We start from the raw sequence: 144,179 nt of genomic DNA, 5'->3' as shown, positions 1-144,179 counted from the left end.
ATATATATATATATATATATATATATATATATATATATATATATATATATATATATATATATATATATATATATATATATATATATATATATATATATATATATATATATATATATATATATATATATATATATATATATATATATATATATATATATATATATATATATATATATTGACCATTGTGGCGCTTTAGGAATTCCTGTTATGCCACAATGGTCTGTTTAAAATAAATAAATAAATAAATAATATATATATATATATATATATATATATATATATATATATATATATATATATATATATATATATATATATATATATACGTAAATACATACATACATATGTAATCTGAAAGTTGAATCATTCTGATATACGACTTAAGCTTTATGCATACCTTTTTGTACAATTTAACACGCTTTTGATTTATCGTCTATTGTTGCGAATATTACATACATACATACATATTATACATAGAAGTACTTTCAGAATAAGCTCTTCTTACAGTTACGTTGATGGTTATTTTAAATTGCGGAAAACATTCAGTGCTATAAATTTCGATATTAATTTAAGTCCCACTTGGGTCGTAAAGAATGATTTTTTTTTATTTTTAATATTATTTTATCGTTTTAATATCAGATATAATGGAAAAAATGAGCGTATGTTTATCTTCCAATGAAGGAATGCATTGTGTAAGTATTGTTGAACATAAGCGACGTTTATTTATGTTAAATCTAGCAGCCGCGAGGGTAAACGGTGGCTCTCAAACTATTTTATTTTAGATGTTCATACAAAAGACTTACAAATTTAAAAAAAAAACGATTAAAAATTGCATACGAATTGTGGCGCAGGGTCAACTGTTGCATTTCAGAAAGCTCGTGTATTTGAGAGTTGATAGTTAAATAAAAGATGAAACTTCACACCAAAAAGGAATAAGTGTGATGCAGTTTTAATTTTAAATAAGACTTGAGTAATGGAAAAATGGTAATATAAAATAGATGTTTAAATTTTCACCGCTGCACACAGGAGCCAAGTACCCGATTCCTTTGAATACATTATTGTTAAATTTATTTATTTATTTAAAATAGCTTAGAAAGCCAATTATAATAAATATACGATACAATACGATTCCTTTGAATACATTATTGTTAAATTTATTTATTTATTTAGAATAGCTTAGAAAGCCAATTATAATACATAACTTAGAGCTATAATATAAACTAACTTATTATCTAATATCACTTGTACAGAGGTGTTGTTTTAACGTTGCCAGGAATATATCGATTATTAATTAGGAAATTAACTTTTGCATTAGAAATTTTAAGTCGATTTATCAAGGCCAGATTTGTTCATATTGTAAAATAAGATGCATTTAGTTTTATAAGAACTTAATTTGAACTTGGTTCTAAAAGAATAATAGCAAAATATTTTTTTTTTATATATTTGCTTCATTATTCTCACTATTATAGAAGTCACAATGTAAAAAATCCGCGGTTTTTTCTTTTTATTTCGACAAGATAAATCAATAAGAATATGACTTTTCCTCAAATCACAGACATGATTCCCTGATATTAAGTAGAAGAAAACATAACTACTTTTTAACATGTCTACTTTAAATAAATCAATAAAATCTTGTTTTTAAAAAGTTCTTGATATTATTTCGATTTTTTTAACGGAATATCTATATCTAATATATAAAAGAGACTTTGTATATATATATGTAACGTTGGTTTGTTGGTTGGAAACAACACTTTCCATTTTTTTTTTCGATTCATGGCGCCGATTCGATTTTTTTTCGATTCAAAGGATTCGAAAGTCCTGGAGGCGAAGGCTCAGGGGGCGATGGGCTAGGGGGCAAAGGCCTAGGGGGCGAAGGCGCCATCACTGTTTTGTTGACACACAGCCAATCAAAATCAGTCGAGGAGACGCGGGGAAGTGGGGGGGGGGGGGTGTGTGGAACGTCATGTGACGTCAGGCCGAGCGACGACAGGCATGTGCGACGTCAGGCCGATAAATAAATATTAAGTGCGCATCTTACATTATATTTATATATATAACATATAACTTTATTTTAATTCGTGTATCAAAAAATCTTTGTTATCTTTAATTCGTGTATCAAAAATCAGATTGTAAATATCGAAACCACCCGTTGAAATCAACGGGTGGTTTCGATATTTACTATCTGCGTTAAAAGAATGTCAATGTGTACCACTGAATAACAGTTTAGTTCCCAAAACGTAGTGGGACACGCTTTGAGAAGTTGTGGATTGAAGTGTGTGTGCGTTGCTCATGTTTTCCCAGTGTCCAGAATTTTTATTGTACCGGTAAATTTGTACGTTATGGCGGCGACCTTTTCACTCCATGTTTCCAAACCCATCGACGACGATTGATTAAAAAGAAAATGCGGGAAAATCGATAAAACGAGTGTAAAAAATAAATAAATAGATTGTTTGGTTCTCGTCTCCAATTTTTTCTTTTATTTCGCTCTAACACGGCCACTCATCTCGGATAAACGGGTATTTTAAGTGTTTGTGTTTGCGGTGTGATCGTCTCCATCGTCTGAACACGGAAGATCATCAGGTAATGGTTTTACTATACGCTACGACAGAGATAGGCAACTTTCTTCCACGAACTAAAGAAATCAAACTCCAAACTGTTTTAGATCCGAACCGTAAGTTGCCAATATTGAGTATGAAAAATTTCGCCATTTGATTTGACATTGGATGAAAAATTTGTTTATTTATTGTCTTTCATTTAGTATTCGATTTAACTATATTAAGTTTCCTTATTATCAGCCACAAGGTACAGCATTGAAGTTCTAGGCTAGTCAAGTAGTCAAGTAGACTAGATTTAAATGTTATTAGATCAAAATCAACTATTGTTTCTAATCTTAATGTGCCGATTTTTTCTTAGTTTTATATAGTCAAGTTGAGTTCTTACAATAAAAAAAGGTTTTTTAAAAACATACCTCTTCTATACATAATTTGTATATAAAATTATTGTTTTGAATAAAAATGTTAATACTTTTATTTTACTACCGCCATCTATGTATAAAATTAATGACTACGAGACGTCACCGAGATTAAAAATTTTCGGACTTGTTTCGCTTCTTAAACGATATTTTATCTCTATCGTAAAGGCGGAGGATCCATTTACTTGTATTGATTACCAAAATGAGCAATATGGCAAAGTATGAAAACGATCGGATGAGAGGCAAACTTTTTCCTGAATTGTAATCGTAAGTGAAACGTAAAGGAGGTATGTACATATGTAAAAATTGGAATCGTCAAATGTAATCATCGTTCTTTTCTTTCATCTCCAAAAGACAACAGGAAAGTTTTTAACACATTCAATTCGTTAGTAAAGAATTAACCTTATCTTATCGGTAATTTATTTAGAAAACACGCTTGCTATCATGTTTATTCAAAACAAAATCATGATAGTTTGTTCCCACATTATCACTATGAACAATCACATATGTATGATACATACATACATACATACATACATATGTATGTATGTACATATGTGATCATATGTACATATATCGAATACATACTATTATACTAATGGATTTTGCATCTCAATAAATAAGTCAGATAAAATCATCAAAAATCGTGTAATCATCCAAATCTCACTAGTAGACCAGTATAAAAATAATAATATAAAATTATTACGTTTTGGCAAAAGAGTATGGAATAAGTTATGCCACACCGTTAATTAATCCATTAAAAGTTCATTTGACATCCGTTAAAATTTATGTATGTATATACTAGGAAGGCCTAACAGGTAAACCCCAATTCCCCTTCCTGGCCAATTATTAACATCGATAAACAATATATATATATATATATATATATATATATATATATATATATATATATATATATATATATATATATATATATATATATATATATAGCAATTTTACAGAGCACCATAGAGACATCTGTGAATAAATCAACAAACATTTTTGCATAAATCAGTAAAATCGAGATGTTGAAAACTTGAATTTTGCGAGAAATAGGACAAGGTTGCCAATTTGATGGACGCGTTTCAATGATATCAGGTAAATTGGCAAACTATGATAAGAAATGATCGACCAGGAGTCACATATCCCAGGTTTGACCAGCAGCACCACGCCGGGGATAGAACCCGTCACACAGTAGAAAGCATTATACGCTCACCACTGATATGCTGCTGGTAAATGGGCTATTTATTTATTATTTAATAGCAAATTGCCAAGGAATTATTTCACAATTAACAATTTCAAATTAAAACTCACAACTATAATATCCAATCCAATTAGAAAAGGCTTGGTTAGAGTATAAAAGAAAGAGGAATAAATGTGTGAATGTTTTACGTAATGCGAAGAGGGATTGGCATGAAAGAAATATTGATGGTGCAAAAAAAGATCCCACAAAAATGTGGCGAATAATTAAAACTTTGATTTCCGGGGGAAAAAATGTTTCTTTGAATGAATTAGAAGTCGAGGGAGTAGTATATAATGATAAAGAGGATATGGTTGAAAGATTGAATGAGTTTTACATCAATAGTGTGAATGATATAGTTAATTCAATACAAACAAGGCATAATAGTGTGAATGATGATATTAATTTGGGTTTAAATAAGTTTGAAAGGTTTAAATTAGTGGAAATGGAGGGATTAAATGGTGTATTGAAGGGCATGAAATCAGTTTCTAGTATGGATGGATTGACTCTAGATATTTTAATCAACACTTGGGACATGGTTGGACCTCAGTTACTGAAATTAATAAATGAATCGTTAGAAGTGGGATCCGTCCCGGATGCATGGAAGGTGTCTACTATTGTACCGGTACCAAAGGTTACGGGCACACATAAAGCCAGTGAAATGAGGCCCATCAATATGTTACCAATTGTTGAGAAGATGCTGGAGGAAATCGTTATGATTCAATTGAAAGAGTTCATTAGTATAAATGATTGTTTGGTTGTGGAACAGTCTGGATTTAGAGTGAAACATTCAACAGAAACCGCTATCCAATTGGTGGTTTCTGATTGGATGGAGACGATGGATGAATCTAGCATGGTTGTTGGAGCAGTTTTTCTAGATTTTAAGCGAGCGTTCGAGACAGTAGATAGGAATATTTTATTACAAAAATTATATAAGTTAGGAATAAATGGTATAGTATTAAAGTGGCTTCAATCATACTTAAATAATAGAAGGCAAAGAGTAAAAATTGATAAGGTGTTATCCTCTGAATTTGTAACACCTCATGGAGTGCCGCAAGGGTCCAAATTGGGACCCTTATTATTTATATTATATATAAACGATATTGTTAAGGTAATTAAGATGTGTAAAATACATTTGTTTGCAGATGATACATTGATATATATAATTGGAAAGAATGTTGATGTAATGTCTGAGATTTTAAATATAGAATTAAATTATGTGAATGACTGGTTGTGTGAAAATAAATTAAAGTTGAATGTGAATAAAACAAAAATGATGTGGTTGAATGGTAAAAATAAAAATATATTGAATGAAATTAGAATTGATGATAAGTTAATTGAAAAAGTTGAAAATATAAAATACTTAGGTGTATACATAGATTCAGGACTAAATTTTAAAATGCACGCTGACTATATAATAAAAAAAATGGCTAGAAAAGTTGGTGTATTATGTAGATTAAGAAATATTTTAAGTAAAAAAAGTAAAATTTTAGTGTTTAATTCAATTGTCTTGCCACATGTGGTTTATTGTGCCACTGTGCTTAATTTGTTTAGTGGCCAAGATTTAGAAAAAATGCAAAAAATACAGAATAAAGCTATGAGAGCTATTTTGAATGTGAGTAGATTTAAGAGTATTGGAAGTATGTTAGATGAATTAGGATGGATGAGTATTAGAATTAGTCTAAATATTAGTACATTGTCTTTTGTTTATAAGTTAGATCATAAGTTATTACCTAAGTATTTTGATGATTATATAATAAGGAATAGAGATAAACATAGTTTTTATACTAGAAATAAGGACAAACTAGTTGTAAGTAGAGTAAGAAAGAATAAGACGGCTGGGGGTGTTTTTCACAGGGGTGTGCTCATGTATAATGCCCTCCCTGAGTGCGTCAGGTCTGCTAAAAACATGGATGCATTCCTGCGAGGTGCGAAGAGACACCTCTGTGAGGGACAGTACATATAAGTTAATTATAAATTTTAGAGTTAAGTATAATAATTAAGATGTATTTTTTTTTTTTTTAAATTAGCTTGATAGCTAAAATATATATAAATAAAAAATAAAATAAATAATATAACATAGTTAACAAAATTAACAAAACTATAATTAGTAACCCTAAATAATATAATATAATTCCAAACATAGAATTTTATTAAACTTACATATTTAATTACATCATCTTCCACAGAGGTATACATTAATTAACACCTGTCAAGAAAGCACCAATGTTACTAGCACCTCTAATGCTCTCAAGAAGGGCATTATATATTTGAAAACCTCTGTGGAAAACACCTCCAGCAGTTTTTGCTTTCATAACTCTACCTATAATTAATTTACTCCTATTTCTAGTTTTATAATTATGAATATCTCTATTCCTAACTATATGATTATTAAAATATTTGACTAATAGATTCTTATCTAGCTTATATACAAATTTTAAAGTGCTTTATTTCTAATATCCAACCATTTCAATTCATCTGACACACTTCTAACATCCTTACGTTTCCTCACATTCAAAATTGTACGCATTGCTCTATTCTGCACTTTCTGCAGTTTATCAATACACAATCCACTAAATAGATGTTTTAAAAGGTTGACTACGTCTGCGGTATGGTTTTATTTGAACGAGTGTGCCGCTTTTGGAATTGACATGGTCTTCAAAACATTTTTACATTTCTCTACTAGGTTCTACATAGATAAATTGTTCAATTGTCCGACAATTGGGCTTAGGACAATGGAAATTCAATATTAATTATTTGTTTATCTTTAAGTATTGAATGTCGTTAAAGATGATCACGCGCACCATTCAAAAGGTCCGTTGCAATACAATGAAAAGTAATTAAATGCATGAAAGTAACTGGAATCGTTCGAGGGTAAAGAAAAGGTTTATTTTCATATTGAAATGCATTCAATGTATGGGATTAAAAGATTACTTTTAATTACAATGGAATACAACAGATGATGATAACTTGAGGCGCGCGTACTAGAAAATTTTCATTTAGTTGAATAATTCAACCTTATGTACATATATTGTATATATTACATACATATGTATGTATATATGTACATATTCAATGCCTACTTTGGTATCCATTTTGCATATTTGTTATCCAAATAGTTTAGAGTCCAAATCTGTTTTGTTGAATGTTATCAAAATAAATTGGTACAATCAATCAATATTTTATCACTCAAATGACCTTTCGCTTTGTATTTCGTTATTGTGACGTTTTATGGCCAATCTGAATTATTTTTTCCACTTATTTCATTTACCGAGGAACTATGGAAATATCTATACATACGCTTTCTATTAATATATTGGTGAATAAGGTCTAAATTTGATACCAACGATGTTATTCACTACATATGTAGAGTAAATTTATATTTACCCAAAGAAGAAAAGTAGATTCCATGATTTTATAGTACTTAATACAGTGATTCTTAGCCTTTTCGAAGTCACGGTGCACTTTTGATCATTATAATTAGTTTTGTATATGATATTAAGATATATAAATTATTATTTTGAATAAAAATACCAATAGTTTTATTTTACTACCGCCATCTATGTATAAAACTAAAGACTACGTAGACGTCACCCAGATTTCAAATTTGCAAACTTCAAACGCGTCTTAAACGATATTTTATCTCTATCGTAATGGTGGAGGATCCATTTACTTATATTGATGACCAAAATTAGCAATATGGCAAAGTATGAAAACGATCGGATAAGAGGCAAATTTTTTGAAAGTGAAACGTAAAGGAGGTTTGTAATAAAAAATGGCGGTGCACCAGAATTAAACGATCAGAAAAAATATGCTGACATAACTTTTATTACAAAATAAATAAATTCCATAGCAGAAAAGATATATGTATACATACACGGCAAAACTAAAATTACCCTTAAAAAATGGAATTTAATGTAAAAATCAATTAATCTGAGCTACCCTCAATTATTCGTCTAAATTCGTAAGTCTTTCTCATTTTTATATTAGTTATTGTTGAGAAACCGAGCTCACACTAATATGATGTTGAAAGCTGCAGCAAAATTTTCAGTGCCCTCGTGTATAGGATATTCCTCTTGGATATAGAATATTCCTATATCCAAGATAGAGGATATAGGATATTCCTCTTGGATATACATAGGATATTCCTCTTGAATATACATAGGACATTCCTAAATCAAGATATAGGATATTCCTCTTAGACAGAAATCCAAAATTCCTACATAGTCATTTCGGAAAATTGATATTTTAAAATGCGATCAGTCCACAAGGAGACTAATTCTTTTTTTTTGTGGGTACGAAAATACACAACTCACTGAATCAGTCAAAGAAAATGGATTTCGTATCCAGCCATAATTTTCTATATTGAAGGAAGGAACAGAATGCGCAATATTTTCTTCCAATTCAGTTAAACGTTCTGTTACAGCGGAATAATTCTCTCGAAAATGTTTGATGATGTCAAAAATATGTCAATGATGTCAAAAATATTTCGTTTATTCCTTGAACGCTTGTGTTAACGTTATTAAAAATATCTGTGCTAAATATGCCATTTTGGCACACCAATCATCATTCTGAAGACATTTTACAAAATCATTCATATTCGGAAAAAGATAAACAATTCATTCTTAAGAGGGCTGTACACCAGAAACCTTAATTTTGTTACCGTTCCTTTCTTCGACATATATATTGAGTGTGTGTATATATTGTGTGAATGCGACAATATATATCAATATATATATTGAGTGAATGCGACAGTTGTGCTTCGACCAGATAAAACGTGTTTTAAATTGACAAAATCGAGGTTTCGTATTCTACTATTTTCTCCTCCAAAACTGGATCAATTTTTAAAAAAATTTCATCATCGGTATGAGAAAGATATTTTCTGTGCATCTATCGGCGTATTTTTTTTAAAATCGACCGTTAAATAACCACGCTAGACTCTTTTCGTGGGTGTAAAAAAGAGGCGATTTTATAGATGTTTGGCGGCTCCTAGCTCGTATAAAAAATAATTAATCAAAAAAATAAAACGATAGATGCACCCCAATGGTGGATATCCATAGCATATTAAAAAATAATTTCTCTAGTGCCATAATTGAGGTAGGGAGAAGTATAGTACGTTTGTATGGACAAGGCGCTGCTGTCCAGCCCTCTTAAGTTCTATGACTCAGCATAAAACTTTACCCCTAGCAAAAAAAAAAAACCATCACTTGAAACGGGAATTGCAAGCCTTATTCTGGAATTGCAATGCATGCCGGGTTCAGCTAGTTGTAAATAAAATTGAGTATAATATATTTTTAAATCAAAATTAAATTACAAAACGTTATTATTTTTTTTTGGGATGATGATCTCTGTATAATGTGTATGTGATTAAAAAATTGTGTATTTGCTTTGTTCATTACAGATTGATTTATTACAATATTTAATTAACAGCGATATACGCTGCCACAGTCTTCATATAAAAGCTTCATTGTATTGATAATTGAAAATCTTCATGCTTACCCACGTATATAAACACTTTTTAATTGTATTACAGGTGATTATCTGCGTGACAAGTATGACGGAGCCACCGAGGTGAAAGTCAGCAAGCGTGGCAAGCTGCAGATCAAGGATCCACGCTATAGTCTACCGACAGCCCAGGATCTGGTCTACTTGGAAGAATCTCCCAACTATTGCGTCAAAAATTTAACAGTGGTGGGTATCTTTCGTGCAATGTATGTTTATTATGCGACTACCATAGATATAGAATATACATAGATATGCCTTTACATACAAATTTCATTGGAGATCTTGTCGCCATTAACTGAGGGGTGCGGGGGATTTAACTAGCGGGGAAGTGGTGAAAAAAAAGTTCGACGCAGCGGTCGGCAGTGGTCAGCAACCAGTTTATGTACATACATGCACTGAAGTTTTATTTTATTTATAACTTTATTTTATTGGACACTCCGCGTGACAGTAAACAAAACTAATAAAGCCATATTAAGAAATAAATATTTAGCTATACACACTATATTAAACTACAAATGTATGTTACTATAATAAAACCATCATTTAAACATTAGTAACTTCCACAAGGATCAATTTTAAAGCTGACACTTTAATATTTAGTTCATTGTTTATAGTTTTGAACTTAATGTCGATTTCTGAATTTCCTTCAGTGCCAACAAGATATACGTGTGCATTTAGAGACATCTGTGGCAGAGGTTGTCGACTGCTGTTCAATCACTGCATACATCGCGCCGATATTTCATTATATTGTTACGTACGCCGTGGATTGAGCGAATTGTACTTAGACCAACGGATATCTGTTATCGGTTAACTTAAATGCATGCACTTACTTCCAAAGATTATATCTGGACTCTAAGTGCATTTAGGCTAAACAATGACCGTTATTTCTCAGAATCGCCACGGGAAGACCCAATGTCTTGGAAATACATATCCGAATACGTGACTATACAACAGGTAAACAGATTAGGCGTCCTGAGAGATCTACCCTTTATAAGGCGGTACGTAGGCGATATAATTCATTCTGGACTTAGCAGTGACACTGCGTGTATCTCTTGAATCATCAATAAATGCTGTGAAACGACTGTTGGCCTTTTTACTTGGATCCTCAACCCACCCCGTGCGCAACAATATGTTAAAATACTACTATAATTGAAGACATTATATATTAATTCTTTCTTATAATATGTGATGCCATCCGTCTTTTTTTATGTTTTCTTGAGTAATTGTAACACAATTCCACTGAATACGTTGGCATTTTCGAAAAATGACTATCGACTTTCTTACTTTGAAGCTAACTAGCTACTGAGAGAGAGTGTGCATGATCTGTAATTTTTTTTGTTTGTGCATGGTCCAACAGGGTGATCGGCTTAGAGCGTAAGGGCGTATCTATGGTATTCTATATCTATGGCGACTACTTAGAAATGTATTAATATGTTTTTTATGATCGGCTAGGGTTCTTTGGGCACTTCGGGGAGAGTCTGCAACCGTACCTCGCCCGGGATGGATGGATGTGATCTGATGTGCTGTGGACGAGGATACAACACGATGAAGACCACTGTCAAGGAGAGATGCGAGTGCAAATTTCACTGGTGCTGCTACGTTGAGTGTAAAACCTGCGTTCACACCATCGACGTTCACACGTGCAAATGAATCCTCAATTCTGAATTATTTCTATCATATTTATTATAATTTATTGAGAATCTGTGCGATCAAACTACATATAGAAATAAACAAAGACAATTGATGTAGTGTTGTATAAAACAATGTCTTCCCAATCTATGTATGTAATGGAATTAAACCCTCTATTGCATTATTATAATATAATCAAGTAATGTAATAGTAAACATTTGAGTAGTTTTCCATATTATGTGAAATTTAAATTTCAACACTTCCAGTATCTATTACATTTAATAGGTTGTGGCTATTTGCAGGTACTATATCTGCGAATTATTGGCTATTTGCAGGTACTATATCTGCGCATTATTGGCTATTTGCAGGTACTATATCTGCACATTATTGGCTATTTGCAGGTACTATATCTGCAACAGGCGCAAAGCCTTCTGCGCATGCGCGTGAACTGTCACTGTCAGCGTGTTTACTGTTAAAATTTTGTTTTAAACCTCTTAAAATTTAGTTCGAACTCGTAAAGTGACGTAGTATGAACGATTGATTAAACATATAAGATGAAAATAATGACCGATTGATTAAACAAGTCTAGCATATATTAAATGTAAGAAATTATAATCGGATTATAAGTTCACGCGCATGCGCAGAAGGCTTTGCGCCTGTCGCAGATATAGTACCTGCAAATAGCCACAACCCATTTAATATCCAATGCAATTCAAATCAACGTAACCTATGTAGTTTATTTTTGGCGGTGAATGATTTTTGTTAAAAGTCTGATATATTAAGTATTATATTGAATAAATGTAATGAATTTAGTATCTTTAGATTTCGGCATATGATTATATTATGTGTAATATATTAAAAAAAAAAATCTAAATTTATCAAGTAGTTTTGAGGTTATGTTGGATTTCTCCAATTTGTGTAATCAGTAAAATTTTTAAATATAATAAATCTCTTATATTAATTAACGTTTGCATTTAAAGCATAACGATTGTGTATATAAAAAGAATATCATCGATGTATATAACTAATTTATATTTTAGGATATGTTATAAAATTAACGGAATATAGATTTAAACGACGAATATACATTTTAAAAAATTCTTTCAGTATTAATTCGAATGGATCCTCTTTTCTAGTAAGCGTGTGTATGTGTTTCAATAGAATAGAAATATGGATGTAAGTTATATAATTATATAATATTTATAATACCGAAAATAAACATGTAAAAATATTTTCAGACGTTGTTAATTTATGTAAGTTACAAATCTGGAAATATTAAACTCTTTGACTATTTACACATCACTACCATAAGTTAGCTAATTAGATATAGGTATAATATAATAAATGTCGAAAAAATACAATACCTAAGCTAATTTCAATGTTTTTTTTACGATATGTACAAATAGTATATTATTTTTATTTAACTGTGCGAGATTTTTTTTAATATAGTATGAATTAATTAAGATAACGATTGTAAATATTGACTTATTTATGTTGCCGAATATTTATAACGTCTTAATGAAATAAATTATAATTTCTTTTAATACAAAAAATGCTTTATTTATCATATATTTAATACGGCTATTCTGTGTGTTTGCGTAAGATAACGCTCGCCGTACTATAATAGTCATTTCGATTCGACATACATATGTACATACATAACGTCATAGCTGAAACAATGTCAACAAAACGTACCAATATAATAACAAAATAAAAAAACTTCTATATATACTGTTTGCTACCAATATTGAAACCGCTATCTATTGAAATTTTTTTTTCTATTGGTGTTTTATATTGTTCATATGTATGTAGGTAGGTAGGTAGCTTTTACCATTTTTTTTTTTCATATTAAACATTAAATTAAATATATTTAAAAGGTATTTGAAAAAAATTCGACCGCGTGCGGATCGAACACGGCACCGACGCATTTCTTTTTATTTAATAAATTAATTGGCCAACACCCATGCGATGATAAAGTAATTTATTATTATTATTTATTAATAGTTTTGGACCACTGTTGCATTACAGGAAGAACCTAATGCGCCACACTGGCCTACATTTGATAAATATATAAAAACAAATACAATTAGTAAAAAGTAGAAAACATGGTAAAATAAAATAATAATAAAAAAGTAACAAAAGGAAAATAATACATCAGAAAAAAAATGAACAAGTGTAAAAATCAAAAATAAAATCCATAAATCCCATTCTTTGTTTACATTGAACAAAATTAAAATAGTACATAAAAATGTACAAAGGAGAAAGAAAAAGTATAATAAAATAAAACAAAATATGAATAAAAAATAAAATCACAGCGAGGCCCAAATGGAAGAGAGTCGATTAAGATTCCACCCATACATCACATTCAAATTAAGAAAGTAACGATGAGCGCAGGTTACCAGATAAATATGTTAAAATAATATCCGATAATCTACGCTCACCGAGGTGGAAAATATCGCATTCAGGAACGACAGCAACGATTTCATTGAGAAGTCGAATAGCTCTTGGTATAGGAGCCATTCGAAAAAGAACTGTGCGAGCAGGAGGTACAACCATTAAATGATGATATCTACCACGCACATAATTATTAGGTACATAAAGTCTCAACTGTTCCAGCAACAACGGGCATGACGTATTACCACGCAGTAGCTGGAGAACGAAACGAATTAAAGATAAGTTTCTCCGAAGTTCAAGGGAATTATACCCAAGCATGCCCAAAAGGAAAGGAGTAGGATAGAGATATGGGTAATACCCAAACTCTTTCTTATATAGAAAACGAAGAAATGCTTTTTGCACTTTTTCGATAATAAGAGAGTAGTTTGCTTCATGCGGATTCCACACAATCGCATTATACTCTAGCTTACTTCTAACAAGCGAGTTGAAAAGCAAGCGAGAAGACAAGGGGTTGGAGAATAATCTAGCATATCTCAAGACAAATCCAAGTTGACGAAAGGAAACGTCAGCGAATGTCTTGATGTGGTTGTGAAAGGTGAATTGAGGATCAAAAGTGATACCCAAGTCGACCATAGATTCCACACGCTTCAACAATACGGATCCAATGGAATATCCGTGACAATAGACCAAATCGCACGTCCATAACTCATAATGGCACATTTACTAGTATTCAGTTCAAGCCCTAAACTGGAACTGAACTCTAAAACAGCGTTAATATCCGCTTGAAGGAGAGAGGCTTGCTTCTCATCCTTGACAGCAAAGAATAATTTAACGTCGTCTGCAAACAAGAGACATGAAGCATTGCGTAGTACTTTAGGGAGGTTATTAATAACTATAGTAAATAGTAAAGGGCCTAAGGTGAACCCCTGAGTTACACCAGATCGGGTACAATATGAAGGAGATTCATAAATACCATATCTAACAAATTGCTTCCTATCACTAAGATAAGAAGCAAAGAGTTTAAGAAGACGTGGAGAAAAGCCCACTTCAGCTAATCTGATCATAAGAGCGTCATTATTGACAAGATCAAATGCTTTACGAAAGTCAAAGTAGGCTACATCAACTTGTTGACCACCGTCAACTTCAGACATGGTATAATATGAAAAGCAGGCAAGATTAGTGGTAGTGGAACGACATGGTGAAAAACCATGCTGCTCATCACACAACAATCTTTTGAACTGCAAAAGAATCAAACGGTGAAGGATATTATCAAAAATTTTGGTAATAGCCGAGATAATAGCAATAGGTCTGTAATTTTCAACCTCATTTTTAGAGCCATTTTTATGAATAGGAATGACTCTAGATAATTTCCATTTTTCAGGATAATTACCAGAACCAAGAATTAGAAGGTTAAAAATAAACTGAAGAGGCTCTAAGAGCGAATTACAGCATGCCTTTAATACGTCAAGAGGTACACCGTCAGGCCCAACAGACCCCTTCAGCTTCAAAATTGCCATCCTAACATCTCCAAGCGAGACCCGCGGAATGTCTATACCGACACCCTCAGTACCAATTTGGGAAGCCAAATTAGCATCAAGGGATGGTGATCTCTGATCAAAAACAGAGCTAAAAAATTTAGCAAAAGCATTAGCGATCTCAGAACCGACACAACTCTTATTATTATATGATAATGAATGCTCAAGGCCATGTGAAATATGCTTACTCTTAATAAATCTGAAAAAGTGGTGAGGATTACTTGCGATAGCACTCTCCATCTCTTTGACGCTCACTCACACCACGTTTCACGATCTTCCTAAGAATCCGGAATTTCTCATAGTCACGAAATGATTGGCTATGTTTCCATCTTCTATGATACAACCATTTTGCACGAACATCAGCAATAAGCTTAGACCCAAACCACGGTGGAAATAGCCGACGATGTTGTTCTGAATTAGGATAGCTGATGAACCGAGGAACATGACTGTCAAAAATATTATAAAGTGTATTATACAAAAATTCAACAGCATCACCAGTATTCATGAGGTACATTTGGCGCCAGTCAATTGAACGAACCTCATTATAAACCAATTCAGAATCAACACGAGCAAAATTCCATCGTGATGAAGAAACCACAGCAGATGAACAAGCTGAAACAGCTTTCACAGAGGATAAAAACAGAAGCTCGATATATAATGCGTCATGATAAAGGTCCTCAAGGATGACCGCAGTTCCTTTTGGGCATAGGATCATCGTTGCTGACACGTCTTTAGATTCATTCACCAACACAATATCAAGCATATTTGGACTAATGGGCGAACCAACCTGTACCAGGTCGCAATAGGCAATAACAAAATTAAATTTATTGCGGACATGAATATTAGAACTAGGCAAATTGAAATCACCCATTATTAACAATATGTCACGTTCATTCATAAAATCACGTACATTCATCATATTCGAAAACAATAAGTCATATACATCCTCATTCGCAGCGGGGGGAATGTAAACAACACAAATATACAGTCTCAAAAATCCAAAATCGACTCTCACCCATAAGTCCTCACCAGAAGGAGTTTCAAAAATCTTCATCCTGACAGAGCGCAACCGGACGCGGAAAGCAAATGAAACAATTAAAAGAGTCAAACAATTCTGAATTAAAGAACGATGGTGTTAACCATGTTTCAGTCAGGGCCACGATATCATCACCAACACTATACATAGACGCACTAAACGCGGCCACTTTGGTCCTGAGACCGCGTACGTTTTGATAATACATGATCAATCTTCGATTTGTCTGTCTGGCGCGTGAGTCTTTTAGGTGCCTGAAATGACTGCTTTGATGTCAGAATACTAGCCAGCGGAGATAAAGCAGAAGGGGAAGATGAAGTCAAAACAGCATCCGGAGCATCACAACGATGAGGACCAGATGAAGCGATAGTGTATGTATATAATAACAAATTCCAAATGACTTCTAACAAATGAATCGAAAAGCAAGGCAACAAGTACTATGGGATTTAAAGGATAATACTTAACTACATAACCGTCTTTAAAATTGAAACATGTTTTTATATCATGTTATATACATTTTTAATAGATAATATACGTATGTAAATAATAGATAATAGATGTACATTTATAAATAATAGATAAACATTTATAATAGATAATATTTTAAAAAAAATCTCATTTAATTACACAAATATACAAAATATCTCATATAATTCTATTACAAAATCTTATTATATACAATATTTTTTTTTTTTTTGGTTAATAGTATGCATTCATATATGATTGGCTGGCCACTTTTATTGGAAACAACATATTATATGAACAAAATTTCCACATTATAAATTAATGCGCTCGCCTCTCAAATCCTTCGCTCTGTAGTACATTGCCGTCTAAAAAAAATAAGCATCAAGAAGATAAAAATAATTTAAAAGGTCAAAATAAAATATTGTTTTAAAAAAATATATTACTTCCAGTTTACGAATTCTGACCAAAATCTTATCAGTTCTAAGATAGTGCATAAAGAATACAAATAAAAATTTTCAGCTTGATACGTTCAGGGGTGTGGAAAGAATAGTGACCACAAAATTTTTAACCTTTCTAAGAGGAAAAATCTCAATTCCGGTTTATTAAATTTAGTGACTTTTTTTTATTTTCATCACATTGATACAAGAATAATATATGAATTTTTTCGTGAAAAGTACACATGCTTAAGGGGTCGAAAAAAATAGTGGAAGAAAAATCGAACAAGAGTAAACTGCCATTTCCAATTGACGGATGCTTACCAAATTTTATACATAACTTGGTACTAAACTTAAACTGCTAGATATGAAATTTCAGTTCAATAAACCAAAATGTTTCTGAGAAAAACACAAAAAACCTCGATTCTCCAGAGTAAAAGTACTACTTCCGGTTCAGATAAAAATATTTAAAAAATATAAGGTTATAAAGATTATTATTTCTATTACATATAAAAAAATTTCAGTCCGATTCAGTCAGCGGTTTGGGAGATAATTGAATTCAAAAACTTAAAAAAAAGAGGACACCTATAAGGGGAGGTACCATTTCCGGTCAACTTAAAAATTTGAAAAAAATTTACGTCGTGTCGATCAGAATTTCATTAACCGATATTAAGTTTCAGTTCGATAGGACTAACGGTGTTCAAAAAATCCCCAAAATACACACACACACACACACATTTTTCCTAGATCATGAACAGTGCCGGCCTTACACCCGATGGCGCCCTCGGGCAATTTTTTCTAAACACCCTTAGAAAGAACTTTCGCCTTTGGCGCTCTAATCTAAAATTTTGAATGGCTTTTGGCGCTCTGATTTTAAATTTTAAAGCGCCTTTGGCGCATCGTTCGGCGCCCTAACTTATTTGGCGCCCGACCTAGCCCCCCCTAAAACCGGCACTGATCATGAAAACGATTCTGAGTTCGAATCAGTCAAAATCTCGAGTTCGAATTTTCGCATGATTACAAAACTTCATCTATTGTTACTACGTACATACATACATAGATAAAGTAAAAATCCATTATAATATGTAATCTATGATGATACGTGATGCATACCTTGAAATCTACGTCGAGTCCCTTAGATTTAGCTATTGCCGTGATCTCATTGGCAATCCCTTCTTGTACAGTGCCTTTAGTTTCGATATAGTTACATTCGCTAGCTGCATAATGGCACGATATAGCCTTACGGAAGTTCTAAACAAGACAAAGAATAAATAAAATACAATTGCATTCACAATATGACGGCTACAGACGAACAATATAAGTATTCACTTTGGTGGTGTTTGGTCCAGAGCCGTGCACCATAATGGGATGGAAGAACACGGTGTCGCCTTTCTCCATCGGCACATACACCCGTTCACTCTCCGGTGCTATTTCGAACTCGTTTTGAATGCCGTGGTACGCCTTATTTATTTTGTTATCCTGAAATAAATACACATATTAGAATATATCCAATAGAAAGTATATACGTAAGCATATATGTATGTACGATTCAGTTTTCATTACATCTGATACGGGATAGCGGTGTATGAACAGTTCTCCTTTATGTGAACCGGGAATGACGAATAGAGATCCATTCTCTTTGTAAACATCTTCCATGGCAGTCCAAGATGCGACTATACGATTGGCAGGACGGAAAGGAAAGTAGTACAGATCCTAAAATTAATCAATACGAAATATAACCCCCTTGAACACAATGAGAAAAGATAAATGCGTATAAATAGTAGTGTTTTTTTTAAGATTTTGAATGTCCACTCATTAATTTACATAGTTTGTATCTTAATCAATAGATGTTTTTTCTATTGACCTTTTATTGCATTTAAATAGTACCTGTAATTAATTATCTAGCGATTTTTAAAAGTAAAAATATATTGTTTTACACATTTTTTTCCCGTAATATTATTTATAAGGGGTACGATTTAACATATGAATGCATTGACTTTTACTGATAAAATTACATTAACTGTACATTGAGAAAAAAACTTTGTATTTTAAAAAAACTGTTTGTGCATTATTTTCGGTGCATTAAACAATCTCTTATTGTGCATCAGATAAAATATTTTGGCATTATAAAGTGACCATTACAAAATATGAAACGATCATTTGAAAAAATAGATTTTAGCATTAGAATACATACAGATAAGTGTCGACTGTCAAAACTGTCAAATAAATTTATATAAAATAAAACTATTGAAATAAATTTAATAAAATGTTTACTATTATGTAGATTAGTCATGTTTAAGCGGTTTATATTAAAAATACCGAGCGAAGCCGGGTAAAACCACTAGTCTATTATATTTATAATTTTTTTTGCAAATTAAAAATTTAAAACTTATAAAAAACTTGATTTTTTGAAGACTAGCTTTTGATTTAAAAAAAAAAATGAAAACTGGCTTTTTTTCTGGCAGTTTATTGGAACGCTTCCTATGTATATACATACATATATAATTTTTAATTTTATGTCTCAAACATTTTAACCGTTTGCCCGCGGCTGTCTTCCACAGAATTTCTGAACTTTGCACGGGATTTTGAGGCTTATATGCGCCTATTTCAACTATTATAAGGTTCAAAATTGGTTGAATATATTACTGAGAGTTGAATGCCATCTATTCAATTTGCTTACAATGAATATATACCAGTCAAAATTAGTTTTTTGTGGAACCATAGTGAAACCTCGTTTATGTGACGTCACGTCTGTTGAACAATGGCGACGATACGTCTCAATTGTATGAAGAATGATTATTTGACAATTAAGCCAAAACTACGAGATATATTATGTATTTTATTGTTTAAAATAATACTTTATGTGTTAATTAACATATCTGGTTACTTGAATAAATATTAAAATCTGTATTTAAGGTCGAAAACTCGATTGCCAAATTCTCGAAAAAGGTGCCGCGTACAGGGCTTGTTCGCTATATTTATTGCCGCGGGCAAAGGGTTAAACGAACTGTTGAATTATGATAACATATGTACGTATATGTGATGATAGTTTATTTATCTTATATTAATACATATATAGATTTTTGTAACTATAGAATGTATTAAAAAAATTCCTTGTTGGAAACTGTTATCGTAATTGGATAACACCGCTGATAATCATAATCATATACCTGATGGGGTGGATGTCTGGTGGTTCCCGGAGGTTTGTTGATGAGCATACTGTGCATGCCCATAATATTTGGTCCGGTGAAGCTGGATATAACGTCCAACAACTTGGGATACTCCGTATACAGCGAAAACACATTGTCATACAATATGTCTTGTACCTGAAATCGAATGTGTGTGTTGTTGTAAAATTGAAAGAAAAGAATTGATGTTTCACCACGATTGATCGAGTCAAACCTTATTGTATAGGTTTTCACCGGTATAGCCAGCTTCCATCAAGGCGATTTCTCGCATCATAACCATCGGGCCTTTGTCGACTGCCCCGTTGCACAAATCGACGAAATGTTGCCTATAAATAAAGTATGTATGTATGTAAGTATCAGTGAACTCAACTAATACAAGTAATACATTCATATATACCTGCATTTCTCTAGGATATCGTCTGGAATCAATTTTTTAATTACCAAATAGCCATTCTTTTCGTAAAAATCTTTTTGTTCTTTGGTGAGGGGTCCACAGTCCAATGTGTATTCATAGTTCTGTGCGGCCACGCTAAAATTTAAATATAATACAAATTGAATGGTGATTGTGTATCGTAATTGGCAAGTCTTAAATCAGATATTAAAAAAAAATCATTACATGTACACATTACATATAATCAATCAATTGTGTTTTTTTTGATTCTTTCAATACATTGATAAAAATTATCAGTGGAATATTTCACGTACGCCACGATAAATCTACATACATACGTGTATGACAAAAATCTAAATTTAATATTTAACAATAATTAAAGTACCTATATTTTTATATATGTTTCGTTTTTTTAAATTATTTTTGCTAATAAAAAAGATAAAATTAAAAAAAATTGATAATTTGACCTTGATGCATCATTTTTTGTGGGTTCAAGCATCCTGGCCGCCTAAGTTTGATGTTTATATAAAATACCAATTGATTTAATTGATTTAATAGCATCAATATGCTATTATGGGTAATTATAATAATTATTACTAGTCAAATAAAATTATGTCTCAATAAAAATAAACAAAATATAAAAGAGATAACATATATTTATATGTTTAATAAATATGATTATACATAGTTGTTATGACGTGAGCGAAATGTGCAAAATGAAGTAAATAAAAATGTTACGGATTCGGCGAAAGGTTGTGGCGTCTGAGATGACCGGTGATGACTTCTATTCTTCGAGCAGCCATTCTTCGATCAGCAGCTGGAAGTTGAACGATATACACAACCTGCCGCACCACTTTCCAAACTACGACTGGCTGTAGCAAAACTGCAACTGTCAAAATAACTTTCCTGTATAAACACCACGTTGCGCGGCCATTACTCTTGTGCAAAGTTTGAAATATATTACATTCCAAATATTTTAAATTTAAGTCAAATCGCTGTCTCAAATGAAATTTATCTATTTATCATCAACAATAGATGATGTTTTGTGATTATGCAGAAATTAGACCTCGAGATTTTTATTTTTATTTTATTTTATTTTTTTATTTTTATAAGACATCAATTAATCAAGCACACTCGTCTAACAGATTGCTCCAAAGCGACGAGTGTGCTAAAATGGTTAAGAAAGGGTACATGAAATACAAGTAAAATAAATACATATGACAAAATAAATTCTTAAAAAGTTCTTAACCGTTCTAATTGGTCGCGATTTCCGTAACTAAGGAAGTGGTGCAGTAAATGACGAGAGATGTGACAAATGTCAATGGCACCATCCAGTGAATTTATGAAACGGAGGCCTCGAGGAATGGGAGAATTACTATACGCCACAGTTCTAGCCAGAAGAGTTTGAATAAAAACGGGACGATGGCGGGTCCATATCACACTCTCCGGAGCATGAAGACTCAACTCAGCTAGGATAGACGGACATGAGATAAAGCCCTAAATACGGAAAACAAGATCTTGATGAGGGCAACACTCCACCTGTGTTCAAGAGAAGTGTAGCCGACCATACCCATGACGAATTGTGAAGAAAATAAATATGGTTAAATTCCATATTGCTCCTTATAAAGCAGTCGAAGAAAGCGTCTTTGGATAAGTTCAAGTTTGATAGATAGGGATTTAGTGGAAGGATTCCAGATCATAGAGGCGTATTCCAAGATACTCCTAACTAGAGCATTGTACAGCAGCTTCAAAGCGGTGGGATTATGGAAGTGTAGAGAATTACGAAAAACAAACCCAAGCATTTTTGAGGCAGAGCAACACACAGAGTCAATATGATCAGAGAAATTTAGGTCACTCTGAAATGCAACCCAAAGATCAACAGTACAATCGATCCAGTTCAGTAAAGAGTTACCAACAAGATAAGGAAAGGCACGATCGGGGATAGATCTAGATCTGGAGTAATATATAACCTTGCACTTGGAGATATTCAGAGGCAAACGGTTGGTTAACGACCAATCATGAAGAGCATTAAGATCCTCTTGTAAAAGCTCACAAGAGCGTTCAGAATCAAGACTCAAATAGAGCTTTAGATCATCAGCGTATAGTGAGAAATGATAATTGACCAATTTATTACCAATATCATTGACAAATAAATTGAATAACAGGGGCTCGAGGTTAGAGCCTTGGGGAACTCCTGAGCCAGTGATATAGACACGGGAGTGAGCGGTACCGAAGACTACAAACTGTTGACGATCCAGAAGATATGATCTAAAAAACTGGACCTTTATCAAAAATTTTCTGGAAATCGGTATAAATTACACAAACAGATAAACGATGGTCTAGGTAACGGTGAACATAATTCGTAAACTCGAACAGATTCGTAACGCATGTTGCTCCTCAATCACAAATGTATGATCTCGAAGACCTTAGCAGGACTAGACAATAGGGAGATAGGCCTATAATTTCCTATATAGGATTTATCACACCTCTTATGTATAGGTACAATCCGGGTACACCTCCATAACGCAGGAAAGGAACAGGATTTAAGAGACAAATTGAAAACATGCAATAAGGGCTGCATCGGGGTAATTACGTACGTAACGATAACATTTATTTTATGACTATGCGTATATTACGAGTCCTGAAAGACACATATACAAGTGAACTAACTTCCAAATGCATATGTACACAAAGACTTCATTGTGAAGTGGATGAAGACTTATCAAACAAAGCTATTAAGATGTGTATAAAATAGATTAAGTCTATCTTATGCAAATAACAATGAAAACAATCCCAATCGATAATAACTAATTAAATTTAGTAAATGTGCGGTGTGAAATATGTTAAGTTTATTATAAACACAAAACTGTAGAACAAATAGATGAATTATAATGAATTGAGAAGTTCAGGGGGTCATGCGATTAGTGAATTAATTCAATTATGTATAATTGAAGGTTAGTGGAAACTTTTAACTCATTAAACTCATTTAATTTCACCTCAACTATATTATGTACTAGTTTTTTTACCCGGCTTCGCTTAGTATTTGTAATATAAACAGCATAAACATGGCGAATCTAATAGGAAATATTTATTTGGTTTTTTATTAAATTTATTTGAATCGAAAAAAATATAATATTCAATCATTTGAATTGTCGTCATAGAAACTTTGTTTTGTTTACGAAGTTCCCAACCAAATATATATACTTACATACATACAAACTTACAAAGTCTCTTTCGAAATTATATATTAGCTTAATAATGTCATACTTGTTTCCTGAACAAAACAAAAAGACTTCACCATGATAAACATTATTACTACTTATTATATCGCACCACAGCCACTTTAGAGAGAATAGAATTCACTTGTTTACAAGCTTTATTACTTTTTAACGTATTTGACTAAATGATACGTTTATAACTTGAGTTGCCACTTCCGAAATGAAGGTGCGATGTGTCTAATCGACCCAAGTTTGAGTTCTTTTTGAGTCAAAACGTAGGTTTTTATCTGGTTAGTCTTTATTCTCGGTGTTTCCACTAAATTTCAATTATAATCTAATTTGAGGGCTTCAATTATACATAATTGAGTTCATTTACTATTTGAATACACTAATCGCATGACCCCCTGAACTTCTCAATTCTTACTTTGAGAAAAGTTTTCTCACTTTAAGAAAACTTTTCATTACGACAATTTACTATTTTATATAAGCGCATACAGTAGTGTTTTGAAATGGAATTCTTATGTATTATTTCACACAACTTTATTGTTTTTAGACTATATAATATTTGGTATTTCTACAAGTAAAAGTTCAATTTTTCAACTTTTACACGTCTTTCTGGAAATTTAACAAAATTTCAACACATTATTATCTCAAAACCATATATTGGAAATTATAAATATTATAATTCAGTTTTTGTTTTCTTAGTTTTATGATAGTCTTCAAATTTAGAAGCCGCTGACCAAATATCATCGGCGAATACTTTTGATTCTTCAAACGCTGGAAAATGACCACCTTCTGAAAACACGCTCAATTGCACAAGATTCAAAAATCTACTTCTGATTTGTCCCTCGGTTTGATATATGACTTCATGCTTGAACTTCGCTACTGCTGATGGCACTAGTATTGGCAAACTAAAATTTATAAATACATACAGAAACATATACCGACACTTGATAATAAAAACATATCAGTGTTGTTATATCTTTATAATACTTACAAATCAAAGTTTAATCGGTATTGAGTATCAGTAACACTTTCTGCATATATTCTCATGGATGTAGTAATGGATTCGCTCATCCAATAAATCATAACGTTATCGAGTAATTCCGTCATTGAGAATTTCTTTTTCAATCCACCGTCGGATAGTTTCCTCCATTCATTATTGGTCCAAGTTGAGAACTTTTCTAAAATATATGCAGCCAAACCAACTGGGGAGTCTCTGAGAGCAACACCTAAATAGTGGGATGATTAATTATGATACTAACAAATCAAAAATTACACATGTGAGTATTTACTAAATATATAAGTACCTATCGTGTCTGGTTTTGTTGATTGAATATGAAAATATCCACTCTCGAGCAATAATTCGAACAGGATTTTACTCATAGGGCATTTTTCAGATTGATGTTGCTTATCGAACAGAAAAGATGGGAGATGACAACTTAGTGACATTTTAATTGCACTGATGATGTCTGATGAAAATGGAAAGTTCGTATGAACACCGATGAAGCTTTCCGGGTATAGAATAGCCATATTGTTGATTATTCCTGCACCCCAATCACCTCCCTGTCCAATAAACTTCTCATAACCTAGACGATCCATCAAGTTTTTGAAGACAACGGCTATTTGACCCTCGGCCAAATCTGATTTAGACGGTGCCTGAAAATTCAAATAAAATTATAGCCATACTTTTATGGACAATTTACAAGTACATATTATACATATGTGAATAGTATTTACTTGAGAGAAGGCAAAACCTGGAATGCTTGGAATAATGAGCTCAAATACAAAATCCACATCCTTCCGGGGGGTGGTAAGCATCGGTATGACTTTGTAGAACTCTACAAAACTACCCGGCCAGCCATGAACGAGCAATAAAGGGACAATGCGTAGTTTCGGTGGAACATTTTTGGGCTTGACATGAACAAAGTGGATCTCAAGTCCTTGTATGTTGGTTTTAAAATGTGGATATTGATTCAGGTACTTCAATCTTTCGTCGAATCGGTATTCATTTTGCCAATATTGCACGACTTCTTTCAAGTAGATATTGTTGAAACCGTATTCGAATCCAACACCTTCTATGGGCTCAGTGTAGAATTTAGCCTTACTCAATCGGGCTTGTAAATCATTTATCATCTTCAAAAGAAATACAACAAAATATTCAGACACAACATTACAATTTATATTATGTAGTATTCAGGTGACTATACTTACGTCTGACTTGAACTCCAATTTAAATTCCCTGATCGATTTGTCAACAGATTTGGTAGGTTTTCCGGGTCCCCACCAATGATCTGATGCTAAAACTGGTACTGGTGGTGTAAAATTGAGAGTTTCGTAGACTTTGTAACCCGTCCATGCCGTGAGGGTTGCAGTTATAAGCAGAAAAAATTTGCAGCACTGACCCATCTGTAAATAAAATGAATAAATAAGCTTAACTTGTCCGGTCGTTTAACGTTTGAGCTCAAATTACTGAAAATATTCAACTCTGACAACAGTTAGTAAAGCATTGAATTATACTACATTTACTATTCTCTTTTCATATGCCAATGTGAAATGAGTAATATCAAATACTTTTTTTTATATGTACATCTGTTGCGATTGATTGCATTCGCAATCGTCGGACATTGAAACAAGGCTAAAGCAATGATCAATATGTTAAAGTTGAAGTGTATCTTCTATAGTTGCAATATATTTTGAGTAGCTAGAATATATTCCATCTAACCTGGTACCAACTACCGTTATAGTTGAAGTGTATTTTCAGTTGTAATGTATTTTGACTATTTGGAATATATTCCGTCTAACCCACGTAAGTTGATTCATACGGCTATTTATATTCCAACTGGTCCAAATATATTACAACTGAAAATACAGTTCTACTATAAGTTGGTACCAGGTAAGATGGAATGGTAAGGTTTGCGTGAAAACGTCATTGTACTAGTAAATTGAGTTGGAAAGTCACATTTTTTGTTTTGAGTACATTCTTAAAGGTATCGTAATGGTATTTTAATATAGACCAGTTTTCTCGTGACCAGTTTTAGTGTGACGGGTGATCACGTGTGACCGATCTAGAGCGACCGGTTGTCCTGTGACCGGTTCACATTTGACTAGTAATCACCGAACCATCGTAATACGGTACTCATTACCTTTATTAGTAATACCTAGCAAATATTAACGCATTATTGAATTCTAAAGCAATTCGTAAATACATTAGGAGGGCTGTCAAAACTCAACTTTTATATTACAATTGGCGCACATTGTAGAAAGTGTATTTGCGCTTGTAGAGATGTAATTTACTAGTCGAATTGTGTTGGAATATACATATCATAGAGAAAGTTATATATTTTTGGAATTAAATTATTGCTTCATCTAATTTATTATTTATAATATTTTTATTAAATTATTTTAATAATATTTTATTATTTTTTATTTTTAATATTTATATTTCAATATTGTTTATACCCGGCTTGGCTCGGTATTTGTAATATAAACAGTTTAAACATGGCAAAACAATATAATAGTAAACATTCAATTGTTTTTTTATTAAATTTATTTGAATCGAAAAAAATATATATATTCAACGATGTCGATATCGTCGTCATAGAAACTTGGATTTATTTTCGATGCTCCCACCCAAACCTTTAAACCTACATACAAAGTCTCTTTCGAAATTATATATTAGATTAATAATGAAATTAGGCAGAGCTCCGTTTCATTTGGATCTTAGGTCAAAACAGTCGGTGACCCTGCACTATGCCTTTGCTGATTTATGTTAGTATGTATAGTACCTTTTCGAATTTCGAATTATGTATTTAAATAATCTAATATATAATTTCGAAAGAGACTTTGTATATATATATATATATATATATATATATATATATATATATATATATATATATATATATATACAGTGGCGGACTGGGACTGAAATCAGTGCATGCCAGGAGTCAAAGGGGGCCCCCACCCAGGGTTAAAAAAATTTGTCCCCCCCTCATATAACAAAATTTTCTTCTTTCCATCACGCTAAAAATCAAGGGCAAAAAATAAATAAAATTTTCAAAAATGGGAATAAACAAATTTAGGTACAAGAAAAATGGCAAAAGCAAAATAGATCCATAAATTATATTGTATATTTCGTTTTAATCCTTGTCATATAATGGATCATAAAATAATGCGGCATAAAAGCGGCTTTCACTTTCGGTAGAAAACAATCAGGGACGTCATTTCAGCTTTTTCTTGGGGGGGCAGGCAAAGATTGGTCAAATTGAATTTTTTTTCAAAAAATCTTTTTTATATTGGAATAAAAATGGAAAATATAATATATGAAAAAATTAAGCTTATTTTTGAAAGAATAATTATAAAAAAATATTATGTAAAAAGCCAAAAAAGCGCCGCAGGCGAAAATTTTTTTCCAAAAATCTTCACATGGTTGACAAAAATCGACCATCAAAATGTATCACTATATCAAAAAATATACGTACATTCGGAAAAATAAACGATACACATCTGTTTTTGAGACAAAATAAAGTAAAGGGGACCTTTCTAACGATTCGCTCCATGGGATGAACAATTTCTAAGAATGTTACTAATGGCATACCACTTAAAAACCAAAATATACTTGCTTCAAAATAATAAAATCTTTTTTTTTCAAAGCACATAGCAGCGATTATTTTATTAGTTACCCAAAAGTAACATATGTACATAAGAAATAAACGCAGCATTCATAGATCCATAGTATCTCATTAATCATTAAATCCATAATATTTTCTAAATTCACACTATTCCTTAATTTAGGGGGGCGAGTGCCCCCCCAAATTACGTCCCTGAAAACAAAAAATGTATAAAATTTTCAATTAATGTTAATCGAAAATCAGGATTTTGGGGAGGGGGCCCCTATCCTATGTTTCTATATACATGGATTTGTCTAGATTAGGAATAGATTTAATATTCGGAAACTGTTTAAAATTGTGTATTTAAATCTTACTATATCGTCGAAGTATAATCAAATGTTATTTTGAAAGTATGTATGAAGTAAATTTAAATCGCTGGTTGATGATGAATCGTCCTATCAAAATTGTTTTAAGCAATTCAGTTTATATTATTCAGGAAAATTTGTTTATTCCCATTTTTATTTCAGTAGGTAGTTGTTACATAGGTATTGGTATATGCATAATATTGAGGTTGGAAATGGGCCCGGTAAAAGGGCCCACGCAAATGTTGAAACTTACATTTCGAGCCTAATAAAAAAAGTTAACCGATCCTTGGGCTGTTAAAGCAGGCATTAGTTGTTTGTGTATATCGTAAGAAATTTGTTTTGTTGAAATACCCAAACTCTAGGTCCCAAAGTGCAATATCCTATAAATTTTTACACACGTGAAATAGTTAAATTAAAAAGTTATTTAATTTTACTGAGGGCCCATATTTTCTAATGGATAGTGGGGCCCACATGCCATCGGGCATGTACGCTTGTATGGCCAGTCCGCCACTGTATATATATATATATATATATATGTATGTATTGTTCGTTCATAACTTTGTAAACAAGTCAAAATTTCCATGACGACATGGGAACGGGGGACGGGCCTTCACCCCCGGGGCGCAGGCGCCGAATTCTGGTATACATATAATTTTGAAAGAAAATTGGTATATATGTTTGTTCGTGACTATATGAATTTAATAAAAAAAACAAATGAATATTCAAATAAATTTATATAAAATAAAGCTATTCAAATATTAATAAAATGTTTACTATAAGTAGTACAGATCCTAAAATTAATCAATACGAAATATAACCCCCTTGAACACAATGAGAAAAGATAAATGCGTATAAATAGTAGTGTTTTTTTTAAGATTTTGAATGTCCACTCATTAATTTACATAGTTTGTATCTTAATCAATAGATGTTTTTTCTATTGACCTTTTATTGCATTTAAATAGTACCTGTAATTAATTATCTAGCGATTTTTAAAAGTAAAAATATATTGTTTTACACATTTTTTTCCCGTAATATTATTTATAAGGGGTACGATTTAACATATGAATGCATTGACTTTTACTGATAAAATTACATTAACTGTACATTGAGAAAAAAACTTTGTATTTTAAAAAAACTGTTTGTGCATTATTTTCGGTGCATTAAACAATCTCTTATTGTGCATCAGATAAAATATTTTGGCATTATAAAGTGACCATTACAAAATATGAAACGATCATTTGAAAAAATAGATTTTAGCATTAGAATACATACAGATAAGTGTCGACTGTCAAAACTGTCAAATAAATTTATATAAAATAAAACTATTGAAATAAATTTAATAAAATGTTTACTATTATGTAGATTAGTCATGTTTAAGCGGTTTATATTACAAATACCGAGCGAAGCCGGGTAAAACCACTAGTCTAATTTATAATTTCGAAAGAGACTTTGTAAGTATGTACGAAAATATGTAATGTTGGTTCGTAACATCGAAAAAAAATCAGTTTCCAAATCAGATTCAAATAAGGCGCCGGGGGCGAACGCTCTGGGGGCGAAGGGAAGGCGAAAAAAAAATTTTTTTCGATTCAAATAAATTTAATAAAAAAAGAAACGAATATTTACAATTAGATTCGCCATGTTTAAGCTGTTTATATTACAAACACTGAGCGAAGCCGGGTAAAACAACTAGTATTCTACGAAAGTAAATTCATTAGGCGGTAAAATATATATCGTTTAGTTAATAATTAACACAGATAACATAATTTTAAATATTCATTCAAGTGGGTCCGCGATAAAGTAATGGACGACACCTGCATTTCAATAGAGATTATTTTTTTCGTTCCAGTGATTAGTCTTAACTTGAGAGCCGGCTGGGTGTGTCGCACAATGTAATACCTTTTATTTTACACACTAAATACGTTTGATTCATCACTATTGTTGTACAATAGAACCACTAAACTGTTATATTTATTCGCAAAAATTATATTCGTTGCATGTGGGTACATTTAATCGAGACAAATTGCGCGTATAAAGTTGATTTCACACTCTTATAAGAAAACCTCCATACATACATACATAGGGATTTGCACAAACTGTAGTTTAGTTAATTTTTTATAGAATTTAAATACGTATTCAAGTGTTCCCACCTTCAGCTAGCAACAGCCGCAACTGTCAATGATAACTGACAGTGAACTTTGTTACTGTGCGATATCTATAGCCAGAGATAATCAACTTTGCTACTTACGCATACATTTCACGTAAGAATATATCCAAAATTTATCATACAGTTTGATTATCAATATGTTGCAACAGAAGAAAATGATAAAATAAAAGTTTGTTTCCACATCTTTATACAATATTGGTGAAGTATTTCATTGCGAATTGTGCGCTCATGCAATGTAATTGAGTGGTCATCTTCAATCCAGTTATCTCAACTGGTTTTCGACGCGTTTTAATACAAGGTTCAGTCCAAAGGTTTATTGTGTTCTTGAGAGTAAAAATCTAGTAATAGCAATTTATTTATTTATGTAAGATATAGCTTAATACCTAATGGGTTAGAGAAATGTTATGATAATAGAAGTGCCTTTACGGATAAATAAATTGTGTCAATAATACGCGGTACGTTTCCATAACTACGCTACAACGCACGGAATATAATCAGGGTCATCACATATTCACTACAGAAATTAAAGTTTTATTTTGATATAAATTTATTTACTGATATAGACTTTTTAAGTAGCATATATTTTTTTCAATGATCAAACCGTACAAATTAGAAATGCATACAAATTTTTTGTAATGTACAGAAACTTTTTTTAATATAGGTACATTTTTTTTAAATTAAATACTTACACATCAATGAAGTTGAATATATATTAGTGTATTGGAAATGTAAAATAATTAATTTAAATTCTATATCATGGTTATTCACTACTGTATCACCTTCATCTGCTGTATTTCACACATTTTCCTCAATTAAAATGTCACTCAGCCTTTCTCGTTTTTATTTTGTATCCTCTTGCATACCATCTTGTTTATTTTATTATTATATACATACATATATACCAGGAAGGCCTAACAGGTAAACCCCAATGCGCCTTCCTGGCCAATTACAGTCTGACGAAAGTTGGGTTCTTATCCACACTCTTCCGATCGTTTTCAAACTTTGCCATTTTGCTCGGTTTGGTTATCAATAAATGTGGAAATCAAGTCCGCCACTACGATGGTGACAAATAATCGTAATAGACACGTTTGAAAATACTCTATAATCTTTCTCGGTGACGTCTATTGTCCACATTTGTCCACACTGTTCCGATCGTTTTTTCCCTTTTCGCCACCCTCTCGCTATGTCAGATTTTAATTGTTTAAACGCCTATTACTTTTTCTTTTTTCACTCTATATTTTTTAATTTTACTTACTTACATAAGTCATGCTTTTCACCCACACATCTCTATTTTTAACAAACCTCCTTTACGTTTCACTTACGATTACAATTCAGGAAAAATTTTTCTTCTTATCCGATCGTTTTCATACAAATCGTAAAATAAAATCATTGGTATTTTTATTTAAAATAATAATTTATATATCTAAAATTATACATACTTTATTGTATTTAGCACTCAAAGATGCTTTATAATATTGGTTTAATATTTACGAATTGCGTCTAACCTGTTTGTACACATTAAATACTTGACTCTCAATGTAAAAAAAAAATGAAAACGCAGTAATTGCATACACATGTCTATCAAACTCAAGGTTGATGATTTCAAACACGAACACATAATGATAAAATCGTCTCTGATGTGATGGTTTACATTTGTTATTAGAATGGGCAAATGCTGTAAATTTTTCGTGTACGGAGCCGCTTTGTTAGCGGCTTGGATTGGGTATAAAACGCACAATGCTTTGTACGACATTCCACCGGTGCCTAAATTGGCACTAGATCAATGGTGGGGTCCAGGACAACCTCCCAAAACTGCAGACACATCAATCAGGCCATTCAAAGTTGAATTTAAACGTGAGGTAAATATCATATTTTGACGATTTACTGTACCCGAAACGTTTTTATTATATATGTAGTTTCAATGTTGATATTGATGCGTTTATAGATGCTGGAAGACCTGAGAGATAGGTTGAGCAATGCCAGATATCACGACCAGCTATTGGAAGGGATTGGATTTCAATACGGCTTCCATAACAATTTTTTGAAAAGTGTAGTCAACTTTTGGAAGAATGGATACCCTTACATTGAACGTTTGAATTACTTGAATCAATTCCCACAATTCAAGACGAACATTCAAGGTCTCGACATTCATTATCTTCACGTGAAGCCAACTCAAAATAAAGACAACCTGAAAGTGTTTCCAATGATGCTTTTACACGGATGGCCCGGAAGCGTTGTCGAATTTTACAAAGCCATTCCGATGTTGACTACGCCAAGAAAAGGAATGAATTTCGTTTTTGAAATTATCATTCCAAGTTTACCAGGCTATGGTTTTTCACAAGTGAGTTGTTTGGTCGTGCAATTTATTATATTAATGATAGCACTGACTAACTGTTGTCAAAATTATGTTAGGCTGCATCAAAGCCGGGTCTCGGAGCTGCTCAGATGTCCGTTGTAATGAAGAATTTGATGGGTCGTTTAGGATATGAGAAATATATGGTGCAAGGTGGCGATTGGGGTTCATTGATAGCTCATAACATGGCTGTACTGTTCCCTGAAAATATACTTATGCTTCACACTAATATGCCAGCTGTGATGACACCAAAATCATCTCTTAAACACTTCTTAGGAAGCTTTTACCCTTCACTGTTTATTGATAAGAATCGTGAGCACTTAGTGTATCCTGTATCAGATGTGTTCCAAGGTCTTTTAGAAGAAACTGGATACATGCACATTCAAGCTACAAAGCCCGATACAGTTGGTGAGATACATATATAATAATCATATCTACATGTATGTTTATGTTTTCTATCATTGTTGTATTTGAAAATATATATTTTCTTTTATTTATTAAAGGTGTGGGACTCTCAGATTCACCGATTGGACTCACTGCATATATTTTAGAAAAGTTTTCCACTTGGACCAAGAAAGAATGGAAGCAATTACCCGATGGTGGACTCACCAATAAATATTCTCTAACCGAACTTCTCGACAATGTAATGATTTATTGGATAAGCAATTCAATTACAACGTCGATGAGATTATATTCGGAATCATTCAATAAAGCTCATTACGCTTTGAAACTAGATAGGTAGTATACATATATTGTTCATTCTTATTAGTATACATACAATACACTAGAATGACATGCTAAGTGTTTTTTTTGTGAATTTTTTTAGCATACCAATTACTGTTCCAACAGCAGTATGCAGATGTCCGAACGATTTAATTTATGTAATGGACACTCAATTGACAGAAAAATATTATAACTTGATACACATTGCTGATTATGATGATTGTGGTCATTTTGCAATATTCGAAGAGCCCGTTAAGATAGTCAAAGATATCTTCATGGCGGTGTCTAAGTACGTAGAGCTAAACAAGAGTGAAAGCGGAAAAAGCGAATTGTGAAAATTACATTAAAATTTTTCACATACATACATAATATATAGTTGTACCTTTTGTAATTCATATATTTTTGTACATTTTGTTATTAAAATGCTTTTTTATTAAATTAAAATGAGAAATTATTAAATTTTATATCTCGATAGTTAAAGAAACCTTTAATATTAGATACGCAGATTGAATTACAATATATATGTCATTAAAATTTATTATATTATATTTCGACATAAGAACGCTTGGTAATAGTCAAATTCATTTTCAAGAAATAAAGTTTCAACATATAAGCCAAGCTTAAAGTTCCAAGTGATTTATTATTATGGAATGATCAATGAGTGTGCTCATATTTCTTCCTCAATAAAATTTTTGTGAGGCCGTTGTGAAACTACTTGAGAATGTATTGAAATTCGTGAAAGTCATAGAATAACAGGCAGAAAAGCACTAGTCGTTTGCCTGTAGAATTTTTAAGTAAAAAGAAAATAAGAATCTTGGAATACTTTTGAGTAACTTTTATATCCTCAGTAATGCACCTGTCTTCTGTTAATTGATATCAACATATTAAATTCACTATCAATTGGTATATAAACGTATTATTTTAATTAAATTTAATTGCAAACAATTCAGAGCTTTGCTCTACCATCTACCGACGAAATTGACATTCCTTCAAAACAGAGAAATCTCGACAGCAAGGATGCTGTGCGCAAGAAAACATGAAATGAAGTTCTTTATTTGTCTTGTCGAAAGAAAGTCAACATGAAGATTGGTCGTTTTACATGAAACGTTTTACAACTTGAAAATGGTAACGCTTACTCTATTTCTAATATACGAATAATAACAATTGTTCCATAATTGAAAGCGGTAAAAATATTCTAAAGAAAGCTGTGGAGTAGGCTTAATAAAAGCTTGTAAATCTTGTACTTTTCCATGCTTTTAATGAATTAAATTTCGGAAATATGGTTCGAGTAGTAGGTATAAAAATTAGCTTCGCAAATCTGATCTGCTGTCATATCACAAACAGTTAGCTGGATCGTATACCTGATCTCAAAGTCGAAATGACTGGAATAATAGACGTTACAAAATAAGCATATTATATTTCAAATTATGGAACAAACGTCATTATTTGTATATTTGAACTAGGGTAAGGGTTAAAACCAAAAATTCTCCCATATTTTTATCAAAAGCAAAGCCCATAATGACGATTTGCGAACCCTAGTTTAGAAAGTAGGTTCAAAAATGCGATGGGCTGCCAGATACGATATGTCTTTCTTGTGTGACACTATTCTGAAATTGTTCAACGGTTTTCGAAACGACTTATCCGGAGTTAAAAATGGAAATTTGGAGGTGAAGATACAAGTTTTATGGGTAGATTTAATTTTGGAGGATGAGACAGATGTTAATTCGCTTCCAAAAGTGTGTGACTTCCCTGTTAGTGTCGAAGATAATGAACAGACATCCATTGTCTTAGAATCGAACAATCCTGAGCAAAACATCTATTTAAGAAAAATTATAAATTCACCGGTAAAGTGACGTGATAACACCGTTAAAATATTACAGACGTTTTAAATTACATTATATTAGTTTTATTTTACATATATTCAGAAAAGAAGTGACTGTGGACCAGAAATAAAAGATGATTTTGAAATCTACCGGAAGATCTTCTATTGCCAAATACTTCAAATTAAATATGTTCAATACATTCTGAATCTGACAATATTGGTTGCCTACAATTAATTGGTCTAAATTACAACTAAAACGTACACCATTCGAATTTAATGTTTGTTTACAATCATTTGCTCACAAATCTGAAATTGCGATTCTCGAAAAATCTCATACTGAAGAAAAATTACACACGTGTGACATTTCTTTAAAATCATTTGCTAAAATATGTAGCCTTTTTAAATACCTCATACTGTTGGAAAAGTCATACAAATGTAAAATAAATATGATATTTGAAATCACACAAGTGTAATATTTGTTTAAAATCATCTGTTAAAATATCTTCCTTGTTAGTCATGAACAATCTCATATTGGATAAAAGCCATATATGTAAGCCACATATACTCAAATGCCGTACAAAATATCTACTACTAAATCAAACTGAGACATGAAATATCTGAAACTGGAAAAACCATATGATTATTTTTAATAATTTCCTCAAATATGTACATGTATTTAAAGCATGCCCACATTATTTTTGAATGAGTCTGAAAGTGCTTAGAAAAAGTTAAACGAACAATCGAACACAATCTTTCTCTTCAATTTAGCTCTCAAAGTAAACATACTGCTAGAGAAAGAATCAGGATTTTCACATAAAATCGTATCGTATCAGAACTTTGATGATATATGTACATATGTACATGCATAGTAAAGTCATCATCCAATTACTTATACTATATTATATAATGTCAAGGAATTCATACATCTTCATAAACATTATTATTATATCATTTCGAGAATTACTTTGTAATTTTAAACTTTGATTTAAATTATTATTCAAAAGCATGTACATACATATATCGATGAATGTGTATTAGTTCGACGTAACTTTAATTAATTTTTATCTATCATTACTGACTTTTAGTATTTACCGAATATCGCAATAATCGTTGTTAATGATGATGTTTATTGCCATTGTATTGTACATTTTTGTACTATTACTCTTGTATTTTACAATAATTGCTTAATCTGTCTGATTTACTAAAAAGAAAATTAAGAAACTTTGGAAATGAAAACTATTTACATACATTATATTATGAAATTGTTGTTATAAGACTTTCTTTGGAGTTTTTCATGTTCACATTAAATAATACTATATTCTTAAATTTGGTTTTGTCTTATTGTTAAAATATCCTAATATTATGTACGTTGAAATTCTTGAATTGAATTGTTTAATATTGTCGTTATATAAGTATGTAAAAAAGTGTTACTTTAAAAACTTATTTGATTTTATATGTGAAAATTAATATGTTAAATTTTATCAATATAATTATACCATCAAAATGTTACGAATTCCTTAATACATTAATAACCTAAAATTTAAATGAATTCATTATTCACACACACAATAAATAAATAAATCTTTTGGTCAAGGTTCAAACCGTTTAAGTGAAGTTTAGTGGTTTAATTGCCTTTAAGCCTTGCAAGATGTCTAGATTTGTTTTGGCATGAAATCGTTTTTCTCAGTTTATCAAATCATTTCAAAGATTGTTACTCGTGTTTAATAAACAAAAATAAAATGGGTGAGCATTGAAGCATTAAAATTAAAAATAAGACCATTATCGATGGTCTTATTTTCAATTCCAAAACGTGTTTCATCTGTGAGAAGACGATTATTTTAATACATACATATATCGAATGAGTGGTTGGTTGTTTTCATGCGGTTTTTCATAATTATTGTAAACATGTTATTCTGTGGTAGAATGCCACATCCATGTTTTTCTTCCTGAAAAAGATGTGAATATCGCTTTTACAATTTAATCATTTGAAATATCATAATTCAAAATCCCAATTCTAATCCAGATACAATATATTTGTTCAGATTATTCATTTTACCCATCATTCTTAAATATCTTTGATTGTTTAAAAACTACGTTTATTATAAAGTTGATATTTCGCTCCTGGTAAGATATGGACGCTCATTAAATCCAGATCGATAGTTTCCTGTTAGAGATTGCAAATGTATCGTTGTAACCAGTGGTGTAGTGCTAAATTTTGAGGTGCCGATACGCTCGATTTTGCCAATATTTGAATGTGCTAAAGACACATCTGGTGCCTCACATAAAGCCTGGTGGTATCCTTGATTCTGACAGCATTTTTATATTGTCGTGTCATATAGTGTCGATTTCGGGTCATCTGTCTAGACATTTATGAGAAACAAAAAGGTTATTTTGAATGTTGGGTTTCAGTTATTAATTAATATACGTTTCAATGCAACAGCTGGGTTGAGCTATCCTTATCTATCGTAATAAAACCGCGGAACGACAGTGCTTCAAACCATTCGCTGCTGTTCTTATATTCAAAAGCGATGGGTAAAATGAATAATTTGAACAAAAATATTGTGTCTGGATTGGTATTGGGATATTTATTTATGAAATTTCAAATGATTAAATTCTAAAAGCGATATTCACATCATTTGCAGGAAGAAAAACATGGATGTGAGATTCTACCACAGAATAACATGTTTACAATAATAATGAAAAACCGCATGAAAACAACCAACCACTCATTCGATATTAATTAATATACGTTTCAATGCAACAGCTGGGTTGAGATATCCTTATCTATCGTAATAAAACCGGGGAACGACAGTGCTTCAAATCATTCGCTGCTGTTCTGTTGAATCGGTAAGTCTAACTTTATTATGCTTAGCACTTATAGTTCTATGATGTCTTATTTTATTTGTCTATGATGTTTTATTTATTGATAGTCTTATTTTCAACTTTGTTTTTCAAGAGAAATCTAAGAGAAAATCAGACGCAAGATGTTCAGAATGAAGCCGAGGTCCGATTTTGCTGCGAAACGTGTGACATATTTGTATGATGCCATGAAACAAAAAAAGTATCGGGACACCGGTTTTGAAGTTCGAGACAAAACGTATCTTAATTCGAATCAATAAACATTTAAAATCCAAGTTGTTCTGTCAGTTTACTTATACTTTTTCATAATTGCAGATTCTACGCGCACTTGATCGTGCTAACGGCGTGTAGCGAGTTCTTTGGGACTAACGAAGGTCAAGTGGAGGATATCTTTTCAGATTTTGACTTCGAAGTCATCGAAGCAATCCTGAAGTATAGTTATACTGGACAAATAAGTACGAGTTCATAAATATCTAAAACAATCAATTATTTTCGTCTTCAAATGTAAATATAATTTTAGGCATTGACGAAAATCACTTTGAAAAATTAATGGAGCTAGCCAACCGACTCGAAGTGAAAATTCCAAAGCAATTTAAAACAGTCGATCTTTCAAACTGTTTGGAAGTTTTGAAAATATCGGGAGATGACGAATTACTAAAAAAGGCAATGGATTTGGCTCTGGAAAATTTCGAGACGGTAAGTGTTGATTATATAAAAAAATATGTCACTTAAATATTTTTCAATTCCATTTCTGATTTAGCTGCATAAAACTGAAGATTTTCTCAATCTGCCAGCCTACAACGTGACCGAAATCCTAAAATCGGACGATTTGAACGTATCTTCCGAAGAAGACGTATTCAATGCTGTGAAATTGTGGGTAAATCATGACGATGCAAACCGTAAAAATGACTTGGCACAACTGATGGGATCCGTGAGGCTATCCTTGTTTTCGACAAAGGTATTTGAGATTCATTGAATATTAGAGTTTATTGATAAAAATTATTCCAATAATGTGTTACAATTTCAGTTTCTCTACGATGAAGTAATAGCGTTCTGTCTTTCGTGTGCAGAGTGTGTGACCACTATTGAACAAGCAATTATAGACAAGGATGATAAATCTTTCATCCAAAGAGAGACCCCTCGTAGAAAGAAAGAAAAAAAAGAAAAAATAGCACTGGTTGGAGGATTTAAGTTAGATGTGAGTTTTATATCACAAGTATAATATTTTGATTGGATTGTAAATTAATTATTTTATTGCATTACGTGTTTCCAGACGGCAAATACCATCGATATATATGATGGAGCAAAGAAAAGTTGGACTTTATCAAAAAACATTGCAATTAATAAAACATTGTTTGAGTCTGACCTCGTAGAAGATTGGATCGTAATCATCGGCGGATTGAATTCTTCATATAAAACATTGAATTCAGTAACGTTTTCCGGTGTTGTGAAGTACCCGCTTAGAGAAATCGGAATATAACGAATTTATTTGTTTTCAGGTGGAATATATTGATTTGAAAAGCGGTCTGAAACATCCATTGAAGCCGTTGAATCAAGCTCGTCATGGATTCTCAGCAGTGACACTTCGTCGCGATTCATCCACGGATGTCTACGCCATTGGTGGTTTAGAACGTTATCCGAATTTTTTTTCTTCAGTGGAAAGGTGATTAAATTGCAATAATTTCATCAGATCGATTGAAAGAGAAGTTAACGCTTATTGATTTCGATTAGGTGGAATAGCAAAACGGGGGACTGGGAGAACATCGCTCCATTGTTGGTGGGTGTTAATAGTCATATGGCTTCTGTAATCGATCGCAAAATATTTGTAACAGGCGGGCTTACACGTGAACTTAAAACAACGAATAAAGTGCAGATGTATTCAGTGGAGACCAATTCTTGGACTTACCGCGCTCAGATGATTCAGGCAAGACATAATCACTCGGTGAATATTAATTAATTTTATTAACAACTAATAATATAAAACTCTTGAAAATATATAATAATTAACTCGATTTTGCTTCACAATTTTAGAGCGTCGCATTCAATGGGAAACTTTACGTCGCTGGTGGCCAATTTTATACTACTTTTCAAAATCATATTAATTTAGACAGTGTGGAGTATTACGATCCGAATGCAAATGAGTGGACAACATTCGCCAAACTACCGAAATATGTAGACGGAATCAGTCTCTGCTGTTTCCAAAACAAACTACTTAGCATGGGTGAGTTTTTTTATAACTTAATTTGAATTTACATGCCTTTAATGTATAATTAACTTATTGTTTTGATTTTCAGGTGGATGTTATGAAAACTATAAATGCACAGATGATGTTTGGGAATACGACGAGACAACCAAATCTTGGAAAGCTTCATCGACTCTTAGCATAAAGAGAGCTTATTTCACTGCACATGTCATTCCATATGATTCGATTATTTGATCGACTGCAGTTTTTTTTATTTGAAAATAAATGTGGCATAAAATAATCATTAAATGTATTTAAAGTAAACTTTTTGTAATATTTGAATTTTTAACGTATCTAAATGTTTGAATAAATACAGAATATGCAACAACTTGAAATATATTTTATTTTTCTGTGAATATTTAATGTTTATTTTTCAATTAATTAGCTATTAAGCTATGTATTTCTTACATAAATAAATAATATTATCTAAATGAACTCAATAAATAAGAGAGTGGCCAAAAAAAAAAAAACCATGTATATATAATTTTTATTCATTCATGATTATAATTTTTATTTATTTATTTAACGTTTTGGACCATGGTGGCATTAGAGGAAGAACCTAATGCGCTACAATGGCCTACATACTCAAATAAGAAAGGGAGAAAACAAAAAATAAAACAAATAATAGATAGAACAGAAAGCAATAGCAAAAAATAAGATAAAAAAATATTCCAAAAACAAAAATACAGCATTTATAAATAAAACATTTAAGTAATAATTAAAATTAAAATAAATAAAAATACAAAGTAGGGAATGTCTTGCACCTGCAGCCTGTTCCGATAAATAATAACAAGCTACAAATACAAAACATCCCTATGAGGCCCAAATGGAAGAGAGTAGATTAAAATTCCACTCATAAATCACATTCAAATTATGGAAATATTTTTCAGGATAATTACCAGAACCAAGAATAAGCATAAAAATAAACTGTATAGGTTCCGAGATCCCAAAAGAACCCCTATTAAATGATGAAATTCGATTTCAAAGAAATAGCGTTAATTTAGATATAAAATAATCTATGTGTTTTTGCGACTTGCTACATCTACAAATGATTTTTACGACGGTTTCTCAAAAATGTTTACATTTTCTTCTGTTATATCATGTTTTTTATTGAATCGTCAAATTTTCTAGTATTTTTATAATTTTTTTGAGAAATTCTCAATACTTTAATGTCAGTTGCTCTCAAACTTTTTTCTTTAATTTGTTTTTATTCTAAAATCCGATTCCAATTAATGTAACTTCGTAAATACAAATGATTTTATAAATTTCTGTCCGTTTATAAAACTAGTTATTTTCAAAAGGTTTGTAGAATTGTTTTTCACGCTCTCTTCGGCGAACGACTTGGTTGACGGGGTCTGTTGCTTGGAAGTTGCAAAATGACCGAACCCATACAAATAGTATGGAATCACATTTTACCGGGTCACACTCTGCAACATATCGGTCTCTCGAGTAATAAAGTCCGACGACGGTTGATATCGGATGCAACGGTTGGGTCTGGTCGCATGGATTTTATGACCTGAACGACCGACACGATCCTTCAAAATGTATAGTGTTGTATTGGAATGTGCCACAATCAGCGACTCTTGGCTGCAACTCCATATTGAAAAAGCTTGTCAACGCGCGCCGATTCATGCAAATATCGAAATTTATGTAGACGAACGTTGTACCAACGAGAATTATATAATTAAATGGATTCAACACCACACCGTGAGCAATCTACGTTATGCCTCTATTGTATGAATGCTCAATCTATGAGATAATTTCTAAATTAACAATTGCTCAATATATGAGGTAATTGAACTAAAATTTGATTTAGATATTATTTATTGGGTTCGGTGATTACTAGTCAAATGTGAACCGGTCACAGGACAACTGGTCGCTCTTGATCGGTCACACGTGCTCACCCGTCACACTGAAACTTGTCACGAGAAAACTGGTCACATCTGAAAATTGGTCACGAAAAAACTGGTCACACCGAAAAATTAAAAATTGGTCGGATTTTTGGGTGTGACCAGTTTTTTCGTGACGAATTTTCGGGTGTGACCAGTTTTCTCGTGATCAGTTTTAGGGTGTGACCAGTTTTAGTGTGACCGATCTAGAGTGACCGGTAGCCCCGTGACCGGTTCACATTTGACTAGTAATCACCGAACCACCAATGTCATGTTATGTGGTGAAACCCCAATTTTGGAACAACGGGTTTCCAATTTTTTTTTCAATAAAATTATTTTGGAAATATATATGTACATATGTATATACATTTTTTTTTCGTCCAAGGCACTGTTATATGAAAGTTCATTAAATTTTTAATAACAATAACAATTTTAACAATTTTATCCAGTTTCAAATCTATGCACCGGAAGAAAAAAAGATTAGTAATACTCGACTTTTACGCTACCTTTTCGAAATAAAGGAAAAAACACAAGTTCCTTTTTTACGGAATATGATAGGAAAAGTATGTCAACTTCAACTTTCGTTTGAGACATTTCGTTTGAGAATTTATTTAGATCAAAATAGTGCAATCCAACGATTTTATTTATAATGTAATTAGAATAAGGTTAAAATAAACAAAGGAACGATCAATTTGAAAAATAAAAAAGGAGGTTTAAGTATCCGTTTTGGAGTTTAAATAAATTATTACTAAATATAATAAATATGATTCAAACCAAAGTTCAACGTTCAATTCAATATCACCTTTTACATATGTATTTACATATTCAAACATGGATCTGGTTTTTCTTAATTATGTTTATACCTTTTTACCTATGATAAATCATGCTTATATTATGCTTAAAGCAATCAATGGATTTGGACTTGCCAATTTTGCAAGAAGAAGGGAATTTCGAATATATTGAAACCGTTACCACAATAAATTTGCAAACTCTAACAGGAAACGATCAATCTGGATTTAATGAACGTCTATATTTTGCCAGGAGCGAAATATTGAGAAGATCGAGCTACGTTGTGAATCAACTTTATAATAAACGTAGTTTTTAAACAATCAAAGATATTTAAGAGTGATGGGTGAAATGAATAATCGGAACAAAAATATTGTATCTGGATTGGAATTGGGATTTTGAATTATGATAATTCAAATGATTAAATTGTAAAAGCGATATTCACATCTTTTTCAGGAAGAAAAACATGGATGTGAGATTCTACCACAGAATAACATGTTTACAATAATAATGAAAACCGCATGAAAACAACCAACCACTCATTCGATATTAATTAATATACGTTTCAATGCAACAGCTGGGTTGAGATATCCTTATCTATCGTAATAAAACCGGGGAACGACTGTGCTTCAAATCATTCGCTGCTGTTCTGTTGAATCGGTAAGTCTATCTTTATTATGTTTAGCAGTTATAGTTCTATGATGTCTTATTTTCAACATTGTTTTTCAGGAGAAATCTAAGAGAAAATCAGACGCAAGATGTTCAGAATGAAGCCGAGGTCCGATTTTGCTGCGAAACGTGTGGCATATTTGTATGATGCCATGAAACAAAAAAAGTACCGCGACACTGGTTTTGAAGTTCGAGACAAAACGTATCTTAATTCGAATCCAAAAATATTTAAAATCCAAATTTGTCAGTTTACTTATAATTTTTCATAATTGCAGATTCTACGCGCACTTGATCGTGTTAACGGCGTGTAGCGAATTCTTTGGGACAAACGAAGGTCAAGTGGAGGATATTTTTTCAGATTTTAACTTCGAAGTCATTGAAACAATCCTGAAGTATTGTTATACTGGACAAATAAGTACGAGTTCATAAATATCTAAAACAATCAATTATTTTCGTCTTCAAATGTAAATATAATTTTAGGCATTGACGAAAATCACTTTGAAAAATTAATGGAGCTAGCCAACCGACTCGAAGTGAAAATTCCAAAGCAATTTAAAACAGTCGATCTTTCAAACTGTTTGGAAGTTTTCAAAATATCGGGAGATGACGAATTACTAAAAAAGGCAATGGATTTGGCTCTGGAAAATTTCGAAACGGTGAGTGTTGATTATATAAAAAAATATGTCACTTAAATATTTTTCAATTCCATTTCTGATTTAGCTGTACAAAACTGAAGATTTTCTCAATCTGCCAGCCTACAACGTGACCGAAATCTTGAAATCGAACGATTTGAACGTGTCTTCCGAAGAAGACGTATTCAATGCTGTGAAATTGTGGGTTAATCATGACGATGCAAACCGTAAAAATGACTTGGCACAACTGATGGGATCCGTGAGGCTATCCTTGTTTTCGACAAAGGTATTTGAGATTCATTGAATATTAGAGTTTATTGATAAAAATTATTCGAATAATGTGCTACATTTTCAGTTTCTCTACCATGAAGTAATGGCGTTCTGTCTTTCGTGTGCAGAGTGTGTGTCCACTATTAGACAAGCAATTATAGACAAAGATGATAAATCTTCCATCCAAAGAGAGACCCCTCGTGGAAAAAAGGAAAAAATAGCACTGATAGGGGGGACTGATGAAAATGTGGGTTTTATATCACAAGTATAATATTTTGTTTAGATTGCAAACTCATCATTTTATTGCATTACGTGTTTTCAGGAGGCAAATGGCATCGATATATTTGATGGACTAAAGAAAAGTTGGGCTATATACAGAAACATTGGAAATAATAAAAGATTTTTTGCGTCCGTCCTCGTGGGAGATTGGATCCTTAGCATCGGCGGATGGAATTATAGAAATAAAACATTGACTTCAGTAACGTTTTCCGGTGTTGTGAAGTACCTGCTTATAGAAATCGGTATATAACGAATTTATTTGTTTTCAGGTGGAATACATTGATTTGAAAAGCGGTCTGAAACATCCATTGAAGCAGTTGAATCAAGCTCGTTATAACTTCTCAGCAGTGGCACTTCGTCGCGATACGTCCACGGATGTCTACGCCATTGGTGGTCGTGGAGAACAAGATATCGGTTTATCTTCAGTGGAAAGGTGATAAAATTGCAATAATTTCATCAGATCGATTGAAAGAGAAGTTAACGTTTATTGATTTATATTAGGTGGAATAGAAAGACTGGTAATTGGGAGATCATCGCTCCATTGTTGGTGGGTCTTTTTAGTCATAGTGCTTCTGTAATCGATGGCAAAATATTTGTGACAGGCGGGTGTACAACTGGTAGTAAAACTACGAATAAAGTGCAGATGTATTCGGTGGAGACCAATTCTTGGACTTACCGCGCTCAGATGATTCAGGCAAGAGTAGCTCATTCGGTGAATATCAATTAATTTTATTTACAACTATCGCAAATAATATAAAACTCTCCGAAATAAAATTAACTCAATTTTGATTTCATCATTTTAGAGTGTCGCATTCAAGGGGAAAATTTACGTCGCTGGTGGCCGTGTTGAAACTAATTTTCAAAGTCATATTAATTTAGACAGTGTGGAGGATTACGATCCGAATGCAAATGTGTGGACAGCATTCACCAAACTACCGAAACCTGTAGTCGGACTTTGTCTCTGCTGTTTCCAAAACAAACTACTTAGCATGGGTGAGTTTTATTATAACTTAATTTGAATTTACATGCATTAAATGCATAATTAACTTATTGTTTTGATTTACAGGTGGATCTGATGAAAATCTTAAATTAAAAGATGATGTTTGGGAATATGACGAGACAACTAAATCTTGGAAAGCTACAACAAGTCTTAGCAGAGAGAGAGCTTTTTTTTCTGCATTTGTAATTCCATATGATTCGATTATTTGATCGACGGCAGTTTTTTTTTATTTGAAAATAAATGTGGCATAAAATTATCATTAAATGTATTCAAAGTATACTTTTTGTAATATTTGAATTTTTAATGTATGTATCTAAATGTTTCAATAAATACAAAATATGCAACAACTTCTCGAAATATATTTTATTTTTCTGTGAATATTTAATGTTTATTTTTCAATTAATTAGATATTAAGCTTTTTCTTACATAAATAAATCTAATATATAATTTGGAAAGAGACTTTGTAAATATCCTTCGTTCGTTCGTTGGTTCGTTGGTTCGTCGTCCGTAGATCGGTGACGTCATCGAACACGTGATTCGTTTTATATTTTTTTCTATTCATAGGCGCCGATTTAATTTTTTTCGATTCAATGGATTCACCCCCGCGGGGGCGCAAGGGGTGTAGTTCCATGGGGCCCCGAAGGGGGCGCAGCCTTATGGGGCGCAGCCTTATGGAGCTCAGCCACATGGGGCCCCGAAGGGGGCGCAGGGGGGCGCGGCCTCATGGGGCGCAGTCTTATGGGGGTCAGCCGTATGGGGCCCCGAAGGGGGCGCAGGGGGGTGCAGCCTCATGAGGCGCAGTCCCATGGGTCCCCGAAGGGGGCGCATAAATAATATTATCCAAATGAGCTGATCAATAAGAGAGTGGCCAAAATCAAATACATGTATTTCAAATCTTTAAATCATAACTATTAAGATAAAAAATTAATTTACAAAAATTATTTAATTCAATTCAATTCAGGAATTTTTATATTTATTTTTTTGTTAAATAATACGATTGAATAATTGAAAATAAAGAAAAATTCAAACTCATCAAAATATTGTATAATTTTTGAAGAATTTAGCACATTAAAATTATTAGTAGCCATAGTGACGACTTGGAGCTACTCTGCAATGTCACTGGTTGATGTCACTATGGCAAAATTTTAATTAATAACTAAATAACAGTTCGCTGATTATTCCTCACAAAGCGATCTCGCGCAAGTCACTAAAATTTCGATCACGGATCGTCTGGCACCCAAAAAATTTCATTCACCGAGAGCTTCCCACGCGAACTATCATACTAACGAGAATTCGAGTTCCAGATATTCCGTATTCGCAATTTTTATGGTAACGATTGTCGTGCGCGCTATCACAATATGCGAAATAATCCCTTCACCGTTCACCAGCAGCGTGGTCTAGTGTTAAGTGTTGTATTTCAGAATAAATCAGAATTTGTCAATTTTTCTGATTTTAAACGATTCCTGTAAAATTGGCTTTATTATCCAATTTTCTGTTGCGAAAAACCTTGAGTTATTATTACATACCTCTTATACAGTTCACATGGTTTTCGTGTAAGTGGTAATTTTTCATCTCTTAGGTTTCGCCAGATTTTCTCCATAGATGTCTCTATGGATGATTATTGAAATATAAACTATTTCGTATTGTTACATGAAAGTTATTCATCGTTATTTATCGTATTCATACGATATTTGTAGGTAAACGGACTACTAGTCATATGTAAACCAGTCACAGGACAACCGGTCGCGCTAGATCGGTCACATGTGATCACCCGTCATACTAAACTGGTCACGAGAAAACTGGTCACACCCTAAAATTGGTCACGAGAAAACTGATTGACCGATTTTAGGGTGTGACCAGTTTTCTCGTGACCAATTTTAGAGACCAATATCTGACCATAGATGTCAGATATTGTTTTTTTTTTTTATTTTTGATTTTTAAATGCTTTTTATTATTACGAAATTATGTTCACAATACATCTTATATCTATTTTAATAGCCACTGATCTACTGATCATATTCAATTTTACAATTTAATTTAATTTGGTTAGTAATCATAGTATTATATTATTCTAATGTTAATCTACAGTATAATAGGAAAAAGAGCTCAAAAACTTATTTACAATCCTTATAAATATTCATAATACATCTAATACATAATATTAATTAAAGACTCTCTAAAGTCGATGACCTAAAGCAGATTGTGTTTAGGTAATCTGTGTTAATACCTGAAGGGTATAGACATTTTGTTGTAATCACTGAGACTCTTCACAAGTGTGTCAGTATGGTTATTAGTGATTCTGTCTTAGAATCTACTGGTTAGTCTGTTAGTAATGTTGGAATATTATATATTATATTAGTATATATGGGTGTATTATAAATTATTTTTAGGGATTATATATTGTTTAGATTTACATGTATCTATGTAATAAGTATGTGGACCAGGAAGGCGCATTTGGGATTTACCTGTTAAGCCTTCCTGGTATATTTGTATATATGTATGTAAAAAATAAAATTAAAATAACAATGGCCATTTAATTTGTTGCCTTAAACAATAATGAATTATGGGACTGGCTGAAAAGTGTTGCACGCGACGGCTGTCAGATTCAAATTAACGTCAAACGAGTGTTTGTTGTTGTCGTCAACGGCGATGGACGCGGAACAATTATTCCAGTTTATTATATCAAAAAAGCGACATTTGGACGATGAGAAGAAAAAACTCGGCCTCCATCGCCTTCCCGTTGGTTACTTTTGATCTTGGCTTTTAATTTTTATTGCCCCCAACAATCGTCATAATTCATATCAAATTACAACAAATCTACCGCATAACAACAACATACATACATCCATCAAAATTTTACACAGAACGATCAGGAAATACCACGGAAATCACCAATTTCCATCTGTCTGTTGACAGAAGTTTGACAACGTCGAGTGCTTTGCGTCACGGCGACTGTCACTTCCACGTGCGCATCGATCCGTTCGCCGATTCTCAAAATGTGCAACTTTTTACACAACCATTTCAGCTGACACTGTTTCGGTGACATGCAAACCACTAATCAATGATTTTACTATTTCTTTTTATTATTTTTTAACCCACAACCGACTTAAAGGTACCGAATTACAGTAGAGCCTCGATTATCCGGACTAATTGGGTATGAAGGTAGTCCCGATGATCGAAAAAATCACAATTGACAGGGAAAGACCTGTACATTCAGTTTGAATCATTTTTATTTGCCTACATTTCCATATATAATATAATAACATAAGATCAATATTAAATTATTCTTTATTAAGAAATTCAATTATGTATTTTTAAATTCAATTATAGTTAGCTGTTCTTTTTGAAGCTGCCAAATCGCTAATACTTTTCACACAACAATGGACCAGATATTGGCTGATATAAAAATACACTCTTCGACTTCTCCATTACGCTCTGAGCCTCCATCTTCTTTCATTAAAGAATTAGTAAACTTTGTTCTTTTATATCTGAGATCGTTGACGTTTCAACACCATATTTATTTGACAAAAAACGTCCTGAGACATTGATTGTATCTAACTTGCCTTTTAATGATAATACAACACGTTTTCTTTTTCATATTGGTAATATTAAAAATAAATATTTAAATCGCGATCAAATTTTCAAGAAACAAACGTCCTTTGAGTGTTGAATTTTGAAGACTCATTGACTCATTACTCCGTCTTATTTTCAAATTTTTATGTTAAACATTTATAATCATGCTCCGTTTATGTTATATGTGCCACTTTAGTAGACCGCATACTAAAGTGGCACCTTATTAACCAATGAACCATGTATTACAAGTAGGTTCATAAGATATGCGGCCTTGGAAGAGCAGCCAACACCTATGTATTTATTTAAGGGTCAGGTTAGGTTAGGTTAAGTTAGGGTTGGCGCTATTCATTTAAGATTCAGTATTGTTCAGTCTCAGTGAGACCGCATATTAAAGTAAAAACATGAAGGTAGATCGCATACTAAAGTAGATATGCGAAGGTAGACCGCATACTAAAGTGGCACCTTATATGTAAACCAATGAACTATGTATTGCAAGTAGGTTCATAAGAGATACGGCCTTCAAATGGAGCTCAATAAAGCATATATATATATATATATGCTTTATTTTGCAAAATATGCTTAAAGGTCTGACCGCACTATACGGCCGTCGACTGCTGCAGCACGACACAACACGGCAAAGTTGATACAAAAGGCAACTCTGTCGCGTGACGCGCAGTACGTCATATCTCATACAATTTCATACAAACAATATTTGGCCGCACGCTGCCGTTCGTGTCGCAAACGCATAGTGCGGTCAGACCTTAAGAGGGCTAGACACCAGCGCCTCGTCCATACAAACGTATTACACTTCTCCCTTCCTCAATAATGGCACTAGAGAAACTATTTTTGAATATGCTATGGATATCAACCATAGGCATGTTTCTATCGTTTTATTTTTTTGATTAGTTATTTTTTTATAGGAGCTAGGAGCCACCAAACATCTATGAAATCGCGTCGTTTTTACACCCACGAAAAGAGTCCAGCGTGCTAATTTAACGGTCGATTTTTAAAATAATACGAACACACAAACATAGAAAATATCTTTCTCATACTGATGATGAAGTTTTTTTTTTAAATTGGTCCAGTTTCGGTGGAGAAAACTGGAGAATACGAAACCTCGATTTTGTCGATTTAAAATAGGTATTGTCTGGTCGAGGCGCAATTCACTCAATATATGTATATATTATTTATTTATTTATATATATTTTAGCTATCAAGCTAATTTAAAAATACATCTTAATTATTATACTTAACTCTAAAATTTATAATTAACTTATATGTACTGTCCCTCACAGAGGTGTCTCTTCGCACCTCGCAGGAATGCATCCATGTTTTTAGCAGACCTGACGCACTCAGGGAGGGCATTATACATGAGCACACCCCTGTGAAAAACACCCCCAGCCGTCTTATTCTTTCTTACTCTACTTACAACTAGTTTGTCCTTATTTCTAGTATAAAAACTACGTTTATCTCTATTCCTTATTATATAATCATCAAAATACTTAGGTAATAACTTATGATCTAACTTATAAACAAAAGACAATGTACTAATATTTAGACTAATTCTAATACTCATCCATCCTAATTCATCTAACATACTTCCAATACTCTTAAATCTACTCACATTCAAAATACCTCTCATAGCTTTATTCTGTATTTTTTGCATTTTTTCTAAATCTTGGCCACTAAACAAATTAAGCACAGTGGCACAATAAACCACACGTGGCAAGACAATTGAATTAAACACTAAAATTTTACTTTTTTTACTTAAAATATTTCTTAATCTACATAATACACCAACTTTTCTAGCCATTTTTTTTATTATATAGTCAGCGTGCATTTTAAAATTTAGTCCTGAATCTATGTATACACCTAAGTATTTTATATTTTCAACTTTTTCAATTAACTTATCATCAATTCTAATTTCATTCAATATATTTTTATTTTTACCATTCAACCACATCATTTTTGTTTTATTCACATTCAGCTTTAATTTATTTTCACACAACCAGTCATTCACATAATTTATTTATATATTTAAAATCTCAGACATTACATCAACATTCTTTCCAATTATATATATCAATGTATCATCTGCAAACAAATGTATTTTACACTTCTTAATTACCTTAACAATATCGTTTATATATAATATAAATAATAAGGGTCCCAATTTGGACCCTTGCGGCACTCCATGAGGTGTTAAAAATTCAGAAGATAACACCTTATGAATTTTTACTATTTGCTATATATATTGATATATATTGTCGCATTCACTCAATATATATATATCGAAGAAAGGAACGGCAACAAAATTAAGGTTTCGGGTGTCCGGCCCTGTTAATTTTGTTGCATATGGGAGATACCTGTAAATATTTATGGTGGGGTTTCACACTTTGAGGGTTTGTTGGGTGGGTGGGTGGGTGGGTGTCGGGTGGTTGGTCTGCCCTTGAGAATCTCCAGTATTGATCAAACTGGCACTCTCCACGTTAGACGTTCTTGCAATTATGTGTTGCGAGACGTCACGTGTGGGTGTAACCCCGCTCCGGTAGATAAACATTCGCAATTACGTTATGGCATCTCGTCGCAAAATTTAAATTTTATTATACCGTGTCGTTTGCACACTCGACGGTGGATGTTATCAAAAGAGGTTCCGTTTTTTTTTGTTTTTTTTTTGTATATATTCAGATTTACATCTGTTTTGTATGAATTTTTTATTATGGCGATACACCTATTGATTTGCCATAACTTTTGTGTAGTTGGTGTTTATTTTTTCAGTTTGTTGTAATATAACAAGTGTTTTTTGTTTGTTTTAGGAAAAATCTTTTGACGATAAGAATCTTATTTCCGATGAAAATAGTTTATCTTGTCGTGAACTGCCGAGTGATTTTTTTCCGACCGATGAAGAGATTTCAACGAGCGGAAGAGTCGGGGGGGAAATAGTTTCTTATGATGATACAAATGTGAGTGGAAACTTTTTTTTTTTACTTTATCTATAACGTATAGTGATAATAGATTAAGTTTTGTGAACGTGCGAAAAAAAAATAATTCGGAATCGATCACTGATCATGTTTTTTTTTTCATTTTAATGCTCGTTTTAAAAATAAATCGTTTGCACGCATTTTATTAAATGCGCATTTCATAGTATTTGTGTGAATTAAAAAAAAAATTGTATCATTTAAAAATATAAATGGACAATTTATTTTTTATTTTTAAATGCTTTTTATTATTACTAAATTATGTTCACATTACATCTTATATCTATTTTAATAGGTACTGATCTACTGATCATTTTCCATTTTACAATTTTAAATTAATTTTGTTAGTAATCATAGTATTATATTATTATAATGTTAATATGTACAGCGTAATAGGAAAAAGAGCTCAAAAATCTATTTACAATTTTTATAAATGCTCATAACAATTTAAATTTAAAATATATAAAATTTAAAAATAATCTAATATATAATTTCGAAAGAGACTTTGTATGTAAGGTTTGGGTGGGAGAATCAGCGAGTTTAAATTAAATTAAAAAAAAAACAAATTAATATTTAGATAAAATAAAACTATTCAAATTAATTTTATTAAAATGTTGAGTGTTAATTTAGTCAAGTTTAAGCGGTTTATATTACAAATACCGAGCGAAGCCGGGTAAAACCACTAGTTCTTACTACATATATTAAATTGTAATTCGATTTTAAAACAAGAGAACACATAAAATGTTCCTTTAATTAATATAATATTTGAACGCTTAAAAAAATAAAATAAGCAAAAATACTAAAAACCTCTAATAAATAAATAAGAAATAAAAAAAATATTTCATCGTTTGAAAAATTACAAATTCATTGTTTTAATTAGGTCAGCATTTTAATATCATATGTGGGCATTTGATATGTTACTTTCAAAACAGAAACATATATGACAACCTAAAATGAATGAAATGCTCATTCACGCCATATTTAATGCGCAATTGCTTTTATTCTAATGCGCAAATGATTCGTTCTAAGGAGCCAATTTATTTTTTTAAATGCACCGTTAAGTCGCGTAACCCATTTAATTGTCTCATTTAATACTAGGTGGTTAGTCCGTCAATATGACCATCAGTATTCAAAACGTTTTTGAAGTGTTTCCTTTCGAAAATTTTGTAATTTTTCAAAATTTAACACATTTATACATACTACATTGTTACCCATCATCATCATCATCATTCACAGCCATTCGCCATCCATTGCTGGATGAAGTCCTCTCCAACACGCTTCCATTCGTCTCTATTTTGAGCAACTCTCATCCATCGCATTCCACACATTTTTACAAGGCTCTTTTATATTTTATTCTGATTTCATCCACCCATCTCCCCTGTGGTCTTCCTTGCATTCACTCGGGTACCTTTTGAGCACTTCTTTTGTCCATTCTTCTAGCTACGTGACCCACCCATTGCCATTTCAATTTAAAAACTCCCGCAAACGCCGCATTGCATAGCTTGGGACAGATGGTCTCTTTGTCTGATTCTACATATGTTAAATCTATCAGTATTTCAAAAAAAAAAGCTTACCGAAGCTATATATATAGTTCTTATATATGGCAGCCAACAGCCCCACACAGGTTTCCGGCACTCCCTATGTTTGTATGAGCACCTAATATAAGATCTCTCGAACTATCATACTAACGAGAATTCGAGTTCCAGATATTCCGTATTCGCAATTTTTATGGTAACGATTGTCGTGCGCGCTATCACAATATGCGAAATAATCCCTTCACCGTTCACCAGCAGCGTGGTCTAGTGTTAAGTGTTGTATTTCAGAATAAATCAGAATTTGTCAATTTTTCTGATTTTAAACGATTCCTGTAAAATTGGCTTTATTATCCAATTTTCTGTTGCGAAAAACCTTGAGTTATTATTACATACCTCTTATACAGTTCACATGGTTTTCGTGTAAGTGGTAATTTTTCATCTCTTAGGTTTCGCCAGATTTTCTCCATAGATGTCTCTATGGATGATTATTGAAATATAAACTATTTCGTATTGTTACATGAAAGTTATTCATCGTAATTTATCGTATTCATACGATATTTGTAGGTAAACGGACTACTAGTCATATGTAAACCAGTCACAGGACAACCGGTCGCGCTAGATCGGTCACATGTGATCACCCGTCATACTAAACTGGTCACGAGAAAACTGGTCACACCCTAAAATTGGTCACGAGAAAACTGATTGACCGATTTTAGGGTGTGACCAGTTTTCTCGTGACCAATTTTAGAGACCAATATCTGACCATAGATGTCAGATATTGTTTTTTTTTTTTATTTTTGATTTTTAAATGCTTTTTATTATTACGAAATTATGTTCACAATACATCTTATATCTATTTTAATAGCCACTGATCTACTGATCATATTCAATTTTACAATTTAATTTAATTTGGTTAGTAATCATAGTATTATATTATTCTAATGTTAATCTACAGTATAATAGGAAAAAGAGCTCAAAAACTTATTTACAATCCTTATAAATATTCATAATACATCTAATACATAATATTAATTAAAGACTCTCTAAAGTCGATGACCTAAAGCAGATTGTGTTTAGGTAATCTGTGTTAATACCTGAAGGGTATAGACATTTTGTTGTAATCACTGAGACTCTTCACAAGTGTGTCAGTATGGTTATTAGTGATTCTGTCTTAGAATCTACTGGTTAGTCTGTTAGTAATGTTGGAATATTATATATTATATTAGTATATATGGGTGTATTATAAATTATTTTTAGGGATTATATATTGTTTAGATTTACATGTATCTATGTAATAAGTATGTGGACCAGGAAGGCGCATTTGGGATTTACCTGTTAAGCCTTCCTGGTATATTTGTATATATGTATGTAAAAAATAAAATTAAAATAACAATGGCCATTTAATTTGTTGCCTTAAACAATAATGAATTATGGGACTGGCTGAAAAGTGTTGCACGCGACGGCTGTCAGATTCAAATTAACGTCAAACGAGTGTTTGTTGTTGTCGTCAACGGCGATGGACGCGGAACAATTATTCCAGTTTATTATATCAAAAAAGCGACATTTGGACGATGAGAAGAAAAAACTCGGCCTCCATCGCCTTCCCGTTGGTTACTTTTGATCTTGGCTTTTAATTTTTATTGCCCCCAACAATCGTCATAATTCATATCAAATTACAACAAATCTACCGCATAACAACAACATACATACATCCATCAAAATTTTACACAGAACGATCAGGAAATACCACGGAAATCACCAATTTCCATCTGTCTGTTGACAGAAGTTTGACAACGTCGAGTGCTTTGCGTCACGGCGACTGTCACTTCCACGTGCGCATCGATCCGTTCGCCGATTCTCAAAATGTGCAACTTTTTACACAACCATTTCAGCTGACACTGTTTCGGTGACATGCAAACCACTAATCAATGATTTTACTATTTCTTTTTATTATTTTTTAACCCACAACCGACTTAAAGGTACCGAATTACAGTAGAGCCTCGATTATCCGGACTAATTGGGTATGAAGGTAGTCCCGATGATCGAAAAAATCACAATTGACAGGGAAAGACCTGTACATTCAGTTTGAATCATTTTTATTTGCCTACATTTCCATATATAATATAATAACATAAGATCAATATTAAATTATTCTTTATTAAGAAATTCAATTATGTATTTTTAAATTCAATTATAGTTAGCTGTTCTTTTTGAAGCTGCCAAATCGCTAATACTTTTCACACAACAATGGACCAGATATTGGCTGATATAAAAATACACTCTTCGACTTCTCCATTACGCTCTGAGCCTCCATCTTCTTTCATTAAAGAATTAGTAAACTTTGTTCTTTTATATCTGAGATCGTTGACGTTTCAACACCATATTTATTTGACAAAAAACGTCCTGAGACATTGATTGTATCTAACTTGCCTTTTAATGATAATACAACACGTTTTCTTTTTCATATTGGTAATATTAAAAATAAATATTTAAATCGCGATCAAATTTTCAAGAAACAAACGTCCTTTGAGTGTTGAATTTTGAAGACTCATTGACTCATTACTCCGTCTTATTTTCAAATTTTTATGTTAAACATTTATAATCATGCTCCGTTTATGTTATATGTGCCACTTTAGTAGACCGCATACTAAAGTGGCACCTTATTAACCAATGAACCATGTATTACAAGTAGGTTCATAAGATATGCGGCCTTGGAAGAGCAGCCAACACCTATGTATTTATTTAAGGGTCAGGTTAGGTTAGGTTAAGTTAGGGTTGGCGCTATTCATTTAAGATTCAGTATTGTTCAGTCTCAGTGAGACCGCATATTAAAGTAAAAACATGAAGGTAGATCGCATACTAAAGTAGATATGCGAAGGTAGACCGCATACTAAAGTGGCACCTTATATGTAAACCAATGAACTATGTATTGCAAGTAGGTTCATAAGAGATACGGCCTTCAAATGGAGCTCAATAAAGCATATATATATATATATATGCTTTATTTTGCAAAATATGCTTAAAGGTCTGACCGCACTATACGGCCGTCGACTGCTGCAGCACGACACAACACGGCAAAGTTGATACAAAAGGCAACTCTGTCGCGTGACGCGCAGTACGTCATATCTCATACAATTTCATACAAACAATATTTGGCCGCACGCTGCCGTTCGTGTCGCAAACGCATAGTGCGGTCAGACCTTAAGAGGGCTAGACACCAGCGCCTCGTCCATACAAACGTATTACACTTCTCCCTTCCTCAATAATGGCACTAGAGAAACTATTTTTGAATATGCTATGGATATCAACCATAGGCATGTTTCTATCGTTTTATTTTTTTGATTAGTTATTTTTTTATAGGAGCTAGGAGCCACCAAACATCTATGAAATCGCGTCGTTTTTACACCCACGAAAAGAGTCCAGCGTGCTAATTTAACGGTCGATTTTTAAAATAATACGAACACACAAACATAGAAAATATCTTTCTCATACTGATGATGAAGTTTTTTTTTTAAATTGGTCCAGTTTCGGTGGAGAAAACTGGAGAATACGAAACCTCGATTTTGTCGATTTAAAATAGGTATTGTCTGGTCGAGGCGCAATTCACTCAATATATGTATATATTATTTATTTATTTATATATATTTTAGCTATCAAGCTAATTTAAAAATACATCTTAATTATTATACTTAACTCTAAAATTTATAATTAACTTATATGTACTGTCCCTCACAGAGGTGTCTCTTCGCACCTCGCAGGAATGCATCCATGTTTTTAGCAGACCTGACGCACTCAGGGAGGGCATTATACATGAGCACACCCCTGTGAAAAACACCCCCAGCCGTCTTATTCTTTCTTACTCTACTTACAACTAGTTTGTCCTTATTTCTAGTATAAAAACTACGTTTATCTCTATTCCTTATTATATAATCATCAAAATACTTAGGTAATAACTTATGATCTAACTTATAAACAAAAGACAATGTACTAATATTTAGACTAATTCTAATACTCATCCATCCTAATTCATCTAACATACTTCCAATACTCTTAAATCTACTCACATTCAAAATACCTCTCATAGCTTTATTCTGTATTTTTTGCATTTTTTCTAAATCTTGGCCACTAAACAAATTAAGCACAGTGGCACAATAAACCACACGTGGCAAGACAATTGAATTAAACACTAAAATTTTACTTTTTTTACTTAAAATATTTCTTAATCTACATAATACACCAACTTTTCTAGCCATTTTTTTTATTATATAGTCAGCGTGCATTTTAAAATTTAGTCCTGAATCTATGTATACACCTAAGTATTTTATATTTTCAACTTTTTCAATTAACTTATCATCAATTCTAATTTCATTCAATATATTTTTATTTTTACCATTCAACCACATCATTTTTGTTTTATTCACATTCAGCTTTAATTTATTTTCACACAACCAGTCATTCACATAATTTATTTATATATTTAAAATCTCAGACATTACATCAACATTCTTTCCAATTATATATATCAATGTATCATCTGCAAACAAATGTATTTTACACTTCTTAATTACCTTAACAATATCGTTTATATATAATATAAATAATAAGGGTCCCAATTTGGACCCTTGCGGCACTCCATGAGGTGTTAAAAATTCAGAAGATAACACCTTATGAATTTTTACTATTTGCTATATATATTGATATATATTGTCGCATTCACTCAATATATATATATCGAAGAAAGGAACGGCAACAAAATTAAGGTTTCGGGTGTCCGGCCCTGTTAATTTTGTTGCATATGGGAGATACCTGTAAATATTTATGGTGGGGTTTCACACTTTGAGGGTTTGTTGGGTGGGTGGGTGGGTGGGTGTCGGGTGGTTGGTCTGCCCTTGAGAATCTCCAGTATTGATCAAACTGGCACTCTCCACGTTAGACGTTCTTGCAATTATGTGTTGCGAGACGTCACGTGTGGGTGTAACCCCGCTCCGGTAGATAAACATTCGCAATTACGTTATGGCATCTCGTCGCAAAATTTAAATTTTATTATACCGTGTCGTTTGCACACTCGACGGTGGATGTTATCAAAAGAGGTTCCGTTTTTTTTTGTTTTTTTTTTGTATATATTCAGATTTACATCTGTTTTGTATGAATTTTTTATTATGGCGATACACCTATTGATTTGCCATAACTTTTGTGTAGTTGGTGTTTATTTTTTCAGTTTGTTGTAATATAACAAGTGTTTTTTGTTTGTTTTAGGAAAAATCTTTTGACGATAAGAATCTTATTTCCGATGAAAATAGTTTATCTTGTCGTGAACTGCCGAGTGATTTTTTTCCGACCGATGAAGAGATTTCAACGAGCGGAAGAGTCGGGGGGGAAATAGTTTCTTATGATGATACAAATGTGAGTGGAAACTTTTTTTTTTTACTTTATCTATAACGTATAGTGATAATAGATTAAGTTTTGTGAACGTGCGAAAAAAAAATAATTCGGAATCGATCACTGATCATGTTTTTTTTTTCATTTTAATGCTCGTTTTAAAAATAAATCGTTTGCACGCATTTTATTAAATGCGCATTTCATAGTATTTGTGTGAATTAAAAAAAAAATTGTATCATTTAAAAATATAAATGGACAATTTATTTTTTATTTTTAAATGCTTTTTATTATTACTAAATTATGTTCACATTACATCTTATATCTATTTTAATAGGTACTGATCTACTGATCATTTTCCATTTTACAATTTTAAATTAATTTTGTTAGTAATCATAGTATTATATTATTATAATGTTAATATGTACAGCGTAATAGGAAAAAGAGCTCAAAAATCTATTTACAATTTTTATAAATGCTCATAACAATTTAAATTTAAAATATATAAAATTTAAAAATAATCTAATATATAATTTCGAAAGAGACTTTGTATGTAAGGTTTGGGTGGGAGAATCAGCGAGTTTAAATTAAATTAAAAAAAAAACAAATTAATATTTAGATAAAATAAAACTATTCAAATTAATTTTATTAAAATGTTGAGTGTTAATTTAGTCAAGTTTAAGCGGTTTATATTACAAATACCGAGCGAAGCCGGGTAAAACCACTAGTTCTTACTACATATATTAAATTGTAATTCGATTTTAAAACAAGAGAACACATAAAATGTTCCTTTAATTAATATAATATTTGAACGCTTAAAAAAATAAAATAAGCAAAAATACTAAAAACCTCTAATAAATAAATAAGAAATAAAAAAAATATTTCATCGTTTGAAAAATTACAAATTCATTGTTTTAATTAGGTCAGCATTTTAATATCATATGTGGGCATTTGATATGTTACTTTCAAAACAGAAACATATATGACAACCTAAAATGAATGAAATGCTCATTCACGCCATATTTAATGCGCAATTGCTTTTATTCTAATGCGCAAATGATTCGTTCTAAGGAGCCAATTTATTTTTTTAAATGCACCGTTAAGTCGCGTAACCCATTTAATTGTCTCATTTAATACTAGGTGGTTAGTCCGTCAATATGACCATCAGTATTCAAAACGTTTTTGAAGTGTTTCCTTTCGAAAATTTTGTAATTTTTCAAAATTTAACACATTTATACATACTACATTGTTACCCATCATCATCATCATCATTCACAGCCATTCGCCATCCATTGCTGGATGAAGTCCTCTCCAACACGCTTCCATTCGTCTCTATTTTGAGCAACTCTCATCCATCGCATTCCACACATTTTTACAAGGCTCTTTTATATTTTATTCTGATTTCATCCACCCATCTCCCCTGTGGTCTTCCTTGCATTCACTCGGGTACCTTTTGAGCACTTCTTTTGTCCATTCTTCTAGCTACGTGACCCACCCATTGCCATTTCAATTTAAAAACTCCCGCAAACGCCGCATTGCATAGCTTGGGACAGATGGTCTCTTTGTCTGATTCTACATATGTTAAATCTATCAGTATTTCAAAAAAAAAAGCTTACCGAAGCTATATATATAGTTCTTATATATGGCAGCCAACAGCCCCACACAGGTTTCCGGCACTCCCTATGTTTGTATGAGCACCTAATATAAGATATTTCAGATAATTCTCATTAAAGTTAGTTTTTTTTATTATTATTTCCACACTGTGAATGTGGAATATCATCCCCCGTACATATGTAATATCCACAGGTATAAGCATTTTCCTCTTATTTCGTGTATGTATATACAGATTATAACACTGCACTGCAAATGTTCTTATACTCTTCAACTGTAAGTATGTATGTATATATATATTTGTCGTATTGAATCCACTGATCATGAATGTGATATTGATTTTTTTTTTTATTTGGTTTGGCTTTAGAGATGTAGCCGAGCTAAAAATTGCGCAATATGGGTGTGCCTTGCATTTGCTTAAACTGAATAACATTTATAATATAGTGAAATATAACCACATCTATGTATATATGTATATATATATATTTAGAAAATTTGATCCTTTTTTGAAAAGAAGTTACTCGCGGAACGCGTTGAAAATTATAATTTTTGGATGTGTGTCATTTCAATCAGTATTTATTGTTGACACTGAAGTGATTTGAGCCATAATGATAATGACTAATGTGCTTATGATTTAAGAGTCAATAAAGTAGTACATATGTACATATTTTTGCAATTCTTCAAATACTGAATTCATTTGATATAAATGTACCGAACTAATTCATACTGTCATATTTATTTCATTCGAGAATCTTTCCCACGAAAATAACTTTCACACTTATTCAATTCTATTCAATGCTGGACGAAGACCTTTTCAAATACACTTACCACATTATTTCATTCAACTCCACCTGCGATCTGCCGTTCTTCGTCATAAATTCTCCCGAACACCATTCCATATTATATCGTTCAATCTCACAATCTGGTATGTCTATTACCTTCATCTCGCTATCATCGAAAACTGCACATCTTATACACATGCAATTCTTGTCGTTTGAATGTTACATATTATACACATGTATTATACATGGCTCGGAAACTGCCTTACAGAGATATACATACGTACATACGTATCGAGCTCGTTTGCCACTAATCGAGCATAGAATACTTTGCTTCCTCTCATTGTCTGGAAGATCTACATAATATGCACATACACACTTACATATAAACGTAAAACGATACCCACTTAGTGTAATGAAACGTGGCGACGTGCAAATATGTATTTCGCCCCGATAAATCCGGAGCCGAGCCCCACCCACCAATTTAAACTAATGTACTGCAGTCATTTTAGTGGGCTTGGCTTCTGCTCTTTATATTTATAATACGTACATATATATATTTTCATTACATTATACTATTTTTAGCTTATTCTCTTTTTTTTTTTCATTTTTAAATGCTTTTTATTACTACTAAATTATGTTCACAATACATTTTATATCTATTTGAATAGCTACTGATCTACTGATCATTTTCTATTTTACAATTTTCATTTAATTTTGTTAGTAATCGTAGTATTATATTATTCTAATGTTAATGTACAGCATAATAGTTAAAAAAAAGAGCTCAAAAACCTAGTTACAATCCTTATAAATGCTCATAATACATCTAATACATAATATTAATTAAAGACTCTCTAACGTCGATGATCTAAAGCAGATTGTGTTTATGTAATCTGTGTTTATTTATACCTGAAGGTTATAGACATTTTGATGTAATCATCGAGACTCTTCACAAGTGTGTTAGTATGGTTATTAGTGATTCTGTCATAGAATCTTCTGGTTAGTTTGTTAGTAATGTCTGTAACAAACGGAATATTATATATGGCATGCAGTTTTTTCAAGTTAGTATATATGGGTGTATTATAAATTATTTTTAGTGATTTCTTTTGTATTATTTGGAGCTCGGAAAGGTTAGTATTCGAGGCGTTATTCCATACACGTGAAGCATAGGTTAATATAATGGTAATATGAGCGTGCGATATAATTTAATTTAATTTTGAGTTAATAAAATATTGGGTATATTGAGGATATACCCCGCATCGCCTTGCATTTCGCTGCCTCGATGTGAGGTGATTTAGCTCAATCTTGTAAGTGTAACTCGTCGATGTGTATTTATCAATTTCATATTAAATATATTTGCTGTAAATATAACAAATTTTGTATTCAATTGATTTTGTAAGAGTTTTTTATATACTGTATCGAACTCAAGTTTACATTTCATTGCATGACCGATGGTAAATTATTCACGGGTTTATTGAAGCGTGTGACAGCTAGTCAATGAACTTGCTAATATTTTATTGTAGTTCTTTGACTTCTTGTGTGGAGCTTGGTTTCTAATTCGGAACGAATTTGAGAAGTACTTTCATTAAAAAAAAAAAAATGAATGAACGATAAACGATGCGATGTTTGCAACGTAATTATATATCACACGAAGTCAAACTGTTTGATTTACATACATACATACATACATGAGATGCTGAAAAAGATTGTCTTTTATGGTTTTTGATGTGTTCATCTTTCAACAAATTGACATATATTTTAGCGATGTGTAAAAGAAAGCAACGCAATTTGTGTAACAAAAATATTTATGAATTCTATTGGATAAAATTTGGTCTACATTCGTATAGTGAATATTTTACGCTTTGTAGTCATACTAATTACATGATCGCCATACATATATACTGCGTTCCCAATCGCCTGCCAACTGTTGTGGGCATTTGTTGTTTGGCGTAATAAAAAAGAAGAAAATATGTCCGCTTATTTACTACATACATACATACATATGTACATTCAGTCTCATATCTCATGTGAAAATGTGAATTATATTGTACTAGTTGTTTCACCCGGCTTCGCTCAATATTTGTAATCTAAACAGCTTAAAGATGGCGAACCTAATAGTAAATATTCATTTTTTGTTTTATTAAATTTATTCGAATCGAAAAAAAAAATCGACCAATCGAATCGTCGTCGTAGAAACTTTGACTTGTTTTCGATGTTCCCAACCAAAAATACTTACATACTTACATACAAAGTCTCTTTTAAACTATGCTACTATTTTACATACATACATATATACATATTGTGGTTTTTTAAAGATAGATTAATAATGTGCGGTTAATCTGGTTTAACCGCATAACAGAATATAGGGTGACCGTGAAAAAGTCGAAAATGTTCGTTTACCATGCAAACATATGAAAAACGGATAGTATATATATCAGTGGCGTGCGGTAAAACTCTCTTCCCCCCCCCCCCCGTCGTACATTCTCACTTAATTTGCGCGAACAGGATACAACAGGAACAAGAGGAACAGGCTTTTCCTCCCGTATCCTGCGTGCGCACATTAAACAAGGCTGTATGACAAAATTAGATAATTTCACCGCATGCCACTAATATATACATACATATGTATTACTGTTTACCATGCACCCTTTTTTTTTTGATCTTTCGACTTAAGATCTTTCGATTTTCGATCTTTGCCTTCAGATATTTGATTTTTCGACCTTTTCACTTTCGGTCCCGTGAGGTAGACCCCAGAATATAGTCTACTAATAAATACGAGAATACAGTCTAATACGAGAATATGTACAGTCTTTCATACCGTATTAATTGGGGGGGGGGGAGGGTGGCCTCATGTAGAGGGCTTAGTAGGTTGATTTTATTGACTTTTAATAATTTATTTATATATTTATACAGGTAAACACCCATTTTTATTAACACGACATCTATTGTCAACATTGTACATTCAAGTATTATTCAAGGCCAATTACAATTATTGACAATCAAACATTACAATCATCATAGCGACATCTATAGGTAAATTTTTGCAGCATTTTACATAATCACTATGCTACTTCAGCCAGCAGTACATACATATATAGTGGTTTCATTAATGCCAACCACTGAGAGGTTCCCGAGTTCGAGCTCTGGCCTGACATCGATTGATTGAAAATAATTTATTCGCAAGTATTTCTGTAGTGCTGCTGGTCAGACTTTGATATTTGCGATTTGTTTGTCAATTTATCTTATTTTATTGTTGAAATGGAAAAACCATCCTGCCCACTGGTGGTCGGATAAACGCAGTCAAGACTCTCGAGACATCCAAACTTTCAAAGATGCTCAAGAAGAAATAACGCAATAGAATTTACTAGTCGAATGACCAACTTATAGTTGAAGTGTATTTTCAGTTGTAATATATTTTGACCGGTTGGAATGTAATTCGCCATATGAATCAACTTGGGTCAGACCAACTAGTCGAAATACATTACAACTGAAAATACACTTCAACTATAACGGTAATTGGTACCAGGCTAGATGGAATATATTCCAACTAGTCAAAATGTATTACAACTGTAAGATACACTTCAACTGTAACATATCGATCATTGCTTTAGCCTCGTTTCAATGTCGGACGATTGCGAACGCACTCGATCGCAACAGATGTATAAAAAAAAAAGTATTTGATTTTACTCATTTCACATTGGCATATGAAAAGAGAATAGTAAATGTAGTATAATTCAGTGCTTTACCAACTGTTGTCAGAGTTGGATGTTTTCGGTGTTAAAATTTGAGCTCAAACGTTAAACGACCTGACAAGTATGTAATTAAATCGTCGCATCATTACTTATTTATGTACATGTGTTTAATATGTACGCACATAATTAGTATAATATTTACACACGTACATACTATCTAATTGCATAAAATTCGCATTGTTCCAGATCAACGGGGACTATTGTGATAGCAGTGCCTTAAGTGTCCGGAAAATTCCGAATTCTCCGGATCGTGATGATAATCTGGGATGTGCGTCGAAAGCGAACGAGTTCGAGCTGCCCGTCGACGTTTCCAAGATATTGAGGGTACGGAGTGCATTCTGACCTCGGCGTTTGATTCAATTCATTCAAATTCGAGATCTATTCTATTTATGGACGCTGATTCGGTGTCGTGTAATAATTGCCTTGTGGGGTCGCGTCAAGTGACCCAATTTAAAATTGCAACTGTTCGTATATGTGTGTGTGTGTGTGTGTGTGTTTTGTTTATGTGCGTTTTGCATTCGTAGAAGTATTCCTGTCCGGATATCGGCATGCTGCGTACCGGAGAATATTCGCCAAACAATCCGGAGCTGGCCGGAGACGGACGCACGCAACGCGGCGGAGATGTCTTCCTCGGCTTTGGATTGTACGAGGAAAAGAGGAAGAAGCTTCTTCAGAGGCGACAAATTGAATATAGGGAATATTTAGCTAAGGTACATACACATAACATATATAATATGGGTTTGGTGCAAACGATCGACAAGCGCCAGACAGACTGAACCACAGATTAACTGGATGGCTGCTTTGAACGCAATTCTCGACTTCACGAATGATAGATTGCACATCAGATGACGAGTAACCTTTCGATGTGCACAGATGCAATTATTAAAATTGAGTTGGATCTTTCTGGCGAGTTTAATGAGGCAAAATTCGGAACTAAAGTATAGGAAGCACAGAACGTATACAGGGTAGGTGTATGTCGGGGCTTCGGGTAGATTTCCCTTAGTGTAAGTGCGAGCAGTGCGCACGCATAAGGTATCGTTAATCTGTGGTTCAGTCTGACTGGCGCTTGTCGATCGTTTGCACCGCATCGATATAATATATTTGAAATTGCAACTGACGTTGTTGAAATGTTTGAGTTGTTTCTGCGTTGTTGAAAGTTTTAAAATATTATTGAGCAGCAGACGGAGTGTTCATTATGTAAAATGTGGAACGTTGCTGACTTGTGTTACAATTCTGGTTCCTATCGGATCCTGAAACGAGACATGGTGGTGATAAATGTTTCAAAGAATCAAATATACGATGATTGTACGTACATATTTGTATATTTTCTTTGCAGTAAGAGTAGGTAGAAGAATTGAAGCTGCAATTCGGTTATTGGCTGAATGGTCACTCGGCTGAAGGACGCTTGGCCGAACGGACATTAGATATTTGGCTGAATGAAATTTCTAATTGTTTAAATTTATCAAATTTGACTGCAAGGTCGAGGTGATTTCTTAACAATGTATGTTTTCAGTGAGCTTTGAGCGATTTCTATACACAATCTACTGTTGCGTAGGGGCGGGTGGAGGATCCAAGTAAAAGGCCAAAGTCGTGTCACAGCATTTATTGGTTAGATTGAGGAGATACACGCACCGCCAGTGCTCCGTCCAGAATGTCTCAGTACCTCATTATAGAGGGACAGGTCGCTCACAGGGCATCTTCGACGTCCGGTTACTTCCCCATTGTTTAGGCATGTGCCCGGATATGTATTCCCACGGTATCGGTCACTTCCGAGAAGGGATCGGGTGCCGCTTACTACGCCAATTCGGTGGCCATTGTTTAGCCTACTTGCACTTAGTCTGGAGATAATCCTTGAAACCAATTATAACGGTCACACAGTCTCTCTGGGATGCCACTCGGCCTAATCCGATTGCACTTACTCGGCGGTGTACGTAACACTACCAAATGTCCAAGCGTCCGTCGGCCTAATGTCTGTTGGCCCAATCAAGTGTCCATTCGCCCAAAGGTCCGCGCACGTTCAATTCGTATAAATAGGATTCTAGTGGGTTAAGTTCAGTGGTGGCTCATGGAATTTATAGTGGAGGGGCTGCATAGATTGATCGCGTTGTAGAAGTGTGCGTTGACCACATCGGTGACCGAATTCAAACAAAAATAGCATTTATATGTACTATACTGGGAGGGCTGCAGCCAATATGAACGACGAAACTAGTATGCATATGTACTATACTGGGAGGCTGTAGCCATGCAGTCCATGTGGACGAGCCGCCACTGGTTAAATTACTTTAATTTTATTTCATTTACATTCATATATACCAGGAAGGCCTATCAGGTAAACCCCAATGTGACTTCATGGTCAATAACGAACATTGCAGGATTTTTATTACATAAATCGTTGAAAAACTCGATATTAACTATTAATTATTTAATTAGTCCATCTGTATGGCAGTATGAGATGAACCTGTCATATGTATGTCTTATGACAGTTTCATCTTGTTTTAGATGCTTGCCCGATTAATTGTTTGTCAATTTTTATGCTTGCCCGATAAGAGAATTGAAGAAAGGCGTTTTATTACTACATTACATTGCTATTTTTTCTAACGGAATCTTTTTTATTTATTTATACCAGGAAGGCCTAACAGGTAACCCCAATGCGCCTCCTTGGCCAGAAACATTGTACATTTGATACAAGTACTATTATACCTATACAAAATAAATACATACATATCAATTACATCGATAGAGACATCTATGTAAATTAGCAGTATTTTATACAATTCCGCGAAATCCGAGATTGTTGAAAACTTGAGATTTGGGAGAAAATGGGTGAGGTTGCCAATTTGTTGGAACCGTTTCGAATTTCTTTGCTACAAATGATTGTAAACCAGCCGGCTGCTTGCTCATTTCGATCATCGATTGAATTTTAACCGTTTGAATTTCAGCATGTACGAAAGACGAGATATTCATGGGGTTGCGCAGATGACATTTCGATGTACATTGATGATTGGCAATTCTTAAAATTGAGTTGGATCTCTCTGGCAAGTTTAAAATGGCAAAAGCCGAGACAAAAGTATGAAATGAGTATGGTTTGCAATCGTTTGTAGCGCAGGGGTTTTATGCATGTCCAGGACGATTACTGTGAAAAAAAAACGGGAAAAAACGGGAATGACTGTCATTGCAACGCAATAATTTCAAATGTGTTCGCTGCCTGCGTTTTTCCGACAAATGGGAACGTGAACGGGAATTGCATTCGTTATTGTGGCATTGCAACGCATGCCGGGTTCAGCTAGTCTTAAATAATTACTATCTTAAATAATTAATTAATTATTATCTTAAATAACACTGAGCAACAAAAAATCACGTGTTTGAGTTACCAGAGCGGAGACTAACCAATCTTTAACAAGTTTCACCCACTGAATTCGATTTTATCCCGTTTTATCCCGTTCGAGTTAGTATGTTTAGATAAAAAAAAAAATATATTGAGATAGAAAACCAATCCTTAATGAATATGGTGAAATAAAAAACTGGCCAAATAAACGCAACATAACGCGGAGAAAACATCCGTAAAAAAATATATATATTTTTTGGACTTTTAAAATTCGCTAGACAATTAATTATAAGTATTTTAAAACAATAAAAAATCATAATCAATCAACTATTGATTCTAATACTCACTTTGAGCACAACAATACTAGATTTTGAGTTAAAGACCGCAAAAGCCAAAAAACTGTAAAAATCGCGCAGTTTTATTAAACGATCACTTACCAACAAAAATCATTATCATATTCGAATTCAGTGGGTCAAACTTAGTAAAGATTGGTTAGTTTCCGCTCTGGTAATTTTTTTTGTCGCTCACTGTAATTACTCATGTTAACTTTTGCGTTTTAACATTTTCACCATCTATTATTTTTCAGCAAAATGAAATCAATACTTTGAAGAAACAACAAAAGCACAACAGACTACCAGCCGGCAGACATTTATTTCTCGAAGAGGAGAAGAAAATCCTGTCCGAGAATAGTTACGAACAAGACGACTGGAATAAAATTAACAATAACTACAATTTGAAACCTAGGAGACCTTCGTCCGTTGCCGTCCAAACCGATCCCGAAGAATTCGCCTTGGTAATTTCAATACATATAATTTCCATACGTAACACACTATTGTGCATACATTTTCACTGTGATAATGGAATAATTAACGTTTCGGCCGTACATATTCGAATCAGATGGTGTCCGATAGGAAGTTGAACAATGCAATGATCACCCAGGCGGAGAGAGAATTGTCGCCGAGGCCTTCAATCAACGACAACCTGCCGCCTGCCGATTGGAGGATGCACGTCGAAAAAGTCAACATCGGCACGCAAAACAACCTGATAGTCCCGCCGTCTCTCACCAACAAAAAATACATGACTGACGCGGACAACGCGGCCATAGAATACAACGGCGAGTATTACGATCCCTTCAACGGTAACATATTTTATTTGATTGAATTCATTCGAGCGCGCTTTTGCAATCAATTTTATCCACACAATCGTTGAATTGCCGTTTCAGATATGAGTAGTAATATATTTCGAAAGGACAGTCCGCGGGCAAAGCTGCTGCAGGATTTGCGTCACACGTACATGCCGTCTTTGTTCGATTCCGATGCCATCAAGCAGCGTAATCAGAAAGTTGAAGAAGTGTGTTTTCGCCTCGAGTTGTTTATTTGAAGTGTCGGGGAGTGGGAATTGAATTTGCCGTTGTTTTTTCCAGGACGCCGCTGCGAAGAGGACGGCGTATCAGTTCGAATTGAAGAAGCAGATCGAAGAGCAACAAAAGCTCAGGGAGGAGAGAAAAGTGCGCGAAAAGTGGGTTTGATTTGATGTTTTTTATTTTATTTAGCTTGTGACATTGAATGATACTTTTGTCTGTAGGATGCTCGAAGAAGCGGAAACCCGTCGATTGGAAGAGCAACTAAAGTTGCTGAAGTTGTCGCAAGAAAACGAAATTCAAAAGCAGAATGAAATAGCGATTAAGGTATTCGTTTTACAATGAGAACTGTTACAAATCTAATATGTAATTTAAAAAGAGACTTTGTATTGTATGTTTGTTTGGTTCGTAAAATTGGTGACGTTCAATTTAATAAAAAAACAAATGAATATTCAAACATAGGTGCTACTTTAGTATGCGGTCTACCTTAGCATGCGATCTACGTTTGAATCGCAGTCGACTATTTTTTTTTATTTGTATCGTAGCAACGTAGACCTGTTTGTTATAATTTTTGTTTTTTTCTGCCGCCCCATAATGTTGTCGAAGCATTTATATCAAAATATCGTCAGCAGCGAAGAAAATACCGACCCTAACAACCTAATTTTAAATGAATAGGGCCAACCCTAACTTAACCTAACCTAACCGGATTCATAAATAAATAGATGTTTTATTTCATCAATATTTTCACAAAAAAACCATACAAACTTAGCAGCCAAAACCTATTTATTTAAGGGTCTGGTTAGGTTAGGTTAAGTTAGGTTTGGCCCTATCCATTTAAGATTAGGTTGTTAGGGTCGGTATTATTCAGTCTCAGTGTCACACGAGCGAGCACTGAGACAGTGAGACCGCATATTAAAGTAAAAACGTGAAGGTAGATCGCATACTAAAGTAGATATGTGAAGGTAGACCGCATACTAAAGTGGCACCCAAATAAATTTAATCAAATGTTTACTATTAGATTAGCCATGTTTAAGCGGTTTATATTACAAATACTGAGCGAAGCCGGGTAAAACCACTAGTATTATATTTAAAATAGACAATGAATGAGTGTACATATTTGGTTTATATATTTTTTGAGACGTTGATTATTGAACTTTCTAGTCCTATGGTTACTGTCATTTTAAGCGTTTTCGCTCGTGGTCCAACCCACAATTTAAATATCGACTTTTAACATGAATCGGTTTGTGCTAGAAATATAATTTGAATATATATATATGTAGGTACATATATAATGTGCTATTTATATTTATATAATCTTTCATTTAAAGATTTGTTTATAATAATGGTTATCATTGTGATTAGAAAGTAGACTCAAAGACTCGAATCAAGCGGGTGAAAGTAACGACGTACAATACGTACTTCAAAAACCATTAATGAGTGCACAAAATGCACTACATATTTACGTTATTAATTTGTAATTAAGCGTTGTTGAATAATTTGTCGCAGATGCGAAACGATGCCAACGAATTCGAACGACGTCGTCAGCAACTTCAGAGCGACATTGAGACCGAGAAGAGAAATCTGCGCAACGTGAAAATGAAAAGTGTTCCCGAACCAGCGGCCAAAATGACGAGATCGAATCCAAACAGTCGAACGAGTGAACCGGTTCGCGAACAGCCCAGTTCTACAAAATCCAGTCTGCCCTTCCATTACGCACCACCGCCGAGACACAACCCGGAGCCTGACACCGACCTGCTCAGCTACAACGTGAGGAGAAACAACCCGTACGTGGGTCAAGACCTGCCCAGACCGAAGCTGGCCTACTCCACCAACATCGCAGACAGCTCGATGTTCGCACAGTCGATACCGGTCAAGAATTACAACGCCGAACCGAAAGCCGAAAGCACCGCCGTGAGACCTCTCAAGTTCCGAGACGGCAGCAGCACTTATTCGGAGAGTGTGTACAATTCTAAGAAGCCGAACTACGAGCCGGCGTTTCTGAGCAAACGGTTGACGGACATGATCGAGATAAATCCGACGAAGAGACGAGGAGACCACGAGTACCGCGGGAAGTTCGACGATTCGCTGCCGATCCCGGTGCTCAGGGAGCCCGAGAAGAAGAAGGATAAAGTGTCGAAACAGCACGCGGATCAGAGCAGCGACGCTATGATAAATCTGGAGCATAAGTGGAAGGTGCCGGCCGTTCAGAAGAATATTCTCAAGAATAATTTCACCGACGAGGGCAAGCAGGAGAATATTCTGACGCAGCTCGGTTCGATTCGCCGACAGCTGCAGCTGGAGCAGCTCAAGCTGGACCAGTCGCAGATTTTCAACAAGCAGAAACTAGTAAAGTGAAACTATGTATTTACTCCAAATAATATGTGCCTCAGCTCCCGTCTACGTAGCGGAAACAAATCTGCTGAATGATCATGTGATATTTACTTGCAAAAATTACTGGTGATACTAATATATAGATTTTTTTATTATTTTTATGTATAAATAAATATTGAAGGTTATGTAAGAGAAACTCTTTTGTTTTTTTTTTGTTTTTTTCTTTGACTGAAAAGATCAATGACTCGATATAGTAATTTTTTAAAATTATAATTTAAATATACATAACTGACATTCTATGATCTGTATTTAATGTACCGTTTCATTGATAGCGAAACGGTAAATTGCCAAAGATTTTTCTCGTCCTTTATTATGTAAGTTGTTTGCGCACATAAATTCAATATTATTTTCCTCTTAGTATTGTACGTTTCGATGTTTTAATATTGTATTTTATATATTGAAATGATACCAATTAGTTATAGATGTCATATTTAATACGAACGAAGCGTCGTATATGTATATGCATACGTATGCCTTATTTGAATATATTAATGGACGATTATATTTAAAAAATATATATAGCACACGTTGAGCTTATTAAATACGTATATATAATTTTATATTGTTGGACGCTAGACGTAACAGACGCGTGTTATCGTCCAATTTTTGTGATTTTCTTGAGAATGGGATTGATATTTACATACATATGTATATGGTATATGAGCTTGGTAGTGATTTGTTTAAATACTACGTATCATTCATTATAAAATGAAGTTGTTGCACAATTAGCCGTATTGAAAATGTAATAGATTTGAAATGTTGATAAATGCACGACAGAAGTTGTATACAATTTGCCTTATATATTTTTTAAATGTAAAATAATATTTTTTTATGACTAAGTAAATGCACGAAATATATAAATTGCATTTTTGTTGGTGCTTCGGACATTGTATCGTCAAAAATTTATCGTATTAGCTTTAAATTATTCGAAAATTTAACAATTTATATGTTTATTAATATTACTACTTACTACTACTACTACTACTTTTCATGCACAGGATTGATTTAATTTTTTTTTCAGACCGGTTTTGAAAGTATGTTTATTACATGCGAATCAAATATTTTATATGACAAAACTACATTATAGTTTTAATATTGCATAAAAATCGTGTAATAACATTGACAATAGATATTTTTATATAATTTCATTTAATAAAAAATGATATATCAATGACTTGTATAAATGTATATATGCCATTTTTATCAGTGCTATAATACTTATTACAAAAAAAAAAGCAATTGTAAACCAAAAAATACTAATGAAAATAAAATTATAAAATTTTACAATAAAAACTATTTGCAAAATTGTTTTATATATTTTTGACTATTCCTTGTTTTTATTCATATATGAATTTGTGTGTAGGATTCTATTACGTGGGATATATGTATGTTAGGGATGATGGTATGAGACTCATCCGTTTATTTCAGGCTTATACAAAGTTTCCTGATACAGATTGGTCGTGCATTCATTCGACCTAAACGGTTCGGTGATTACACTGTTCGACACGAAAAATGGTTCAGAGACGAGATATGACTTTTCTTATAGATCTATGTCCAGTGAACACGAATCTGGTAATAAAAACATTTAATTGGCTCGAGATTCGGATATATTCCATTTAGAAAAATCATATTTCGACTATTCTTGTGAATTCGTTTATTTTATCGAGGTAAGCCAGTTATCAATAGAATTTTTGAAGATTCGTCGAAATATGATTTTTCTAAGTGGAATTTTATTTAATTCTCATATAAAGACAATTTAATATATTATCCCTATTAATTCAATTCAGATTCGTGTAAATACGAGTAAATACTAGTACGAGCTTTTAGCTCGCAATTTCACCGATTTAAAATTCAGCACACTTCCAATTAACCCTTTTAAATGAAAAAAAAAATAGTGTGCCTAGAACACTATCCTAATAAACATGTTTCAATAGAAAATTCTCAATATAAAATAGTATTAACAGTGGGAAAAAATCCTAAGTGAAAATACGTACTTTTGACTTTTGATTTGAATTGGACGACTACTTAGAGAGATTTGAAAGCTGAAAAGTACTACAAATGAAAGATAAAATATCCGACTATAGATTCCAATATTCATTTTGAACAGGAAATTGACAGATTTTGAGACATCGACTGAACAACACCAAGATATAGAAAAATCTGAACAACACCAAGATATAAAAAACACATATATCTTCGAATCTCGAGTCAATCAACACTTATTACCAGATTCGTGTTTACTGGGCATAGATCTATAAGAAAAGTCATATCTCGTTTCTGAACCAAAAAAAAGTCGTCATTTGTCGAACGGTGTTATTGGTCACAAAGCGCTCGCCCAAAAGTCACTAAAACCTCTATAACGGAACATCTAGCAGCCGAAAAGTTGATGTCTACCACGCACATACTTATTTGGGACTTAAAGTCCCAACTGTTCCAGCAACAACGGGCATGACGTATGACCTCGCAGTAGTTGGAGAACGAAACGAATTAATGTGAAATTTCTCCGAAGTTCAAGGGAATTATACCCAAGCATGCCCAAAAGGAAAGGAGTAGGGTAGAGATATGGGTAGTACCCAAACTCTTTCTTATAGAGAAAACGAAGAAATGCTTTTTGCACTTTTTCGATCACAAGCGAGTAATTTGCTACATGTGGATTCCCCACAATCGCATTATACTCTAGCTTACTTCTAACAAGCGAGTTGAAAAGCAAGCGAGAAGACAAGGGGTTGGAGAATAACCGAGCAATGTTCAAATCGGTCTTCATTATAAAATTATCAGCACAATTGATCGGTACATACATACTATACTCAGGTACATGTAAATATGCGATAAATGTCTAAGACTCATGCATATGTGTATTTCCAATATCGGTCATTATCTCGATTGATAAATTGTGGGCGTATCGAATGACAATGTGGACTTAGTTGATGTACTATAGGATGTAATCGTTTGTTACTATGCAGTTAAAATTTTAGATTAAAATGATATCACTATCACCGAACACGCCTTCTGCTCGTGCCAAAATGGTTTTCATTATTTTCCCCGCTTAAGATTGAGATAATCTGAGATAGTGACATGGAAATGATATGAAAATAATGAAAACATCTTTCAATAAAAATTGAGTACAATATTATGTTCGATTGCTCGTGCTGTTAGATGTATACAGATCGAAACTTTATCATGGAATCTTTTGTTTGATTGTATCCTCTCGGACAATGGATGCTGCAATTGTTAAACAAATGAATGACAGATCATTTATTTATTTATTTATTTAAAGTTTGGACCATTGTAGCATTACAGGAGTTCCTATTGCGCCACCTATGGTCAAAAATATAACAGAAAAGAAATAAAATATAACTAAAGAATGTACACAAACAACACATTTAACACAACCATTAAAAAATAAGCTATATAATAGCGGATAATAATAATAATAATTACAAATTATAAACAAACAACAAAGAAGGAAGGTCTTATAAAAGAAAAAAGAGAAAGAAAAATAAATATAAATATATGTGTAGGGTTGGAATTGAACGAAAGACTGATGTATGGGCTATGGCTATAGAAAGGGTATGTTACGACTGATTGTGAGAAGGGGATGAAAAGAGGCAGGGATGTAACGGTTAGTCGTAGTTGGACCTGTGCTCCGCGGGGTTGGTTGCTAAGCCTCCACACGTATCATCTTAATAAACAACACGATTGAAAATGCACGTGTTTGGTCTTCACCTCAACCGTCACATCCCAACTGTGGTCCTGAACAGCGTCATCTATCAGGATTCTCTACCACATATAATATGTATGGTAAACGGACTACTAGTCATATGTGAACCAGTCACAGGAAAACTGGTCGCTCTAGATCGGTCACACGTGATCACCCGTCACACTAAAACTGGTCACACTCTAAAACTGGCCACACCCTAAAATCGGTCAACCATGTTATGTTATATTTTATATTTGATATTTTTACGTAATCTGTTATTATAATTGCTATTGTTTTTCATAATTATGTATAAATGTATATACATATGGGTTCGGTGATAACTAGCCAAATGTGAACCGGTCACAGGACAACCGGTCGCTCTAGATCGGTCACACGTGATCACCCGTCACACTAAAACTGGTCACACCCTAAAACTGGTCACGAGAAAACTAGTCACACCCCAAAATCGGTCACGAGAAAACTGGTTGACCGATTTTAGGGTGTAAAGAGTAAATCAAAATTCCACTCATAAATCACAATCAATCATGAAATCAACGATGAGCGCAGACTACCAGACAAATAGCTTAGAATAATATCCGACAATTTACGCTCTACACCAAGGTGGAAAATATCACATTCAGACTCAGCAGCAACGATTTCATTAAGAAGTCGAATAGCTCTTGGAATAGGAGCCATTTGAAAAATCATGTAGCAAGTTGTCACTTAATTATTGACTTAAATCTAGCTGGAACTTAAAGCTTTTTTTATTAGGTTGTTAATTTGCTGATTGTAGACAAAACAAAAAAAGAAACCTAAACTCGTTTGCTCAATGCTGATCGTCATGGTCATAAATGTCACCTTGAATTTTATAGACGATCCCCCTCCACTCCTTCAGGTTCTGTGCCAAGTTAAAGGCAGCGTTAAGAGGGCTGGACACCAGCGCCTTGTCCACACAAACGTACTATACTTCTCCCTTCCTCAATTATGGCACCAGAGAAATTATTTTTTTAATATGCTATGGATATCCACCATTGGGGTGCATCTATCGTTTTATTTTTTTGATTAATTATTTTTTATAGGAGCTAGGAGCCGCCAAACATCTATAAAATCGCCTCTTTTTTATACCCACGAAAAGAGTCCAGCGGGCTTATTTAACGGTCGATTTAAAAAAAAATACGCCAATAGTTGCACAGAAAATATCTTTCTCATACCGATGATGAAATTTTTTAAAAAATTGATCCAGTTTTGGAGGAGAAAATAGTAGAATACGAAACCTCGATTTTGTCAATTTAAAACACGTTTTATCTGGTCGAAGCACAACTGTCGCATTCACTCAATATATCCATTATATATCCATTATAATATACCATTCACTCAATATATACGTGTTTTAAATTGACAAAATCGAGGTTTCGTATTCTACTATTTTCTCCTCCAAAACTGGATCAATTTTAAAAAAAAATTCATCATCGGTATGAGAAAGATATTTTCTGTGCATCTATCGGCGTATTTTTTTTTTAAATCGACCGTTAAATAACCACGCTAGACTATTTTCGTGGGTGTAAAAAAGAGGCGTTTTATAGATGTTTGACGGCTCCTAGCTCCTATAAAAAATAATTAATCAAAAAAATAAAACTATAGATGCACCCCAATGGTAGATATCCATGGCATATTAAAAAATAATTTCTCTAGTGCCATAATTGTGGTAGGGAGAAGTATAGTACGTTTGTATGGACAAGGCGCTGCTGTCCAGCCCTCTTAAGGGACGATCCCGCCAGTTCTTTGATCTCTTGAGAGACTGTACTCTCGCTTGCCTTCCTTCCAGCTTTCCGGTGACTACCAGGCTCTTCAGACTCTCCACATTCTTCCTAGCAACATGGCCATAGTCAGTGCCGGCCTTACACCCAATGGCGCCCTCGGGCAATTTTTTTTAAACACCCTTAGAAAAAACTTTCGCCTTTGGCGCTCTGATCCAAAATTTTGTATGGCTTTTGGCGCTCTAATTTTAAATTTTAAAGTGCATCATGCGGCGCCCTAACTTATTTAACGCCCTCGGGCGCCGCCCGACCCAGCCCCCCCCTCTAAAACTGGCACTGGCCATAGTAGGAAAGAACCCTTTTCTTACATGTTGTGGAGAGTCTCTTTGAGACTGCCAACTCTTTGAGGATGGAGATATCCGTGCGTCTTGCAGTCCATGGGATGCGCAGCATCCGTCTCCAACACCACATTTCAAAAGCATCTAGAATGTCCATTTTTCTTTCCCTCTTTCTAAAAATTAGTAATTATTAAATACGAATTTGAAAGTTATTATATACGTAATTTTTAATGTCAATAAACAAAACATACATATGTATGTAATATAAGTTATGTCAAACATTACAATCTTATCTATATGAGAATTAATTATTTCTAAGAATGTTGTTTTTCACATTTCGATATATTTTATAGTATAATCATCGATATGATGGATAGGTAGCTTTGACCCCCATTTAATTTTTTTGTTTAACCGTTACATGCAACTCGATTGTGATCCGATCATTGTTCGCTGATGAGATAATTTCAACAAGTGATTGATTTCCTTTATCGCATCTTTAATAATTAAGATTTGTTTGTTTTTATTTGCATATTTTTAAAATTGAGATCAATTTATACTGTAAACAATACAAATTATTCCAGCTACTAAGTTCTATTACTAACATGCTATTTAATTAATATAGTATCATTATTATTGAAGTTGTGAGATTTTTAGTATGAGATATCGGTTTTAGCTCACTGTATATCTTTACATCTGTTAATTGTTTTGATTGATAAACAATGTATACATACATGTTTTGTTTATTTCCTTTTTTTATTTGTTTTGAAAACTAACCAATATTTGGCAGGCATTGCTCGGTGGGTGAAAGGTGAAAAAACAACCCTTCTGAGTTCTCTGAATCATTTCAAAACCCACCTACAGTCTAAGAACGAAAACGTGTTTATTTTTAGTCTTCGTGGCTTCCAGCCAAGAAAGGGCGTTCCCAGTTGTTTCGTATGATCTTATTATTTCGACAATTTTCTCCTACATTTCTTCAAATATGGGAATCACTGTTACCGATCACTGTCAAACCTATGTCAATACAAGTATAAAATATCACCGAAAACACTCCATAGGGTGATTTTTGGGACAGGGTGCCGTAGGAAAGATTATGCATGCTAGCGTTTTTTTACATGTGCAAAAGTATCTAAAAATAAACACATGCCGCGTGCCTCTCAGTGTGTTTTCACTCTAAGTTAAGGTACCGTGAGATAGTATACCAAATTTGGCGATCTTAAGTTGAAAACTAGATTTGCATAGTTACATTAATATATACAAAAAATAATTTTATTATATTATATATAGAAGTTTGTATGTATTCATAGTTTTATGTATAGAATTTACTAAAAACTATTGACACCAAAGAATATGTGGTTCGTTGATTTAGAATTCTCCTGTTTCTGTTTCTATTATTGTATATGTAAATTGTAATGCAAAGAACTTGAGGTTGAGGTAAATTCATTATTATTCAGTACCCTATTTTAGAATAAATTCAATAAAAGTGAATATGATTCTCAAAACTCCAAAAGAATATTTGTAATGAAGTCATTAGAAATATCTCACGTTGATTCACAGTTCTTAGTATGTATAGTGACTATACATACATACATACTATAGGTTTATATGCATGTACATTATATACTGTGAAATGTATCAATTTTCCCGATTCTTTTATTTGAAAAGTGATCATATCTTGAATGCTCAGAAGATTTTTAGCGTCATACGAAAGTACAACATTACTAAGTGTTAAATGATTGTATACTCAGTCAACAAATTGCGTATTTTCATATTCGAATACACAAATATTGGGATTTTTTATAATTATTTTTCGATTGTCCATAGAATATTCTTTTTAATTATTGAATATTTCGTATTGATCTTAGTTTCGATGGTCAGATTAACGAAAACAAGATTAAATTAAAATCTATCCTGATGGATGTTCTTGCGTAGATCAGATAAGGTTCACGATGCAGCAGATCTTATGAAATTGGGGGGTTCCAAGGTCACCGTGTGACGTCAAACTGATTTGAGCATATAAGCTTGAGATTTTTCAGCTGCCAGTCATCTGACGGTGGTTGAGCACAGAGTCTGCAAGGGAAGACTCTAACAACCACAATGAAAGTTGCTGTTGCTGTGGCAATAGCTCTTGTGAGCTTGGTGGCGACCGTTTCTAGCAAACCAGGTGAGCTTTTAATATAAAAGGTGCTTAGTGTGAAGTGGAAATTTAACGAGCTGGTGAGCTAATATCTAATTTGTTTTTTCAGACAAACTTGTTTGCTACTATGGCGGTTGGGTAGTGTACAGACCTGGAGATGGAAAGTACGACATTGAGAACATCGATCCAAATCTTTGCACCCATGTTATCTATTCTTTCGTTGGCCTGGATACTTCAGGAGAAATCAAAGTATTGGATCCCTGGATTGATCTGCCCGACAATTGGGGCAAAGGTATTAAAACGAACATTTTCATATATGTACATATGTATAGTAGTGGTTGTTTTGTACAAAATTATATACCTCTTAATTATTCTTTATTGCTATTCCGTCTTATTTTAAAATTTTGTGCATTTTAGACGGTTTCGGAAGGTTCAACAGTATGAAGAAAATCAACCCAGATTTGAAGACTTTAATTGCCATCGGAGGATGGAATGAGGGATCCGTCAAATACTCTGAGGTAAACAAAACGCAAATTTATTTTGTTCAATTAAAATATGTATCTATAGTACATATAGTAATACAAATTTGGTTGCTTTTAGACTTTCGCCATTCCAGCTAAGAGGGCAGTGTTCGTCAAGAGCTCTGTAGAATTCTTGAAGAAATACAATTTCGATGGTCTTGACTTGGATTGGGAATACCCCAACCAGAGAGGTGGCAAACCAGAGGATGTCGACAACTTCAGCAAGCTTTTGCAAGAACTCAGAGTCGAATTCGATAAGTACGGATACCTCCTAACTGCCGCTGTAGCAGCTGCCGAAACTTCATTCACCCAATCCTACGACGTACCTAAATTGGGACAATACTTGCACTTCATCAACATCATGACATACGATTTCCACGGAGCTTGGGAAAAAGAAACTGGTCTGAACTCTCCACTTTACATGTCCAAGATTGAAGAAGGCACCAGTTTCGCTGGATTCAACACCGTACTTATCATTTCACTATTGAAGAGTAGTTTGAATCTTTTTTGGTACTAATTATGTGTTCATTTTAAAGGACGCCAGTATCCAAGCATGGATGAGATATGGAGCTCCTGCCTCTAAAGTCATCTTGGGCGTTGGATTGTACGGACGATCTTTCACCATCATCGATCAAAACTGCATCACCCCAAGGTGTCCAACTAGCGGTCCAGGATCTGCGGGACAATTCACGAGGGAAGCTGGTATGCTGGGATACAATGAAGTATGTACTTTTTTTCTTGACTTATTATAAACAACTTGGGACGTTTGTTTTAATGTATTTTGTTACTATTTTCATTAGATTTGCTTAGCTGAAGCAGGAGCCAAAAAAATGTGGGACGATGAAGCTCAAGTTCCATACATGTCATGGGGAAGTCAATGGGTCGGCTATGACGATGAAAGATCCGCCAAATTGAAGGTATGTAGTTTTAATATACTTTTAAGATATGCTTTATAATTTCAACACCTTAACTAATGTTTAATGTTATACAGGTTGATTACATCAAGAAATACAATCTCGGAGGTGGTATGGTTTGGAGTGTAGACACTGATGACTTCCACGGAAAATGCGGCAAAGGCAAAAACCCAATGATGACCGTGTTGAATAGGGAATTGGGAATCACCCAATCTGGAACTACAACACCTGATCCTATAACTACCACAACTGAAGATCCTGGAACCGGCCCGACTGAGGAGCCCGGCACTACTTTGGAGCCCGGCACAACTGAGGAACCTACCACTACAACGACTCCAGCCCCAACAGCACCACCACCAACTCCATCTCCCACCGATGTTTGCAAATTCGAAGGATTCAACCGAGATCCGTATGATTGCGCCGTCTTCTACAGATGCTGGATTTACGAGGGCAAATTCGAATACCTGAGTTTCGTGTGCGGAACTGGACTGTGGTTCGATACCGTATACAATATTTGCAATTTCCCATCTGCAGTAGACTGCACACCTCAAACCCCATAAGCTCTCAATCCGCCTGAACTAGTTATAAATAATCAAAATTTAATTTTATGTAAAATAATTTGTAAATTATTTCGTTTTTTTTAAATAAAAATATGATTTGAAAATGTTAAAACTAATGAACATTCAATATTAAAACGTTTATCGATATACATATGTATGTATGTACAATGTACCTACATATATTGTGATATTTCACTGAATACATACATAGTTGCTCTAAATTGTGGGTCTACCTCACGGGACCAAAAGTGAAACGCCCGAAAACGCAAATATCGGAAGGCAAAGATCGAAAATCGAAAGATCTTAAGTCGAAAGATAAAAAAGGGTCTCTCCCCCCCGTCGTACATACTCACTTAATTTGCGCGAGCAGGATGCAACAGGAACAAGAGGAACAGGCTTTTCCTCCCGTTTTCTGCGCGCGCACATTAAACAAGGCTGTATGACAAAAAGAGAGATAATTTCACCGCATGCCACTCATATATATTATATATACATAGTACCGTTTACCATGCACCCTTTTTTTTGATCTTTCGACTTAAGATCTTTCGATTTTCTACACAAGTCGTATATATAATAAAATAGAGAATGATATAATAATAAATTAAGAGAAAAATATATCACATTTAACGAAGATCTTTGGTTAAATATTTGAAATTTGGCGTAAAATTTGCTAATAATGTTAGATGTTCGCAGCAATATTGTTAGATGATATTTCAACTTCAACTTCATTGTGGAGTACAAAAATTCACAGCTACAATATATTGTACCAAAAATAGAAAATATACGGCAAGCAGTTTTCTTTAAGTATGGATATTTTGATTCTGACACGAGTTTCCAAAATTCAATTATAGACGTAGAATTGAACTGCATTTGCAATGCCTGATTCTCTTTCATCTTTAATAACTTCAATTGCCCAGCCGCTTTTTCAACAAGTATTATTTCAGAAATTTTAAAGCCATCATCAATAATATCACAAATAGGTTCACTAAATAAACAAATGTAGATTTCTCGTTTACCTGAATAACTTTTGAATATAATAATTGTATATAAGAAACATAGTTCATTTACTATGTATTATAAGTTTGTCTTGTTTGATTCGTTTTAATTTACTGCATTTGATTTAATGCAATGAATACATATTTTTATAAACTACTGATTGGATTGGTGTGCAATCCTCAAATTCTTGCTGAATTGAACTTCAATGTTCCCAGCAAACTCAGATACATTACATACCGCTATTTATTCTCCTCACCTGAGGCACGTACCAGTTTGATGGTCTCGTCACCTGTCGCCAGGGGCATCAAACTCCTCAACCGAATTTCTATGGGTTTGGATTTGTTTAATCTAAAATATACTGATCTGGTTGAGGGATTGTTTAGCTTGGGATGTTCTATTTTTACAAGCTTCTTCTATATTTCACTTCGCTAACGATTCAGTATTTTTTCCTACAAACTTCCGATCGTTTTTAAACTTTGCCTTTTTATTATTATTATGACATACCTCCTTTTACCTTCACTTACGATTACAATTCAGGAAAAAAATTGTCTCTTATCCGATCGTTTTCATACTTTGCCATATTGCTCATTTTGGTCATCAATATAAGTAAATGTATCCTCCGTCATTACGATGGAGAAAAAATATCGTTTTAGATGCGTTTGAAATTTGAATTTCTGAAAAGTGCCTAATGTTTATCCAGTTTTTAGTTTTAAACATAGATGGCGGTAGTAAAACAAAATGATTGGTATTTTTATTCAAATCAATAATTATATATACAAATTATTTACGAATCCAAAAGTGGTTGCAGATATGGAGAGTGCGGGCAAATGAACAAAAGTCTGTCCATGTAACCTTCACAATGAGGAGGAAGACTTGTCCTCCAATAAAGCTGAACAACGCAGTGATCCCACAAGCAGAGGAGGCAAGATACCTGGGCGTGAACCTTTATAAGGCCATCCTCAAACCAATATGGATGTACGGGATACAGCTATGGGGGTCAGCGAGCAAAACGAACGTCGAAATAATCCAAAGGTTCCAGAACAAAATCCTGAGAATTATACTGGACGCCCCCTGGTTTGTCCCGAACGACATAATCCACCGAGAAACGAGGATAGCAACGGCCATTGAAGAGTCAAGCTCCGCGGTCTCAAAATATAAAGAAAGACTTAGGAACCACCCCAACAGTCTGGCCAGGGAGTTATTAGTAGAGGTAGGATAGCCAAGGTGCCGCTCATTGTTCCATTGTTGTAAATCCTTTGTAAAAAAGGTTCGACAAACCTTTAACAATGCATTTACAACATTTGAACAATACGCGGCACCCTCTGGTTCCGCGCTTTAGTTATTAGATAACAAGCCAAAAAAAAAGACTCAAGAGAGGTGATCCCTTGGACCAGTAACGGAGAGTGAATTGCCAATGGGCATTTCACCCACAAGCTAGGGAATAAGAAAGGAAAGAAGAAATGCGCCGAATGTCCCGAGGAGGACAGATAGCTGCATGTAAATTGGAAAAAAAAATTATTTACATATATATAAATTATGGAAGAGTACCTTTTTATATTTATCCTTATTTGTTTTTAATTATGGTTATATTTTTTTTCATCTTACTGTAAATTTTTTCTTTTTGTTTAGTGACGACTTAGAGCTAATCTATAATGTCATTATGGCGAAATTGTAAATAAATAAATAAATATCGTTCAAATTTACAATTATTAAAATTATATGATAACTAGACTGCGGATAGAGAACGTGTTTTTTCCAGTAATCGGGACGGTTTTGCTCTATTTACAAAGCTAGAGTACAAAAAAAATGTTGGGCGAACCTTTTACAACAATTGAACAATAGCATTTACAACAATTTAACAAAAAAAACGGCGCGCTGTGGATCCGGCCACTAATGATAGCTAGTCATTGGATGGTCATCAGTAGAGGTAGGATAGCCAAGGTGCCGCTCATTGTTCCATTGTTGTAAATCGGTTCGGCAAACCTTTAACAATGCATTTAAAACATTTGAACAATACGCGGCACCCTCTGGATCCGGGCTTTAGTCATCAGCAGAGATGGGCGTTAGACGGATGCTCGTAAAATAACAATAGACCTCTCCAATACCGCACAAAGCAAGAGAGCATAAAAATATGGTTGACAATAGTAATTAACAGCAGTGAACAATTTTTTGTGCATAAAGCATCGTTCGAATACTGCCCTTTAGTCATCAGGGCAATGGAAAATAACAACAAACCACTCCAACGGTGTTCAAAGCAAGAGGGCAAAAATGGTTATGAACAATATTTGTAATCTACGATGTTAACAATAGCAAAACCTTCTGCCCCGATCCCTATCCAATGTCTAGTGATAACATTGTTCAATAGTTACTAAGGAAATCTCAGATAAATTAATCGCGATTTCATGGAAATATATATTTTTTTACATTTTGTGGAAGTGACGTCTAACTCATCTTAACATATAAAATAAGATATTTTCTAATCCAATTTCATTCAAGGGCGGGTTGGCGCAGAAGACCTATAAACAAAAGCACTTAATTGGCACTCACGATGAAAGCAGTGGTATTAGCGATAGCTTTATTCAGTCTGGTAGCATCTGTCTCTAGTAAACCAGGTAATTATAAAAATATATAGAATATCCCAACATGGCAAGTCAATTTCATGTAATAAAAAATCTGATTTTAAAATTTTCAGATAAGCTCGTCTGCTACTTGGGAACTTGGGCGACGTACAGACCTGGAAATGGAAAGTTTGAAGTTGAAGATCTCGATCCATTCGTTTGTACACATGCTATATATGCTTTTATCGGATTAGAGAATTCACTCACCGGAGACATTAAAGTTCTGGATCCATGGAACGATCTGCCTGATGGTGGAGGCAAAGGTAGAAATCATTGAAATGTAATTTTGACTGAATAATAAGTCTGATTTTATCGTTGCAATATTTTGTCCGTATCAGATGGCTTCCGAAGGTTCAACGATATGAAGAAAATTAACCCTAATTTGAAGACAATGGTCTCCATCGGTGGATGGAACGAGGGAAGAGCGAAATTTTCTCAGGTATCATTCGATGAAACAAGCCTAATATTATATGTACACATATACATACATATATTTGAAAATTCAAATTGATTTCAGGTCTTTGCAGATTCAGCTAAAAGGGCAGTATTTTTGAAGAGTACTTTAAACTTTTTAGAAAAACATGGATTCGATGGTCTCGATATTAATTGGCAATATCCACGTAATTCGAATGTTATCAATGATACAGAGAATTTCGTAACAGTTTTGAGCGAACTTAAACCAGAATTCCTTAAATATGGATACATTCTCTCTGCGTCAGTAGCCGCTGCCGAAGAAACCTTCAGTACAAAATATGACATACCACAAATGTCATTGTAAGTATTTCAATTCCATAGTACAAATAATTAGTCACTGGACCCAGAAGGTGCCGCGTATTGTTCAAAGGTTGTAAATGCATTGTTAAAGGTTTGAACCTTTTTTACAAAGGATTTACAACAATGGTACAATGGATAGCACTGTGACTATCCGGTGTCTACATATAATATAAGGGTTTGGTGCAAACGATCGACAAGCGCCAGTCAGACTGAACCACAGATTAACGACACGTGTACCTTATGCGTGCGCACTGCTCGCACTTACACTAAGCGAAATCTACCCGAAGTCCCGACATACCTACCCTGTATACATTCTGTGCTTCTGATACTTTAGTTCCGAATCTTGCCTTATTAAACTCGCCAGAAAGATCCAACTCAATTTTAATAATTGCATCTGTGCACATTGAAAGGTTACTCCTCATCAGATTTGCAATCTATCATTCGAGAAAACGAGAATTACGTTTAAAGCTGCGTTCGTTTTTCTGGCAATTTTAGAGAGGATGCACCAAACCCATTAAAATTGAGTTGGATCTTTCTGGCGAGTTTTTAATAATGTAATAAGGAAAAATTCGGAACTAAAGTATCAGAAGCACAGAACGTATACAGAGTAGGTATGTCGGGACTTCGGGTAGATTTCGCTTAGTGTAAGTGCGAGCAGTGCCCACGCATAACGTACACGTGTCGTTAATCTGTGGTTCAGTCTGTCTGGTGCTTGTCAATCGTTTGCACCGCATCGATAATATATAAAAACATAGTATAAATATAATATATAAAAGCATTAATAATTAACGTCTTATTTTAGATATTTGGATTTCTTTAATGTCATGACGTATGACTTTCACACTGGGGAAGAGAATCGTCTAGATGTGCACTCTCCACTTTTTGATACGTATTCTGACTTTAACGTGGTAACGTTATAATTTTGTGATAAAATCCGTAAAAATAATGTTTATTTACCTATTATATGATTATTCTACTATTTTATATTTGTTTTTAAGAATTCTAGTATTCAAGCGTGGATTAAATATGGAGCTCCTGCTGAGAAACTTCTTATGGGAATTGCATCTTTTGGACGATCTTTTCATATGTCAGATATGAATTGTACTACTCCTGGGATTTGTAGTGCAGAAGGTCCAGGAGACGCCGGGAGCTTAACGGGGGAACCTGGTGTGCTCGGCTATCATGAGGTGTGCACACACAATACCCATATGTACTTGCTTATTGAAATTATGTGTATAATATAATAGTTTTTATCATGCGATAGATATGTCTGAAAGAGTCGAGTGTTGCTGCTACCAAAGATTGGTATGAAAACGGTCAAGTGCCATATCTGTATTGGGATGATCAATGGGTTAGCTACGATGATCTAAATTCCACCAAATTAAAGGTACATATAAGCATGATTTAACTTTAATATGCTTGAATTTTATATGTTGCTGATAATTTGTTTTAACTTAGGTCGACTACATAAAAGAACACAATCTTGGAGGAGCTATGGTTTGGAGTGTGGATACTGATGATTTCCGGGGACACTGTGGCGAAGGCAAGAGTCCTATGTTGTTATTATTGAACAAAGAATTGGCTGTTTAATATTTTGAAAGGAATCTGGGGTTGGCTTATAATTCAAGTGAACTTGTAAATGTATATAAAAAAGCTCAAATACCACAATGTCATGAAAAAATTGTAATGTTTGTATTAATTTTATATCATTTAAATAAATGAAATGTTTAAAAACAAAAGGTATATTCTGATTATTTCTTTCGATGTTATAGATATAGAATAAGCATTCTTTGTATTACATTTTATTGTTAAAATTTTGTCATTTATGAACTTTTTTCATTAATGTACGGCTGTCAACTATGTCCGTGTATTCAAAATTGGCAAAAGTAGCTATTACATCAACTAAATAAATCCAAATTGTGTGCAACTCCAAGTGAAATTCAAATTGTTCATAACGTGATATTTATACTGTTGCGTAGGGGTGGGTGGAGGATCCAAGTAAAAGGCCAAAGTCGTTTCACAGCATTTATTGGTTATTAAGGAGATACACGCACTGGCAGTGCTCCATTCAGAATGTCTTGATATCGTCTAAGTACCTCCTTATAACAGACAGGTCGCTCAGGACATCTTCGACGTCCGGTTACTTCCCCATTGTTTAGTCACGTACTCGGATGTTCTGTCCCACGCTTTGGCGTTGTCAGTTCTAAGAACTCCACGGGAATGCGACCGAGTGCCGCCGCTATCACCGCTAAGTGCATTAATTGTTTAGCGGACTTGCACTTAGGCCTGGAGATAATCCTCGAAACCAATTATAACGGCGGGCTCTTTTTAGCATACGCTACAATACCAATCAAAATTCCTTGTATCAGAGCTATAAGAATTGGTGTAATAATAATAATATATATAAAAACGGACGCGATGTGTGTATGTAGATATGTATGTGTGTGACTGACGCGTGGAGACACAGCCAATCAGAGTCACAGAGGCGCACAGCCAATCAGAGTCAAGTGGTCGAGGATACTCGGGAAAGCGGGGTAGCAGGGAAGTAGGGGGGGGGGGTGGAGCGTCTGATATGTGCTACGTCAGGCCGAGCGACGGGAAAGTACACAAATATACAGATTCACAAAGACACACACACACACACATTCATTCATCATTTCGAACTGGTGAACGGGTTGGATCGGTGAATGTGTAATGCGCGCACTCAACTGTTTTAGATTAATACGTGCATGCGCACGCCTACAAGTTGCCTTACATTATATTTATTTATAACATATAACTTTATTTTAATTCGTGTATCAATACCTTTCCGAAAACACACGTTGAAGTCAACTATTATTGTTAGTGGTTAACATATTATGCTTTCAAGCAGAGTGATCACGGATTCGAGTCCCACTAGAGTCCCGCTGCTGGCCAGGCTTTGGTTTGAGTTTGCCAATTTTTCTGATTTTCATTGAAACGGTTCCTGTTAAATTGGCAACTCCTTTCCTATCTCTATTACAAATCTTAAGATATTCAGCGCCTTGAGGTTCGCCGATTTGTATAATAAAAAATGCTGCAAAAATGTTCTTCATGATGTCTCTGTGGATGATGTTTGTATGAATTCGCATTTTGTAAATGCTTATATTGATCGTATTGTATAAATGCTTGCAACACTACTTTGCAATATTTGAGCATAGATGTCGTATATCATTTAGTGGGTATCGGTTTAGTGGTAAGTGTTGTATTCTCTCGTGCTAGGGGTCACGAGTTCGCTTCCCACTGGAATCTCGTTGCTGGCCAGCCTTGGTTTGTCGAGGTCGGTCGTTTCTTATCAGAATTTGTCAATTTTTCTAATTTGAAACGATTCCTGTAAAATTGGCTTTCTTATCCAATTTTCTATTGCAAAAACCTTGAGTTATTATTATCTCTTAGGTTTCGCCAGATTTTCTCCATAGATGTCTCTATGGATGATTATTGAAATATAAAAAATATTTCGTATTGTTACACAATAAATAATGTTATTATTCGTATTGTTTACGATGTTTATATAATGTCTGACCATAGATGTCAGATGTTGTTTCGATTTGTTTGTATGTTTAATTACATATGTATTTAATAATATATGTATGTATGTATTATATAATTTATCGAATTTTAATCTGTTTAGCACATTCGCCGCTTTGGAGCAATCTGTTAGGCGGATGTGCGTGATTAATTGAAAAATAAAAAATAAATAAATATTGTAATGTAAAAATACATATATAACAATAATTATATATTTATATAATTTAGTGCCTTTCTTGATCTGCATAAATACACTCGTCGCTTTGGAGAGATCTGTAAGACGAGTGTACATGATCGATTGAATAATTAAATAAAAAATAAATCATATATCATTCGAAAGGGAAAAAACCAGACGATTTTTAAAATTATTTGAAAAACTTAAGGTGCAGTATTTTTTTATATAATTTTTTGAAAACCCGAAACTTACCATGAGAGTACGTGGCACTTTTTATAAATTTAACGGGGTTTTTATTATTGAGTAATTTCCCAAAATTTCATGGGAAAACAATCAGTTGGTTATTTATAATGATAAAAGATCGACCAAGTTTAAATTTATTGATTTCATTTTTTATCTATTAGTACCCTTGCATATATGTATGTATGTATGTATTTATCGATAGAAATGTAGTGTTAAAAGCATGACTGTGGAATCGGAGTCATTAAAAATTAAACTCTGACTGTGATTTCGAATTTAAATCGCATTTTTTGCTACTGTTTTTTACGTAATACTGCGTGTGAATATGTTTGTGACGAGAATGATTCACCAATATCGGCAAGAGTTCTGATTAAAATTAAATAAACAATAATTCTAGAAGGTTAAAAAGAAGAATGGTTTTTAAACCTATCTTTATCTTTAGATAAAAAAAAATCAGGTGTGATCAACATGAAAAAAGGGTCAAAAACAAAATTCGATAATGACGTACACATTTTGGATTTTCAGTAAGACAAAAGTTTCTAATCTACTTCTGGTTGTCGGATTTTATTTAAAAATTTTATAACGTGATATTCCTATAGAGATTATAAATATCAAATATCAAGAAGACGGAAAAAATTTAAATGGTAAAAATAAAATAATGAAACATTGTTTATAAAAAAAACCTACTTCCGGTCTGATCTTATCAACTCTAAGTTAGCATATAAAAATTACAAATGTATATATTGAACTCGATGCGTTCTACTGAACTGAAAAAATCGTTTCACAACATTTTTGACATTTCTAAGAGGAAAAATCCTAATTCCAATTTATCAAATTTCTTGATTTTGTTTATTTACATGATATTGTTGCAAATATTGCCATTGATGACGTTTACATGTGAAACTTGAACGATGAACGCAAAATTGCTACACAAAGTCCAATGCACTCAAAGAAGTATGGAATATTATATGCTTGGTATAAAGATGAAAGACAGAAAACGGAATACGTGGGTGAGAAGTAGGATAAGGGTTGTGAATATAAAAGATAGAGTGAAGACATTGAAATAGCGATGGTTGGGCCACGTGGCTAGAAGAATGGACAAAGGTGGATAAAAGAAGTGCTAGAATGGTACCCGAGATAATGCAAAAGGGGTAAAAATAAGACCGCAGGGAATATGGGTGGACGAAATTAGGAAAATGTGTGGGGTAAGATGGATTAGAGTTGCGCAAAACAGAGACGAGTGGAAGCGTGTTGGAGAGGCCTTCATCCAGCAGTACATGGCGAATGGCTGTAGATGATGATGATGATGATACAAAGATTATCCTGGAATTTTCTCGAGAAGAACACACATATGTATTTAATGGGTCGAAGAATATAGCAGAAGAAAAAGCGAACAATAGTTAAATGTCACATATGTACTTCTGAAAATATTAATTGAATATAGGAAAGAGACTACACATACCAGGCTGTTTAATATCTCATTCTCATTAAAATAATTACAATGATTTGAATTTGATTAAATGAAAATCAGTGTGTATGTACATACATATGTACATCGTTGCGATTTGAAATTATTAATATGATAACATTGTTCTACATTAATTTTCGTAGAAAATCACAGATAATCATTCATGACAAATTTACATACATGTTATGGAAGTGACGCCAACATCTTTTTATCATATAAAACAAGATATTTTGAGCACAATTTCATTCGACGGCAGTTTAGCGCAGAAGACCTACATATAAATAAAGAACATATATTAATTGACAATCACGATGAAAGTCGTGGTATTAGCGATAGCTTTGCTCTGTCTGGTAGCATCTGTCGCTAGTAAACCAGGTAATTAAAATTAATTCATTATATACCATCTAAACGAGTTAAGTCTATTTGATATGATAAAAATAATCGGTTTTAACATTTTCAGATAGGCTCGTCTGCTACTTAGGATCTTGGGCAACGTACAGACCTGGAAATGGAAAGTTTGAAGTTGAAGATCTCGATCCGTTTCATTGTACACATGCTATTTACGCCTTTATCGGACTAGAACCCTCAGTCACGGGCGAAATTAAAGTTCTGGACCCGTGGAATGATCTGCCTGATGGTGGAGGCAAAGGTAGAAATCATTGAAATGTAATTTCGACTGAATAATAAATCTGATTTCATCATTGTAATATTTTGTTGGCTTCAGATGGCTTCCGAAGGTTCAACGATATGAAGAAAATCAACCCTAAACTGAAGACAATGGTCTCTATTGGTGGATGGAATGAGAAAAGGGAACATTTTTCTCAGGTAACATTTGACGTAATAAATACGTATGTATATACTTGTAGTATTTAATTTGAACGTTTAATTATTTAATTTTAGGTCTTTAACGATACAGCTAAAAGAGCAGTGTTTGTGAGAAGTGCTATGAACTTTTTAGCAAAGCATAGATTCGATGGTCTCGATATTAATTGGCAATATCCAAGTAGTAGATCCGACGATATAATGAATTTCGTAAAAATTCTGAGTGAACTTAAACCTGAATTTCTTAATTATGGATACATTCTCTCTGCGTCCGTTCATGCAGCCGAACAAACATTCAGTCAAGTATATGACATACCACGAATGTCATTGTAAGTATTTCAATTCCATAGTACATATATAATATAAAAAAAGCATTAATAATTAATTAACGTCGTATTATAGATATTTGGATTTCTTTAATGTCATGTCATATGACTTTCATTCTGCTCTTGAGAAGAGGATAGATTTGCACACACCACTTTATAATGGTGGTGATCAATTCACTGTGGTAATTATTATATTTTTATGAACAAAATATTGATCATTCAATGTATGTATGTATAAATGAAATAATATGTACTCGGTTTTAAGAATGCTAGTATGCAAGCGTGGATTAGATATGGAGCACCTCCTCAAAAACTTAATATGGGAATTGCTTTTTATGGACGCTCTTTTTATAAGCAAAGTGTAGATTGTAATACCCCTATATATTGTAACGCAACCGCTCCTGGAGCACCTGGAAGCTTAACAGCAGAACCTGGTCTCCTCGGATATCATGAGGTATGCATACATTGTTCGTAAATGTATAATACATTTATTGAAACATTACAATACAATGGTTTGTTCGTTCAAATAATAGATATGCCTGAGGGAACCAACTTCCACTAAAGTTTTTGATGACGTTAGAAAAGTACCATACATGTATTGGTCAAATCAGTGGGTTGGCTATGACGATTTGAATTCTGCTAAATTGAAGGTATAAATTTGACTTATTTTCAATGTCATAAACCTTGCTACCTTACTGATATTTTTTTTGTTAACTTAGGTTGATTACATAAAAGATTTCAATCTCGGAGGTGCCATGGTTTGGAGTATTGATTATGATGACTTCCGTGGACACTGCGGTAATGGCAAAAGTCCTATGTTGACATTATTAAATAAAGAATTGTTTGTGTAATATTCGAAAAGTGATTTAGAGTTGGCTTATAATTCGAGAGAATTTCATATACCAATGCTGTAGCGTTAATTGTAATATTTTTACATTAACTTTGCTGCGTTTAAATAAATTATATGTTTGAAAAATAATGTTTTTCCAATTTATTTTATATAATGTGTGTATTATTTTATAATCAGGGCTCGAAATGAATGGGAGTGCATGGGAACGTCGGTCTCGTAAAAAACCAAAGTTTCCGTACCCCTTTTAAATTTATGGTTTCATGGTCTAACTAGAGGTAGGATAGTCACAGTGCTATCCATTGTTCCATTGTTGTAAATCCTTTGTAAAAAAGGTTCGGCAAACCTTAAACAATGCATTTACAACCTTTGAACAATACGCGGCACCTTCTGGGTCCGGTGACTAGTCATTGCACATAACCAAACCCTTGACGTACATATGTCTATTGCACACATATAATTTGCAGGGGCGTCATTTCAGCTTTTCCCAGGGGGGAAAATATTTAACCAGTAAGGGGGGGGGGGTATATTATATTAAAGAAATGAGTCTATATAAAGTACAAAATAGCTCCTGAAAATCTTTCAAAGCAACACAAACAACAAAACAAAATATATTTGGTAGTTAACATTTTGTTTCTGGGAAAAGTCGACGTGTTTATACCTGACAATGTTCTAAAGAATTTCAATATTCTATTTTCGTTGGTTTAGTATTTTAATTCAAATTCATAATAATACATTAAACAACGTGGATAGTCCCCTTCAAATCTAGAGGGGGTGGCTGCCCACCCCAGTCACCCCCAAATGACGCCCCTGATAATTTTTCTACAAAAGAACGCAAATTGTTTTTAACTACCTACTAAAACTACCTACATATAAACAATATAAAACAACAATAGAATTAATTATGATACATATATTATATACGATAAATTTCTGTAGATGACGCTAAAATAGGGCTGCTAACTTGGACAACCCCCCCCCCAAAAAATAAATAAAATAAAAATAATAAATAAAAACTAAAAGAGTTCAGATAAAAATATTTAAAAAATATAAGGTAATAAAAATTATTATTTCTATTACATGTAAAAAAATTTAATCCGATTCAGTTGGCGGTTTGGGAGATAATTGAATTCGAAAAATTAAAAAAAGAGGACACCTACAAGGGTAGGTACCATTTCCGGTCAACTTAAAATTTTGAAAAAAATTTACTTCGTGTTGATAAGAATTTCAGTAACTGATACTAAGTTTCAGTTCGATAGGACTAACGGTGTCCAAAAAATCACCAAAATACACAGACACACACACATTTTTTTCTAGATCATGAAAACGTGATCAGTAATCGATTCTGAGTTCCAATCAGTCAAAATCTCCGTACAAAAGTACCGTTTACCATGCACCCTTTTTTTTATCTTTCGACTTAAGATCTTTCGATTTTCAATCTTTGTCTTCCGATATTTGCGTTTTCGGGCGTTTCACATTCGGGCCCGTCGCGGAGACCGCCTTTGCATTAAACTCTTACTGTGATTTCGTATTTTAATCGCATTTTTTGCTACTGTTTTTTACGTAATACTGCGTGTGAATATGTTTGTGACGAGAATGATTCACCAATATCGGCAAGAGTTCTGATTAAAATTAAATAAACAATAATTATAGAAGGTTAAAAAGAAGAATGGTTTTTAAACCTATCTTTATCTTTAGATAAAAAAAATCAGGTGTGATCAACATGACTTATGTTGTATATGGAAAAAAGGGTCAAAAACAAAATTCGATAATGACGTACACATTTTGGATTTTTAGTAAGACAAAAGTTTCTAGTCTACTTCTGGTTGTCAGATTATATTTAAAAATTTTATAACTTGATATTACTATAGAGATTATAAATATAAAATATCAAGAAGACGGAAAAAATTTAAATGGTAATAATAAAATAATATTGTTTTTAAAAAAAAAACTACTTCCGGTATGATCTTATCAACTCTAAGTTAGCATATAAAAATTACAAGTGTAAATATTCAACTCGATGCGTTCTACTGAACGTTTTTCCACATTACCATGTGAAAAAATCGTTTCACAACATTTTTGACATTTCTAAGAGGAAAAATCCTAATTCTTAATTCTTGATTTTGTTTATTTACATGATATTATTGCAAATATTGCCATTGATGACGTTTAGATGTGAAACTTGAACGATGAACGCCAAATTGCTCCACAAAGTCCAATGCGCTCAAAGAAGTATGGAATATTATATGCTTGGTATAACGAGGAAAGACAGAAAACGGAATACGTGGGTGAGAAGTTAAAATAGCAATGGGTGGGCCACGTGGCTAGAAGAATGGACAAAGGTGGATAAAAGAAGTGCTAGAATGGTACCCGAAATAATGCAAAAGGGGTAAAAATAAGACCGCAGGGAATATGGGTGGACGAAATTAGGAAAATGTGTGGGGTAAGATGGATTAGAGTTGCGCAAAACAGAGACGAGTGGAAGCGTGTTGGGGAGGCCTTCATCCAGCAGTACATGGCGAATGGCTGTAGATGATGATGATGATGATGATACAAAGATTATCCTGGAATTTTCTCGAGAAGAACACACATATGTATTTAATGGGTCGAAGAATATAGCAGAAGAAAAAGCGAACAATAGTTAAATGTCACATATGTACTTCTGAAAATATTAATTGAATATAGGAAAGAGACTACACATACCTGATATTTTTGGCTGTTTAATATCTCATTCTCATTAAAATAATAACAATGATTTGAATTTGATTAAATGAAAATCAGTGTGTATGTACATACATATGTACATCGTTGCGATTTGAAATTATTAATATGATAACATTGTTCTACATTAATTTTCGTAGAAAATCACAGATAATCATTCATGACAAATTTACATACATGTTATGGAAGTGACGCCAACATCTTTTTATCATATAAAACAAGATATTTTGAGCACAATTTCATTCGAGGGCAGTTTAGCGCAGAAGACCTACATATAAATAAATAACATATATTAATTGACAATCACGATGAAAGTCGTGGTATTAGCGATAGCTTTGCTCTGTCTGGTAGCATCTGTCGCTAGTAAACCAGGTAATTAAAATTAATTCATTATATACCATCTAAACGACTTAAGTCAATGTGATATAATAAAAATAATCGGTTTTAACATTTTCAGATAGGCTCGTCTGCTACTTAGGATCTTGGGCAACGTACAGACCTGGAAATGGAAAGTTTGAAGTTGAAGATCTCGATCCGTTTCTTTGTACACATGCTATTTACGCCTTTATCGGACTAGAACCCTCAGTCACGGGCGAAATTAAAGTTCTGGACCCTTGGAATGATCTGCCTGATGGTGGAGGCAAAGGTAGAAATCATTGAAATATAATTTTGACTGAATTATAAATGTGATTTCATCATTGTAATATTTTGTTGGCTTCAGATGGCTTCCGAAGGTTCAACGATATGAAGAAAATCAACCCTAAACTGAAGACAATGGTCTCTATTGGTGGATGGAATGAGAAAAGGGAACATTTTTCTCAGGTAACATTTGACGTAATAAATACGTATGTATATACTTGTAGTATTTAATTTGAACGTTTAATTATTTAATTTTAGGTCTTTAACGATACAGCTAAAAGAGCAGTGTTTGTGAGAAGTGCTATGAACTTTTTAGCAAAGCATAGATTCGATGGTCTCGATATTAATTGGCAATATCCAAGTAGTAGATCCGACGATATAATGAATTTCGTAAAAATTCTGAGTGAACTTAAACCTGAATTTCTTAATTATGGATACATTCTCTCTGCGTCCGTTCATGCAGCCGAACAAACATTCAGTCAAGTATATGACATACCACGAATGTCATTGTAAGTATTTCAATTCCATAGTACATATATAATATAAAAAAAGCATTAATAATTAATTAACGTCGTATTATAGATATTTGGATTTCTTTAATGTCATGTCATATGACTTTCATTCTGCTCTTGAGAAGAGGATAGATTTGCACACACCACTTTATAATGGTGGTGATCAATTCACTGTGGTAATTATTATATTTTTATGAACAAAATATTGATCATTCAATGTATGTATGTATAAATGAAATAATATGTACTCGGTTTTAAGAATGCTAGTATGCAAGCGTGGATTAGATATGGAGCACCTCCTCAAAAACTTAATATGGGAATTGCTTTTTATGGACGCTCTTTTTATAAGCAAAGTGTAGATTGTAATACCCCTATATATTGTAACGCAACCGCTCCTGGAGCACCTGGAAGCTTAACAGCAGAACCTGGTCTCCTCGGATATCATGAGGTATGCATACATTGTTCGTAAATGTATAATACATTTATTGAAACATTACAATACAATGGTTTGTTCGTTCAAATAATAGATATGCCTGAGGGAACCAACTTCCACTAAAGTTTTTGATGACGTTAGAAAAGTACCATACATGTATTGGTCAAATCAGTGGGTTGGCTATGACGATTTGAATTCTGCTAAATTGAAGGTATAAATTTGACTTATTTTCAATGTCATAAACCTTGCTACCTTACTGATATTTTTTTTGTTAACTTAGGTTGATTACATAAAAGATTTCAATCTCGGAGGTGCCATGGTTTGGAGTATTGATTATGATGACTTCCGTGGACACTGCGGTAATGGCAAAAGTCCTATGTTGACATTATTAAATAAAGAATTGTTTGTGTAATATTCGAAAAGTGATTTAGAGTTGGCTTATAATTCGAGAGAATTTCATATACCAATGCTGTAGCGTTAATTGTAATATTTTTACATTAACTTTGCTGCGTTTAAATAAATTATATGTTTGAAAAATAATGTTTTTCCAATTTATTTTATATAATGTGTGTATTATTTTATAATCAGGGCTCGAAATGAATGGGAGTGCATGGGAACGTCGGTCTCGTAAAAAACCAAAGTTTCCGTACCCCTTTTAAATTTATGGTTTCATGGTCTAACTAGAGGTAGGATAGTCACAGTGCTATCCATTGTTCCATTGTTGTAAATCCTTTGTAAAAAAGGTTCGGCAAACCTTAAACAATGCATTTACAACCTTTGAACAATACGCGGCACCTTCTGGGTCCGGTGACTAGTCATTGCACATAACCAAACCCTTGACGTACATATGTCTATTGCACACATATAATTTGCAGGGGCGTCATTTCAGCTTTTCCCAGGGGGGAAAATATTTAACCAGTAAGGGGGGGGGGGTATATTATATTAAAGAAATGAGTCTATATAAAGTACAAAATAGCTCCTGAAAATCTTTCAAAGCAACACAAACAACAAAACAAAATATATTTGGTAGTTAACATTTTGTTTCTGGGAAAAGTCGACGTGTTTATACCTGACAATGTTCTAAAGAATTTCAATATTCTATTTTCGTTGGTTTAGTATTTTAATTCAAATTCATAATAATACATTAAACAACGTGGATAGTCCCCTTCAAATCTAGAGGGGGTGGCTGCCCACCCCAGTCACCCCCAAATGACGCCCCTGATAATTTTTCTACAAAAGAACGCAAATTGTTTTTAACTACCTACTAAAACTACCTACATATAAACAATATAAAACAACAATAGAATTAATTATGATACATATATTATATACGATAAATTTCTGTAGATGACGCTAAAATAGGGCTGCTAACTTGGACAACCCCCCCCCCAAAAAATAAATAAAATAAAAATAATAAATAAAAACTAAAAGAGTTCAGATAAAAATATTTAAAAAATATAAGGTAATAAAAATTATTATTTCTATTACATGTAAAAAAATTTAATCCGATTCAGTTGGCGGTTTGGGAGATAATTGAATTCGAAAAATTAAAAAAAGAGGACACCTACAAGGGTAGGTACCATTTCCGGTCAACTTAAAATTTTGAAAAAAATTTACTTCGTGTTGATAAGAATTTCAGTAACTGATACTAAGTTTCAGTTCGATAGGACTAACGGTGTCCAAAAAATCACCAAAATACACAGACACACACACATTTTTTTCTAGATCATGAAAACGTGATCAGTAATCGATTCTGAGTTCCAATCAGTCAAAATCTCCGTACAAAAGTACCGTTTACCATGCACCCTTTTTTTTATCTTTCGACTTAAGATCTTTCGATTTTCAATCTTTGTCTTCCGATATTTGCGTTTTCGGGCGTTTCACATTCGGGCCCGTCGCGGAGACCGCCTTTGCATTAAACTCTTACTGTGATTTCGTATTTTAATCGCATTTTTTGCTACTGTTTTTTACGTAATACTGCGTGTGAATATGTTTGTGACGAGAATGATTCACCAATATCGGCAAGAGTTCTGATTAAAATTAAATAAACAATAATTATAGAAGGTTAAAAAGAAGAATGGTTTTTAAACCTATCTTTATCTTTAGATAAAAAAAATCAGGTGTGATCAACATGACTTATGTTGTATATGGAAAAAAGGGTCAAAAACAAAATTCGATAATGACGTACACATTTTGGATTTTTAGTAAGACAAAAGTTTCTAGTCTACTTCTGGTTGTCAGATTATATTTAAAAATTTTATAACTTGATATTACTATAGAGATTATAAATATAAAATATCAAGAAGACGGAAAAAATTTAAATGGTAATAATAAAATAATATTGTTTTTAAAAAAAAAACTACTTCCGGTATGATCTTATCAACTCTAAGTTAGCATATAAAAATTACAAGTGTAAATATTCAACTCGATGCGTTCTACTGAACGTTTTTCCACATTACCATGTGAAAAAATCGTTTCACAACATTTTTGACATTTCTAAGAGGAAAAATCCTAATTCTTAATTCTTGATTTTGTTTATTTACATGATATTATTGCAAATATTGCCATTGATGACGTTTAGATGTGAAACTTGAACGATGAACGCCAAATTGCTCCACAAAGTCCAATGCGCTCAAAGAAGTATGGAATATTATATGCTTGGTATAACGAGGAAAGACAGAAAACGGAATACGTGGGTGAGAAGTTAAAATAGCAATGGGTGGGCCACGTGGCTAGAAGAATGGACAAAGGTGGATAAAAGAAGTGCTAGAATGGTACCCGAAATAATGCAAAAGGGGTAAAAATAAGACCGCAGGGAATATGGGTGGACGAAATTAGGAAAATGTGTGGGGTAAGATGGATTAGAGTTGCGCAAAACAGAGACGAGTGGAAGCGTGTTGGGGAGGCCTTCATCCAGCAGTACATGGCGAATGGCTGTAGATGATGATGATGATGATGATACAAAGATTATCCTGGAATTTTCTCGAGAAGAACACACATATGTATTTAATGGGTCGAAGAATATAGCAGAAGAAAAAGCGAACAATAGTTAAATGTCACATATGTACTTCTGAAAATATTAATTGAATATAGGAAAGAGACTACACATACCTGATATTTTTGGCTGTTTAATATCTCATTCTCATTAAAATAATAACAATGATTTGAATTTGATTAAATGAAAATCAGTGTGTATGTACATACATATGTACATCGTTGCGATTTGAAATTATTAATATGATAACATTGTTCTACATTAATTTTCGTAGAAAATCACAGATAATCATTCATGACAAATTTACATACATGTTATGGAAGTGACGCCAACATCTTTTTATCATATAAAACAAGATATTTTGAGCACAATTTCATTCGAGGGCAGTTTAGCGCAGAAGACCTACATATAAATAAATAACATATATTAATTGACAATCACGATGAAAGTCGTGGTATTAGCGATAGCTTTGCTCTGTCTGGTAGCATCTGTCGCTAGTAAACCAGGTAATTAAAATTAATTCATTATATACCATCTAAACGACTTAAGTCAATGTGATATAATAAAAATAATCGGTTTTAACATTTTCAGATAGGCTCGTCTGCTACTTAGGATCTTGGGCAACGTACAGACCTGGAAATGGAAAGTTTGAAGTTGAAGATCTCGATCCGTTTCTTTGTACACATGCTATTTACGCCTTTATCGGACTAGAACCCTCAGTCACGGGCGAAATTAAAGTTCTGGACCCTTGGAATGATCTGCCTGATGGTGGAGGCAAAGGTAGAAATCATTGAAATATAATTTTGACTGAATTATAAATGTGATTTCATCATTGTAATATTTTGTTGGCTTCAGATGGCTTCCGAAGGTTCAACGATATGAAGAAAATCAACCCTAAACTGAAGACAATGGTCTCTATTGGTGGATGGAATGAGAAAGAAGAACATTTTTCTCAGGTAACATTTGACGTAATAAATACGTATGTTTATACTTGTAGTATTTTATTTGAACCTTTAATAATTTAATTTTAGGTCTTTAACGATTCAGCTAAAAGAGCAGTGTTTGTGAAAAGTGTTATGAACTTTTTAGCAAAGCATAGATTCGATGGTCTCGATATTAACTGGCAATATCCAAGGAATTGGAATAATGTCAATGATACAGGGAATTTCATAAAAATTCTGAGTGAACTTAAACCTGAATTTAATAATTATGGATACATTCTCTCTGCGTCCGTTCATGCAGCCGAACAAACCTTCATGACTAAATATGACATACCACAAATGTCATTGTAAGTATTTCAATTCCATAGTACATATATATAATATAAATATAATATAAAAAAAAGTATTAATAATTAACGTCTAATTATAGATATTTGGATTTCTTTAATGTCATGTCATATGACTTTCATTCTGCTCTTGAGAAGAGGATAGATTTGCACACACCACTTTATAATGGTGGTTATGATGACTTCAATGTGGTAATTATTATATTTTAATGAACAAAATATTGATCATTCTATGTATGTATGTATAAATGAAATAATATGTACTCGGTTTTAAGAATGCTAGTATGCAAGCGTGGATTAGATATGGAGCACCTCCTCAAAAACTTAATATGGGAATTGCTTTTTATGGACGCTCTTTTTATAAGCAAAGTGTAGATTGTAATACCCCTATATATTGTAACGCAACCGCTCCTGGAGCACCTGGAAGCTTAACAGCAGAACCTGGTCTCCTCGGATATCATGAGGTATGCATACATTGTTCGTACATGTATAATATATTTATTGAAACAATACAATATAATGGTTTGTTTGTTCAAATAATAGATATGCTTGAGGGAACCAACTTCCACTAAAGTTTTTGATGACGTTAGAAAAGTACCATACATGTATTGGTCAAATCAGTGGGTTGGCTATGACGATTTGAATTCTGCTAAATTGAAGGTATAAATTTGACTTATTTTCAATGTGATAAACCTTGCTACCTTACTGATATTTTTTTTGTTAACTTAGGTTGATTACATAAAAGATTTCAATCTCGGAGGTGCCATGGTTTGGAGTATTGATTATGATGACTTCCGTGGACACTGCGGCAATGGCAAAAGTCCTATGTTGACATTATTAAATAAAGAATTGTTTGTGTAATATTCGAAAAGTGATTTAGAGTTGGCTTATAATTCGAGAGAATTTCATATACCAATGCTGTAGCGTTAATTGTATTATTTTTACATTAACTTTGCTGCGTTTAAATAAATTATATGTTTGAAAAACAATGTTTTTACAATTTATTTTATATGATTTGTGTATTATTTACATATAATCAGGGCTCGAAATGAATGGGAGTGCATGGGAACGTCGGTCTCGTAAAAAACCAAAGTTTCCGTACTCTTTTTAAATTTATGGTTTCAAGGTCTAACTAGAGGTAGGATAGTCACAGTGCTATCCATTGTTCCATTTGTTGTACATCCTTTGTAAAAAAGGTTCGGCAAACTTTTAACAATGCATTTACAACCTTTGAACAATACGCGGCACCTTATGGGTCCGGTGACTAGTCATTGCACATAACCAAACCCTTGACGTACATATGTCTATTGCACACATATAATTTGCAGGGGCGTCATTTCAGCTTTTCCCAGGGGGGAAAATATTTAACCAGTAAGGGGGGGGGGTATATTATATTAAAGAAATGAGTCTATATAAAGTACAAAATAGCTCCTGAAAATCTTTCAAAGCAACACAAACAACAAAACAAAATATATTTGGTAGTTAACATTTTGTTTCTGGGAAAAATCGACGTGTTTATACCTGACAATGTTCTAAAGAATTTCAATATTCTATTTTTGTTGGTTTAGTATTTTAATTCAAATTCATAATAATACATTAAACAACGTGGATAGTCCCCTTCAAATCTAGATGGGTGGCTGCCCACCCCAGTCACCCCCAAATGACGCCCCTGATAATTTTTCTACAAAAGAACGCAAATTGTTTTTAACTACCTACATATAAACAATATAAAACAACAATAGAATTAATTATGATACATATATTATATACAATAAATTTCAGTAGATGACGCTAAAATAGGGCTGCTAACTTGGACAACCCCCCCCCCCCAAAAAATAAATAAAATAAAAATAATAAATAAAAACTAAAAGAGTTCAGATAAAAATATTTAAAAAATATAAGGTAATAAATATTATTATTTCTATTACATGTAAAAAACTGATTATTATTTCTATTACATGAAAAATGTAAAAAAAATTTAATCCGATTCAGTTGGCGGTTTGGGAGATAATTGAATTCGAAAACTTAAAAAAAGAGGACACCTATAACGGAAGGTACCATTTCCGGTCAATTTAAAATTTTGAAAAAAATTTACGTCGTGTTGATAAGAATTTCAGTAACTGATACTAAGTTTCAGTTCGATAGGACTAACGGTGTCCAAAAAATCACCAAAATACACAGACACACACACATTTTTTTCTAGATCATGAAAACGTGATCAGTAATCGATTCTGAGTTCGAACCAGTCAAAATCTCGAGTTCGAATTTTCGCATGATCACAAAACTTCATCTATTGTTACTACTTACATAGAAAAAGAAAAAAAAATAATAAATAAAAAAAAAACTTTTATCGACATTCATAGGAACTGAAACAGGGATCAGTATCCGGAACTGAAAATGGAGTCCGTATTCGAAACAAAAAGGAATCCAGAACCGGAAATGAAAAAGGAATCCGGAACTGAAACACTAGTCGGGATCCCGAAATGAAACAGTAATCGGGATCCGGAATTGAAACTGGAATACGGATACGGAATTGAAAAAGGAATAGGGAACCGGAACTAAAAAAAGAATCCAGATCCGGAACTGAAACCCCCTGGCCGCCGACTCCCTCCCCCTAGCGCCCTCGCAGTAGCCCCCCCCCAGCTGCTGCCCCCCCTCAGCCGTATATATTTTATTAATTGACGTTTTGGAAACATTTGGGGCTTCTGCAGCTATATCCATGACAGGGACCGTAAAATTTAATATCAATAGAATTTAATAGACATTGAATGATAATTTTATTTAGTATGATCCTTGTGCCTGCAGAAAACTAGCGAGTTTATTTACATATATCTGTTACAAATGTTGTTATTGACATACGGAGATCGCCTATTATTATTACAACATCAAGACGATTACGAGCTTTTGATAGGAGATGCATAACTCGACTAAATCAAGACTTGACGAGATAAGATGTAGGAAATGCAGTGAAATATAAACTCGTTTTCTCCCAAAGCTGTGGAAATATACTCGCTATTTCAATGTTGATCCAAAAATTATCTTTATTTAGTTTAAATCGTACTGGTGCCTTCATATTACTTTGCAGATCTATCAAACTTTCTTACAATTCGATATCAATATCAATTGCATTCACAGTAAATGGATCAATCGCCAATCTGAAATATTTAGATTTATAATTTCATTCGGTAAATTAAATTAAAATGAAAATTAAATCTAACTTGCATATCCTCGTGAAGCTGCTTCTAATGTTCAATATACATATGTATGTATGTATACTCGTATGTAAAGATCATCATCTTGTATTTAATTAGAAATAGTAGCCAATGATGGAAATTGTGTTAACTCACGACGTCCAATATTAATTTTGAAAAGATTGAGCTTTCCAAGAAAAGCAGTAATTACATTTTTACACATTATAAGATTACAACATTTTCCTTGTAATTGTTTGTTTAACATATTACATTTCTCAAAAATATCTGATTAATAAAATATATCTAAAATAAATATTTCTTTTTCATTTGTTTATCTTGTATTTATCTTTTTCATTTAATTATCTTTGTAAAAATCTGTAATTGGACTCGGATGTTATATACATACATATATTATATATTTACTCTTTGTTTTTATGCATTTCTACATCTTGTTATCTGTTGATTTTTCAATAAATAAAATAATAAAAAAAATAATAATATCGCATTTTGCACCAACCATATCTTCCCCAAATTGATTGTCAATCATCAAGGGCACAATACTGTTCCAAAGTATAACAACACGATTAAGAAAACTACCCTTCGATAGCTTCCTCACATATTTATCGAAAAAGGTGATCTGAAAGTGGATTTGATTTAGTGAAATTTATTGTTTTTATATATGAGACCCATGTACACGCTTTCCCTACCGTATTTCAAAAATATTTGGGACATCTTTTCTCAGATAAAGTATACTCTCGATGATCCGTGCCTGTAAAATATTAATTAATTTTTCAAATAACACGCGTGTTATTTGAAACCAATGCTGTCATACTGAACGAAAGTTTTTCGTTCCCCTTTAATGTCTTTTACTTTTGCGTTGATTCTTTAAGTCGCTTTTGTTCAGCGAATAAGTAACAAGTGCGTGTATTCAGAGCAAAATATTTTCGTAACATACGTATGTTTAATTATTATCAATTATTTTTTTTCTTACAAACTCGAAAATATTTCAGATTTACTGTTTGATTTTTTTTTATTGTTTAAATTTTTTTAAAAGCCAAATTTTTCCATGAGAAATTAGGATAAGAAGACAACTTCAATGCTTCATCTGGCTGCTTGAATAGATTTTTTTTGTACATATATTTTGGCAACACTATTACTAACAGCTACTAAAGACCACTTATCTGCTTAACTGTAAGCATTTTTCTTAATAAATAATGGGTATTTAAATTATGAAACAAAAATTTGGGTTGTAAACATGATATATTAGAAACAAGTCAAAATTTGATGATTCGGATTATCCGTGTTTTTCAGTTATCCGTACCTTTCCTCCCCAGCATTAGCCAAGATAATTGAGAGTATACTGTACTTTGAATATATACATAGTAGGTACCTTTTTAAAGGTACTCGACACTCGGGTTACTTTTCTTTATAATTTATTCATCTATGCTATTACAATCTTTACCAAAACTTATCTCCTAGAGTATTTTCGGCTATATTTTATCCATATATTGACTTAGGTTTGAAAATGATCTGAATAAACGTAGGAGAAACGGTCGGAATAATAAAATCGTACGAATTAACAATGACATGAAGAAATCGCCCAATGGCCAATTTGCCTATAAATATTATAATCTTTGTCTAGTATCTATCATCAGACACGCGTGTTCTTCCTGGAGTTTGATATTTTAGGAAACCTTCATTAACAACTCATACTTTAGAAAATAAGTAATCGAGTACAGGGAACATAATACACATACAAATAATATTTTAAACTGTTTAATCTGTACGTCTCATTCAATTGAATTTGATTAAATGCAGATCAATATGCACATTATTCTGATTTGTAATTATTAATATGATAACATTGTTCTACATTGATTTTTCTAGGAAAAATATATATAAATTATTCGTAACCAATGGAAAATTTGTTTTTTTTTGTGATAAAAAAAAGTGACGTAAAACAAATTTTAGGATATATAACAAGATATTTAAATGAAATTTCATTCGAGAGCGGTTTAGCGTGGAAGACCCATTAATACATATAATATAATATTTGAATTGACAATCACGATGAAAGTAGTGGTAATAGCGATTGCCTTGTTCTGTATGGTAGCATCTGTCGCTAGTAAACCAGGTAATTAAAATTAATTCATTATATACCATCTAAACGACTTAAGTCAATTTGATATAATAAAAATAATCGGTTTTAACATTTTCAGATAGGCTCGTCTGCTACTTAGGAACTTGGGCAACGTACAGACCTGGAAATGGAAAGTTTGAAGTTGAAGATCTCGATCCATTTATTTGTACACATGCTATTTACGCCTTTATCGGACTAGAACCCTCAGTCACGGGCGAAATCAAAGTTTTGGACCCTTGGAATGATCTGCCTGATGGTGGAGGCAAAGGTAGAAATCATTGAAATGTAATTTCGACTAAATAATAAATCTAATTTCACCATTGTAATATTTTGTTCGCTTCAGATGGTTTACGAAGGTTCAACGATATGAAGAAAATCAACCCTAAACTGAAGACAATGGTCTCTATTGGTGGATGGAAAGAGAAAGGACAAAAGTTTTCTGAGGTAACATTTGACGTAATAAATACGTATGTACATATATACTTGTAGCATTTGATTTGAACGTTTAATTATTTAATTTTAGGTCTTTGACGATTCAGCTAAAAGAGCAGTGTTTGTGAGAAGTGTTATGAACTTTTTGGCAAAGCATAGATTCGATGGTCTCGATATTAATTGGCAATATCCATATCAATCCAACGATACAATGAATTTCGTAAAAATTCTGAGCGAACTTAAAGCTGAATTTATTAATTATGGATACATTCTCTCTGCGTCCGTTCATGCAGCCGAACGAACATTCAGGCTACTATATGACATACCACGAATGTCATTGTAAGTATTTCAATTCCATAGTACATAGATATACATATAATATAAATATAATATATTAAAAGCATTAATAATTAACGTCTTATTATAGATATTTGGATTTCTTTAATGTCATGACATATGACTTTCATGTTCCTAATGAGAAGCATTTAGATTTGCACACACCACTTTATAGTGGTGGTGATCATTTCAATGTGGTAATTATTATATTTTAATGAACAAAATATTGATCATTCTATGTATGTATGTACAAATGAAATAATATGTACTCGATTTTAAGAATGAAAGTATTCAAGCGTGGCTTAGATATGGAGCACCTCCTCAAAAACTAAATATGGGAATTGCCTTTTATGGACGCTCTTTTACTAAGAAAAGCGTAGATTGTAATACCCCTAGAATTTGTGAAGCAATCGATGCTGGAAACATTGGAAGCTTAACAGTAGAAGGCGGTCTCCTCGGATATCATGAGGTATGCATACATACGCACATGTATAATATATTTATTGAAACAATAAAATACAATAGTTTGTTCATTCAAATAATAGATATGTCTGACAGAACCAACTGCCACTAAAGTTTTTGATGACGATAGAAAAGTACCATACATGTATTGGTCAAATCAATGGGTTGGCTATGACGATTTGAATTCTGCTAAATTGAAGGTATAAACTAATTTTCTAAAGTCTTATTTTCAATTTGATTAACCTTGCTACCTTACTGATAATTTGTCGTAACTTAGGTTGATTACATAAAAGAATTCAATCTCGGAGGGGCTATGGTTTGGAGTGTTGATTATGATGACTTCCGTGGACACTGCGGCAAAGGCAAAAGTCCTATGTTGACATTATTGAACAAAGAATTGGTTGCTTAATGTTCGAAAATGAATCTAGGATCGACCATTCAAAGGAGCTATTTAGAATTACATTTAACTAATATTAAAATTAGTTAAATGTAATTAATTAATTTCATATTATTTTTTATATTTATGTGTGTAAATAAATAAAATGTAAAAAAAAATGTTTCCCATCAAATTCATTTAAGAAAGATTGAAATGAAATATGTACATACATATATGTATTTTTATAGTTATTTTTTTTTAATTTCACTAAAAAAAATCGGATGTGACCAACCCACAACTATATCTACATATTTGATTAAATATAAGAAGTATAAAAAATAAAATACGATAATGAAACATACATATGTACATACACATTCACACATGCCGGTTATGAGAGCATTTTCGATACAAATTGAGCGCAAATGTAAGGAAACTTACATATGTAAGACATAAGTTCTAATTTCGGTTGCTGGATTTTGGTCAAATTTTTTTATTACTTAAAATCACTATAACTATTATACTCATTAAATATCAACAAGATAGAAATAATTTGAAAGGTCAAAATAAAAAATTGTTTTAAAAAAATTACTACTTCCGGCTTAAAAAATCTGGCTAAAACCTTATCAACTCTAAGTTAGTACATACAAATAATACAAATATAAATCTTCAGCTTGGCACGTTCATGGGTGTGGAATAAATCGTGTGGTCACAACATTTTTGACTGTTCTAAGAGGAAAAGTCCCACTTCCAGTTTTTTAAATTTGGACATTTTTTTATTTTTTTAATCACATTGATACAAGGATTATACTTGAATTTTCTTGTGAAGAGCACACTTGTTTAAAGGGTCGAAAAAAATAGTGGAAGAAAAATCGAACAAGAATAAACTGCTACTTCCTGTTGTTGGATATTCACCAAATTTTATATATATCTTCTATAAAGTTATATATAACTGGGTATTAAGCTTAAACTTAAAAAAAACCTCGATTCTCTAGAGTAAAAGTACTACTTCCGGCTGAGGTAAAAATATTAGGGTGTAAAATTCATAAATTCTATTACAATAAAAAAATTTTCAATTAAAAAAGATAATGGAATTCAAAAACTTAAAAAAAGAGACCTATAAGGGGAGGTACCATTTCCGGTCAACTTAAAAATTTGAAAAAAATTAAAGTCATATCTATAGTAATTTCAATAACCGATACTAAGCTTTAGTTCGATATGACGAACAGGTGTCCAAACTAAATACACAAACACACACATTTTTTCTAGATCATGAAAACGTGATCGAATCGTGAAGTGATCGAATCTGAGTTTGATTCAGTCGAAATCTCGAATTCGAATTTTCGCATGATTACAAAACTTCATCGATTGTTACTACGTATCTACATACATATGTAGATGAAGTAAAAATTGTTTCATATTGCAAGTAAAAACGTCATTATAATAATTTAATATATACCAATTATTTTTGGAAATTATGTTTTATCCCACAGAATATAATTATATGACACGAGATTATAAAGTGAATTTTATAATCTCGTGTTTACATCTCGTTTATCATGAAAATGTGAAGGCTTCTTTAGTGTATTATATATGTACATACATACATACATATGTGCGTAGTGGTATTTCAAATTTAACCAATACTCCGTATTGGATAGGTTAAAATCAAAGATAATTCATTGTTTACAAGAAAACAATTATCTTAGTGTTGTTTTAAAGTAAACAAAAGCAAGATAAAGCATCGACATATTGATGACAAGTCATTGAAATCACAAATAAAAGATATGATAACACACAAGTAAAATAGTGAAAACAATACAAATAGAATGATTGAAAGAGAAACACGTATGTAAGATGTACATAAATGTAACTGAAATTATGTAAAGAGTAGAACAAATGGGATGGGATTAAGCGATTTGCACAAAACAAGTTCAAGTGGTGTAGAAGAGAGCAAAAGGTAGATCGAAGAAAATGTTGACGATGTATGAAAGAAGATGGTACAAGCTACATAAATATGTAGGTATAGAAGAAGATTTAAAAGCATTTTGTAGATGAAAGGCATATGCGTACATCAACGAATCCGAACATACATAATCCGTATGTTTCCAGTGAATTCGATGCACTTGCACTCATGACTGTGTAATCATGATCAAATTGGAACTCTTTGCATTGTCCATTGTTAAAATGTTTTAATTGTTCAAAAGATACAAGATTAGATTCCAAAGATTCCTAATAAATGAAGTGTCAAGGTTGGCAACCGACGTCACACTGAATTGTCCATATAAATCACGCCATTTTTATTCGAGAGTCATCTGACGTTGGTTGGGCACGGAGTCTGCAAGGAAGGACTCTTGACGTCATCATGAAATTAGCCATCGTTTTGGCGATAGCTTTGGTTGGCCTGGTGGCATCCGTTGCCAGCAAGCCAGGTATGTTGTATACACCTGAATGTATCATATTTTAATATTTTTGTATACATAAAAATAAGTGCCTCCAAGTATAAGAATGGACAAGTGACAAAACTGAAAAAAAAACTTTATATATATAGTTGGTAAAATTTTTAAAATTCAATCACATTGTATCGAAATTCAATATTCGCTTATTATAAAAACGATCCAAATCAATTTCGGTGGTATATACTAGTATCTAATAAACGCACCTGCTTGTGATAGGAAATATTCAATATATACATAAATAGTCCATATTGATAGGTATGAATTTTTAAAATGAAAAAGTGGCACTTTGCTATTTTATATTGATTTCTGAGTTTTTTTTATTATTGAAAAATACTGAAAAAAGTCAATTCGCTTATTTTGATTACATACATTTGTTTCTTTTCAGATAAGCTTGTCTGCTATTATGGCAGTTGGGTGTTTTACAGACCTGGAGATGGAAAGTTTGACGTTGACAACATCGATCCGTTCCTCTGCACGCACATTATCTACTCCTTCATTGGATTGGAGCCTTCAAATTCTGGTGAAATTAAAGTTCTAGATCCTTGGGTTGATTTGGCTACAGACGGCGGCAAAGGTGACGATGATTCTGTTTCTTGGGCATGTTTGAGTTGAGTGTCGCTTTGATTTGTAAATGGTGTAATTTCGTATGCTTCAGATGGTTTTAGAAGGTTCACTGCTCTGAAGAAAATTAATCCCGATTTGAAAACCTTGATTGCAATCGGAGGATGGAACGAGGGATCTGTCAAGTATTCTCAGGTGAATATATTATTATTATGAATACTATGTCTGTATTTACATATGATAAGCTGGCGCATATGTATTGTAGGGGTGACCGCGAAGAAGTCGAATATATTCGTTTATCATGCATACATATGAAAAACGGTTAGTATATATATATATCAGTGGCGTGCGGTAAAACTCTCTCTCCCACCGTCGTATATCCTCACTTAATTTGCGCGAGCAGGATATAACAGGAATAAGAGGAACAGGCTTTTCCTCCCGTATCCTGCGCGCGCACATTAAACAAGGCTGTATGAGAAAAAGAGAGATAATTTCACCGCATGCCACTGATATATATTATATATACATAGTACCGTTTACCATGCACCCTTTTTTTTGATCTTTCAACTTAAGATCTTTCGATTTTCGATCATTGCCTTCCGATATTTGCTTTTTCGACCTTTTCACTTTCGGTCCCGTGAGGTAGACCCGTATCGGAGAGGAGAAAATTTGGTAGAAAATCCGATCACAATCAGAATTTTTAATCTACAAACAGACCTAGAAACCTTTAAGATTTATAAGAACTATTTTTCATTTGATAGATAAGTTATTTTAGAAAAAATTCAGTCCGATAAAATAATTCTGATTACACTTAATGATAATACGTTCATACGTATATAGCTGGTTAGCCTATCATACGGCGGTTAATGTTTATCTCTTTTTGTTCTGTCATTTGACCTTTATTTATTACATGTACTTCATATCGTTTACCGAGGTGTTATTGAGATAATTTTTTTATTATTTATTCAGTAGTTTTTAAATGTGATCCTAATCTTGTAATTATAAACACGGCATCACTTCAAGTCGCACATGCTAAAATGGTGATAAATCAAAAAAATAAATATCTTCCAACATATATTAATTGCACTTTTAATGTTCTGAGATGCGCGCGTTGTCGAGTCAAAAATGCCCTAAAGTTTTTTTTGCTGTACACGATATTTGTAAGAATAGTTTTAATCGAAATATTGACCAATGGCGGGAAGCTTCATAGTAAAAAGAATTTGAGAATTGCGATACGTCTAATGAAGCCCGGGAATTTACAAGTTTACGGGGCAACGCCGATTAGTTACCATTAAGGTTCGGCGGGACCCAGTGCTATTTGGACAAAAAATGGGTTCATCATTGTCTATTACAATGGCCAACCTTTTTTTTTGCTCTTTAGCTTTGTATTTCATTGTAATAGACAATGGTCAACCCATTTTTTGTCCCAATAGCACTGGGTCGCGCCGATCTCTAGTTATCATTAAGCTTCGACGCGACCCTGCGCACCATTTTTCATTTTTATGGTGAACCTTTTTTTTTGCTCTCTTTCCTGGAAAATAGCCCCAAAACTCAAATTTTTTGTCCAAAAAGCACAGTCCCGCGCCTGTCTCTAGTTATCATTAAACGGTTCTATCCAGTTAAAGGTCTATTCATACATATCCAGCACGACCCGTATCCTGCAAGTACGGACAGTATTCTTTGGTAAATTATTTATGGACGCTTATGAATGCGTGAATGCGCACGCGCGAATGGAGTACGAATGCGTCTATATAGAATGTAACTAAGAATAATGTCCGTACCGGATCTTGCTGGATAGGTATGAACAGACCCTAAAGCGTGTCAAATTAATTTTTTTAATATTTTCAATTTAAAATAGTTTTTTCTTCGTTGTTTTATTTAATTTTTTTCATTCGAAAAAATTTACATCTTTAATCTGCAACATATAGAAAAAGAAGCCCTGGAATTATTACAATTACGAGACGTCCTTCCAAGCGAAATGGTTTGTCCCAACGGTCACGAGATTAAGCTCTACCATTGTTTACGTCTTTCACGGAATTGCGGAAAGTCCATGTATCGAAATAAGGTTAGGTTAGGCTAGGTTTTTTTCCTGGAAGTGCGGAAAGTTCACGTGTCAAAATAAGGTTAGGTTAGATTAGGTTAGGTTATTCAACTCAACTCAAGCTCAACTCGCGAACAACATGGTTGAGGGCGACCAGACCAATGCATGCAGGTAGATGGGACATGCCGCACTCGTCAACTTGTTTGTCGCACACATTTCCATATATTTTTTCGTGTCGCGCAACAAGTCGGCCGACAAAGTTGTACGGTGCGGCCCGGCCCTAAAGGCCACAGGTTAACAGTATAGTACCCATTAAACATATATACATACTATATACTCGGGCAACATCGAGTACATACATACGTATGCTTATATTGCCTATTGAGATAAATGACATTACTTCACTTAATGAGCTTCTGACTTTTTTTAGACTTTCTCCATCCCAGCAAGGAGGACAGTTTTCGTCAGAAGTGCTGTGAACTTTTTGAAAACGTATGGATTTGACGGTCTAGACCTCGACTGGCAATACCCCAACCAGAGAGGTGGTGTACCAGAAGATGTCACCAATTACAGTGCACTCTTGAGCGAGCTCAGAACTGAATTCAATAAAGAAGGATTCATCCTAAGTGCTGGAGTCGCCGCTGTCGAATCTTCCATTAAGCTGTCTTACGACGTACCCAAACTAGGACAGTACGTATCGTCTTATATACTCGAAACATCTGATTTTTTCAACTAAGAAAGATAAATTTGCCTCTGTCTAGGTATTTGGACTTCATCAACGTCATGGCGTATGATTACCACGGAGCCTGGGACCCACAGTTAGGCTTCAACTCACCACTTTACATGTCTAAAGTCGAAGAAGGCACTGCTGTTGAAGGATTTAATGCTGTAATTATACAAAGATAATTATTTATATCATGTTTGTATCGGTTTTTTTAACCTATTCTCTCTTACAGGATGCTTCTATTCAAGCTTGGATCAAATTGGGAGCACCTGCTTCCAAAATAGTTTTGGGTATTGCCTCATACGGACGATCTTTCACTGTGGCCGATGTGAATTGTATCAAACCTGGATGCCCATCTGCTGGACCAGGACAACAGGGACAGATCACTCAAGAAGGCGGCTTCCTCGGATTCAACGAGGTATACAACAGATTTAAAATAATAATACTGAGCTATAACATAACTTTGAAACTGAGCGGCTATGTTTGATTTTGGACAGATTTGCTTGAGAGAACCTGGCGGCAACAAGATGTGGGACGACGAAGCTCAAGTTCCATATTTGTCTTGGGGAACTCAATGGGTGGGATACGATGATGAAAGATCAGCCAAAGTGAAGGTTAAAATCTGCTTTCAATATCTTGTCTCATAATCTACATATAGTATATGCTTATTACACTGATTTGTTACACTTGTGATTACATATAGGTCGATTACGCAAAGAAATACAATCTAGGTGGTGCTATGGTATGGAGTATCGACACCGATGACTTCCACGGTTTTTGCGGCAGAGGCTTGAACCCTCTCATGTCAACCCTGAGGAAAGAATTAGACATCTCAGAGCCAGGAAGTACCCCAGAACCAGACACTACCACAAAGCCTGATTCAACAGTCACTGAAGATGTAACACCCACTAATGCTCCAACTACCACTGAAACACCCACTACCCAAACTGGAGGGCCATCTACTCCATCTCCGACTGACATATGCAAATACGAAGGGTACAATCGAGATCCATACGATTGTTCCGTATTTTACAGATGCTTCATTACTAACGGAGAATATACATATGTGAGATTCGAATGCGATGCCGGGCTATGGTTCGATCTCATTGCAAATACTTGCAATTTCCCAAATCTTGTTAATTGTGTCCCTCAAACACGTCCAGTTATGATTCGTTGATAAGATTTTTTTTTTGTATACTTACACTATTGAATAAATAAACAAAACGCTAAATAAAATTCACTCATTCTTCGAATTTATAACATTGGAAATAGTGACTTTCTAGCTAATATATTATTGTATACATATACAATAATATATATATATATATATATATATATATATATATATATATATATATATATATATATATATATATACTCGTATATTATTTATTTATTTTTTACATATGTATATATCAGGAAGACCTTACAGGTAAACCCCAATGCGCCTTCCTGGCCAATTACAAACAAGTAGCATTTTTACTACACAAGTCGCTGAATTATGAGACACTGAAAACTCGAAAATTAACGAGGCATCTATGAATTCTACATAAATTTTATTGTACATTAATCATACTCAAATAGTGGTAACATAGTAGGTAGGAAGGTTTTAGCCAATTTTAATCGGGAACTGTTTCAACAATGAAATCAGAAAAATTGGCAAACTCTAGTCACAACTATCCAAGTCTGACCAGCAGTACTACAGATATACTCAGAAAATTTCTTTTCAATCGAGGTCTTAACAACCGAGCAATGCTACTGGCTAAATACATGTTATAACTACATGTAACAGTCGAAGTGTATTTTCAGTTGTAATATATTCCAACTGGTGTTTTAGGTCATGCATATCCGAATTTAATTACTAAATTATACCTCTACAAGCGCAAATATTCTTTCAACAATGTGCGACCGTTGTAATACATATAACAGTTGAGTTTGGACAGTTCTACTATTTTTACGAATGCTTTAAAATTCAATAATTCGCTAATATTTGGTAGGTATTATGAATTATGGTAATGCGTATCGTATTAAAAAAACAAAAATGTGACTTTCCAACTCAATTTACTAGTCGAGTGACGTTTTTACGAAAATTTAACCTCTTCATTTACCTGGTACCAACACTTATAGTTGAACTGTATTTGCAGTTGTAATATATTTTGACCAGTTGGAATGTACATAATGCACCATATGAATCAACTTAAGTGGGTTAGACGGAATATGTATGTATATTCCAACTAGTCAAAATTTATTAAAACTGAGAATACTCTTCAACTATAATATATACTCGTAGGTACATAACCATAACCATAATAAAAACGTATTATAAATACTATAAATCGTCTTATGCTGCGTACGGACCAAACCAACGACGATTTTGGTCCAACGTTTTAACCAGCAGGATAAAACCAGTAGCGTACAAAATATCGAAATAAAAATTAAATTTAAAAATTGAAATTAAATATCAAAATTAAAACTATTATTATTATATTAAAATTAAATTCAAATTTCAAAATAAAATTATAATCAATATATTAAAATTAAAATAAAATATTGAAAGTTAAAACAGAACATGCCCAATTTAAATAAATTTTCGAGATTGACCTAAAATTAGATCATCAACAATCACATACAGGTAATCCTCGACTTTTGTTTGTCGAAGATGTTTTGACTTACGAAGATACGCACTAAGATCGAAAAAAAAATCAAAGAATTATTATTTTTACTTCCCCGTAATGCACAGTTACTGAGAATATCTCATGTATAAGTATGGGTGACCGAGCGATGGTCCCAATCCGGTACGTTGTCGGTTTATCAAACGAAATTTTTTTAGTCTTCAATTGTTTCTCTCGTCGAAATAAATCAATTAATTAAATCTTTTCAGAGGTAAATTTTATCGGACAATGTCTTCAATTGTTTCTCTCGTCGAAATAAATCAAATAATTAAATCCATCTCAGAGGTAAAATTTATCGGATAATGTGTGATTATTAATTTTATTTCGACGAAAGAAAAAAAAACCCTTTGACAAATCACCGACAGTTTTTTTGTTTAATGTCTCATCGGCGGCGGAAACACAGTAGTATATCGTGACGACTTTTAATAAGAAATAACAACAAGGTTTTTTTCGCTCGTAATCAGAGAAATTATAATATTTCTCTGGTTGTAATGCGTATCGTCGTAATTCAAAACATTGTTGTAATTCAAAACATCAACGATGATCTAATTTTAGCTCAATCTCGCTCGTTAGCTTAATTTTGATATTTAATTTCAATTTTTTAATTTAATTTTTATTTCGATATTTTGTACGCTACTGGTTTTAAAAGTTGGCCCAAAATCGTCGTTGGTTTGGTGCGTACGGACCATTACAGGGTTCAAAATTTGAATTACTGTATTGATACCTGTCATTATTGAATACCTAGGTTAAGGTTAAAAGGTTTAGCGTGTGTAAATATATGTATTATGCATAAATAAATACATATTACATATGATATGTAAGTATATGTACTACGCATATTAGTAGTCCTGGGAATTTGAGGCATTTAATTGTTAGTATTGATTTACTATATTATACAACTGGGCCAGAGAGATCAATTGTCCGATATAAAATGTCTTTCTTTTCATAGCCAGATTCAATATGGATTGGTTCTCTCTTACTGTAGGATTTTAGATTTTGATAATTAATGACCAATATTAGGGTAAAAGTATATGTAGGTTTTATAAAAAAAATCGGAATGAATGCAGTATGCAGTTTTAATATTTTCAGCATTCGTTTGAAGATATATAATACATAAAACAGCAGAACAGACTAGTGGTTAGCAAGTAATGATTTAAAGAGTAGTCACGAGCTCAAATCCCACGGGTTTCTGATGGCCAGACCATTTATTTGTGACTCCAGGTCGATCGTTTCATTGAAACGGTTCCAACAAATTGGCAACCTTACCCATTTTCACGCAAAAATCTCGAATTTTAAGCAATCTCGAATTTCAGTGAATTGTATAAAATGCTGCAAATTTACTTTGACAGTAAATAAATGTCTCTGAGGATTTTAATTGATATGCATTCATTGAGTTTCGCGGAATTGTTTAAAATGCTGCAAATTTACAAATTTGACCATAGATGTCTCTGTGGATATTAATTTATATGTATTTATGTACTTTGTATAATACTAATAATATTTGTAATATATTTCTGGCCAGGAAGGCGCATTGGGGTTACCTGTAGGCATATGTCATAGAAATAAGTCAATTATTACTAATAATAGGCATAGAAATAAGTCAATTATTACTAATAATAGGCATAGAAATAAGTCAATTATTACTAATAATAGGCATAGAAATAAGTCAATTATTACTAATCAATATCAATTAAATCATTCAATCCTTAACACGTCATCTTCTATTAAGGATCTTGGTGTACATAATATAATACTCAATAATAAACTAGATTTCTCTGAACATATTTCTTTTATTACCAACAAAGCATTTAAATCTCTTGGATTCCTACTCCGCTCTACAAAACCCTTTAATGATCCTTATGTACTAAAATTACTTTATTTTTCCTTTGTAAGGTCTCACCTTGAATTTGCCTCAATTATCTGGTCACCTTTTTATTTATCCCATATTAATTGTATTGAGAAAGTTCAACTTAAATTTATTAAATCCTTACGATACCTTTTTCCTACCTATACCCATTCTACTGTTTCCGACATTTTAAAAATCCTTTCTTCTAACAATCTTTCTGTCAGGCGACGACATACTGATGCTATATTCTTCTTTAAGCTCATAAATGGTTTCCTTGATTGTTCTGATTTACTGAATAAGGTTAATTTCAGAATCCCAGTTCGGTACTCTAGACGCGTTGCACTCTTTTCACTTGATCCTTTCAATACTAATTCCCAAAAATATTTTTATCTGCAGCGCGTTTATCGTATGTTTAACGGAGAGCTGAATGAGGTTGATCTATTTGGTATTTCCCTACATCAATTCAGGTCTAACATCAAGAGAATCTTGACCGATTGATTCATTTCTTCTCCTATTCTATTTTTCCAATATTTCCAATATTTTTATACTTTAGTTTAGTTATGTAATGTTCTATTTAATCATATTATAGCTTTCATTCTTTTCTTTTTCATTTGTTTATTTTGTATTTACCTTTTTCATTTGTTTTATATTTGTAAATTTCAATTTCTTCTTATATTCTATTTTATAACCTTTTCCAAATATTTTAATACTATAGTTTAATTATGCAATGTTCTACATATTTTGTCATGCCTTTATTCTTTACTTTTTAATTTATTTTCCTCATATTTATCTTTTTCATTTTTGTAAAAATCTATTATTGGACTCGGATGTTACATATATTATTTATTTACTATTTGTTTTTTTATACATATCTATGTACATCCTGTTTGTTGATTTTTCAATTAATAAAATAAAATAAAATAAAATAAAATATGTATTGTATTATTATATTATAGTATTAACGACTTAATATTTAATTTAAAATAAGTTATCGACTGCATCAGTAAAATATGTACATAGAGATTTAGATTTGAATTTATCGTGTGTAAAATCTAGATGTAGTCATTTTTTTAACGGACGACAATTGAAAATTTAGAAAATTACAAAAATCGTAATCAATCAATCATATCGGTTTATATTAATGTATTAAAATCGAATCGATTATGATCAAATTAATCATTGCATACAATAAGATTAAATTCTTTTAAATTTTAATTCACGGGGGGCAACGATTACATACATTAATTTAAATATATACATATATTATGATGGAGGAAAATTTTAATTTTAAAATAGTTTATTACTGCAACTGCTCCTTTTTTTATTTCATCGTAATCAGATACGAAAATACGACATAGAATAAAATAATAAGCTGCGCATTGGCATTGTCGGCGTCAAACTCGATTGTTGCCACTGCCTCTTCTTATTTCATCTTTGGATATATGAAAACATAAAGTCGAACAACGAACTGCTCAATATCGTGGCGTTAAAAAGAACTACAAAAAAATAACAAATAAAATAATACGTCTGCGCATGCGCTTTGTAGGCGTAACGAAAAACGTGTGTGAGCGATGAAACTAATTTGCCTACTAGTGGCCTGTGTGCACATACTTGTGCACTCCATTTCAGTGGCGTAGCCAGGATTTTGTCAAGGGGGGGTTTTGACAGGAAAAAAGGCAAAATAAGTTATATAATTTATATTTAATTAATATAAAATCACAAAATATAAAAATAAAGTAAATACGTAATAAAAATATAGTATGAACAAAATTCAAATAAAATAAAAATAATGAATACTTTAAAAAATTACGAAATTCACAGATCTAATCTTTGCGTCTTTATTGTAAACATATCTAATATTTTTTCTGCACTAGCATTTATATCCCTATGAATATTTAATAAAGCAAGTAGTGTGGAAAAGCTCCGTTCACTTGTGGCCGTTGTCACCGGAAGTGTTGCTAGAATTTTTAGAAGTATGTAAATATTGGGGAATATATGGGGAGTGCAAATTGCAATTGCAGCTAGTGCGTTTTTTGGTCGATTTTCACTAGTACTTATATATTGTCACCACATTTCCAACTCTCCAGTTAGAATGCAAGGCCCACAAAATATATCTTGGTTGTAAATTTCCCCCAAAGTCTTTATCTTATTTTTTAAAACACTCCATGTTTGAGAGCTTTTTCCATCAGGAAGAAATTTTCAAGTATACATATGTTTATGTCATAAAAATCTATCATGGATTTGTGATAAAAAACTATCCAAAAATGGTACTAATGATCAATTGCGACAGGAGTGGGATATTTTGCCGCCGACCGCGATCCGCCAAGGGGGGGGTCCAGACCCCCCGGATCCCCCCCCTCGCTACGCCACTGCTCCATTTGATCGGCCGACATTAACAAAAGAATAAATTGAAAATACGAATTTTTATTTTCTATAAAAATTAATTAAATTTTTAATATTATTATTATATGCCACATCTCTTTCCACGATTCCAAGGGGAGAAAGAGAGACGGAGCATGGTGAGTGAGTACATCACATCGCATCGCGCATGCGCAAAGCCCATACTATGCCCATACTATATCTGAAATCACAGATGGTTGCATTCACTATTTTGAAAGACTAAAAAAAATAATTTAAAGAATTAAGGAATAAATTAAGAAAAAATACATAACTTTATTTAAATTATAATATGTATATGTAAATAAGTATGTATGTACATATGTATGTATATGTAAGAGAACATAGTCACACAATAATACGCAGGAATCACAGTTATTAAAATATTATACAATAGATACAATCACAGGAATTAAGTTTTAATTTAAATGAAAAAAATATGCAATCATAACTGTTTTATTAAAAGAATATTTCCGAGCTTTTAGCTTGTTTCAAAATATGTTCGCCTTAATTGCTCGATAAAATTTTTCTAAAATCAATACAATTGTAATCAAAATTTTGCCTGATTCAGCCTCTACAGTTTTTAATAATTGTTTACGCTGTTTCTCTCCTTTCTCCAGGCTGCACTCATTGAACTAAATATTCCTTCTCAAATTGAATAAGAATGAGGAATTATATTATATTATATTATATAACTAGCTGAACCCCGGCATGCGTTGCAATGCCATAATAACGCATGCAATTCCCGTTCCTGTTCCCGTTCCCGTTCTCGTTCCCGTTCCCGTTCCCGTTTCCGTTCTCGTTCCCGTTCCCATTTGTCGGAAAACCGCAGGTAGTGAAAGCATTTGAAATTATTGCGTTGCAATGACACTCATTCCCGTTTTTCCCGTTTCCGTTCCCGTTTTTTCCCGTTTTTTTTTCACAGTAATCTTCCCGGACATGAATACAACAAATCCTGAAAGTTTCATCGCAATCGGTTCAGTGGTTTAGCAGCCTATTCGAGACACACATACAGACATTAATTTTTATATACATACATATATAGATTACATCGGTCTCCGTGACGAGACAGAATGTTAAACGACAGAAAACGCAAATATCGGAAGGCAAAGATAGAAAATCGAAAGATCTTAAGTCAAAAGATCAAAAAAAATGGTGCATGGTAAACGGTACATACTCACTTAATTTGCGCGAGCAGGATACAACGGGAACAAGAGGAACAGGCTTTTCCTCCCGTATTAATGTGCGCGCGCAGAATAGGATATATTGATCACACAAACGAAAAAAATTTTCTCGCAAAATTTTGAAATGGCATATCTGTGCGGTAAGAAAAAAAAGCCTCACATGATTTTTGAGGAATTAATAAAACCTTGTGCATTAATAATTGCTAAAACTTTATTAGAATCTGAAGCAAAAAAAAATCCAGCAGATTCCATTATCGAACGATATAATTCGATCGCGAATCCAGGATCTTAGTGAAGATAAAATTTTACTGCAAGTAATAGAAGACATAAAAGTTAGTCCTCTGAAAATAAGTATACAACTGGATGAATCAACTGACGTGGATAATTGCTGCCAACACTTGATATTTGTGCGATATATAAAGGGAAAATAAATAATAGAAGAATTTCTATTTTGTATGTAATATGTAAATGTACATATGCATGTAATATGTAAATATACATATGTACATACGTGTTTTTAAATAAACAATATATCTTATATAATATCTTATAATTTTGACCTTTTAAATTATTTCGATTTTATTGATATTTTATCTTTATAAAATTTATAGTAATGTTAAGTAATAAAATAAATCGAAAAATTTGAACAAAATCGGACAACCGAAAATGGAACTTTTGTCTTTCTTGTGTTTCCTTACTTTTGCACTCAATTTGTATTGAAAATGCTCTCATAGCCGGCATGTGTAAACTTGTATGTACACATATGTATTTTTCATTATCAAATTATGTTTTTCATACTTATATTCCTCAAATACATAGATTTTTATTAATTAATAATTTGAATAGTTTGAAACCAAAAAATTGGAGAAAATTTGATTTTGTTACATATGTATGTAAATTGATGTTAATAGAAAAAAATGCAAAGGAGGTATGTAAAAATACGCTAAAATATTAAATATTTGATTATCCAACTGCGTAGTAATATGTTTCTATCCGACTTTTATTCATTATCTTAATTAATTCACTCAAACAATAAGATAATCGTTAATTGAAATCAGTATATCGATCTCATTTGCGATCCTAGATACTGGCTATGTTATAATATAATATTTGACAGATCCGATATAAGCGCTGATTTCAAAGTCTTGTTGAGTTGTATTTGTTCAGGGATGGTCAACCGATATTTTGAAATCAATCAAGTAAATGTTTGGATATAATTTTAGAAGCCATCGTCTTTATATACATACTAGTTTTAATTATGTATATGTGATTTTTTTTTTATTATGCCTGTTGTTGATGGAACAGTTGAGACTTTATGTTCTTAATATATAGGTATACATACATACATTTATGCGTGTTAGACATCATACTTTGATGGTTGTACCTCCTGCTCGCAGTTCTTTATCAAATGGTTCCTATTCCAAGAGCTATTCGACTTCTCAATGAAATCGTTGCTGCTGTGCCTGTATGTGATATTTTCCTATTTACCTATTTGTGTAGTAGCCTGCGCTCATCATTATTTTCAAAATTGGATATGATATATGGCTGAATTTTTATCTTCTTTCTTCCATTCAGGCCTCACGAGGTTGTTATGTATTCACGGCTGGTTCTTGTACATATGTATGTACTATTAACATGTATATACGGTTCGGTGATTACTAGTCAAATGTGAACCAGTCACAGGACAACCGGTCGCTCTAGATCGGTCACACGTGATCACCCGTCACACTAAAACTGGTCACTCCCTAAAACTGGTCACGAGAAAACTGGTCACACCCTAAAATCGGTCACGAGAAAACTGATTGACCGATTTTAGGGTGTGACCAGTTTTAGGATGTGACCAGTTTTAGTGTGATGGATGATCACGTGTGACCGATCTAGAGCGACCGGTTGCCCTGTGACTGGTTCACATATGACTAGTAGTCCGTTTACCGTATATATGTACATACATATGTAAATAAAGTTGCTCACTGTGGATGCAAGACATTCCCAACTTTTCTTATATTTAATAATTATTATGTTTTGTGCCTATTTCTATTATTGCTGCTTTTGTATTTTTATGTATTATATATAAATATCTATTATTTTCACTAAATTATTATTATTATTAAACTCAAAAAATGCCAAAATTGAAAAAAAAAAATTAAATATTCGGCAAATTAGATATGAAAAAAATTGGCACATTTATTCATTTATGTATGTATGTACATACATATGTGTGTATGTATATTTTAATTCAAATATAACATTATTTTACACAACTTTTTTATTTATTTTATTGTTAAATAAACACTCTTCAGCAAGTATATTGATTAACTGAACTTCTCCTGACTTCTCCGGAGAAAAGGGCAAGATGAAACTCAACAATTTCAAAAATTGATTATAGCCAGTTATTTTTATTCTATATATTTGAGATAATTAGTCACCGTAGTAAGAAATCAATTGCTAAAATGTTTAAAAACATTATCGGATGATCCCTAATCATTTAAATTTTGAATTTATTCAATATTGTGTGCATTTTTTACTACTAATTAAATGTTTGGATTAAAATAAATTGAGTTCGTGTAATTTAAAAAAAAAACTCATCAATTAAGATTATCTTTAGAGTGTATCAAAGAAAACTTGACAAAGAAAAATTATCTTTATTTCAATTTTACAATCAAAATTTGTCTGCATTAAATTTCTGATTGCTCGCACACTGTGCTCAAATCAATAATCAAACAACTGATGTAATTACACCCATTGCTCATTGTTCCGAATCGCATATTGTTAAAAAACGAAGATTACGGTCAAATTTGATCTAGATGGATGTCCGCAAGCATCTCAGATAAGGTTTACGTTGCAGCATCGTCTGAAAAAGGGGGGCTCCAAGTTCATGAAATGACGTCAGTCAGATTTGAGCATATAAGGCTGATCGCTTTTAGTCGAAAGTCATCTGACGGTGGTCGGGCACGGAGTCTGCAAGAAAAGACTATCAGACTAGACCATCATGAAACTAGCAATAGTTGTGGCAGTAGCGCTGGTGAGCTTGGTGGCCACAGTCGCCAGCAAACCAGGTAAGTTTCGAAAAACAAAAAATCTACTTACAATAATTTTTGACAAGCTTTAACCTTAATTCAACCCTCGTTCAATGTTTAGACAAGCTCGTCTGCTACTATGGCGGTTGGGTAGTGTACAGACCTGGAGATGGAAAGTACGACATTGAGAACATCGATCCAAATCTTTGCACCCATGTTATCTATTCTTTCGTTGGCCTGGATACTTCAGGAGAAATCAAAGTATTGGATCCCTGGATTGATCTGCCCGACAATTGGGGCAAAGGTATTAAAACGAACATTTTCATATATGTACATATGTATAGTAGTGGTTGTTTTGTACAAAATTATATACCTCTTAATTATTCTTTATTGCTTTCCCGTCTTATTTTAAAATTTTGTGCATTTTAGACGGTTTCGGAAGGTTCAACAGTATGAAGAAAATCAACCCAGATTTGAAGACTTTAATTGCCATCGGAGGATGGAATGAGGGATCCGTCAAATACTCTGAGGTAAACAAAACGCAAATTTATTTTGTTCAATTAAAATATGTATCTATAGTATAGTAATACAAATTTTGTTGCTTTTAGACTTTCGCCATTCCAGCTAAGAGGGCAGTGTTCGTCAAGAGCTCCGTAGACTTCTTGAAGAAATACAATTTCGATGGTCTCGACTTGGATTGGGAATACCCCAACCAGAGAGGCGGCAAACCAGAGGATGTCGACAACTTCAGCAAGCTTTTGCAAGAACTCAGAGTCGAATTCGATAAGTATGGATACCTCCTAACTGCCGCTGTAGCAGCTGCCGAAACTTCATTCACCCAATCCTACGACGTACCTAAATTGGGACAATACTTGCACTTCATCAACATCATGACATACGATTTCCACGGAGCTTGGGAAAAAGAAACTGGTCTGAACTCTCCGCTTTACATGTCCAAGATTGAAGAAGGCACCAGTTTCGCTGGATTCAACACTGTAATTATCATTTCACTATTGAAGTGTAGTATGAATCTTTTTTGGTACTAATTTTGTGTTCATTTAAAGGACGCCAGTATCCAAGCATGGATGAAATATGGAGCTCCTGCCTCTAAAGTCATCTTGGGCGTTGGATTGTACGGACGATCTTTCACCATCATCGATCAAAACTGCATCACCCCAAGGTGTCCAACTAGCGGTCCAGGAGCTGCCGGACAATTCACGAGGGAAGCTGGTATGCTGGGATACAATGAAGTATGTACTTTTTTCTTGACTTATTATAAACAATCTGGGACGTTTGTTTTAATGTATTTTGTTATTATTTTCATTAGATTTGCTTAGCTGAAGCAGGAGCCAAAAAAATGTGGGACGATGAAGCTCAAGTTCCATACATGTCATGGGGAAATCAATGGGTCGGCTATGACGATGAAAGATCCGCCAAATTGAAGGTATGTAGTTTTAATATACTTTTAAGATATGCTTTATAATGTCGACACCTTAACTAATGTTGAATGTTATACAGGTTGATTACATCAAGAAATACAATCTCGGAGGTGGTATGGTTTGGAGTGTAGACACTGATGACTTCCACGGAAAATGCGGCAAAGGCAAAAACCCACTGATGACCGTGTTGAATAGGGAATTGGGAATCACCCAATCTGGAACTACAACACCTGATCCTATAACTACCACAACTGAAGATCCTGGTACTGGCCCCACTGAGGAGCCCGGCACTACTGAGGAACCTACCACAACAACGACTCCAGCCCCAACAGCACCACCACCAACTCCATCTCCTACCGATGTATGCAAGTTCGAAGGATTCAACCGAGATCCGTATGACTGCGCTGTCTTCTACAGATGCTGGATCTATGAAGGACAATACGAATACATGAAATTCGAGTGTGGACCTGGACTTTGGTTCGACCCTGATCTCATCGTTTGCAATTTCCCATCTGCAGTAGACTGCACGCCTCAAACACCCTAAGCTATGATAATGCTATACATTTTTATTATAAACGGAATTGTTACATAATGTAAATATTTTTCAAAATAAAAGCCAAAATATTGCAAAGAAATAGTTTAACTTTTATTAACATTTATAACAATTTTAAAATAGTTTTTTTTTTAAATGAATAGAAATTTAAGTTCATTTATTTTATTATATAAATATGCATACACAACACATCACTATTGGAATAAGCTACCCTACATATGTAATATAATAATAATATCAAGCTTTTACTTAAATGTGAATGAAATAATATGCATAACATGTATATGGCTAAGGTGTATATATGTACATATGTATGTATATACATACATATATATATATATATATATATATATATATATATATATATATGTATTTTTTATGTACATACACATATGTATTAAAAATTTATACTATTTAAAAAAACTTGCCTATAGACATGTGTCATACAAAACCACTTTTAATTTGTATATTATATTATATTTCATTGATAAATTCATAAATTATGTCATATTAATGTAGCTTGGGTATTAATTCTCAGAAAATACATAGTACAGTAATTTGTCAAAAAGTATTACAAAAAAATTCTTTATTTTAAAGAAATAAATACTGATATATGTTTGAATGTAGCTTAGGTTGAATTAAGTGATTACAACTAATCTTACATACATACGTACAAATAAATACATATCAAGTGCGCCTATTTGTGTCGTTGCCGTTAAATTAAAGATTTATTTATCATATTACATTATTACAGCTATGTTATCTACGATTCGCAAACTTTGTGCACGAATTCACTGAATGTATTATACATAAATGCATGTGAATGTGAATTCATTCTATAATTTTATGATACATTTGAAATAAATTATTAAAGATTTTATGATACATTCTATAATTTTATGATACATTTGAATTACGTCATTATAATAGTATATGAATTAAAATTTAGCAAAAGTTTAAATCCTGACATTTCAAACTTATAAAAATAATGTTTGAAAAATATCGTTTCAGAAACTCTGAATATATGAAACGGAAAATAATGAGTACGAGTTTTCACTTGTGGGCATTTATGAAGAAAATTTTATATTTCACAATTAAAAATATATTATCTATAATAAAGTAGTTTATTTGAGTAAATATTTCCAATATTCAAAAATTTCTACTTTGCAATTCAAACTTGCTCTTTTCTTATGGGTATTTCATCATCATCATCATCATCTACAGTCACTCCCATTTCCACGTTTCCATTCGTTTCCACTCGTCTCTGTTTTGCGCAACACATTTCCATTCGTCTCTGTTTTGCACAACTCTCGTCCATCTCACTTTCCTAATTTCATCTACCCATCTTCATTGCGGCCTTCTTTTCACCGTTTCACATACATAAATTTCCTCTAGCATAAGTACCACTCTAGCACTAATTTTGTCCATATTTCGGCCATTCTTCTAGCTACATATGTATGTACATGACATACCAATACCATTTAAATTACTTCACTCCATCCAGTATATTCACTACCCTTGTCATAATTCTCACCCACGTATTCCTCTTCCTATATTTTCTCGTTAAACCAAGCATACGGCATTCCATACTTCTTTGCAGTATATTTGATCTAAGTTTATTATAAATATTTAAATATATGATGCTTGTAGTAATTAGAATACAAATTAAATCCGAAAAGGACATTATATATTAACAAAATATTTAATTTTAATATATAAAAATATATTGTATACTAAATTCGAAATTTAATTTATTTCGGAACAACTTTAATGAAAATTACGTGAGTAGACCGAATATTTTTTTCAGCACAGGACAACATATAACTAGAGTACGGACCCAAAGCGCACCGCTCATTGTTTAATTGTTGTAAATGCTGTGTAAAAAAGGTTCGGCAAACCTTTAACAATGCATTTACAACATTTGAACAATGAACGGCACGCTGGTTATCCGGGCTTTACATATAACACATAAGCCTTAATACTATCTATAATACATATGTAGTTAACAACCCTAAAAAGAAATGCTAATATATGTATTTATGTTATAAAAAATAGCTGTATTTATATATGATTGTATATTGTTATATGAAATACATACAAATGTAGACTATTTTCTATAGGGACGAGTATGTGCTTCAGTATTTACAGAAACAATGTTGAAAAATAATATTAAAATATGTCACAACAAAGATATTATTAATTGAACAATAGTAATCCTCAATTACACATAACTATAAAAACTACTGTTTGATAACATTCATTCCGTGACTGATGAAGAAGCCACATTTTAACATTTACGATCATTTATTTGTATGAGTCGAAAGAAAAATTTACATCACAAGTACCGCCTAGTTAAAATGTAATCCTTTTGATTTATTTATTGTACAATTAATTTCACCTGCGGCGACAGATTAATGCAAGATTATATTTAATGTACATAGATTAGTGTTTATTTTTATATTACACCCACATATTTCGACGATGATATAATACATAAGAGAATTAGAATAACTTCATATGTATGTACTGTTTGTTCTGACTAGAAATTCTTTCCAAATGCTAAATATGTTATAGTCAATATATATATATATTGACTATAACATATTCTGTTCTTCACTGTATTCCGTTTCTTTCATTCACTAAATGTTAAATATGTTACAGTCAAAGTGTATTTACCAGTTGTAATATCTTTTGACTAATTAAAATGTGTTTCATCTATCCCACGTATTGATTTCATATGAAAATGAATTTATAATCTGACTGGCCAGAATCAGTCAATATATACAAATATTCTGTTCTTAACTGTATTCCATTTCTTTCATCCACTTTTTATAAGGTTTTTTTGAATATGATTCACAGAATCTAAACTTTCAATGCGGCTTAGTTTTAATGTATTTTATTCACATTACTGCTTTTCGTGAAAACGTCACTTGACTGGTAATTTGAATCGAAAACTCACATTTTTTTTGCTTATAATTTTATCGAAATATGAAACTCATTTCTAAAATTATTAATAGTAAGTAGTATTAGCACGTTGTTGAATCCTATTAGTATTCTGTAAAAAAATCTGAACTGTCAAAATATGTGTATGTAATTCCTGGCAAGCATCGGTCAAGCATATTTTCGTCTGTAAAAGACACTTTAAATGGATTATTCCGCAAAAAGCGATCTCGCGAAATTTCGACCAAGGATCGAGATTTTAGTGACTTGCGGAACTACTCCACGGAACATCTGGCACTCGAGTTCTCGTTAGTGCAATATTTCGCGTGGTTAGCTTTCGATTGATGGAGTTTGTGGGTGCCAGATGTTCCGTGATCGAGATTTTAGTGATTTGCCCGAGATCGCTTTTGCAGAATAATCACCGAGCAAACTACAAGTTAATTTGTATTAAAATATGAATCATCTAAAACGCTAGATTAAAATATATTACATTTGATAATAAATACACTTTGACGGTCACGTATTTAAAAAAAAAAGAAGATGCCTTTACGAGTTACCCCTGAGCGACACCTTATAGACAATTAAGGAAAAAAAATTTAATGCTAAATTGGGAACTAAAAATTTGGAAACGTTTATAAATAAAATAAAATCGGACCAGTGGGATTTATGCGTCACAGATAAGATTTAAGGTGCAATAAAGAGATTGAAGCGTTTATCTGGATCGCCATAAAATTTTCGCATATATATACCAATACACTTTCGTCTCACAACCATCGAGCGACAAAGCGTCAAACTCATCAATAATAACAAGTTGTAGAAAAAAAAACGTCAGTTGCTTGAAATCGTCATGAGAGTCGGTGTACTTTTGGGACTTGCCCTATTGGGCTTGGTCAGTGTGGCTAGTGGATCGAGTAAGTTTTCATCCAATACATATAATAGATACACTATCCTTAGATGGAATCGAGGTATTTGTAATATAAATTTATATTTTCAGAAAAAGTCGTGTGCTACTATGGCGCCTGGTCCATGTACAGACCCGGAGCAGGGAAGTTCGACGTAGAGAACATTGACCCATTCGTATGCACCCATTTGATCTATTCGTTCGTCGGCTTGGAAACTTGGGGAGGAATCAGAGTCATGGATCCATGGCAAGATTTGGTAGAGGACTGGGGAAGAGGTAATATAGTTTGTTTCCAATTTTGTAGGTATAATAGCGTTTGGTAGCATATTTTCATTTTTTATACGCACAACTTTTAGGTGGTTATCAAAGATTCAACAATTTGAAGAAAGTGAACCCGCAATTGAAGACCATAGTCGCCATCGGAGGATGGAACGAGGGATCTGAAAATTATTCCAAGGTGAAACATAAACAAAAACTCATACCAAACTATATAATCCAGAAATGATGAATGTTTCACTAAAACTCATATTAAAGTTATGTTCCACCTTATGCATAGGAACGCGCTAAATATTGAAATTTGACTTTCAGACCTTCAGAGATCCGCTCAAAATTGCTTCGTTCGTCAAGGAGTCTGTTGCTTTCTTGCTAAAACACGGATTCGATGGACTGGATTTGGATTGGGAATACCCAAATCAAAGAGGTGGTGAACCGATCGACATTGAAAGTTTCAGCAATTTGCTAAAAGCACTCAGAACCGAATTCGACAAGTACGGATTCTTGCTGACTGGCGCCGTGGCCGCTGCTGAAATGTCCTTCAGCCTCTCATACGACGTACCAAAATTGGCTCAGTGAGTACTTTGAATGGAAATCAGAACAATATAAAGAATTTTAAGACTAAATTGACAACATTTTTAGATATATGGACTTCATCAACATTATGGCTTACGATTTCCACGGAGCTTGGGAAAATGTAACTGGACACAACGCTCCAATCAACATTGCTGCAGTTGAGGCTGGAACCAAATTCGAAGGATTTAGTGCTGTAATTTTTTTTTTTCGTTTTTAGAAGTTTTATATTATTTAAGTATATATAACTCAATCAATAATATAACTCAAATAAGATCAGGAATACTGCGCCTTCGTTCTAATTGATTCCTAGCCTTTCACAGCTAAGATCTTTGAGCTTAATTTGAGACTAAGATTTTTTTTAACTACCCTTTATGGGGAAAGAATCCTTATTGGTAGAATTAATTCGAGAATTCTTCTAATGGTCTTAGCTAGACTGATATATAAATACTTATTCATATTCACAGGATGCCAGTATCAAGGCATGGATCAGATATGGAGCTCCTCCTGAGAAGCTCGTTATGGGTGTTGGATTGTACGGTCGTGCTTTCACTCTTTCATCTTCCGGTTGCACTGGTCCTAGATGCCCAGTTAAGGGTGCTGGAAATGCTGGGCCATTCTCTAGGGAAGCTGGTATGCTCGGATATAACGAGGTATGCTTACTCCAACACTATTCTAATCAAATGTTGAGGGACTCAAATATAGAATACAATTTACACCGTTTTAAATAGATCTGCTCGACTGAACGTAACGACGCAAGCGCTGTTAAAGTTTGGGATGAGGAAGCCCAAGTACCATACATGGTATTCGGCAACAACCAATGGGTAGGATACGACGATGAACAATCGGCCGCATTGAAGGTATTGAAGAATGATTTTGATTTTGGAACAGTTTTAAAGTGTGTAGTATTAACTTGTTTGGTGTGCAGGTTGAATACATCAAAGCAAACAATCTTGGAGGTGCTATGGTTTGGAGTATCGACACTGATGACTTTAGCGGAGCTTGCGGCAAGGGTACTTTCCCACTGTTGAACGTTTTGAAGAGAGGTTTGATCAGTGGATCAACTGGAACCACACCTGCTCCTACTACCACTAGTGCTCCTGCTACCACTGCTGCTCCTACTACCACTACTGCTCCTGCTACCACTACCACTGCTCCTGTTACTACCGCTGGTCCTGGTATTACTGCCAACCCTCCCACTGCTGCTCCTTCTAGCACCACCGTATCTTCAGAAATACCTTCCACCTACGAGTGTAGATTTGTAGGATACAACCGAGATCCCGAGAGATGCGACGTCTTCTACCAATGCTATATCTCCAAAGGCGAGTACAAATTCTCGAAGTTCACATGCACAGCTGGGTTATTATTCGACCTCACGAAGAATACTTGCAATTATGCCGCCGCAGTAGATTGCTGAATGATTTTAGAATTTTATTTAGATTCAATGACAAATAATTATGTAAAACTTTAAGACTCAATTAAAATAAATGAACATTTAAAAAATTACTCTGATTTATTTTTGCATATGCTATACTATTGAACAATTGCTATTTTTTTCCTATATTGAATTTAAGTTCCATCTCTATTTTTGAACTCAAAGGAAAACCGTGTGACACATTTTTGTATTAACCTATCCGATCTATGTAATGCTTAAAGTATAATATTTATTTTGCATTCTACCTACATATTAGCATATTTACCTATGTATGTACGTATACATATTTAATGACATTTTCAAATTCGTGCCATTGCTCATATTTTGAACACAACAAACATTTAAGCATGATTTCTTCGATTTTTTTCGCGTTTTACAATAAAAATCAAACTAAATTTATATTTAATTGAAAAAACTTTGTTTTTTATTTATTTTTTATTACAATCAATGTACACTCGTCATTACAGATCGCTCCAATGCGACGAGTGTACGAGAACGGTCAAACAACGTATACAATACGTTGAATGGTCAGACAACGTATATAGTACGTTCAATAAACATCGAATACAATAATTAATCAAGTACAGAAATAATAATCATAGAGACATCTATGGATGATTTTTAGAGTTTGTGCACAATTTTTATACACATAATATACACAAAGATTTTTGTGACAACAGGAAATGATCTATTACCAATTTTTAGGAATCGTTTCAACAATGATCAGATAAAATTGGCAAACTCTGATAGAGAAACGATCGATTTGGAGTCACAAACCCCCAAATCTAACCAGAAGTTTTTTTGGTGAATCGAACCAACGATCACAATGTTGTTAAAATATTACAATATTCGCTTTTTTTTTTCAAATTTAAACCGGGAGACATTCTTTATTCATAAATTATAAATATAGTATTTATTTAATATTGGCTTTTCCTCCCGTATTCTGCGCGCGCACATTAATACGGGAGGAAAATCCTTTTCCTCTTGTTCCTGTTGTATCCTGCTCGCGCAAATTAAGTGAGTATGTACCGTTTACCATGCACCCTTTTTTTTTGATCTTTCGGCTTAAGATCTTTCGATTTTCGATCTTTGCCTTCCGATATTTGCGTTTTCGGTAATTTCACATTCCGGCTCGTCACGGAGACCGCTTGAAACCCTATTCAATAAATTTATACTAAAATAAAACAGGTAAGAATATACGTTTAGGACGATATGTACATATGTATGTACTATTTATTAGTCACACCCGAAATTTAATCTTGGAGGGTGGAAGAAATTAAACGGATTATTTTGTATTGATAATTCGACGGTAACATATTTTAATTGTTATTCCAAAATTTTCCAAACTTTTGTTTAAATCTAGCTGTCTTTTCTTATTACAAAGCTCTTAACTTCCCAATCAGTTTTTTTTTTTTTTTTAAAAAAAATTCTGTTCCCTGCCACCCAATATTACCGAGTTAGTAATATGGTTTGTTTTTCATACTGGACATTCTTTGAATTGTTTATTTTATAATTATATATAATAAAAATTTCATTCAATAATACATAACATATCTATAAAAAGGATTTAAAGTGTCTGCTATAAAATTAAATTAAAACAATATTGTAATCTTATAAGCCCTCGATTACTAAGAGGAACGTATACATAGATTATCGTAAATCGTGATATATTTATTAGAGGTGTAGTACATATTAAACTCATAAATAATACATACATATTTCATATAAATAAGGTAATAAAATTCGAAAAGCAACCACATTATGTATGTAGATAGATAAAAGATTTTTAATTTAAATTGAATGGACAATTGTTGAACTGTGGTGGATTATTATATCATAAAAACTATATTACATATGTATATGTAGGTACATATATATACATGCATACATACATGTACTGCACTTACTGAATTCCCTAGTCTACTATATGTAAGTATGTACATACATCATTTTGTATATGTCGCTGTCGAAGTGTGTTTTCAGTTGTACATACATATTATGTACTATATTCCAACTGGCGTTTTAGGTAATTTATATAAGAATACAAATCAATTAGTAAATTATAAATTTATAAGCGCAAATACACTTTCAACAATGTGCACCAGTTGTAATATAATATCTCAGACAGTTAAGTTTTGACAGTTCTGATATTTTTACGAATGCTTTAGAATTCAATAATGCGTTGAAATGTTATAATTGCTAGGTATTATGACTTTCCAACTGAATTTACTAGTTTAGTGACATTTTCACTAAATCATTTGAGGGATATGAATCAACTTACGTGGGTTAGACGGAATATATTCCAACTAGTCAAAATATATTACGACTGAAAATACACTTCAACTATAACGGTAGTTGGTACCATGTTAGATGCAATATGTATATTCCAACTAGTCAAAATATATTACAACTGGAAAATACACTTCAACTGTAACATATACTTATCTAAAAAGACTTTATCTAAAAAATATATTTTACAAGACAAACATTAAAAATATTGTATGTGATGAAGCAGCATCGAAATCGACCATGCAATTTACGCAATTATGAAATTATCCAAAATTATCCAAAAGTATAATTGTGGACGGCGCTTAAATCTTTGTTAAAGGTCTGACCGCACTATGCGTCTGCGACACGAACGGCAGCGTGCGGCCAAAAATTTTTTGTATGAAATTGTATGAGATATAACGCACTACGCGTCACGCGACAGAGTTACCTTTTGTATCAACTTTGCCGTGTTGTGATTTAATTTTTTTTCGATTCATAGGCGCCGATTCGATTTTGGCGCTGATTCGATTAGGCGTTGATTCGCCTTAGTTCAGGGGGGCGCAGGGGGCGTAGCCCTAGATGGCAAATGCTCAGGGGGGTGCAGGTGGCGTAGCCCAAGACGGCAAAGGTTCAGGGGGGCGCAGGGGCGTAGCCCTAGGCGGCAAATGCTCAGGGGGGCGCAGGTGGCGTAGCCTTAGACGGCAAATGCTCAGGGGGGCGCAGGTGGCGTAGCCTTAGACGGCAAAGGTTCAGGGGGGCATTTTATAAATTTTAATTTTTTTAAAACAAAAATTTTTAATTTTTTTTTCTAATTTTTTTAAAATCTTTTTTATTTTTTTATACACCCCGGACAAAGCCAGGTAATATTAAAAACTAGTGTAGTGTAAACTAGTGTACTAATAAAAAAGTATGCAAGAAGTGTGGTTCTTGCGACCACATCATGAAAGAATGTACAGAGATGCCTAAATGCACTAATTGTCAGAGAGCTAATAAAAAATTGGGATTGAATCTAAGCTTGGATCAGGATCCTTTTGATCGTGATTGTACAATGTATAAGAAACAAGAGGGATGGAAGAGGAATAAAATTAGTTGTGGAACAGTCTGGATTGAGAGAGAGATGCATTCAACCGAAATCGCTATCCAATTGGTAGTTTCTATTTGGATGCAGGCAATGGACGAATCAGGCATGGTTGTTGGAGCAATATTTTTAGATTTTAAAAGAGTATTTGAGACAATAGATTATTATATAGACGATAGAGTTATTTTATTAGATAAATTATATAAGTTCGGAATAAATGGTTTAGTTAGGAGTAAATGGATCCAGACTCATATATGCTGCGTACTAACTAATTATAAAGCAGATGAACTATTCTCAAATTGTTAACGTAAGAGTACCGAAAAAAATCACACTAGACGCGATATGGGGCAACAAAGTAACCCCACTCAAAATCTCAAAATTGAAAATACATTTAAAACGAATAAAAGCTAATGTAATATATGAAAACAATTCAGTTATTTATTATTATCACGCTCTATAATGATTAAAATGCATTTTATCGTCATTGAATTAGCTATAAATTACTTGGCAGAAGCACGCCCTTGATCAAGTTCTGCAGCGTGACTGATGCGCGCATACATATGTATATGAGTGAATGTTAAAAAGTCGAAAATGTTCGTTTACCATGCATACATATGAAAAACGGTTAGTATACATATCAGTGGCGTGCAGTAAAAGTCTCTCTCCCCCCGTCGTACATCCTCACTTAATTTGCGCGAGCAGGATACAACAGGAACAAGAGGAACAGGATTTTCCTCCCGTATTCTGCGCGTGCACATTAAACAAGGCTGTATGATAAAAAAAAAGAGAGATAATTTCACCGCATGCCACTCATATATATTATATATACATAGTACCGTTTACCATGCACCCTTTTTTTATCTTTCAACTTACGATCTTTCGATTTTCGATCTTTGCCTTCCGATATTTGCGTTTTCAGGCTTTTCACATTCGGTCCCGTGAGGTAGACCCGTCGCTGAATTACGAGACACTGAAAAACTCGAAAATTAACGAGACATCTATGAATTGTACATAAATTTTATTGTACATTAATCAATCTCAAATAGTGGTGACATAGTAGGTAGGAAGGATATTTAGCTAATTTTACCGGGAACCGTTTCAACAATGAAATCAGAGAAAATTGGCAAACTCTGATGGGAAACGATCGACCTGGAGCACAAATATCCAGGTCTGACCAGCAGCACTACAGATATACTTGTGGGAATCTCGTCTCCATCATCAAGACATTTACTGCGACGCAGAATACATTCCTAAAACCTTCTAGAAAGCTCCACCCCAACCAGGCGAGCGGAAACAAACCGGTCGAAGCACACCTGCATTCATTAAACTAAACTCAAGCGGAACGGTGCCGAAACCTTCCAGAAAGCTCCACCCCTACCAGTAGAGCGGAAACAAACCGGTCGAAGCACACCGCAGCCATTAAACTACATCGAGCGGAACGGTGCCAATCATTCCAGAAAATTCTACCCCATCGACAAAAGCACATTCCTCGCATACGCATCAACAACAGCCACCACGGGTCACGTGATACCCAGAAACACTATAAAAGGAGGTCCAACCCAAACAACGCCAGTCGACCCACAGCAGCAAGCGTCGACACACAGCGGCAGACCAGAGACCTTCTGAACATAGCCGAACGCCGAGCCAGCAACATACTGCCGCATCCAGAGACCTTCTGAACATAGCCGAACAACGAGCCAGCAACACACTGCCGCATCCAGAGACCTTCTGAACATAGCCGAACAACAAGCCAGCAACACACTGCCGCATCCAGAGACCTTCTGAACATAGCCGAACGCCGAGCCAGCAACACACTGCCATATCCAGAGACATCTGAACATAGTCGGATCCAGAGCAACGACACATTGCAGATCCAGCGGCCCGCACGACACCAAGTCAACAGTCAATAGCCGCTTCAAGAAAACTTCCCCAAATATTTTAATACCTTTGTACAATATTTAGGCAAACAATAAAACTTTATTAAAACAAGCACAACAGTGTTTCGTTAGGCTGGGATACGGTCAACACATCCTACCCCGCCTACATACTCTTTTCTTTTCAATCGAGGTCAGCTCATGGGATCGAACCCGGCGTCTCTCAACGCTAAGCAGAAGCTTAACGACCGAGCTATGCTGCTGGTATATCGATATTATTACCCCCCATCGATATTAATAGGTGTATGTACCCCATATCGATATTAATAGGTGTACCCCGGTTCGGTGATTACTGGTCACAAATTACTCGTCACAAAGTCACTAAAATCTCTATAACGGAACATCTGGCAGCCGAAAAGTCCATCATACTAACGATAACTATCATAGTAACGAGAACTTGAGTGCTAAATATTGTGTATTCGCGATTTTCATGGCAAAAATTGTCTTTGTGACCACCCCAATGTGACGAATAGTCCAATTACCGTGTACCCCATATCGATACGGGAGGGTTAATGAAAGTGATTATTTCGAGTTCCCTGTTTTTAGTATGGTCAAGTTATTTTCTAGTGCTACGGCCAAATCCGGTAAATGACAGTTTCTTGTGCGACTGTCAAACTAACAAAATCCCCATGGAGCCTCCAGTGGGATCTTTTGGTATAATTAATTGAACCAAATTTTTCAAAAAAAACACGTATTTTCATTATAACGACCACACATTTAATATAAACGCGTATTTACCTTAAAAACTACCTCATCGCCTACTGCTTGCATACCCACACGATTTCTTTCTTAATTTCAGTTATGGACGGACACACTTTCATCAGACCTGAAAAGGCAGTCAAATCGATGAGAGACATGCCATTGTGGGAGAAATCCGAAGCCTACAAGGTCTACTACGACTGCCGTTCAAAAACTTAACCTAACTCAAGAAATAACTTTTTCACCGCTGACTTGTTACATTGATTTTCAGGAGTTGATGACTTTCATACTGATGACGAACGAAGTAGTCCGGGGCAAATCTTTATCGTCCGAAATCCAAATTTCCGACAAGATCAAACGACTGACAGCCCTCTTGGATAGACTGTTCGAAATCGTTAAAGAGTGCCCTCCGATCAATCAGCCGCAGAGATTTGGAAACAAGGCCTTCAAAAATTGGTACGAAATTGTTAAAAGTGTAAGTAACTTTGAACACGTACGACAAACTATAATGTTTTTACGCGGGCGTGTTTAAATTGTTGTCATTTCAGAGGTCGGCGTCTCTTTTAGAAGAAGCACTATCGTCCGAAGTTCACCTGGCGATACCCGAGATCAGCGTTTACTTCGAAGAGAGCTTCGGCAACTCGACGAGAATCGACTACGGCACCGGTCACGAAGCCTCCTTCATCATGTTCTTATGTTGTCTCAACAAAATCGGATACTTTGACAATTGTGATAAAACGGCAATCGTTTGTTCGGTATTTTACAGGTAGAATTGCCGTCGAATTGATGAGTCACTCTCGCTTGAACTCGAAATTGATGTTATACGGTGCGAATTTCATTGCAGATATCTAGAACTCGTCAGAACGTTGCAACAGACGTACAAAATGGAGCCTGCCGGAAGTCACGGAGTGTGGAGTCTCGACGATTTTCAATTCGTTCCGTTCATTTGGGGCAGTTCTCAACTGCTAGGTGTTTATATCATACTGCCCCTTCTACTAATTCAATACTTGATTATATGTATATAATACATCATTATAATTATACGCAGGTCACAGTATTATAGAGCCGCATAAATTTTTGGACGAAGAAATACTCGCCAAGTATGGAAAGGATTTCATGTTTCTGTCGTGCATTGAATACATCAAATGTGTCAAGACGGGTCCGTTTGCTGAGCACTCAAATCAGCTTTGGGGTATCAGTGCCGTGCCGAGTTGGGTCAAGATCAATCAGGGCTTAATCAAGATGTATACGAAAGAGGTGTAAATTTGCAATAACGTATATGTATCTTGTGGATATTTTATTTTTAATAATATCATATTTGTAATGTTTTAGGTTATAGGCAAGTTTCCCGTCGTTCAACACATGTTATTTGGATCACTCTTAAGCGTTCAACCGGCTGCTACACCTTTTAAATCTATTTTTTGAATTGTTATTATTTGTACTTAAACATTAAGATCAAAGTATTATATAATGATGTGAATAAATCATAAAATTACACGTCGGTTTATTTATGTATATTACATGGTTCTATAAAACAAATATCACATATATATATATTAAAAATATAAACATACATACATATTTACAATCAAGACTGTCGAGATGGGATGGGAGCAGGGGAAAAATTCAAGGGCCCAGGCCTTTGGAAATGAAAGAAAAAAACTGAAACGGGTTCAAAGTTCCGATATTGCACAAGGGCTAAGATTTTCTCTTGGCGTCTCTACTGGCAAGAAGCATTGATTGAAGCCCATTTTATTCAGAATAATATATCTTTAACCCTTTGAATGCTGCCCAACACCGATCGGCGTTTTGGCAACAAGTCCATGATTTTTGAGCATTTATAAAGTAAACAAGAATATTACCCGCTAAGCTTTTCCAGATAGCATTGAAAAAAAATGCATTGAACATGGGTCGTATAATCCGTGTCATTCATTTGTCAACGTTTATATTTATTTATTTATTTATATTGTTGCGTAGGGGTGGGTGGAGGATCCAAGTAAAAGGCCAACTGTCATTTCACAGCATTTATTGATGATTAAGGAGATACACGCACTGGCAGTGCTCAGTCCAGAATGACATGATATCGCCTACGTACCGCCTTATAAAGGGTAGATCTCTCAGGACGTCTAATCTGTTTACCTGTTGTATAGTCACGTATTCGGATATGTATTTCCACGACATTGGGTCTCCTCGTACCGATCCTGAGAAAGGACTAATAACGGTCATTGTTTAGCCTAAATGCACTTAGAGTCCAGATATAATCCTGGAAGTAAGTGCAAGCACTTAGTTAATCCGATAACAGATATCCGTTGGTCTAAGTGCAAGCACTTAGTTAATCCGTTAACAGGTAATCCTTGAACGGTCATATAGTCTCTGGGATTCTATTCGCTTAATCCGCGGCGTACGTAACACTATATTATCTAAGCTATCAAGCTAATTTAAAAAATACATCTTAATTACTTAACTCTAAAATTTATAATTAACTTGTATGTACTGTCCGTCACAGAGGTGTCTCTTCGCACCTCGCAAGAATGCATCCATGGTCTTAGCAGACCTGATGCACTCAGGGAGGGCA

At 33.4% G+C, this 144,179-nt stretch overlaps 16 protein-coding genes across 22 annotated transcripts in view; 14 read left to right on the top strand and 2 right to left on the bottom strand.

Annotated features, from left to right (window-relative positions):
- The window catches only part of LOC143916687 (protein Wnt-5b-like), a 64,745-nt gene extending 51,853 nt beyond the window's left edge, over nt 1–12,892 (top strand). Inside the window, exons 5-7 of the mRNA XM_077437884.1 lie at nt 9,745–9,902; nt 11,169–11,356; nt 12,017–12,892. Coding sequence (XP_077294010.1) covers nt 9,745–9,902; nt 11,169–11,356; nt 12,017–12,029 — 359 coding nt within the window. The 3' untranslated portion in view covers nt 12,030–12,892. The remainder of the gene's footprint in view (nt 1–9,744; nt 9,903–11,168; nt 11,357–12,016) is intronic.
- A 3,914-nt stretch (nt 12,893–16,806) lies between these two features.
- LOC143916685 (phytanoyl-CoA dioxygenase, peroxisomal-like) lies at nt 16,807–21,692 on the bottom strand. Its single transcript, XM_077437883.1, has 8 exons — nt 21,524–21,692; nt 20,792–20,923; nt 20,609–20,720; nt 20,377–20,532; nt 18,770–18,919; nt 18,536–18,685; nt 18,320–18,457; nt 16,807–17,137 (listed from the first exon to the last, which is right to left on the bottom strand). The coding sequence occupies exons 1-8, from the start codon at nt 21,586–21,588 to the stop codon at nt 17,084–17,086; spliced, it is 957 nt and encodes a 318-aa protein (XP_077294009.1). The 5' UTR covers nt 21,589–21,692; the 3' UTR covers nt 16,807–17,083.
- Nucleotides 21,693–24,534: 2,842 nt separating this feature from the next.
- LOC143917449 (juvenile hormone epoxide hydrolase 2-like) lies at nt 24,535–31,224 on the bottom strand. Of its 5 annotated transcripts, none has more exons than XM_077439005.1 (6): nt 31,129–31,224; nt 26,218–26,412; nt 25,744–26,139; nt 25,314–25,662; nt 25,001–25,235; nt 24,535–24,914 (listed from the first exon to the last, which is right to left on the bottom strand). In XM_077439005.1, the coding sequence occupies exons 2-6, from the start codon at nt 26,410–26,412 to the stop codon at nt 24,683–24,685; spliced, it is 1,407 nt and encodes a 468-aa protein (XP_077295131.1). In that variant the 5' UTR covers nt 31,129–31,224; the 3' UTR covers nt 24,535–24,682. The 5 variants fall into 5 exon arrangements, with proteins under 5 accessions (XP_077295131.1, XP_077295132.1, XP_077295134.1 ...); XM_077439006.1 differs by having other exon boundaries at nt 24,648–24,914; nt 31,058–31,158; XM_077439008.1 differs by having other exon boundaries at nt 24,650–24,914; nt 31,111–31,186.
- On the top strand, nt 30,761–35,017 carry LOC143917447 (juvenile hormone epoxide hydrolase 1-like). 2 transcript variants are annotated; one of them, XM_077439002.1, is made up of 6 exons: nt 30,761–30,870; nt 32,809–33,004; nt 33,091–33,486; nt 33,558–33,906; nt 34,002–34,236; nt 34,325–35,017. In XM_077439002.1, the coding sequence occupies exons 1-6, from the start codon at nt 30,782–30,784 to the stop codon at nt 34,554–34,556; spliced, it is 1,497 nt and encodes a 498-aa protein (XP_077295128.1). In that variant the 5' UTR covers nt 30,761–30,781; the 3' UTR covers nt 34,557–35,017. The 2 variants fall into 2 exon arrangements, with proteins under 2 accessions (XP_077295128.1, XP_077295129.1); XM_077439003.1 differs by lacking the exon at nt 30,761–30,870 and adding an exon at nt 31,238–31,443.
- Nucleotides 35,018–38,544: 3,527 nt separating this feature from the next.
- On the top strand, nt 38,545–41,504 carry LOC143917444 (ectoderm-neural cortex protein 1-like). Its single transcript, XM_077438999.1, has 11 exons — nt 38,545–38,890; nt 39,000–39,140; nt 39,218–39,357; nt 39,423–39,598; nt 39,663–39,860; nt 39,930–40,100; nt 40,176–40,331; nt 40,402–40,565; nt 40,634–40,844; nt 40,934–41,123; nt 41,197–41,504. The coding sequence occupies exons 2-11, from the start codon at nt 39,028–39,030 to the stop codon at nt 41,337–41,339; spliced, it is 1,662 nt and encodes a 553-aa protein (XP_077295125.1). The 5' UTR covers nt 38,545–38,890; nt 39,000–39,027; the 3' UTR covers nt 41,340–41,504.
- Nucleotides 41,505–44,455: 2,951 nt separating this feature from the next.
- LOC143917445 (kelch-like protein 7) lies at nt 44,456–46,083 on the top strand. Its single transcript, XM_077439000.1, has 7 exons — nt 44,456–44,479; nt 44,549–44,690; nt 44,764–44,903; nt 44,969–45,144; nt 45,209–45,406; nt 45,476–45,637; nt 45,713–46,083. Exons 2-7 carry the CDS (start codon nt 44,578–44,580, stop codon nt 45,917–45,919), a joined length of 996 nt encoding a protein of 331 aa, XP_077295126.1. The 5' UTR covers nt 44,456–44,479; nt 44,549–44,577; the 3' UTR covers nt 45,920–46,083.
- LOC143917446 (spermatocyte protein spe-26-like) lies at nt 45,945–47,011 on the top strand. The gene is made up of 4 exons (XM_077439001.1): nt 45,945–46,102; nt 46,171–46,381; nt 46,473–46,662; nt 46,736–47,011. Exons 2-4 carry the CDS (start codon nt 46,313–46,315, stop codon nt 46,876–46,878), a joined length of 402 nt encoding a protein of 133 aa, XP_077295127.1. The 5' UTR covers nt 45,945–46,102; nt 46,171–46,312; the 3' UTR covers nt 46,879–47,011.
- Nucleotides 47,012–56,189: 9,178 nt separating this feature from the next.
- Nucleotides 56,190–74,650, top strand: LOC143916731 (uncharacterized). Of its 2 annotated transcripts, XM_077437960.1 has the most exons (10): nt 56,190–56,361; nt 60,012–60,158; nt 66,460–66,597; nt 66,798–66,983; nt 70,185–70,391; nt 70,496–70,736; nt 70,821–70,948; nt 71,022–71,116; nt 71,183–71,285; nt 72,465–74,650. In XM_077437960.1, the coding sequence occupies exons 1-10, from the start codon at nt 56,272–56,274 to the stop codon at nt 73,311–73,313; spliced, it is 2,184 nt and encodes a 727-aa protein (XP_077294086.1). In that variant the 5' UTR covers nt 56,190–56,271; the 3' UTR covers nt 73,314–74,650. The 2 variants fall into 2 exon arrangements, with proteins under 2 accessions (XP_077294086.1, XP_077294087.1); XM_077437961.1 differs by lacking the exons at nt 56,190–56,361; nt 60,012–60,158 and adding an exon at nt 66,178–66,334.
- Nucleotides 74,651–81,186: 6,536 nt separating this feature from the next.
- On the top strand, nt 81,187–95,209 carry LOC143917338 (putative chitinase 10). Its single transcript, XM_077438819.1, has 25 exons — nt 81,187–81,305; nt 81,388–81,570; nt 81,696–81,796; nt 81,879–82,265; nt 82,336–82,521; nt 82,600–82,716; nt 82,791–83,216; nt 85,078–85,479; nt 86,766–86,856; nt 86,962–87,150; nt 87,226–87,326; nt 87,405–87,661; nt 88,464–88,569; nt 88,660–88,848; nt 88,926–89,048; nt 89,120–89,220; nt 89,434–89,453; nt 93,421–93,465; nt 93,551–93,739; nt 93,815–93,915; nt 93,991–94,241; nt 94,315–94,420; nt 94,504–94,692; nt 94,772–94,888; nt 94,958–95,209. The coding sequence occupies exons 1-25, from the start codon at nt 81,239–81,241 to the stop codon at nt 95,087–95,089; spliced, it is 4,176 nt and encodes a 1,391-aa protein (XP_077294945.1). The 5' UTR covers nt 81,187–81,238; the 3' UTR covers nt 95,090–95,209.
- Nucleotides 95,210–98,047: 2,838 nt separating this feature from the next.
- On the top strand, nt 98,048–99,951 carry LOC143916684 (chitotriosidase-1-like). Its single transcript, XM_077437882.1, has 8 exons — nt 98,048–98,178; nt 98,264–98,452; nt 98,528–98,628; nt 98,704–98,954; nt 99,028–99,133; nt 99,217–99,405; nt 99,485–99,601; nt 99,671–99,951. The coding sequence occupies exons 1-8, from the start codon at nt 98,115–98,117 to the stop codon at nt 99,800–99,802; spliced, it is 1,149 nt and encodes a 382-aa protein (XP_077294008.1). The 5' UTR covers nt 98,048–98,114; the 3' UTR covers nt 99,803–99,951.
- A 2,611-nt stretch (nt 99,952–102,562) lies between these two features.
- On the top strand, nt 102,563–104,682 carry LOC143916683 (chitinase-3-like protein 1). Its single transcript, XM_077437881.1, has 8 exons — nt 102,563–102,891; nt 102,977–103,165; nt 103,241–103,341; nt 103,417–103,673; nt 103,757–103,865; nt 103,949–104,137; nt 104,217–104,333; nt 104,403–104,682. The coding sequence occupies exons 1-8, from the start codon at nt 102,828–102,830 to the stop codon at nt 104,532–104,534; spliced, it is 1,158 nt and encodes a 385-aa protein (XP_077294007.1). The 5' UTR covers nt 102,563–102,827; the 3' UTR covers nt 104,535–104,682.
- A 4,184-nt stretch (nt 104,683–108,866) lies between these two features.
- LOC143916682 (chitotriosidase-1-like) lies at nt 108,867–110,840 on the top strand. The gene is made up of 8 exons (XM_077437880.1): nt 108,867–108,998; nt 109,084–109,272; nt 109,348–109,448; nt 109,528–109,775; nt 109,864–109,969; nt 110,053–110,241; nt 110,318–110,434; nt 110,512–110,840. The coding sequence occupies exons 1-8, from the start codon at nt 108,935–108,937 to the stop codon at nt 110,641–110,643; spliced, it is 1,146 nt and encodes a 381-aa protein (XP_077294006.1). The 5' UTR covers nt 108,867–108,934; the 3' UTR covers nt 110,644–110,840.
- A 1,587-nt stretch (nt 110,841–112,427) lies between these two features.
- Nucleotides 112,428–117,703, top strand: LOC143916680 (chitinase-3-like protein 1). Its single transcript, XM_077437879.1, has 9 exons — nt 112,428–112,479; nt 112,608–113,042; nt 113,455–113,643; nt 113,725–113,825; nt 116,102–116,361; nt 116,433–116,559; nt 116,628–116,813; nt 116,893–117,009; nt 117,099–117,703. The coding sequence occupies exons 2-9, from the start codon at nt 112,976–112,978 to the stop codon at nt 117,570–117,572; spliced, it is 1,521 nt and encodes a 506-aa protein (XP_077294005.1). The 5' UTR covers nt 112,428–112,479; nt 112,608–112,975; the 3' UTR covers nt 117,573–117,703.
- A 9,539-nt stretch (nt 117,704–127,242) lies between these two features.
- On the top strand, nt 127,243–129,658 carry LOC143916676 (chitinase-3-like protein 1). Its single transcript, XM_077437874.1, has 7 exons — nt 127,243–127,550; nt 127,633–127,815; nt 127,941–128,041; nt 128,120–128,506; nt 128,576–128,761; nt 128,839–128,955; nt 129,030–129,658. The coding sequence occupies exons 1-7, from the start codon at nt 127,484–127,486 to the stop codon at nt 129,492–129,494; spliced, it is 1,506 nt and encodes a 501-aa protein (XP_077294000.1). The 5' UTR covers nt 127,243–127,483; the 3' UTR covers nt 129,495–129,658.
- Nucleotides 129,659–133,166: 3,508 nt separating this feature from the next.
- Nucleotides 133,167–136,002, top strand: LOC143916675 (chitinase-3-like protein 1). The gene is made up of 8 exons (XM_077437873.1): nt 133,167–133,354; nt 133,438–133,620; nt 133,701–133,801; nt 133,933–134,192; nt 134,260–134,386; nt 134,658–134,843; nt 134,922–135,050; nt 135,119–136,002. Exons 1-8 carry the CDS (start codon nt 133,291–133,293, stop codon nt 135,605–135,607), a joined length of 1,539 nt encoding a protein of 512 aa, XP_077293999.1. The 5' UTR covers nt 133,167–133,290; the 3' UTR covers nt 135,608–136,002.
- A 5,448-nt stretch (nt 136,003–141,450) lies between these two features.
- Nucleotides 141,451–143,120, top strand: Ptpa (Phosphotyrosyl phosphatase activator). The gene is made up of 7 exons (XM_077439030.1): nt 141,451–141,559; nt 141,705–141,793; nt 141,876–142,079; nt 142,153–142,370; nt 142,449–142,573; nt 142,653–142,861; nt 142,937–143,120. The coding sequence occupies exons 1-7, from the start codon at nt 141,535–141,537 to the stop codon at nt 143,027–143,029; spliced, it is 963 nt and encodes a 320-aa protein (XP_077295156.1). The 5' UTR covers nt 141,451–141,534; the 3' UTR covers nt 143,030–143,120.
- Nucleotides 143,121–144,179: the final 1,059 nt, after the last annotated feature.

Source organism: Arctopsyche grandis, chromosome 9 (assembly GCF_051622035.1).
Source record: "Arctopsyche grandis isolate Sample6627 chromosome 9, ASM5162203v2, whole genome shotgun sequence".
NCBI classification, from domain to species: domain Eukaryota; kingdom Metazoa; phylum Arthropoda; class Insecta; order Trichoptera; family Hydropsychidae; genus Arctopsyche; species Arctopsyche grandis.
The sequence above is the reverse complement of the archived record's forward strand: the minus strand, read 5'-3'. Positions and strand labels throughout refer to the sequence as shown.

Coding starts and splice junctions, on each gene's coding strand:
- LOC143917444 (XM_077438999.1), top strand. CDS start 39,028: ATGTTCAGAATGAAGCCGAGGTCCGATTTTGCTGCGAAACGTGTGACA. Junction 39,599..39,662: donor CTCTGGAAAATTTCGAGACG/GTAAGTGTTGAT, acceptor TTTCTGATTTAG/CTGCATAAAACTGAAGATTT. Junction 41,124..41,196: donor AAACAAACTACTTAGCATGG/GTGAGTTTTTTT, acceptor TTTGATTTTCAG/GTGGATGTTATGAAAACTAT.
- LOC143916683 (XM_077437881.1), top strand. CDS start 102,828: ATGAAAGTCGTGGTATTAGCGATAGCTTTGCTCTGTCTGGTAGCATCT. Junction 102,892..102,976: donor ATCTGTCGCTAGTAAACCAG/GTAATTAAAATT, acceptor TAACATTTTCAG/ATAGGCTCGTCTGCTACTTA. Junction 103,166..103,240: donor GCCTGATGGTGGAGGCAAAG/GTAGAAATCATT, acceptor TGTTGGCTTCAG/ATGGCTTCCGAAGGTTCAAC.
- LOC143917445 (XM_077439000.1), top strand. CDS start 44,578: ATGTTCAGAATGAAGCCGAGGTCCGATTTTGCTGCGAAACGTGTGGCA. Junction 44,691..44,763: donor TTTGAAGTTCGAGACAAAAC/GTATCTTAATTC, acceptor TCATAATTGCAG/ATTCTACGCGCACTTGATCG. Junction 44,904..44,968: donor TTGTTATACTGGACAAATAA/GTACGAGTTCAT, acceptor ATATAATTTTAG/GCATTGACGAAAATCACTTT.
- LOC143916680 (XM_077437879.1), top strand. CDS start 112,976: ATGAAATTAGCCATCGTTTTGGCGATAGCTTTGGTTGGCCTGGTGGCA. Junction 113,826..116,101: donor GATCTGTCAAGTATTCTCAG/GTGAATATATTA, acceptor GACTTTTTTTAG/ACTTTCTCCATCCCAGCAAG. Junction 117,010..117,098: donor AAAGATCAGCCAAAGTGAAG/GTTAAAATCTGC, acceptor GATTACATATAG/GTCGATTACGCAAAGAAATA.
- LOC143916675 (XM_077437873.1), top strand. CDS start 133,291: ATGAGAGTCGGTGTACTTTTGGGACTTGCCCTATTGGGCTTGGTCAGT. Junction 134,387..134,657: donor AATTCGAAGGATTTAGTGCT/GTAATTTTTTTT, acceptor TCATATTCACAG/GATGCCAGTATCAAGGCATG. Junction 134,844..134,921: donor GTATGCTCGGATATAACGAG/GTATGCTTACTC, acceptor CGTTTTAAATAG/ATCTGCTCGACTGAACGTAA.
- LOC143916676 (XM_077437874.1), top strand. CDS start 127,484: ATGAAACTAGCAATAGTTGTGGCAGTAGCGCTGGTGAGCTTGGTGGCC. Junction 127,816..127,940: donor GCCCGACAATTGGGGCAAAG/GTATTAAAACGA, acceptor TGTGCATTTTAG/ACGGTTTCGGAAGGTTCAAC. Junction 128,956..129,029: donor AAAGATCCGCCAAATTGAAG/GTATGTAGTTTT, acceptor AATGTTATACAG/GTTGATTACATCAAGAAATA.
- LOC143917449 (XM_077439004.1), bottom strand. Junction 26,140..26,217: donor AATTGGAGTTCAAGTCAGAC/GTAAGTATAGTC, acceptor TTTCTTTTGAAG/ATGATAAATGATTTACAAGC. Junction 24,915..25,000: donor TACCGATTAAACTTTGATTT/GTAAGTATTATA, acceptor TATAAATTTTAG/TTTGCCAATACTAGTGCCAT.
- LOC143917447 (XM_077439002.1), top strand. CDS start 30,782: ATGGACGACACCTGCATTTCAATAGAGATTATTTTTTTCGTTCCAGTG. Junction 30,871..32,808: donor GGCTGGGTGTGTCGCACAAT/GTAATACCTTTT, acceptor ATTTGTTATTAG/AATGGGCAAATGCTGTAAAT. Junction 34,237..34,324: donor TACGCTTTGAAACTAGATAG/GTAGTATACATA, acceptor GAATTTTTTTAG/CATACCAATTACTGTTCCAA.
- LOC143916731 (XM_077437960.1), top strand. CDS start 56,272: ATGGACGCGGAACAATTATTCCAGTTTATTATATCAAAAAAGCGACAT. Junction 66,598..66,797: donor ACGTTTCCAAGATATTGAGG/GTACGGAGTGCA, acceptor TTGCATTCGTAG/AAGTATTCCTGTCCGGATAT. Junction 70,949..71,021: donor GTAATCAGAAAGTTGAAGAA/GTGTGTTTTCGC, acceptor TGTTTTTTCCAG/GACGCCGCTGCGAAGAGGAC.
- LOC143916685 (XM_077437883.1), bottom strand. CDS start 21,588: ATGGCTGCTCGAAGAATAGAAGTCATCACCGGTCATCTCAGACGCCAC. Junction 18,920..20,376: donor CCAGACATCCACCCCATCAG/GTATATGATTAT, acceptor GATTAATTTTAG/GATCTGTACTACTTTCCTTT. Junction 17,138..18,319: donor GACTCGACGTAGATTTCAAG/GTATGCATCACG, acceptor TATTTTTTTTAG/ACGGCAATGTACTACAGAGC.
- LOC143917446 (XM_077439001.1), top strand. CDS start 46,313: ATGTATTCGGTGGAGACCAATTCTTGGACTTACCGCGCTCAGATGATT. Junction 46,382..46,472: donor AGGCAAGAGTAGCTCATTCG/GTGAATATCAAT, acceptor TCATCATTTTAG/AGTGTCGCATTCAAGGGGAA. Junction 46,663..46,735: donor AAACAAACTACTTAGCATGG/GTGAGTTTTATT, acceptor TTTGATTTACAG/GTGGATCTGATGAAAATCTT.
- LOC143916684 (XM_077437882.1), top strand. CDS start 98,115: ATGAAAGTCGTGGTATTAGCGATAGCTTTGCTCTGTCTGGTAGCATCT. Junction 99,134..99,216: donor GTGGTGATCAATTCACTGTG/GTAATTATTATA, acceptor CTCGGTTTTAAG/AATGCTAGTATGCAAGCGTG. Junction 99,406..99,484: donor GTCTCCTCGGATATCATGAG/GTATGCATACAT, acceptor TTCAAATAATAG/ATATGCCTGAGGGAACCAAC.
- LOC143917338 (XM_077438819.1), top strand. CDS start 81,239: ATGAAAGTTGCTGTTGCTGTGGCAATAGCTCTTGTGAGCTTGGTGGCG. Junction 88,849..88,925: donor GTGTGCTCGGCTATCATGAG/GTGTGCACACAC, acceptor ATCATGCGATAG/ATATGTCTGAAAGAGTCGAG. Junction 94,889..94,957: donor TGAATTCTGCTAAATTGAAG/GTATAAATTTGA, acceptor TTGTTAACTTAG/GTTGATTACATAAAAGATTT.
- LOC143916682 (XM_077437880.1), top strand. CDS start 108,935: ATGAAAGTAGTGGTAATAGCGATTGCCTTGTTCTGTATGGTAGCATCT. Junction 110,242..110,317: donor GTCTCCTCGGATATCATGAG/GTATGCATACAT, acceptor TTCAAATAATAG/ATATGTCTGACAGAACCAAC. Junction 110,435..110,511: donor TGAATTCTGCTAAATTGAAG/GTATAAACTAAT, acceptor GTCGTAACTTAG/GTTGATTACATAAAAGAATT.
- Ptpa (XM_077439030.1), top strand. CDS start 141,535: ATGGAGCCTCCAGTGGGATCTTTTG. Junction 141,560..141,704: donor GCCTCCAGTGGGATCTTTTG/GTATAATTAATT, acceptor TCTTAATTTCAG/TTATGGACGGACACACTTTC. Junction 142,862..142,936: donor TCAAGATGTATACGAAAGAG/GTGTAAATTTGC, acceptor GTAATGTTTTAG/GTTATAGGCAAGTTTCCCGT.